General features: G+C 51.5%; 2 protein-coding genes and 1 pseudogene across 2 annotated transcripts in view; 1 reads left to right on the top strand and 2 right to left on the bottom strand.

Annotated features, from left to right (window-relative positions):
- The first annotated feature begins 23,272 nt into the window (after positions 1-23,272).
- Positions 23,273-107,352, top strand: emilin1b (elastin microfibril interfacer 1b). Its single transcript, XM_043696732.2, has 7 exons — positions 23,273-23,739; positions 42,962-43,087; positions 46,772-46,965; positions 50,540-52,732; positions 105,836-105,871; positions 106,316-106,450; positions 106,539-107,352. Exons 1-7 carry the CDS (start codon positions 23,585-23,587, stop codon positions 106,865-106,867), a joined length of 3,168 nt encoding a protein of 1,055 aa, XP_043552667.2. The 5' UTR covers positions 23,273-23,584; the 3' UTR covers positions 106,868-107,352.
- On the bottom strand, positions 40,419-42,135 carry LOC148148884 (uncharacterized; annotated as a pseudogene).
- A 21,617-nt stretch (positions 107,353-128,969) lies between the features above and the next one.
- Positions 128,970-144,179, bottom strand: part of preb (prolactin regulatory element binding) — a 77,942-nt gene continuing 62,732 nt past the window's right edge. Inside the window, exons 8-9 of the mRNA XM_087991003.1 lie at positions 140,436-140,595; positions 128,970-131,251 (exon numbers count right to left, since the gene is read on the bottom strand). Coding sequence (XP_087847129.1) covers positions 131,157-131,251; positions 140,436-140,595 — 255 coding nt within the window. The 3' untranslated portion in view covers positions 128,970-131,156. The remainder of the gene's footprint in view (positions 131,252-140,435; positions 140,596-144,179) is intronic.

Raw genomic sequence — 144,179 nt, 5'->3', positions numbered from 1 at the left:
TGTTGCTCTGAAAGCTTGTGATTTCAAACGACCTGTTGGACTATAACCTGGGGTCGTGAGACTTCTGACCTTGTCCACCCTAGTCCAGCATCTCCACACCATGACTACCATTGACACCTCAGATCATTTTAATTGAATCTCCTCCCAAAATGTTTCAAGGAAAATGGTCTCAGTTCTCCCATTTATTAACACAACTGGATTTCCTCACCTTCTAAAGCATCTTACTAATTTTTTGCTGTATTTGTTCATGAAATGTGAATGCCATTGGCTGAGTTGGAATTTATTGCTGGGTGATGGTCCCCTGGTAATATCGCTGGACTATTAATTCAGAAACTCGGCTAATATTCTGGGGAGCCAGATAGAGTATTGAGTACAGGAGTTAGGAGGTCACATTGTGGCTGTACAGGACATTGGTTAGGCTACTGTTAGAATATTGTGTGCAAACCTATCGGAAGGATGTTGTGAATCTTGAAAGGGTTCAGAAAAGATTTACAAGGATGTTGCCAGGGTTGGAGGATTTGAGCTACAGGGAGAGGCTGAACAGGCTGGGGCTGTTTTCCCTGAAGTGTCGGAGGCTGAGGGGTGACCTTATAGAGGTTTACAAAATTATGAAGAGCATAGATAGTATAGAGAAACAAAGTCTTTTCCCTGCGTTGGGGGAGTCCAGAACTAGAGGGCATAGGTTTAGGGTGAGAGGGGAAAGGGACAACTTTTTCACGCAGAGGTTGGTATGTGTATGAATAAGCTGCCAGAAGAAGTGGTGGAGGCTGATATAATTACAGCACTTAAAAGGCATTTTGATGAGTATATGAATAAAAAGGGTTTGGAGGGATATGGGCCAGGTGTTGGCAGGTGAGACCAAATTGGGTTGGGATATCTGGTCGGCATGGACGGGTTGGACCGAAGGGTCTGTTTCCGTGCTGTACATCTTTATGACTCTATGACTCTATAGATAGTGAAATTTGAATTCAATAAAAAAAACTGTAATTAAGAATCTACTATGACTATGAAACTATTGTCGATTGTCGGAAAAACCCATCTAGTTCACCAATGTCCTTCAGGGAATCAAATCTGACATCCTCACCTGGTCTGGCCTACATGTGACTCCAGACTCACAGCAATGGGGTTGACTCTCAGTTGCTCTCTGAAATGGCCTAACAAGGTGTTCAATTGCACCAGTTGTTATAAAGTCTCAAAGGAATGAAATCAGACAGATCACCTGGCATCAACCCTCGACAACAGCAGAAATAAGCCTGCCAACCCTGCAATTTCCTCCTCACTAATGTCTGGGGGCTAGTGCCGAAATTGGGAGAGCTGTCTCATAGACTAGCCAAGCAGCAGCCTGACATAGTCATAAGCACGGAACCATACCATACAGACAATGTCCCAGACACCACCATCACCCTCCCTGGATATATCCTGTCTCACCACAGGATAGACCCAGCAGTGGTGGTGGCACAGTGGGATACGCTCAGGAGGGAGTTGCTCTCGGAGTCCTCAACATTAACTCCAGATGTCTTGAAGTCTTGTGACTTCAGGTTGAACATAGGCAGGAAACCTCTTGTTGGTTACCACGTACTGTCCTCCCTCTATGTGGAACAACACTTGGAGTAAGCACTGGGAATAGCACAGGTACAGAGAATAGTGTGACTAGTGGTGTTCCACACGGATCCGTGTTGGGACCTCTGCTGTTTGTGATAGATGTAAAAATGACTTGGATGAAACATAGATGGCTGGGTGAGTAACTTTGCAGATGCTACAGAGATCAGTGGAGTTGTGGATAGTATAGAAGGTTGTCAATGGATACAACGGGATATGGATCAGTTGCAGATATGGGTGGAGAAAGGCAGATGGAGTTTAATCCGCTAATTGTGAGGTTCTGCACTTTGGGAGATCAAATGTCAAGGAAAAGTACAGAGTTAATGGCAGGACCCGGAACAGCATTAATGTACAGAGAGATCTTGGGGTTTAAATCTATAGCTCCCTGAAAGTGGCACGCAAGTAGATAAAGTGGTAAAGAAGGTGTATGGCATTGGAAAGGGTGCAGAGGAGATTTACCAGGATGTTGCCTGGTATGGAGGGAAGGTCTTATGAGGAAAGGGTCAGGGACTTGAGGCTGTTTACGTTAGAGAGAAGAATGTTAAGAGGTGACTTAATAGAGACATACAAAATGATCAGAGGGTTAGTTAGGGCGGACAGTGAGAGCCTTTTTCCTCAGATGGTGATGGCGAGCATGAGGGGACATAGCTTTAAATTGAGGGCTGATAGATATAGGACAGATGTCAGAGGTGGTTTCTTCACTCAGAGAGTAATAGGGCGTGGAATGCCCTGACTGCAACAGTAGTAAACTCGCCAACTCGCTAAGATGCTTTGGTGAATTTTTGCAGTGCATCTTATATTGCACACACTGCTACTGCAGAGCGTGGTGGTGGAGGGACTGATGTTTGTAGATCCAGTAGCAATCAACTGGGGTCTTTGTCCTGGAAGATGTCAAGCTTTTTGTGTAGTTGTTGGAACTGCACCCATCCAAGTAAGTCACTCTCCTGAGTTGTGCCTTGGAGATGGTAGACAGACTTTGGAGAGTCAGAAAGTGATTTGCTCACTACAAGGTTTCTAGCCTCCGACCTGCTGTTGTTGTCACTGAACTTATATGGCTTGTCCAGTTCAATTTCTGGTCCCTGGTAACAATCTTTGATTGTTGAAGATTCAATAACAGTAATGCCATTGAATGACAAAGGGTGATGGTTAGGTTGTCTCTTTTTGGAGATGGCTTTTGCCTAACATTTGTGTTGCATGGAAGTTACTTGTTACTTCTCAGGCCAAACCTGGATATTGTTCAGATCTTGTTACATTTGGTCCCAGATTGCTTCTATATCTGAGAAGTCGTAAGTTATGCTGAACAATGCGCAGTCATCAATGAACGTGCCCACCCTTGACTTATGATGGATGGAAAGTCATTGATGTAGCAGCTGAAGGTCATTGGGCCTGGGACGCTACCCTGAGGAACTCCTGCAGGAATGTCCTGGAACTGAGATGACTGACCTCCAACAACAATAACGTTTGTGTTGGGTATAACTCCAGCCAGCAGAGGGCTCCTCCCTAGTTCTGATTCCAGTATAATGCTGCCCTGATTTCAAGGGCACTCATACTGCACTGAACAGAAAGTATGACAGATGATTGAGATTTGAAATAAAAACACAAAATGCTGGAGAAACCCAGGAAGTTTACATCTGTGGAGAGAAAAACAAAGTTAATGTTTCAAGTGCCAACTGAGTCTTCAAGACTGTTGTGTGTCACTGTATCAAATACCTTTATGAAGTCCATCGACATCACATAAACAGCATGACCCTCATCAATTCTCTCTGTTATTTCTTCAAACAACTCCAGCAAGTTAATTAAGTATGATTTGCCCTTTAAAAATCTAATTTAATTTTCCTTAATGAGTCCACACTTGTCCAAGTGACCATTACTTTGGTCCTGAATTATTGGGAGGAGTGATAGTGAGGACCAGAGGCCTGACGGGAAGGTACATTTTAAAAGATAGAAAAGCTGTCCTTGGGAGTTCAACATTCCCCATTTTTCCGGCAGCAGTTGGAGCAGGACTGCTGGCTAAATGAGGTTTTATATTTGGGCGGTTGTGTTACCCGAAACACCACTTGGGTAGCATCACCCACCCGTCCTCCGCCTCTAACCAAAAGAAACAAGCTCTGTGCACTGGATTGGTAAGGTGACTAGTTTATTTTTAATTTTTCAGTAGTCTCGTTGGGAATTTAGAATAGTGGGATTGGAGGTTAGGGCAGTTGAACGTTCCTCCTGCAGAATGTGGGAGGTAAGGGTCATAGAACATAGAACATAGAAGAATACAGCGCAGTACAGGCCCTTGGGCCCTCGATGTTGCGCCGATCCAAGCCCACCTAAACTACACTAACCCACTATCCTCCATATACCTATCCAATGCCCTCTTAAATGCCCATAAAGAGGGAGAGTCCACCACTGTTACTGGCAGGGCATTCCATGAACTAACGACTCGCTGAGTGAAGAACCTACCCCTAACATCAGTCCTATATCTACCCCCCCTTAATTTAAAGCTATGCCCCCTTGTAATACCCGACTCAATACGCGGGAAAAGGTTCATACTGTCGACCCTATCTAACCCCCTAATCATCTTGTACACCTCAATCAAGTCACCCCTAAACCTTCTTTTCTCTAGTGAAAACAGCCCCAAGTGCCTCAGTCTTTCCTCATACGATTTTCCTTCCATACCAGGCAACATCCTGGTAAACCTCCTCTGCACCCGTTCCAATGCCTCCACATCCTTCCTATAGTCACCACTAGTGTCCCTGCTGACTACATCTGCGGGAAGTGCACCCAACTCCAGCTCCTCGAAAACCGCGTTAGGGAACTGGAGCTGGAGCTGGGTGAACTTTGAATGATTCAGGAGGCAGAGGGGGTTATTGAGAGGAGTTACAGGGAGGTCGTCACTCCTCAGGTACAAGAAAAAGGCAGATGGGTTACAGTCAGGACGGAAAGGGAACCGGCAGGCAGTGCAGGGATCCCCTGTGGCCGTTCCCCTCAATAACAAGTACAGTGTTTGGGTACTGTTGTGGGAGATGGCTTACCAGGGGAAAGCAGTGGGGCACAGGGCTCTGGCACAGAGTCTGTCCCTGTTGATCAGAAGGGAAGGGGGAAGAGGAGCAGAGCAGTAATCATTGGCGACTCCATAGTTAGGGGGACAGATAGGAGGTTCTGTGGGAACGAGAGAGACTCACGGTTGGTGTGTTGCCTCCCAGGTGCCAGGGTTCATGATGTCTCGGATCGTGTTTTTGGGATCCTTAAGGGGGAGAGGGAGGAGTCCCAAGTCGTGGTCCACATAGGCACCAACACCATAGGTAGGAAGAGAGATGGGGATTTAAGGCAGAAATTCAGGGAACCGGGGTGGAAGCTTAGAGCTAGAACAAACAGAGTTGTTATTTTTGGTTTGTTGCCCATGCTACGTGCAAGCAAGGTGTGGAATATGGAGAGAAAGGAGTTGAACAAGTGGCTACAGGGATGGTACAGGGGGGGAGGGTTTTGGATTCCTGAATAATTGGGGCTTTTTCTGCAATAGGTGGGACCTCTACAAACAGGATGGTCTTCACCTGAACAGACGGATACCAATATCCTGGGGAGAAAATTTGCTAATGCCCTTTGGAAGAGTTTAAACTAATTCAGCAGGGGGATGGGAACCTGAACTGTAGTTCATGTACGCGGGAGGTTGAGAGTGGTGAAGTCAGACCTAACATTTTAAGATCGCAAGAAAGCACCGGCAAGCAAGAAATTGGTTTGAAACGTGACCACTTCAACTCCAGGAGCATCCGGAATAAGGTGGGAGAACTTGCAGCATGGGTTGGTACCTGGGACATCAATATTGTGGCCATTACGGAGACATAGATAGAGCAGGGACAGGAATGGTTGTTACAGGTTCCAGGATTTAGATGTTTCAGTAAGAACAGAGAAGGTGGTAAAAGAGGAGGAGGAGGTGTGGCATTGTTCGTCAAAGACAGCATTATGGGGCAGAAAGGATGTTTGGGGATTCTTCTACTGAGGTAGTTTGGGCTGAGGTTAGAAACAGGAAAGGAGAAGTCACCCTGTTGTGAGTTTTCTATCGGCCTCCGAATTGTTCCAGGGATGTAGAGGAAAGGTTAGCAAAGATGATTCTCTATGGGAGTGAGAGTAACAGGGTAGTTGTTATGGGGGCCTTTAACTTTCTAAATATTGACTGGGAGTACTATAATTCAAGTACTTTAGATGGGTCAGTTTTTGTCCAATGTGTGTAGGAGGGTTTCCTAAAACAGTATGTAGACAGGCCAACAAGGGGTGAGGCCACATTGGATTTGGTGCTGGGGAATGAACCCGGCCAGGTGTTAGATTTGAGGTGGGTGTGCACTTTGGTGATAGTGACCACAATTCGGTTATGTTTACTTGAGCGATGGAAAGGGATAGGTGTATACCGCAGGGCAAGAATTATAGCTGGGGGAAAGGCAATTATGATGCAATTAGGCAAGATGTGGGATGCATAGGATGGAGAAGGAAACTGCAGCGGATGGGCACACTTGAAATGTGGAGCTTATTCAAGGAACAGATACTGTGGGTCCTTGATAAGTACGTACCTGTCAGGCAGAGAGGAAGTGGTCGAGCGAGGGAGCAGGGGTGTATTAAAGAAGTTGAATCTCTTGTCAACAGGAAGAAGGAGGCTTATGTTAGGATGGGACATGAAGGCTCAGTTTGGGCGCTTGAGAGTTACAAGTTAGCCAGGAAAGACCTAAAGAGAGAGCTAAGAAGAGCCAGGAGGGGACATGAGAAGTCATTGACAGGTAGGATCAAGGAAAACCCTAAGGCTTTCTATCGGTATATCAGGAATAAAAGAATGACTAGAGTTAGATTAGGGCCAATTAAGGACAGTAGTGGGAAGTTGTGAGTGGAACCGAGGAGATAGGAAAAGTGCAAAATGAATACTTTTCTTCAGTATCCACACTAGAAAAAGACAATGTGGTCGAGGAGAATACTGAGATACAGGCTACTAGACCAGATGGGATTGAGGTTCACAAGGAGGATGTGTTAACAATTCTGGAAAGTAAACATAGATAAATCCCCTGGGCCAGATGGGATTTATCCTAGGATTCTCTGGGAAGCCAGCAAGGACAATGCAGAGCCTTTGGCTTTGATCTTTATGTCATCATTGTTTATAGGAGTAGTGCCAGAAGACTGGAGGACAGCAAATGTTGTTCCCTTGTTCAAGAACTGAAAATGTGTTGCTGGAAAAGTGCAACAGGTCAGGCAGCATCCAAGGAGCAGGAGAATCGATGTTTCGGGCATAAACCCTTCTTCAGGAAGGGCTGATTCCTGAAGAAGGGCTTATGCCCGAAACATCGATTCTCCTGTTCCTTGGATGCTGCCTGACCTGCTGTGCTTTTCCAGCAACATATTTTCAGCTCTGATCTCCAGCATCTGCAGTCCTCACTTTCTCCCCTTGATCAAGAAGGGGAGTAGAGACAATCCTGATAATTATAGACCAGTGAGCCTTACTTCGGTCATGGGTAAAGTGTTGGAAAGGGTTATAAGTGATAGGATTTATAATAATCTAGAAAGGAATAAGTTGATTAGGGATAGTCAACAAGGTTTTCTGAAGGGTAGGTCATGCCTCACAAACCTTATTGAGTTCTTTGAGATGGTGACCAAACAGGTGAATGAGGGTAAAGTGGTTGATGTATATATGAATTTCAGTAAGGCATTTGATGAGGTTCTGGATTAGTGGTGCTGGAAGAGCACAGCAGTTCAGGCAGCATCCAAGGAGCTTCGAAATCGACGTTTCGGGCAAAAGCCCTTCATCAGGAATAAAGGCAGTGAGCCTGAAGCGTGGAGAGATAAGCTAGAGGAGGGTGGGGGTGGGGAGAAAGTAGCATAGAGTACAATGGGTGAGTGGGGGAGGGGATGAAGGTGATAGGTCAGGGAGGAGAGGGTGGAGTGGATAGGTGGAAAAGGAGATAGGCAGGTAGGACAAGTCCGGACAAGTCATGAGGACAGTGCTGAGCTGGAAGTTTGGAACTTGGGTGAGGTGGAGGAAGGGGAAATCGTATGAGGAAAGGCTGAGGCACTTGGGGTTGTTTTCATTGGAGAAAAGAAGGTTTAGGGGTGACTTGATAGAGGTGTACAAGATGATTAGGGGTTTAGATAGGGTCGACAGTGAGAATCTTTTTCCACGTATGGAGTCAGCTATTACAAGGGGGCATAGCTTTAAATTAAGGGGGGGTAGGTATAGGACAGATGTTAGGGGTAGGTTCTTTACTCAGCGAATCGTGAGTTCATGGAATGCCCTGCCAGTAGCAGTGGTGGACTCTCCCTCATTATGGGCATTTAAGGGGGCATTGGATAGGCATATGGAGGATAGTGGGCTAGTGAAGGTTAGGTGGGCTTGGATCGGCGCAACATCGAGGGCTGAAGGGCCTGTACTGCGCTGTATTCTTCTATGTTCTATGAAATGAGGAAACTGTTGAAATCCACATTGATGCCCTGGGGTTGAAGTGTTCCGAGGCGGAAGATGAGGCGTTCTTCCTCCAGGCGTCTGGTGGTGAGGGAGTGGCGGTGAAGGAGGCCCAGGACCTCCATGTCCTCGGCAGAGTGGGAGGGGGAGTTGAAATGTTGGGCCATGGGGCGGTTTGGTTGATTGGTGCGGGTGTCCCGGAGATGTTCCCTAAAGCGCTCTGGTAGGAGGCGCCCAGTCTCCCCAATGTAGAGGAGACCGCATCGGGAGCAACGGATACAATAGATGATATTAGTGGATGTACAGGTAAAACTTTGATGGATGTGGAAGGCTCCTTTAGGGCTTTGGATAGAGGTGAGGGAGGAGGTGTGGGCGCAGGTTTTACAGTTCCTGCGGTGGCAGGGGAAGGTGCCAGGATGGGAGGGTGGGTTGTAGGGGGACGTGGACCTGACCAGGTAGTCACGGAGGGAACGGTCTTTGCGGAAGGCGGAAAGGGGTGGGGAGGGAAATATATCCCTGGTGGTGGGGTCTGTTTGGAGGTGACGGAAATGTCGGCGGATGATTTGGTTCCCCATGGTAGGCTACTGCACAAAATGCGGAGGTATGAGATTGAGGGTAATTTAGCGGTTTAGATCAGTAATTGGCTAGCTGAAAGAAGAGAGAGGGTGGTGGCTGATGGGAAATGTTCATCCCGGAGTTCAGTTACTAGTTGTGTACCACAATGATCTGTTTTGAGGCCTATTGTCATTTTTATAAATGACCTGAATGAGGGCGCAGGAGGATGGGTTAGCAAGTTTGCAGATGACACTAAGGTCGGTGGAGTTGTGGGTAGTGCCGAAGGATGTTGTAGGTTACAGAGGGACATCGATAAGCTGCAGAGCTGGGCTGAGAGGTGGCAAATGGAGTTTAATGCAGAAAAGTATGAGACGATTTACTTTGGAAGGAGTAACAGGAATGCAGAGTCCTGGGCTCATGGTAAAATTCTTGGTAGTGTGGATGAGCAGAGAGATCTCTGTGTCCAGGTACATAGATCCTTGAAAGTTGCCACCCAGGTTGATAGGGTTGTTAAGAAGGCATACAGTGTTTTAGCTTTTATTGGTCAAGGGATTGAGTTTTGGAACCATGAGGTCATGCTGCAGCTGTACAAAACACTGGTGCGGCCGCACTTGGAGTATTGTGTACAGTTCTGGTCACCGCATTATAAGAAGAATGTGGGAGCTTTGGAAAGGGTGCAGAGGAGGTTTTCTAGGATGTTGCCTGGTATGGAGGGAAGGTCTTACAAGGAAAGGCTGAGGGACTTGAGGCTGTTTCTCGTTAGAGAGAAGGTTGAAAGGTAACTTAATTGCAACATATAAGATAATCAGAGGGTTAGAAAGGGTGGACAGGGAGAGCCTTTTTCCTCAGATGATGATGGCTAGCACGAGGGGACATAGCTTTAAATTGAGGGGAGATAGATATAGGACAGATGTCAGAGGTAGTTTCTTTACTCAGAGAGTGGTAAGGGTGTGGAACATACTGCTTGCAACAGTAGTAGACTCACCAACTTTAAGGCCATTTAATTGGTCACTGAGTAGACACATGGATGACAATGGAATAGTGTAGGTTAGATGGGCTTCAGATTGGTTTCACAGGTCGGCACAACATTGAGGGCCGAAGGGCCTGTACTGCGCTGGAATGTCCTGTGTTCTGTATTGTTTCGAGAAGCTTCCACACCACTAAAGGTAAACTGATTGGCCAATTCTTGCTGGTCTTATCTTTAGACTATTTTTAAAACAAGGGTGTAACTTTTGCATTTCTCTAATCATTTATCACCTCCCTTGAGTGCTCGGAAAATCCTAGCCGGGGCTTGTAGAGTTCCCATTTTCACTTCTTGTTAGTGGTTGCATTTCGTTCGGCCCTCTCAGCTCGAGGTCTACTTTGCTGATTTATGTATTGCTGAAAAAGTACATTTTGTGATTTAGTATTATGTATTTGGGATTCATGAAGGAATATAGTTTAAGATGTATAAATTAGAAATCCTTTCTGTTCACTGCTCTTCAGTCAAGTCTCTCACAGTAAATAAAGGTTTTTTTTACTGCTATCGAAGAAACCTGGTGTGAATTGATTTTGTCCTGAGTAGCATTCAGTCAGGCAAATCATTAATTTTGCTGAGATTTTATACATTTGAACATTTTGGAAAAGTTTGTAGAACAGTGGAGCCTAATTGTCAGAGCATTCTTCCCAGTGAAATCGGGACATTCTATCTTCAGCATTCACTCCTTTCATCACTGGCACATGGTGTGTCCCTGTAACCACACTGTAACCTTCTCCAGAATTGATGTGACTGTGCAAAGATCACAATGTGTCAGATTCAGAAAGAAATTGGTGTTCCAGGCTGGATTTGAGGTTCAGAACAGATGGAACAGTGAGGGAAACAAGAAGGATTTATAAGGATAGATTTTCATTATGAAACAAATGGTTCTTCAAAAGGAGACCTACCTGAACATTTGGTTCTGAGAAGCTGCTGTGAGACAGCTGCAAAGATTGGAAACCCCACCTTCATCACTTTCTCTGAAAACCTTTCAATGTCTGCCAACAGCTGGCCTGGATCCAGCTCACAAACTTCAGGTCTTTCACCTCAAATCGTGCTCACACATTTTAACACCTAAGAGATTAGAGTGGTCAATAAAGCCAGAACTGCCCCTATTCCAAAAGATGTATCTGATCTCTGCCCAGTATCTGTCCTGATTTTCAGGGTTTGTTTGTACTCAGTCCCAGTCCTACCCTGAGACAATTGTAGCCCTGATTCCTGGCCTGGGTCTAACTGGTGTTGGAATTTGGCTCATTTTCAGCTTTTTCTCTTTAACTTACTGAATCCATTCTGATTGAGGTCCGCCACTCACATCTGCTTTGAATTATTGGATTTGAAGGCCCTTTTGCTGGGAAGGTGTTTGTTGTCTGAACTATTTCAACTGGAAGTTACCGCCTAACCATGAATGATGGCATTATCAAAGCAGCGATGCACAGAGTGAGGAGCAAGAGAATAGGAACCAGATTGGGTCCTGATTATCATGTGGTGATCCAGGAGTGGGGGGGCAGATTTGCAAAATGATTGGCCAAATGGCCTCCTTCTGCAATATAGCATTTCTATGATCTGTGATGCCGAAAGTTGTAGAGAGAGGTTTCAGCGAAGTAGTGGGTGAGAGAGTTCATGCGAGGAGAGAGTTGGAAAGTTAGAGAGTAAGAAGAAGGCCACCGAGCAGTGTTAGTGGTAATCAGAGTGGTATAGTTGGCCTACCCCTAACTTAGCACTCTATACTCGTCTTTGTTCATGAGTATTCTAAAACTTACAGAATTGTGATCACTATTCCAAAGTAATCCCCCATTAGAATATGAAACATTCAAGAGGGATTGCGTAAACGAAATTAGGAAAGCAAATCTGCTGGAATTCTTTGATGAGCTAATGAGCAAGTTAGTCAAAGGAGAGCCAGTGGACATGATCTATCTGGATTTCCAGAAAGTCTTTGACAAGGTGCCACATAGGAGATTGCTAAATAAGATATGAGCCCATGGTGTTAGAGGCAAGGCCCTGGCATAGATAAAGGATTGGCTAACTGGCAGAAGGCTGAGAGTGGAGACAGCATTCGGTGATTAGTAAGTTCCGCAGGGGCACTGCAATTATTCCCGTGATATATTGATGATCTGGACAAAACAACTTGATGGGGCATTGTTGCTCAGTTTGCAAATGACACAAAGCTAGGTGAAGGAACAGGTCGTGTTGAGGGAGCAGGAAGGCTACAGAAGGACTTGGACAGGACTTGGAGAGTGGGCAAAGAATTGGAAAATGTCGGAAAGTGTGAGGTCATGCACTTTGGTTGGAAGAATAGTGATGTAGACTGTCTTCTAAATGGGAAGGGCTTCAGAAATCTAAAGCACAAAGGGACTTGGGAGTCGTAGTTCAGGATTCTCTCAAGATTAACATACAGGTTCTGCTAATACAATGTGGGCATTCAGTTTAAGAAGACCAGGCCACAAGGGCAGGGATGTACTGCTGAGGCTGCGTAAGGCTCTGGTCAGTCCGCATTTGGAATATTGTGAGCAGTTTTGGGTCCTGTATCTAAGGAAGAGTCTGCTGGCATTGGAGGGGGTGCAAAGGAGGTTTACAAGAATTGTTCTGGGGATGAAGGATTTGTCATACGAGGAACAATTGTGGACTCTGTGTCTGTACTCGATGGAGTTTAGAAGGACATGGGGGGATCTGATTGATCAGCCTGGATACAGTGGAAATTGGGAAGATGTTTCCATTGGCAGAAGAGATGAGGACCTGAGAGTACATCCTTCGAGTAAAGGGAAGACCTTTTAGAATGGAGATAAGAGGAAATGTCTTTAGCCAGAGAGTGGGGAATCTGTGGAACTCATTGTCAAAAAGGCTGTGGAGGCCAGGTCATTTAAGGCTGAGATAGATAAGTTCTACCTTGATGGTTTAGGGAATCAAAGGTTATGGGGAGAAAGCGGGAAAATGGGGTTGAAAACCCTATCAGCCATGACTGAATGACAGAGCAGACGGAGCATGACGAATGGCCTCATTTCTGCTCCTATGTCTTATGTCTCATGCCCCAGGTATTTGACATTTCCACGAGAAAAATTCCAACTATGCACCCTATCCATGCCACTTATATTTTTATATAATTCTATCGGTAAGGGAATCAAAGGTTCAGGGGACAAGGCAAGAGAATGGAGTTGAGAAACTTTTCAGCCATGATTGAATAATGGAGCATATTCAACAGCCCAATTGGGCTAATTCTGCTCCTATATTGCATGGTCCTTTGGTCAGAAAGGGTCATCAGAAAGCATTGGCAGGTTAAAAGAAGGAACTAGACATCAGTGTTCAGTGGAGTTCCATAGGTTTCAGTGCTGAGGCTTTTGCTGTTTACGGTATTCATTAATGAAATGGACTTAAATGTAGGAGATATGATTGAGAAGTTTGCAGATGTCCCAAAAAATTGCACATAGTGAATGGAATAGTCATAAAATTGTAAAAGAAGTTTGGATGTAGGTTTGCTCGCTGAGCTGGAAGGTTCATTTCTAGATGTTTCGTCACCATACTAGGTAACATCTTCAGTGGGCCTCAGGCAAAGCAATGCTGAAAATTCCTGCTTTCTATTTATATGTTTGGGTTTCTTTGGGTTGGTGATGTCATTTCCTGCGGTGAAGTCACTTCCTATTCTCTTTCTCAGGGGGTGGTAGATGGGGTCTAACTCGATGTATTTGTTTATAGAGTTCTGGTTGGAATGCCATGCCTCTAGGAATTCTCATGCGTGCCTCTGTTTGGCTTGTCCTAGGATGGATGTGTTGTCCCAGTTGAAGTGATGTCCTTCCTCATCTGTGTGTAAGGATACTAGAGAGAGTGGGTCATGTCTTTTTGTGGCTAGTTGATGTTTATGTATCCTGGTGACTAGTTTTCTGCCTGTTTGTCCAATGTAGTGTTTGTTACAGTTCTTGCACGGTATTTTGAAAATGACATGAGTTTTACTTGTTGTCTGTATAGGGTCTTCCAAGTTTATTAGCTGCTGTTTGAGTGTGTTGGTGGGTTTGTGGGCTACCATGATGCCAGAGGGTCTGAGTAGTCTGGCAGTCATTTCCAAGATGTCTTTGTTATAGAGGAGAGTGGCTAGGGTTTCTGGCTAGTGTTTTATCTGCTTTTTTGCGTTTGTTGCTGAGAAATTGGCGGACTGTGTTAATTGGGTACCCATTCTTTTTGAATACACGGTATAGAATAGCAACGGACTGGTCAGCTGGACAGGGCAGGAGCAAATTTCACCATGAAAATTATGAGATAATGCAATTTGGGAGGATTTACAAGGGCAATGATTACACATTGAATGATGGGACACTTGAAAGTACTGGAGGTTGGAGCAACATCTGTGTGTGCATATTCACCTGAAAATAACAGGGTGAAAAGTCAATTTTTAAAAATGTATTCATGGGATGTAGCTGCCGCTGGCTGGGCTAGCAATACTTCCCCTTTCCTTGGTACCTTTGACAGGATGGTGGTGAGCTTCCTCCATGGGCTCCCCCACCCCTGTAACATTTAAGTAGTACTTAGATATTCACTTGTGGTGCTATAACGTCTAGTACTGTGGACCAAGAGCTGGAAAATGGAGTAAGTGTAATCTGATTTTATTGACCATGGATATGATGGACCAAATGGCTTCCTTCTGTGTGTAAAAATTTATCAATTTTCAAGTCAAATAAAGTCAGAGTAAGGAAAAATGTCAAAAAAACAGAATTAAAAGCTCTTTGAATATTGTGTGCATTCATAAAATAAGATGGATGAATTGATAGCACAAAAAGGAAGAAATTATATAATGCCATATGACATTTTGGAATGACAAGAGGGGAGGGAAAAGAGGTGGAATCATTCTCAGAATAAACATTGAAATCAATTCAGTGGTGAGAAATGATCTTGGATCAGAGGATTGTAATGGAGGATCTGTTTGGGTAGACGTAAACAATTGCAAAGGAAGAAAGTTATTGGTGGCATAAAAATTGAAGAAACTTATCAGGATCTGGCAACATCTGTGCAGAGAGAGAGAATTTGAGTTCAATATGACTCTTCTTCACAACTGATGAGAGTGGCTTTTTGGCTTCTTGGAGAATGAGGATAGTTTCTTAGAACAATACATGCTGGAAACAATCGGGGAATGGGCTCCTTTGTGCTTAGTAATCTGTCTGATTATTTAATGATTAATTAATGATATCAAGGTGCAGGACTCTTTTGGAAGAGTTATTCTAACAATTGAATTTCATGTTCTATGTAACGGTGAGAATTAAACTGAAGTACATGCAATTAAAAGGAATAAAGATAGATTTGGATGACTTGGAATGGGAGGAGAGGTTAAAAGCAAGATTACTGAGGAGGTGGAAGTATCAGGCACCAAAGGTGACATTTCAGAATTCACAACAACACTCGTATTCCATTGGAAAAGAAAGACAATGAGAAGGATATATGGAACTGTAAAAATTACTAGTAGTCAAGAACATCTAGAAACTTTAAAATATCTGTAACAAATTACTAAAAAAGAAAATTATAGATTGAGAGAAAATGAGCAAAAAACAAGACTACAGTAACAGCTACTTTTTATTATTCACATTTATTGTTCCTCACATCTATTATCCCTCACATTTATTGTTCCTCACATCTATTGCCCATCCCTAGTTGCCCTCGACAAGGTGGTGATCAACTGCCTTCTTGAACCGTTACAGTCCACATGCTGTAGGTTGACCCACAATGCCCTAAGGGAGAGAATTCCAGGAAGTTGACCCAGCTACAGTGAGGGATCGGCGATGTATTTCCAAGTCAGGATGGGGAGTGGCTTGAGGGGGTGGTATTCCCATGTATCAGCTATCCTTGTCCTTCTAGATAGTAGTGGTCATGGGTATGGACAGTGCTGTATAAGAATCTTAATTGATTTTCTGCAGTGCATCTTGTAGATAGTACACACTGCTGCTACTGATCGTCAGCAGTGTAGGGAATAGATGTTTGTGGATGTGGTGCCAATCAAGCGGGCTGCTTTGACCTGGATGGTGTTGAGCTTCTTGAGTGTTGTTAGAGTTGCAATCCATTCATCAGGAATGCCCTGGCGAACCCCAAACTGTACATCACTGAGTAGGTTATTACTGAGCAGGTGCTGCTTGATAGCACTTTACTGATGATCGAGAGTAGACTGATGGGGTGGTAATTGGTCAGGAATTTGACCCAGCAACAGTGAAGGAACAGCGATATATTTCCAAGTCAGGATGGCTTGGAGGAGAACTCGCGGGGATGGTGTTCCCATGAATCAGCTGCTCTTACCCTTCTAGATGGAAGTGGTCGTGGATTTGGAAGGTGCTGTCTGAGGATTTTTGGTGAATTTCTGCAGTGTATCTTGTAGATAGCACACACTGCTGTTACTGAGCATTGGTGGTGGAGGGAGTGGTTGTTTGTGGATATGTTACCAATCATTTGGGCTGCTTTGTCCTGGATGGTGTCAGTGATGGAATGTTTAGGTTCTCTCTTGTTGGAGATAGTCATTGCCTCACATTTGTGTGCTGCCAATATTTGTTACTTGTCACTTTTCAGTTAAGCTCCCGGATATTATCCAGACTTTGTTACACTCCTGTTGAAGGGCTTTTGCCTGACACATTGACTTTGATGTTCCTCGGATGCTGCCTGACCTGCGAAAATGCACCAAGAGAAGCTCCTAGAAAAAGACTGGGCCTATGTCTCAGGACTTAGACAGGGAGAGATGTACAAAAGAACAATAGAGAAGTACAGAATGGAACAGGTGCTTTGGCCCTCCAAGCCTGTGCTGATCATCTTGCCTAAACTAAACCATAAAACAAACCTGTCCTTATTCATTCCATATTCCTCTACTCCCTCCCTATTCATGTAACCATCCAGCAGCCTCTTAAATGTCCCCCACGTGCCTGCTTCCACCACCGCTTCTGGCAGTGTGTTCCAGGCTCCTCCCACTCTCTGCATGAAAAGTGTCCCTCGCACATCTCCCTTAAACTCCCCCCCCCCCCTCACCTTGAACCTATGTCCCCTTGTAATTGAAATTTCAACACTTGGCAAAAGCCGCTGACTATCCACCCTTTCTGTGCCTCTCACAATTGTGTAGACCTCTATCAGTTCTCCTCTCATCCGCCATCTTTCCAGTGAAAACAATCCTAGTCTGTTTAACCTTTCCCCATTGGCCAAGGCCCCTGAGACCAGGCGACACCCTGGTGAACCTTCTCTGCACGCTCTCTCCAAAGCTTCCACGTACGTCTGGTAGTATGGTACGTCTGGTAGTATGGCGACCAAAACTGCACACAATGTTCCAAATGGAGCCTAACAAAGGTTTTTATATCACTGCAACACTGTTTGCCAACTCCTGTACTCCATGTCCCACTGATGAAGGCCCAAGCCTGCCATATGCCTTCCTAATCACCTTGGCCACCTGTGTGGCTACTTTTCAGGAACTGTGGGCCTGCACACCCAGATCCCTCGGTATGTTAATGTTCCTAAGGGTTCTGCCATTTACAGGACAATTCCCACTTAAATTTGATTCTCCAAAATGCATCGCATTGTATTTGTCTGGGTTAAGCTCCATCTGCCATGTATGTGCCCAAATTGCCAAACTATCTATATCCGGTTGTATCCTTTCACAGTCATTGGCACTATCAGCAAGTCCACCAATCTTTGTGTCAACTGCAATCCTCCAATCAGACCATCTGCATTTTCCTCCAGTTCATTTATATATGCTACAAACAACAAAGGACCAAAGATGGATCCCTGTAGAATACCACTAGTTGCCAGTCACCATTCTAAACCCCCCTCCACCACTACCCTCTGTCTTCTCTGACCAAGCCAGTTTTGTATCCTTCTAGCCAGCCTACCCTGAATCCCGTGTGATTTTAATTTTTGTACAATCTGCCACATGGGACCTAATCACATGCCTTGCTAAAATACATATAAACTACATCCACAGCCTTTCCCTCTTCAATGATCATTTTCACCTCTTCAAAAAATTCAATTAGGTTATTGGGACATGACCTTCCCTGTGCAAAACTAGTCCATTTCCTTCCAAATGTACACACCTTGTCCCTCAGAACTTTCTCCAAGAGCTTCCTCACCACTGGTGTCAGGCTCACCAGCTGATAATTTCCTGGATGATCCCTGATTCCTTTCTTAAACAAAGGAACATCACTGGCTAATCTCCAGTCTTCTGGAACCTTGCGTGTGGTCAAAGAGGATGTGAAGACATCATCTGTTAATGTCCCAGCTACTTCTTCCTTTGTCTCCTACAGAGGCCTGGGATAGATCCCATCTGGCCCTGGGGACCTACCTACCTTAATGCAGTTTAGAATACCAGAAACTTCCTCCTTCAATATGTTGACATTCCCTGGATAACACACTCATCCCTAACCTCAACGTCAGATATGCCCTACTTCTTGATGAATACTGATACAAAGTACTCAGCAAGGATCTCTCCCACCTCTTGTGGCTTCATGCATAACTTCCCTCTCTGTTTTAATATCTGCACAAAAGGCCCTGAGATTCTCCTTGATCCTGTTTGCTGAAGATATTTCATGGCCCCTTTTAGCCTTCCTAATTCCACGTTTAAGTTCCTTCCTAATTTCTCTATACCCCTCGAGGGCTTCATCAGTTTGTAGCTGCCTATTGTAGCTGCCTGTTGTAATTAGTATCTGTACTAATGATAGATAAATTGTTTTGTCACAGCTCGCCCCCACTTTCTCACAAGCAGCTAGAATGGGTAACAAATACTAGTGATGCCTACATCACATGAATGCACGATGTAGCGACTGCATGGGGATGTAAATGGATATAAGCATAGGCAAAGGTTTTGCACTTGGAATACATTGTTGGAAAATGCGAGGTTGTTCACATTTGTAGATGCAACAGAAAAGCAGAATATAATTTAAGTAAGAGTGCAGAATGCTGCAGTACAGAGGGATATGGGTGTCTTTGTAAAAGAATGATAAAAAAACAATTAGCCTGTGGATATAGCACAACAAATAGAACGTAGCTCTTTATTGTGGGGAGGAGTGGAGGATGGAAGTAAGGAAGACTTACCACAAGCATACAGGGCGTTGGTGAGACCGACCCTGGTGTGCAGTATGCAGGTTCAGTCTGCTTATTTAAGGAGGAATATTCTTGCATTGGAAGCAGCTCAAATAAACTTTACTTGTTTTGGGACTAAACTCATTCGAGTTCAAAAGATTGAGAGGTGATCTTCTTAAAATAAATCAGGTTCTGAGGGGGCTTGACAGAATGGAGATGGTGACCAAGAGAATCTTTCCCCTCATAGGGGTATCTAGGACTACGAAGTACAGTTTAAAAATGAGAGTGCTCCCATTTAAGACAGAGATGATTTAGAGGATTTCCCAGAGGGTTTGTCAGCATCTGGAATTCTCTTCCACAGAAAGCAGCACTCGCTACACTGTTGAATATATTCATGAGGTGAAGGTAACAATGTTGGACAATCTGCCTGAGGAAGGAGTGGGGACTCCGAAAGCATGCGGTTTCAAATAATCCTGGTGTATTATAACAAGGTATTGTGTGATTTTTGACTGCATATATTCAAAACTGAGTTAAACAGATAATTGATGAATGATTATGGGGAAGGCAAAAGTGCCTTGTGGCATTCAGGCCATAACCAAATCAACCATGGTCTGTATTGAATTGTGGAGCAGAGTGGATGGGCCAATGGCCTACTCTGGCTTCTTTTTCTATAATGTTATGGTCCTGAGTATAATGTAATGGCCAGGATAGTAAGAGAAGAGAATGGAATCTGCATAACACTAACAAAGGTCATTGGGGACATTTAAGAGACTGCTGGACATGCATATGGTCACAGAAATTTAAGGGTGCATACATGAGGGTCAATGGTCGGCACAACATCATGAGCTGAAGGGCCTGTTCTGTGCTGTACTGTTCTATGTTCTAAACATAGCCAATGGAAGACCTGGTTTATGTGGGGATCAGGAACAGGGTGAATACCTTTAATGTGTCAGGGATTCCTAAGACATCCTTGTTCCTGTATTCAAATCCTCCTGCACTGAAAGCCTCCTTCACTGTCTGCTGCATGTACGCACTCACTTTCAGCGACTGGTGTACAAGGACATCCAGGTGTTTTGTTGAACATTCTCCCTGTCTCACTTTACAGCCATTCAGAAAACAGTCTGCCTTCCCGTCCTACAAATGGATAACCTCACATTCATTTACATTATCCTGTATCTGCCATGCATTAGCCCACTTCCCCAGCCTGTTCAAATCACACTGCAATATCTTTGTATCCTCCTCACAGCTCACCCTCCCACCCAGCTTTGTGTCATTGGCAGTGATGTATGCCAATGTCACTAGACTAGTAATGCAGAACCCCAAACTAAGACTGTGGGGAATTCAATAAAACGTAGCCTGATCACAATCATGTAACTGCCATTTTCTGTTCTTAGAAACCCATCTGGTTCACTAATGTCCTTTCGGGAAGGAAATCTGCCACCCTGCCTGGCCGACATGTGACTCCAGACCAACAACAGTGAGAAAGACCTTTGACTGCAGGGGAAATAGTAGAGGTGGATACAATTACAACATTTAAAAGACATTTGGACAAGTACATGGACACGGAAGGTCTTAGCGAGTTTGGAGAAGATTTGTAGCTCAGGTTTAGGTTCTGGATGCAGGTTTACTCACTGAACTGGAAGGTTCATTTTCAGACGTTTCGTCACCATACTAAGTAACATCTTCAGTGGGCCTCAGGCAAAGCACTGCTGAAAGCTCCTGCTTTCTATTTATATGTTTGGGTTTCTTTGGGTTGGTGATGTCATTTCCTGTGGTGAAGTCACTTCCTGTTCCTTTTCTCAGAGGTGGGGTAAATGGGATCCAAGTCAATGTGTTTGTTGATAGAGTTACGGTTGAAATGCCATGCTTCTAGGAATTCTCGTGCATGTCTCTGTTTGGCTTGTCCGAGGATGGAGGTGTTGTCCCAGTCGAAGTGGTATCCTTCCTCATACCTATGTAAGGATACTTGTGAGAGTAGTAATGACATTAGTTTTGCTTGTTGCACATTTACAAAATACCGTGCAAGGACTGTAACAAACACTACATTGGACAAACAGGCAGAAAACCAGCCACCAGGATACATAAACATCAACTAGCCACAAAAAGACATGACCCTCTCTCACTAGTATCCTCACATACAGATGAGGAAGGACACCACTTCGACTGGGATAACGTCACCACAGGAAATGACATCACCAACTCAAAGAAACCCAAACATATAAATAGAAACCAGGAATTATCAGCCATGCTTCGCCTGAGGCCCACTGAACATGTTATCTAGTAGGGTGATGAAACGTCTGGAAATGAACCTTCCAGCTCAGGGAGCAAACCTTCCCGCCAGACCTAGTCGACAATGCCCTCCACCGCATCTCTTCCACTTCCCGCTCCTCCGCCCTTGAGCCCCGCCCCTCCAATCACCATCAGGACAGAACCCCACTGGTCCTCACCTACCACCCCACCAACCTCCATGTACAATGTATCATCCGCCATCATTTCCGCCACCTCCAAACGGACCCCACCACCAGGGATATATTTCCCTCCCCTCCCCTATCAGCATTCCGAAAAGACCACTCCCTCCGTGACTCCCTCGTCAGGTCCACACCCCCCACCAACCCAACCTACACTCCCGACACCTTCCCCTGCAACTGCAAGAAATGCAAAACTTGCGCCCACACCTCCCCCCTTACTTCCCTTCAAGACCCCAAGGGACACTTCCATATCCGCCACAAATTCACCTGCACCTCCACACACATCATTTACTGCATCCGCTGCACCCGATGTGGCCTCCTCTACATTGGGGAGACAGGCCGCCTACTTGCGGAACGTTTCAGAGAACACCTCTGGGACACCCGGACCAACCAACCCAACCACCCCGTAGCCCAACACTTTAACTCCCCCTCCCACTCCACCAAGGACATGCAGGTCCTTGGACTCCTCCATCGCCAGACCATAGCAACACGACGGTTGGAGGAAGAGCGCCTCATCTTCCGCCTAGGAACCCTCCAACCACAAGGGATGAACTCAGATTTCTCCAGTTTCCTCATTTCCCCTCCCCCCACCTTGTCTCAGTCAAATTCCTCGAACTCCTCGATTGCCTTCCTAACCTGCAATCTTCTTCCTGACCTCTCCGCCCCCACCCCACTCCGGCCTATCACCCTCACCTTGACCTCCCTCCACCTATCGCATTTCCAACGCCCCTCCCCCAAGTCCCTCCTCCCTACCTTTTATCTTAGCCTGCTGGACACACTTTCCTCATTCCTGAAGAAGGGCTTATGCCCGAAACATCGATTCTCCTGTTCCCTGGATGCTGCCTGACCTGCTGCGCTTTTCCAGCAACACATTTTCAGCTCTGATCTCCAGCATCTGCAGTCCTCACTTTCTCCTCCTATATCCAACATGGAAGGGTTAGAAGGATATGGGCAAAATGCAGATAAATCGGATTTGTTCTGTTTAGGTAACTTGGTCAGTGTAGATGAGTTGGATCGAAGGGTCTATGTCCGTGCTGCTATGTTCTCTGAAATGGCCCTAGCAAACCAATCAATTCAACTGGCAACTAGGGAATTAGGAATCGACAAAAAATACCCAATAAATGAATGAATGAAAAAAAGGTGATGACAGGAGAAATGGATTCACAAAAAAGAGTGTGGCAGAGTAAGTATAACAGAGACAATGAAGGTGGAATTCTGCCAACAGTGAGCTCTTGGCTCTGATCCTCAATGGTACTTTCATGTGGGTCAATCCTGGTGTTCTTCTCAGGATGTCTGTCTGTCTGGCTCAGATATTTGTGCTGACAATACTGACTGTGTGCTTCCTCTTGGTCACAGATTAAAGCTCCACAAACTTTCCCTGGGGCCCTCTTCATCATGAAAGTGCTGGCCAAGACTGAAGTGTGGTGCTGGGAATTGAGGCTAGGCTTTCTCAAAGTCACCCCGAAGATCTAGTCAGCTTCTGGTAAATGTACCATGTAGAGATTTCAAAACAAACATGAGAACACAGAAGGAGTTTGTCATCCTTTAAATAAAAATCAGACAAAGGTCACAGAACCTGCCGAGAAAGCAGATTCTAACTGTGCCTCCATTTTAAAATTCTCATCCTGTTTCAAATTCCTCCATGGCCTTACCTTCTCTGTAACTTCCTCTTGTTCTACCATTCCTGGAGGTCTCTGTACCCTCCCATTTCTGTCCTCTGCTGCTGTCTGATTTAATACACCCCTCCCTCTGATAGGGCTCTGACCTTTACTGGTGGACAGCAGGTTTCATCAATGCTGTTTAACCCTAAACTCTGGAATTATTTCCCTGAATCCCGTCCCTTCAGGCATTAAATAAAACCTTAACTTTGGCACATTGTGAACCCCAGCTCTGTCTGTTGATGCCGGGGTCGGGGGGTGGGGGGGGGGGGCACTGGATATTGTTAGCAAATGAGGAGCAGTGAAATGTGACCAGGCAGAGCTGAAGGCAAGAGGTCAGGACAGGACAGAAGGGGAGAATTGGGAGGGAGAGAGAGGAGCAGGGGAGGGGATAATGTGGGGAAGGGGCGGGGAGGATAAGGGCAAGAGCAGGGGGCACTTTCTGTGGACTGGGGCAGCCTATCCTCTTTGCTAGGGGAGGAGTTCAGGTTTTCCGAGAATAAAAAGGGTTTTTGGCAGCGAAACGATATTTAACATTCCGGAGGCTGAGATTAACTAACTCCAGATGTGAATCCCCGAGAGAGAGAGAGCGGAGAGTGAAAAACAGGGAAGGAAATCTTCGGGAAGATAGAGGGAGAGAGAGAAAGAGAAAATCCAGGAAAGAGAGAGAGAAGCAGACAGAGTGTGAGAAACAGGGAAGGAGGGAAGTTTCAGAGCTCAACTGAATGAAAACATCGTCGCGGGATCGGGAGGAAAGTTTTCCCAGTTTGGAGAAGTTTCTCAGGAAGTTTGCTGAAGTCCCGGGAGGGAGCGAGGTTGATCGGAATCCCTGTCGGGTTTAGAGTCGGAGATGGCCCGGTCTCTCTGGCAGTTTCTCTGCCTCCTGTCGATCCCCGTGGGAGCGCAGGCTGCCACTTACCCCCAAAGGTACCCCCTGTACTCGGCTGTCCCCGCAGAACCCAGCAGCCAGGCGGCGCCCGGAGTGAGGGCAACCAGCAGGCACAGGTAAGGGAGGGGAAAACCAGCAGGCACGGGGGGAATACCAGCAGGCACAGGTAAGGGAGGGGAAAACCAGCAGGAACAGGTAAGGGAGGGAAAAACCAGCAGGAACAGGTAAGGGAGGGGAAAACCAGCAGGCACAGGGAAAAACCAGCAGGAACAGGGGAAACCAGCAGGAACAGGTAAGGGAGGGGAAAACCAGCAGGCATGGGAAAACCAGCAGGAACAGGGGAAACCAGCAGGAACAGGTAAGGGAGGGGAAAACCAGCAGGAATAGAGGGAACCAGCAGACATGGGGAACCAGCAGGAACAGGTAAGGGAGGGGAAAACCAGCAGGAATAGGGGGAACCAGCAGGCACGGGGGGAATACCAGCAGGCACGGGGGGAACCAGCAGGAACAGGTAAGGGAGGGGAAAACCAGCAGGCACAGGGAAAAACCAGCAGGAACAGGTAAGGGAGGGAAAAACCAGCAGGAACAGGTAAGGGAGGGGAAAACCAGCAGGCACAGGGAAAAACCAGCAGGAACAGGGGAAACCAGCAGGAACAGGTAAGGGAGGGGAAAACCAGCAGGCATGGGAAAACCAGCAGGAACAGGGGAAACCAGCAGGAACAGGTAAGGGAGGGGAAAACCAGCAGGAATAGGGGGAACCAGCAGACATGGGGAACCAGCAGGAACAGGTAAGGGAGGGGAAAACCAGCAGGCACAGGGAAAACCAGCAGGAACGGGGAAACCAGCAGGCACAGGGGAAAACCAGCAGGCACAGGGAAAAACCAGCAGGAACAGGTAAGGGAGGGGAAAACCAGCAGGAACAGGGGGAACCAGCAGGCACAGGGGGAACCAGCAGGAACAGGTAAGGGAGGGGAAACCAGCAGGCACAGGGAAAAACCAGCAGGAACAGGTAAGGGAGGGGAAAACCAGCAGGCACAGAGAAAAACCAGCAGGAACAGGTAAGGGTGGGAAAACCAGCAGGAACAGGTAAGGGAGGAGAAAATCAGCAGGCACGGGGAAATCAGCAGGAACAGGTAAGGGAGGGGAAAACCAGAAGGAACAGGTAAGGGTGGGAAAACCAGCAGGAACAGGTAAGGGAGGGGAAAACCAGCAGGAACAGGGGGGAATCCAGCAGGCACGGGGGAAACCAGCAGGCACAGGGGGAAAACCAGCAGGAACAGGTAAGGGAGGGGAAAACCAGCATGAGCAGGTAAGGGAGGGGAAAACCAGCAGGAACAGGGGGAAACCAGCAGGAACAGGTAAGGGAGGGGAAAACCAGCAGGCACAGGGGAAACCAGCAGGCCTGGGGGGAAACCAGCAGGCACTGGTAAGGGAGGGGAAAACCAGCAGGCACAGCTAAGGGAGGGGAGAGACCAGCAGACGCGGGGCAGGGGGGAACCAGCAGGCAGACATAACGGAGAAGGGGGAAACCAGCAGGCATGAGGGGTGGGAGAGGGAGAAGGGGATAGTGATAGGATGGAGGGACAGGGGGGGAGAGAGTGTGGGCACAGGTAAGGCAACCCAGGGTTGGAGAAAGGGGGAGAGAGGGAGGGATGAAAAGGAAAGGAAATTGGGAGATAGGGAGTGAAAGGGATGGGAAGAAATGGAGGAAGAGATGGGGGAGAGGAATGGGGGACAGATGGGAATGAGAAAGAGGGAAGCAAGATGGAGGTTGAGGGAGAGAATCAGGAGAACAGTCTGAAGGGAGAAGGAAAATAAGAGGGATGGATGTAGAGAGGGAAAGGAATGAAGGAGAGTAGAGATGGAGAGGGGAGAGAGGGAGTTTGAGTGCAGGAGGAGAGAAAGAGAGAGAGAGTGAGAGGTGAAGGAGAGAGGTGAGTGAGGAGGAGAGAAAGGGAGAGTGGGGCAGGGGCAGAAAGGTGAGTAAGGAGGAGAAGAAGTTACAGGAGAAATGGGGCAAGAGGAGAGAAAGGAAGAGAGGGAGAAGGAGAAGAAGAGAGTGGGAGAAAGAGGAATAGGGCAGGATGGAGAGTGAGGAGGAGAGAGACCGAGGGGGAGAGGCAGGGAGTGAGGGAGGAGGAGTAGGGAGAGAGGGAGGGATTTGAGAGTGAGGAAGTAGGAGAGACAGGGGAAAGGGTGGAATAGAATTGAGAGGGAGGGGAGAGGGGAACAAGGGTGAGTAGAATATGGAATTTCTGGAATGATGTGGACTGTGGGGAAAAGCAGAGTAAGGCCTTTCTTAATGTCAGAGCAACTCCTGATTGGTTCTGGACATTGAGATGAGATTCTCCCTGGCAAATGGTGAGATGCCTGTTATCAGGTATCACTCCCATTAACACCAGACCTTACCTCATTAATACCATGTGGCAGGTAGACACTAGATATCGAGAATTCCGGACATGGAAGTGTGAGTGGCAACTGTACTCCTCTGGCTATCCACCAGCCTCGATATCTCAAGGCAGCTGTCACATACACACCATGCCCACACACACTGGCTACAGTCATGCCATATCTCTGATCCATATGCAATATGGTTCTGTTGCTGTGGTTCTGTTCGCCGAGCTGGAAGTTTTTGTTGCAAACGTTTCGTCCCCTGTCTCGGTGATATCCTCAGTGCTTGGGAGCCTCCTGTGAAGCGCTTCTGTGGTGTTTCATCCAGCATTTATAGTGGCCTGTCCCTGCCGCTTCCGGTTGTGAGCTTCAGCTGTCCGCTGTAGTGGCCGGTATATTGGGTCCAGGTCGATGTGTTTGTTGATGGAGTTTGTGGATGAGTGCCATGCCTCTAGGAATTCCCTGGCTGTTCTTTGTTTGGCTTGCCCTATAATGATAGTGTTGTCCCAGTCAAATTCATGTTGCTTGTCGTCTACGTGTGTGGCTACTAGGGATAGCTGGTCGTGTCGTTTCGTGGCTAGTTGATGTTCGTGGATGCGGATCGTTAGCTGTCTTCCTGTTTGTCCTATGTAGTGTTTTGTGCAGTCCTTGCATGGGATTTTGTACACTACATTAGTTTTGCTCATGCTGGGTATCGGGTCCTTCGTCCTGGTGAGTTGTTGTCTGAGCGTGGCTGTTGGTTTGTGTGCTGTTATAAGTCCTAGTGGTTGCAGTAGACTGGCTGTCATTTCAGAGATGCTCTTGATGTATGGTAGTGTGGCTAGTCCTTTGGGTTGCGGCATGTCCTTGTTCCGTTGTCTTTCCCTTAGGCATCTGTTGATGAAATTGCGAGGATATCCGTTTTTGGCGAATACCTTGTATAGGTGTTCCTCTTCCTCTTTTTGCAGTTCTGGTGTGCTGCAGTGTGTTGTGGCCCTTTTGAACAGTGTCTTGATGCAACTTCGTTTGTGTGTATTGGGGTGGTTGCTTTCATAGTTCAGGACTTGGTCTGTGTGTGTGGCTTTCCTGTGTACCTTTGTGGTGAATTCTCTGTTTGGTGTTCTCTGTACCCTCACGTCTAGGAATGGGAGTTGGTTGTCCTTTTCTTCCTCTCTCGTGAATTGGATTCCTGTGAGTGTGGCGTTGATGATCCGATGTGTTTTCTCTATTTCCGTGTTTTTAATGATTACAAAGGTGTCATCAACGTATCTGACCCAGAGTTTGGGTTGAATTTGCGGTAAGACTGTTTGTTCTAACCTTTGCATTACTGCTTCTGCTATGAGTCCCGAGATGGGTGAGCCCATGGGTGTTCCGTTGATTTGTTCGTATATCTGGTTGTTGAATGTGAAGTGTGTTGTGAGGCACAAGTCCAGTAGTTTAAGTATGCCGTCTTTGTTGATGGGTTCAACGTCCTGTTGTCTGTTATGTCTGTTCAGCAGGTTGACAAAGCCCGAGCCAGAGAAGCGCTTCACAGGAGGCTCCCAAGCACTGAGGATGTCACCGAGACAGGGGACGAAACGTTTGCAACAAAAACTTATGGTTCTGTAAATGCTGTCCTACCTCCTCTCAATGAACAGCTGCTGTAGTGACACTGTCACAGGGACAGGAATCAGTTCATGGATTGGACCAGGCCACATCTCAGAGCTGTTCTCTGAGAGCTCACTTACTTTGTGTCTACATTGATGCACACAGCATCTCTGCCATACTCTGCCCCATGCTCTCTCTGCTCTGAGACCCTGAGCTTCCAGTTGCCTTCCACTTTCACACCCCACCCTGTTCCCCGGCCAACACCCCTGTCCCAGGTTAGCTCCAGTGAAGCTCAGTGCAAGCTGGGAGAACAGCACCTCATCTCCTGCTTGGGAACTCGACAGCTTTCGGGAGGCTGTCTGTTCTAAGTCTGAGTTCAATAACTTGAAGTTTTCACCACTTTCCCCATGCTTTCCCCCATTCCCTTACACCAGGCTTTTGTCTGCTATTATTAGCCACTAATGGAACAAAGAAGAACAGAGATCAATACAGAACAGGAACAGGCCCTTCTGCCCTCCAAGCGTGTGCTGTCACATTTTGCCCTCCTGTCCTAAAACTGCCTTCCCTTCCAGGATCCGTATCCCTCTGTTCCCTTCCTATTCGTGTGTCTGTCCAGGTGCTTCTTGAATGCTGCTCCTGTGTCTGCTCCCACCACCTCCTCTGGCAGCGTGTTCCAGGCACTCTCCACCCTTTGTGTGAAAAACCTGCCTCACACATCTCTTTTAAACATCCCCCCAGCACCTAGAACCTGTGTGTCCCGGTAACTGACCCCTCCATCCTGGGAAAAAGCCTCATACTTCCCACTCTATCCACACCATTCACAATTGTACAAACTTCTATCAGGTCACCCCTCAACCTCCTGTGTTCCAGTGAAAACAAACCCAGTCTATCCAACCTTTCTTCAAAACTAAACTCCCCCGTACTAGATGGCATCCCGGTAAACCTTTTCTGTACCCTCTCCAAAGCATCCACATGTTTCTGGGAGTGTGGTGACCAGAACTGTACACGATGTTCCAAGTGTGGTCCAACTAAAGTTCTGTAAAGCTGCAGCATAACGTGCCAATCCTTATACTCAATGCCCCTTCTAATGAAGGCAGGCATACCATAGGCCTTTTTTACTGCCTTGTCTACCTGAAATCTTTTTGGGCTCTATCATTTTCTCTATCATTTTCTCCTTACTCCGCTCACTGTAGCTTCTGCATAAAAAAATCTTTCCTAGCTACCATCAGTTCTAAGGAAGGAGCAGTAGACCTGAAATGTTAACTCTTATTTCTCTCCACAGAGGTTGCCAGACCTGCTGAATTTTGTTTTTGTTTCTGCTCTACCCTACCCAACCCTTCCCTACCCTTCCCTGCCTTGCCTTGCCATAGAGTCATAGAAGCATAGAGCACAGAAAACAGACCTTTCAGTGCAACTTTCCCAAACCGGTCAGATATCCTAAACTGACCTAGTCTCATTTGGCACCATTCAGCCATATCCCTCTAAATGCTCCCTATTCACATACCCATCTAGATGCCTTTTAAATGCTGTAATTGTACCCACCTTCACTACTTCCTCTGGCAGCTCATTCCATACACTCACCACCCTCTGTATGAAAATTATACCCCTCAGGTTCCTTTAAATCTTTCCTGTCTCACCTTAAACCTATGCCGTTTGGTTTTGGACTCCCCCACTCTCGGGAAAAAGATCTTGACTATTTCACCTTATCCATGCCCCTCATGATTTTATAAACATCTGTAAGGTCACCCCTCAACTTCTGACAATCCAGGGAATATGTCCCAGTCTATTCAGTCTCTCCATAAAGCTCAGACCCTCCAATCCAGGCAACATTCTAGCTCCCCAGGATCGTGATGTTAAATGTATAAGTCCTGCCCTGATTTGCCTTGTCAAAATGCAACGTCTCCCTTGAAGTTAAACCCCATCTGCCATTCCTTGGCCTGTTGAATCAGAATCCTGTTGTACTCTGTGATTACCTTCTTTGCTGTCCTCTACACCACCATTTTCAATGTCATCTTTGACGAAGTGACCAGGAAGGTTGACGAGAGCAGGGTGGTAGATGTGGTATGGTATGGATTTCAGTAAGGCCTTTGATAAGGTTGCACGTGGTGGGCTGATTTTCACTCGATCTCTGTTGTCTGTAACTTGCCATTTGTCTCCTTGTTTTTCTTCACCAAAGCCTCCCTTTCTCTCATCAGCCAGCATTCCCTAAACCTACTGGCTGTGTTCTTCACACTAACAGGAACATACTGCCTCATTTATCAAGACCTACCACTTTCCAACTGCCCTTTACCTGACAGTAACTTTTCTCAATCGACTTTTGAACGTTCTTGCCCGAATACTGTCAAAATTGTCTTTACTCCAATGTGGAGCTTCAGCGTTTAGATCAGGTTTATCCTTTCCATAACTACTTTAAAACTAATGAAATTATGGTCGCTGGCCTGAAAGTGCTCCCCCAGTGACCCTCAGTCATCTGCCTTGCCTTATTTCCCAAGATGTGGAGGAGCTGGTGGAGCTTCTCAATTTCCCGCTGGGTATGGCGGGGAGAGGGGTTTATAATCCAATCCCAATCAGGTGATCATCCCTTTTTTTATTTCTCAGTTCCACCTGAATAACTTCGCTGGATGTACTCCCAGGAATATCTTCCCAAAGTACAGCTGTAATGTTATCTTTAATCAAAAGCGCCAATCCCTCCTTCTCTGGAACATTAAGCTGCCAGTCCTATGCATCCCTGAGCCATGACTCTGTAATTGCTGTGATATCCCAGTCCCATGTTCACACCATGCCCCGAGTTCAGATGCCTTGCCTCTCAGGCATCTTTCATGGAAATAAATGCAGCCTAATTTACCAGTTTCACTTCATTCTCTCCTTTGCTCTTGACTCCATTGACTAATTGTCTTGCACCTCTTCTGAACTGTAGCAGCCTCAGACTGATCTATTTTCTCACAATCTCTTGGCAACCTCTCCCCCTTACTAGTTTAAAGCCTCTCCAGGAGCACTAACAAATCTCCATGCCAGAGTAATAGTCCCTTTCTAATTCATATGCAACCCATCCTTCTTGTGTAGGCCACTTCTACCCCAGAAGAATTTCCAATGATCCAAAAATGCAAATTCTTGCCCCTTGCACCAGCTCCTCGGTCATGCACTCATCTGCTCTATCCTCCTATTCCTACTCTCACTCGCCCATAGCATCGTGGAGTAATCCAGATTTTACTATCCTTGAGAACCTACATTTTAACCTCCTGCTTAATTTCCTATATTCATGCTTCAGAACCTCATCCCCATCTCTTCTTTTGTTGTTGGACTAATGTGCCCAATGACCCCCTGTAGATTCCACACTCCTTTGATAATATTCTGCACCTTCTCAGAGAAATCCTTGATCCTGACACCAGGGAGGCAACACACCAATCTGATTTCTCACTGTCGGCTACAGAAACATCCGTCTGTGCCTCTGACTGGAGAGTCTCCTATCATAATCGATCACTTGGAACCTGACGGACTCCTTGTTACATTACAGCCACTCTCATTACCAGAAACTTGGCAGTTCGTGCTATATTCCCCTGAGACTCCATCACTCCCTACGTTTCCAAAACAGCATACTTGTTAGAAATGGGGATAGCCACAGGAGACTCCTGCATTACCTGTCTACCTCTCATACCCTCCCTGGAGTTAACCCATCTATCTAACTGTATCTGTGTCTTTTCTCCCTTCCTATAACTGCCATCCATCACACACCCTAGTTCCGGTAAATTCATTACTGTCTCTAACTGCCACTCCAATCAATCCGTGCAATATGATAGGATTCGCAACCAAACACACTTACTGCAGACATAATCATCAGGAACATTGAAATTCTCCTTAATGTCTCACATCTGACAGAAAGAGCACGTCATTCTACTGAAGGCCATTTCTGCACCTTAATCTACAGACCCAGAAAGTAGCACAGTCTTACTTCTCTAAAGACACTGCTCTAGGATAACGTAATACCTTTGCTTTGTACATTTAAAAAGTTAATCAAGAGACAGATCTCAGTAACACATGAAAGAACCCTCACCCTACTGTCTATAATAGATTTACAGAATTTCTTCTTTTCAACCTATGTTTCTACCTTCTTTAGTGTCATCTGCAAATTTAGCAAGAGTGCCTTCTGTCTCTGTGTCCAAGATGTTAATCTCAATTGTAAACTGCTGGAGCTCAAGGATTGAGCCCTGTGGCACACCACTAATTAAACCTTAGCAACCAGACAAAGACCCATTTATCCTGTCTGCTTTCTGCTTTCTCACTTCACCTAATGCAGGGACTGCACTTCGAAAGTTTGTGATTTCAAATAAATCTGGTGGACTATAACATGGTGTCGTGTGACTTCTGACCTTGCTTTCTGTTGATTAACCAATCCTCTATCCAGGTTAATATATTGCCACTAATCCTGTGTGATCTAGTGTTCCAATGTTTTATGAGGCACCTTATTAAATGCCTTGCAGTATTGGAGACAAGATGGTGGCACTTAAATTGTTGGGGTGGAGAAGGTCATTGACCTTCCTACAGTACTGCATTTCCTGCAAAGGCTGAGAGTGCACTGACTGGGTGGAAACCAGAATCCGGGCTAGCAGTGCCTCCATTACCAGCCACTCATTCACCCCACAGTGAGGCATCAACTTCCCCTTTTCTGCTAGGTTTGGGGCAACTCTGAGTTCCAGGTGCTCCACAGCCTTTTAGAGATGGTGCAGTGCCAGGGATGATGGAACTTTCTCAGGATATCTCCGGAGTGGCGAGTATTTCCAACTACAGCAGTGGTAGAATTGGGCTTACATAAAATGAGGGGCAATAGGGCAGGGCAGGCTGTTAATGAAGCAACTTTGTGGTGTTGGTCATGAAGGATTTCACTCGGCCTCCTTGAGAGAAAATCCTCACAATGTTGGATCAAAATGACACTTCGCCACAAAGTGACGGGGGGGGGGGGGGGGGGGGCAAGGAGAGGTAGAGATTAGAGATTGAGATTAGTGAGAGAAGTTTGATTAGTCTGGTTCACGTTGGCATAAGTAGGGAAAATGTGTTGGGTATGCTAGAGATTGTTAAGGTGGACAAATCCCCAGGACTGGATGGGATCTACCCCAGGTTGCTGAGGGAGTCAAGAGAGGAAATAGCTGGGGCCCTGACAGATATCTTTGTGGCATCCTTAAATACAGGTGAGGTGGAAGGTTGCTTATGTTGTCCCCCTGTACAAGAAGGGTAGTACGGATATTCCGGATAACTACAGATCAGTAACGTCGGTGGTGGGAAGGTTGCTGGAGAGAGTACTGAGGGATGGGATCTATTTATATTTAGAAAAGAATGGGCTTATCAGTGATAGGCAACATGGTTTTGTGTGGGGGAGATCATGCCTTACCAAGTTAATAGAGTTCTTCAAGGAAGTGACCAAGTTGTTAGATGAAGGAAGGGTTGTTGAGGTCATAAACATGGACTTTAGTAAGGCGTTTGATAAGGTTCCCCATGGTAGACTAATGGAGAAAGTGAAGTCACATGGTGTGCAGGGTGTTCTAGTTCGGTGGATAAAGAACTGGTTGAGCAACAGGAGACAGAGAGTAGCAGTTGAAGGGAGTTTCTCGAAATGGAGAAAGGTGACCAGTGATGTTCCACAGGGATCAGTGCTGGGGCCACTGTTGTTTGTAATATACATAAATGATCTGGAAGAGGGCACTGTTGGTATGATCAGCAAGTTTGCAGATGACATGAAGATTGGTGGAGTAGCAGAAAGCATAAGGGACTGTCAGAGAATACAGGAGGATATAGATAGACTGGAGAGTTGGGCGGAAAAGTGGCAGACAGCTTTCAATCCAGACAAATGTGAGGTGATGCATTTAGGCAAGTCTAATTCTAGAGCGAATTGTACAATGAATGGAAGAGCCTTGGGAAAAGTTGATGAGCAGAGAGATCTGTGAGTTCAGGTCCATTGTACCCTGAAGGTTGCTGCACAGGTGGATAGAGTGGTCAAGAAGGCATATAGTATGCTTGCCTTCATTGGACGGGGTATTGAGTATAAGAGCTGGCAAGTCATGTTAAAATTGTACAAGACATTGATTCGGCCGCATTTAGAATACTGTGTACAGTTCTGGTCGCCACATTACCGAAAGGATGTGGACGCTTTGGAGAGGGTGCAGAGAAGGTTTACGAGGATGTTGCTTGGTATGGAAGGTGCTAGCTATGAAGAGAGGTTGAGTAGGTTAGGTTTATTTTCATTAGAAAAAAGGAGATTGAGGAGGGACCTGATTGCGGTTTACAAAGTCATGAAGGGTACAGACAGGGTGGACAGAGACAAGCTTTTTCCCAGGGTGAAGGATTCAATAACGAGAGGTCATGCTTTCAAGGTGAGAGGTGGAAAGTTTAAGGGGGATACACGTGGCAAGTACTTCACACAGAGGGTGGTAGGTGTCTGGAATGCGTTGCCAACAGAGGTAGTAGAGATAGGCACGGTAGATTCATTTAAGATGCATCGGACAGATGCCTGAGTAGGTGGGGAGCAGGGGGATACAGATGCTTAGGAATTTACCGACAGGTTTAGACAGTAGATTTGGATCGGATCAGGCTTGGAGGGCCGAAGGGCCTGTTCCTGGGCTGTAAATTTTCTTTGTTCTTTGTTCTAGAGTGAGATGACTTGGAGAGGAAGTAGCATAAGATGCAGAAAGGAAGATTGGGAGGTGAGGAAATGTCAGGATAGGGGGATGCAGAGGATGGGGTAAAGAGAGAAGGCAGAATTAGGAAATGGGTGGGTGGAAAGTGGGAGAAAGATACCAGACAGAAATCTCCAAGAATTTCCCACTCTCAACTCTGACCCTGGGGTCCATCATTGACAGCACTAAACCCAGGGTCTGTCACTCCCACTTCTGACCCTGGGTCTGTACACTCGTATCATTTAAGTCTTGTGACGGAAAAGATGGTCTGAAAAAAGGGGTTTTGGAATGGGGGAAGACAGATTTTATTAAAACAAGGCAGAATCCAGCCAAAGTAGACTTGGAACAGTGATCTCTAGTAAATCTGCAACAGAATGGAACAGTGGGGTGACCGTCAAAAAGGGAATGAGGAGAATCTGAGCTCAGCATGTTATCTTTAGGGTAACATGTAGAAGAAATAGGCCTAGAGATTCCTAGAGATCTAGGAATGTTCAGGACTGGATCAGAAAGAAAACAGAGGCTTTTTACAGGAGAAAGAGAGCAAATTGACAAAGGTTCTTTTGGAGTATAGAAAATGCAGGGTGATCTTAAGAAAGATGTCATATCCGGAGTAAACAGAGAACATTGCAGCACAGGAACAGGCCCTTCGGCCCTCCAAGCCTGCACCAATCCATACCCTCTATCTAAACGTGTCTCCTATTTTCTAAGGGTCTGTATCCCTCTGCTCCCTGCCCATTCATGTATCTGTCTAGATACATCTTAAATGACGCTATCATGCCCACATCTACCACCTCCACTGGCAATACTTTCCAGGCCCCCATCACCCTCTTCCAAGCATATCTCCCTTAAACTTCTCCCCTCTCACTTTGAGCTTGTGATTCCTAGTAACTGAGGCCCCCACTCTGGGGAAAAAGCTTCTTGCTATCCATCCTGTCTATATCTCTCATGATTTTGTAGACCTCAATCAGGTCCCCCAAACCTCCGTCTTTCTAATGAAATTAATCCTAATCTACTCAACCTCTCTTCATAGCTAGCATCCTCCATACCAGGCAACATCCTGATGAACCTCCTCTGTACCCTCTCCAGAGCATCCACATCCTTTTGGTAACGTGGCAAGCACAACTGTACACAATATTCCAAATGTGGCCTAACCAAAGTCTTCTACAACTGTAACATGACCTGCCAACTCTTGTACTCAATACTCTGTCCGATGAAGGACAGCATGCCGTATGCCTTCTTGACCACCTTCAGGGTATAATGGATCTGAACACCGAGATCTCTCTGTACATTAGTTTTCCCCAGGATTTTTCCATTTACTGTATGGTTCATTCTTGAATTGGATCTTTCAAAATGCATCTCCTCGCATTTGCCTGGATTGAACTCCATCTTCCATTTCTCCGCCCAACTCTCCAATCTGTCTATATTCTGCTGTATTCTCTGACAGTCTCCTTCACTATCTGCTACTTCACCAATCTGAGTGTCATCTGCAAACTTGCTAAAGAGGCGAACTACACCTTCCTCTAAATCATTTCTGTATATCACAAACAACAGTGGTCCCAGCATGGATCCCTGTGGAACACCACTGGGCACAGTTCGACATTTTGGGATTAGGATTTTATGGCCATAATGGAGATGTGGGTTTCACAGGGGCAGGAATGGTCGCTAGATGTTCCAGAGTTTAGAACATTTAAAAAGAACAGGGAGGGTGGAAAAAGAGGAGGGGGTGTAGCATTGCTAATCAGAGAGTGCATCACAGCTACAGAAACAAAGGTTGTTGAGGAAGGTTTGTCTATTGAGTCAGTATGGGTGGAAGTTAGGAACAGTAAAGGAACAGCCACCTCATTGGGGGTTTTCTACAGACCAATAGCAGTAGGGAGATTGAAGAACTCATAGACCAGCAGATTTTGGAAAAATGCAGATGTAGCAGGGTTGTTGTTATGGGTGATTTCAACTTTCCCAATATCGACTGGAACATCGTTAGTGCAGATGGTTTGGATGGACCCGTTTTTGTCAGGTGTGTTCAGGAGGTTTCCTTACTCAGTATGTAGACAGGCCGACGAGGGGAGAGGCCATTTTGGATTTGGTGCTCGGCAATGAGCCAGGACAAGTGTCAGATCTCGCGGTGGGAGAACACTTTGGTGACAGTGATCACAACTGCCTCACATTTACCATAGCCTTGGAGAGGGAAAGGAGCAGTTACCGAGGGAAGATATTTAATTGGGGTAAAGGAAAATATTACGCTATTAGACAGGAGTTGGGAAGTACAGATTGGGAGCAATTGTTCCACAGAAAGGGCACAACAGACATGTGGAGACTGTTTAAGGAGCGTTGTTGTGAGTGATGCATAAATTTGTTTCTCTGAGACAGGTGAGAAGGGGTAAGATTAAAGAACCTTGGATGACGAGAACAGAGGAGCTTCTCGTCAAAAGGAAGAAGGCAGCTTACGTAAGGTGGAGGAAGGAAGGATCTAGCACAGCTTTAGAGGATTACAGGCTTACTAGAAAGGAGCTCAGAAATGAACTAAGGAGCCAGAGGGGGCAGGAGAAAGGCTTGGCAGGAAGGTTTAGGGTGAACCCAAATGCATTTTACTCATATGTGAGGAATAAGAGAATGATCAGGGAGAAGGTAGGACTAGTCAGAGATAGCATAGGGAACTTGTGTGTGGAGTCTGAGCAGATAGGGTCGCCCTAAATGAGCTTTTTGCTTCGGTTTTCACTTGGACCTTGTTGTGAATGAGAACTTTGAGGAGCTGAGAAACAGGCTTGAACAGATCGAGATTGATGAAGTTTATGTGCTTGAAAGTTTGGCAAACATTAAGATTGATAAGTCCCCAGGGCCAGACCTGATTTATCCCATGCTGCTCCGGGAAGCAAGAAAGGAGGTCGCTAAGCTGCTGGTGAAGATCTTTGCCTCCTCACTCTCCACGGGAGTCGTACCGGAGGATGGGAGGGAGGTGAATGTTGTTCCTCTTTTCAGGAAGGGGAATAGGGAAATCCCTGGCAATTACAGACCAGTCAGTCTTACTTCTGTGGTCAGCAAAGTTTTGGAAAGAATTCTGAGGGATAGGATTTATGACTATTTGGAAAAGCATAGCGTGATTAAAGGCAGTCAGCATGGCTTTGTGAGGGGCAGGTCATGCCTCACAAATCTTATTGAGTTCTTTGAGGAGGTGACAAGGCAGGTTAAAGGTCGAGCAGTGGATGTGGTGTATATGGACTTCAGCAAGGCATTTGATAGGGTTCCTAGGAGAAAGAGAGGACTGCAGATGCTGGAGACCAGACTTGAAAAATGTGGTGCTGGAAAAACACAGCAGGTCAGGCAGCATCCGAGGAGCAGGACAATCGACGTTTTGGGCATAAGCCCTTCTTCAGGAATTTGATAGGGTTCCCCATGGTAGGCTCATTCATAAAGTCAGGAAATATGGGATACAGAGAGATTTGGCTGTCTGGATTCAGAATTGGCTGGCTGACAGAAGGCAGAGAGTGGTTGTAGATGGAAAGTATTCTGCCTGGTGGTCAGTGTTGAGTGGGGTCCCGCAGGGCTCTGTTCTTGGGCCTCTGTTCTTTGTAGTTTTTATAAATGACTTGGATGAGGAGGTTGAGGGGTGGGTTAGTAAATTTGCAGATGACACAAAGGTTGGGGGTGTCGTCGACAGTATCGAGGGCTATTGCAGGCTGCAGCGTGACATAGACAGGATGCAGAGCTGGGCTGAGAAATGGCAGATGGAGTTCAACCTAGATAAATGTGAAGTGATGCATTTTGGGAGGTTGAACTCGAATGCTGAATATAGGATTAAAGACAGAATTCTTGGCAGTGTGGAGGAACAGAGGGATCTTGGTGTGCAAGTACATAGATCCCTCAAAGTTGCTACCCAAGTGGATTGGGTTGTTAAGAAAGCATACGGTGTTTTGGTTTTCATTAACAGGGGATCGAGTTTAAGAGCCGCGAGGTTTTGCTGCAGCTCGACAAGTCCCTGGTGAGACCACACTTGGAATATTGTGTCCAGTTCTGGTCACCCTACTATAGGAAAGGTACAAAGGCTTTGGAGAGGGTGCAAAGAAGGTTTACCAGGATGCTGCCTGGACTGGAGGGCTTGTCTTATGAAGAAAGGTTGACGAAGCTCAGAGTTTTCTCTCTGGAGAGAAGGAAGAAGAGAGATGACCTGATCGAGGTATACAAGGTAATGAGAGGCTTGGATAGAGTCAATAGCCAGAAACTTTTCCCCAGGGCAGGATTGACTGGTACGAGGGGTCATAGTTTTAAGATATACAGAGAAAGGTATAGAGGAGATGTCAGAGGGAGGTTCTTTATGCAGAGAGTTGTGAATGCATGGAATACATTGCCAGCTGTGGTGGTGGAATCAGAGTCATTGGGGACATTTAAGCAACTGCTGGATATGCTCATGGATAGCAGTGAGTTGAAGGGTGCGTATGTTTGGTTATTTTATTTTAGATTAGGAATAATCCTCAGCACAACATCGTGGACTGAAAGGCCTGTTCTGTGCTGTACCTTTCTACGTTCTATGTTCTATTTTGAGAAACTCCCTTCCACTACTACTCTGTCTTCTGTTGCCCAGTCAGTTCCTAATCCATCTAGCTAGTACAACCTGGACCCCATGTGACTTCACTTTCTCCATAAGCCTACCATGGGGAATCTTATCAAACACTTTACTGAAGTCCATGTAAATGACATCTACAGCCCTTCCCTCATCAATCACTTTACCACTTCCTCAAAGAATTCTATTAAGTTGGTAAGACATGACCTTCCCTGTACAAGACCATGCTGCGTATCACTGATTAGACTATTTTCTTCCAAATGTAAATAGATCCTTTCCCTCAGTATCTTCTCCAGTGGCTTTCCTACCACTAACATCAGGCTCTCCAGTCTATAATTATCTGGATTATCCTCGTTACCCTTCTTAAACAAGGGAACATTAGCAATTCTCCAGTCCTCGGGGACCTCACCCGTGTTCAAGGAAGTATATAGTTTGGGGAATTTGGCAGCAGTATGGAAACTCAATACAGATGGGAATAGGTTTTTTTTGTAGTTTGTGAGGTCTTTTTACAAGATAAATTGTAGTTCAGGATCGGGGGCCCAGCACAAAAGAAAGAGTGACATCACAGGAAAACTGTGTTCAGTGATTGGGAATAGCTGCTAATTTGACAATCTGTGTAAGGTTACTTTCAGATTGAAGGTGAATAGGGGAAATATTTACAGGTTACAAACTAAAAGTGCGATAGGAATCTAACAACAGTAGGGTAGAAATTATTACGAAACCGGCTGATGCGTGTGTTTAGGCTTCAAAATGTGGGATAGTGTTAAGTCATGGTAGGAACTTTGGTAGGAAGCATACTGATGTAGACTGTTTTCTAAATGGGGAAAGGCTTTGGAAATCTGAAGCACAAAGGGACTTGAGAGTCCTAACTCAGGATTCTCTGTACGTTAACAAGCAGGTTCGGAGGGGGGTTGGCAGTGGAACTCACTGCCAGACGTATGTAGAAGCCAAATCATTGAGTGTATTTAAGAAAGAGATAAATAGGTGTAAATTGTTTACACACAGAGTGGGGGTTTGTGTGTGGAATGAACTTCCTGAGGGAGTGGTGGATGTGGGCACAATTACAACATATAAAGGCCATTCCAATAAATACATGAATAAGGTTTGGAGGGATATGGGCCAGGAGCAGGCAGGTAGGGTTAGTTTTGTTTGGGATTATGTTCTGGATGGACTGATAGGCCCGAAGAGTCTGTTTCTGTGCTGCACGACACTATAACAAGATACTTTTCGGTTATCTTTGTGCCATCCTGAAATTTAGCAACCATGCTGTTCATTCCTTCATCTGAGTCATTTGTATAAATTATAAGAAATTGAAGCACCTGAACTGATCCCTGTATCACATCGTTTATCTCTTTGTGCCACTCAGGAACATGTCCCATTTTTGCCTCCCCTCTATTTCCTGTAAGCCAGCAAATCTTCAATCCATCCTCATGTGTTATCCCTAATGCCACGAGGTATCTTTTGTTTAGTTTTAGTAAACCTTGACTCACAAAATACCACTGGATAACGTGGAGCCAGTTCTGAAGACCAAGTAGATTTTTGACAGTGCCCCTGTGTTGTCAGCAACATGGTATATGGCCATGAAATGATAGTGTCCTTCTTTGCTGTCTGTTGTGCATTATGGGTATAAACAAGCAAGACAAAATGACAAAAGTGTCAATCCATCAAAGATCGAGGTCCCAAATGACTGGCCCATCACCAGAAGTGGCTGCTGCTTGGGTATGGTTGCAGGATAGGAGACCCAGTAGTTTCTGTCTGGTGAAGTGAGTTTCTGGATGACTGAAGGCCCCATTTCACAGATGTTTGCAAGTGTGACGTGAAGGCCATAACCGGTGGTTACTGCTGTCTGAAGGCACCCCGCCTGAAATGGAACATTGGCTGTTGAGAGTGTGTTGCTGGAAAAGCACAGCAGGTCAGGCAGCATCCGGGGAGCAGGGGAATCAACATTTTGGGCATAAGCCCTTCATCAGGAATGAGGCTTGTGGGCCGGGGGCTGAGAAATAAATAGGAGGGGGGTGAAGTCGGTGGAAAGGAGCTGAGAAAGTGATAGGTGGATGAAGGTGAGGGAGAAGATGACAGGTCAGAGGAGGGGGGAGTGGAGTGGATAGCTGGGAAAGACAATGAACAGGTCAGGAGAGTGGTGTCAAGTTGGAGGCTTGGGACTGAGGTAATGTGGGGGGAGGGGGAATGAGGAAGCTGGTGAAATCCACATTTATCCCATGTGGTTGCAGAGTCCCAAGGCAGAATGTGAGGCTTTCTTCCTCCAGGCATCGGGTGGTAATTGTTTGGTGGTGGATGAGGTCTAGGACCTGCATGTCTTTGACGGAGCGGGAGGGGGAGTTGAAATGTTCAGCCACGGGGCAGTGGGATCGGTGGGTGTGGGTGTCCCAGAGATGTTCTCTGAAACAATCCGCAAGAAGGCGTCTGTCTCCCCGATGTAGAGGAGACCACACCGGGTGCAATGGATGCAGTAGGTGACATTGGTAGAGATACAGGAAAATTTCTGATGGATGTGGAAGGATCCTTTGGGGCCTTGGGCAGAGGTGAGGAGGGAGGTGTGGGCGCAGGTTTTGCAATTCCTGATGTGGCAGGGGAAGGTACCAGGAGTTGGGGGGGGGGGTGGTGTGGACCTGACGAGGGAGTCATGGAGGGAATAGTCTTTCCGGAACACTGATCGGGGTGGGGAGGGAAATATATCCCTGTGGGGTCTGTTTGGAGGTGACGGAAATGTTGGAGAATGATGAGATGTATGTGAAGGATGGTGGGGTGGAAGGTGAGGACGGGGGTGGGGTTTGGTCCTTGTTGCAATGGGAGGGGTGGGGTTCAAGGGCAGTGGTGCGTGAAGTGAAGGGGATGCGCTGGAGGGCATCGTTGACCACATGGGACAAGAAATTGCGATCTTGAAAGAAAGAGGCCATCTGGGATTTTCTAAGATGGAATTGGTCATCCTAGGAATAGATGCGGCTGAGGCAGAGGTTTTGAGAATAAGGGATGGCAGTTTTACAGGAGGAAGGGTGGGAGGAGGTGTAGTCTAGGTAGCTGTGGGAATCGTTGGGTTTGTAGTAGATGTCTGTGGTTAGTCTGTTGCCAGAGATGGAGATGGAAAGGTCCAGGAAGGGGAGGGAGGTGTCCGAAATGGTCCAGGTGAATTTGAGGTTGGGGTGGAAGGTGTTGGTAAAGTTGATAAACTGTTCCACCTCCTCGTGGGAGCACGAGGTGGCACTGATACAGTCATCGATGTAGCGGAGGAACAGGTGGGAGCTGGTGTCAGTGTAACTGTGGAAGATGGACTGTTCCATGTACCCAGTAAGGAGACAGGCACAGCTGGGGCCCATGGGGTGCCCATGGCTACCTCTTTGGTCTGGAGGAAGTGGAAGGATTGGAAAGAGAAGTTGTTGAGGGTGAGGCCTGATCCCACATGGAATGTTTGCTGCTTGTCCATATATTTCTAAGATGGAATATGCTAACATGGAATTTGTGAATAGATTTACCAGTGAAAGTTATCATATGCAAGCTTCTCCGGCAAGGTAGATATTTCAGAATATTTCCTCAACTGATCAATGGAACAGGATGGGTTTTCCCATGGACTCCAGGGTCCTGCCTTTGGGATAAACTAGGAGTCCCAATGCCATGAGACAGGTTCTGCACGTTTCAGGCAGACTCCTGATTGACTGTTCCTGAAGTCAGTGTCCAATTCCATGAATGTAGTGGGTTCTCAGTGCTCCTCCAATGGAAGTATTGAGGGTGGCTTGAAGCGCTCGGTGAAGTTTTAACTGAGGAATTGAGCAGTTCACTAATGGTGTCAACTGCTGCCAGGAGATCACTAAAGAGGGGGACCCTCTCCACAGAAGGGGCATTTCAAGTAGATTAATTGGGAGCTGTTTTTCAGGGTTCACCCAGTTGCTTCTCACCTTTTGGACCTAGCCACAGCAGAGGTCCACTCTGCTGTCCAAAGATTCCAGGCTGAGTGTTCACAATTAGCACTTTAATTATAAGTAATGAACAGGTCAGACAATAGACTAAGGTTGCCATCATAACCTCCACCAAACCTGCCTCACCTTCTCAGTAAATACTGCCTAACTTGTTTTAAAAATGCATGAACATTGAGAATGGATCCAGATACTGACGTACTGGGCTGATCTCTCTCCTTGTATTTAACAGGAATTGGTGTGCCTATGTAGTTACACGGGTGGTATCCTGCATCATTGAAGATGGTGTAGCAACATTCGTCAAACCTGAGTATCAGCCCTGTGGATGGGGCCCACTACAATGCCCACGGACAGTGATGTGAGTATTTACGGTCCTAGTGCCCATGTACAGTCCTGGCATAAACCTACAGCAATTCCTCGGGTACTGTCCTAAGCCCAACCATCTTTAGCTGCTTCATCAATGACCTTCCCTCCATTGTAAGGTCAGAAATGGACATATTTGCTAATGATTACACAATGGTCAGCACCATTCACAACTCCTCAGATACTGATGCAGTCCATGTCGAAATGTTGATAAGTGGCGAGTAACATTGTTATCACACAGATGCCAGACAATGACCATTGCCAACAAGAAAGAATCAGACCATCATCCCTTGACATTCAATGACATTACCATCACTGCACCCTACACTATCAACATCTGGATGTGGGGTGGGGGGTTAGCATTGACCAAAACTGAACTGGACTAGTCATATAACTACTGTGACTACAACAGCAGGTCAGAAGCTAGGAATCTTATATAGGAAAACTCATCTCCTGACTCCCCAAAGCCATCGACAAGGCACAAGTCAGGAGTGTGATGGAATACTCCCCACTTGCCTGGATGGGGGCAGCTCCAACAACACTCAGGAAGCTTGACAACATCCAGGACAAAGTAGCCCGCATGATTGGCACCATATCTAGGGTAGCTGAAATGTGAAAATACTAACAGGTGCAAGTTCCCCATCAAGCCACTCGCCATCCTGACTTGGAAATACATCACCTGTCCCTTCACTGGGTCGAAATCCTAGAATTCCCTCCCTAACAACACTGTGGGTCTACCCAAAGCACGTGGACTGCAGTGGCTCAAGGAGACAGTTCACCACCACCTTCACAAGGGAAATTAGGGCTGGGCAATAAAGGTGAATTTTGATGGGATTAGACAGGATCTTGCAGGGGTTGATTGGAGTTTGTTTGTAGGCAAAGGGTTTTCTCAAAAATGAGATAGCTAGAGTTCAAGGTCTATATGTTCCTGTGAGGGTGAAGGGCAAGGTTGGTAGGAATAGGGAACCCTCGCTGACAAGAGATATTGAGGTTTTGACCAGAAACAAGGAAGCATGGCTCAGGTCCAGGCACCTGGGATCAAAGGAATCCCTGGAGGTATACAGGAAATACAGGAGGTGACTGAAGGAGGAAATCAGGAGGGTGAAAAAGGGGCATGAGGTAGCCTTGGCTGAGAAGGTTAGGGTGAATTGAAAGAGGTTCTTTAAGTATATTAAAGGAAAAAGAATAGGACCCCCCTTAAGGACCAAAGTGGACATGTATGTTTAGAACTGCAGGAGATGGGTGATGTCCTCAATGAATATTTCTCCTCTGTGTTTACTGTGGAGAAAGACATAAAGACCTAGGGGGAGTTAGTGGCCATATCTTGGGGACAGTCCATATCATAGGAGAGGAGGTGTTGGACATATTAGAATGTATGAAAGTGGATAAATCTCCTGGTCCTGACCAGATATATCCAAGGACACTGCAAGGGGCTAGAGAAGAAATTGCAGTGGCCCTGGCTGATATCTTTATATCGTTGTTAGCCACGGATGAGGTCCCGGAAGACTGGAGGGTAGTGAATGTGCCATTATTGAACAAGAGCTGTAAAGAAAATCCTGACAACTATAAACCATAAACCTAACACTTCTGTGGTCAGTAGGTTACTTGAGAAGATTCTGAGGGATAAGATACAACATGAATTTGGAAAGATAGGGTTTGATTAGCAGTCAGCATGGCTTTGTACATGGGGTATCATGCCTCAGAAGCTTATTAGAGTTATTTGATGAAATGACAAGGAAAATTGAGGAGGGCAAGACGATAGACATAGTCTGTATGGATTTCTGTAAGACCTTTGATAAAATTCCACATGGTAGGCTACTCTGAAAGGTTAGGGGCAGCTGGCAAATGGGATACACAATTGGCTTGATGGTAGGAAGCAGAGAGTAATAGTGGAAGGATGCTTGTCGGACTGGAGGCTTGTGATTAGTGGAGTGCCTCAGGGGTTGGTGCTGGCCCAGAGCTGGTTGTTATCTATATCAATGATTAATAAGTTTATCGATGACACTAAAATAGGCGGTATTGTGGACAGTGAGGAAGGTTATCAGAAATTGCAGCAGGACCTTGATCAGCTGGGGAAGTGGGCCAAGAAATGGAGTATAATATAGATAAGTGTTAGCTCTTGCATTTTGGAAAATCAAATCTAGATATGAATTACATGTTAAATGGTCGGGCCTTCAGGAGTGTAGTGGAACAGTGCGACCTTGGATTTCAGGTACGTGGTTCTCTGAAAGTGGAGTCCCAGGTAGACAGAGCAGTGGAGAAGGCTTTTGGCACACTGGCCTCCATCAGTCAGGCAATTGAGTATAGGAGTTGGGAAATTATGTTGCAGTTATACATGATGTTGGTGAGAATACAGTTGGAGCATTGTGTTTAGTTTTGGTCACCTTGCCATAGGAAGGACGTTATCAAACTGGAAACGGTGCAGAAGAAAATTACAAGAATTTTGCCAGGACTCAAGGGTCTGAATAATAAGGAGCAGTTGGACAAGCTAGACCCTTTTTTCTTTTGAGCGTATGAGACTGAGCGGGGATCTTACAGAAATGTGTAATATCATAAGAGGCTTGGGTAGGATGAATGCATTCAGCCTTTTTCCCAGGGTTGGGGAATCGAGGACTAGAGGGCATCAGTTTAAGGTTAGAGGGGAAAGAATAAAAGGTTATCTGAGGAGCAACTTTTTACACAGAGGGTGGTACACATATGGAATGAGCTGCCAGCGGAAGTTGTTGAAGCGGGTACATTAATAACATTTAAAAGGCATTTGAACAAATACATGGATAGGAAAGGGTATGGGCCAGGGAAATGGGGTTAGCGTAGTTGGACATTTTGGTTGGCATGGACCAGTTTGGCCAAAGGGCCTGTCTCTGTGCTGTAGGACTCTGACTATGACTTTATGTCACAGTCCTCTCATTGAGGCTGAACCTCCATTTTATAAAGGTTCCTCATTGCTTCCTTGATTTTGTTCTTTATTTCTCTATTTGTAAGGCCCAGGGTGCCACTCGCCTTATTAATTCTTTCTTATCTTGCACTGTCACCTTCAATATCTACGCAAATATGTTACCAATTCCCCATGCTCCTGATCCTTAAGGAATGCAATGGTCATAAACTTGAACTCAATGGAACAACACGACAGAACTGTACTCCTTTTTTATGCCTACTTAGAGTAACAGGGTCATACAGAGTGGGACCAACTAGTCCAGGCCGGACACAATCTCAAACTAAACTAGTTCCCACCTGCCTGCTCCTGGCCCATATCCTTTCAAATCTTTCCTATTCATGTATCTATCCAAATTAAACATTGTAATTGTATCCAAATCTACCATTTCCTCAGGAAATTCATTCCAGTGGGAACCACCCTTTGTGTAAAAACTTTGCCTCATGTCTTTTTTAAATCTCTCTCCTCTCACCTTAAAAGTGTGCCCCCCCAGTCTTAAAATGCCCCATCCTAGGCAAAAGACAGCTACCATTAACCCTATCTATACCCCTCGTTATTTTATAAACTTGTAAGGCTGCCTTTCAACCTCCTATGTTCCAGTCAAAAATGTTCCAGCCTCTCCAGCCTTTCTTTGTTTACCCGACAACATCCTGGCAAATCTCTTTTGAACGCTCTCCAGCTTAATAATATCCTTCCTATAACTGGGCAACCAGAACTGAAGGTTTCCTGTCCATTTGTATCTCACAGTTATCGTTCCTTCATGAAGCCGCGATACAAGATTGCATACAAAATGGTGACAGAAATGGAATGGAGATGTTGCCACGGTTACTCAGGAGATGACTGTTCGGTGGGTCCACCAGGACAGACTGACATTGTATCTCCAAGACCATATCAACCCAATCCATCTGGTACAAGGCCATCAGCAGGATCCTCAGTTGAAGGTGGGTGAACCTGTTGGTGAGAGTTCAGGATTGGCCTATACTGACCCTTCAGTACATCACTCTTAGCCTTGTCCCCAAAACATGGCAAGCTGGATTCGACAAATCCCTGGAGACTTTCTGTTCACTTAAATAGAATGATAGAGATGTACAGCACAAGAACAGACCCTTCGGTCCAACTCGTCCATGCCAAACAGATATCCTAAACTAATCTAGTCCCATTTGCAAGCACTTGGCCCATAACCCTTCAAACCCTTCCTATTCATATACCCATCCGGGTGCCTTTTAAATGTTGAAATTGTACCAGTCTCCACCACATCCTCTGGCAATTCATTCCATACACGTACCACCCTCTGTGTGAAAACGTTGCCCCTTAGGTCCCTTTAAAATTTTTCCCTTCTCTAATTTTCCACTCCATCACCCCAGGGAAAATACCTTGTCTATTTATCCATACACCTCATGATTTTATAAAACTTTATAAGGTCACCCCTCAGCCTCCGATGCTCCAGGGAAAACAGCCCCAGCCTATTCAGCCTCTTGCTGTATCTCAAATCCTCAAACCCTGGCAACATCCTTGTAAATCTTTTCTGAACCCTTTCAAGTTTCACATCTTTCCAATAGGAAGGAGACCAGAATTGCATGCAATGTTCCAACAGTGGCCTAACCAATGTCCTGTACAGCTGCAACATGACCTCCCAACTCCTGTACTCAATACTCTGACCAATAAAGGAAAGCATACCAAATGCCTTCTTCACTATCCTATCTACCTGCGACTCCACTTTCAAGGAGCTATGAACCTGCACTCCAAGGTCTCTTTGTTCAGCAACACTCCCTAGGACCTTACCATTAAGTGTATACGTCCTGCTAAGATTTGCTTTCCCAAAATGCAGCACCTCGCATTTATCTGAATTAAACTCCATCTGCCACTTCTCAGCCCATTGGCCCATCTGGTCAAGAACCTGTTGTAATCTGAGGTAACCCTCTTCGCTGTCCACTACACCTCCAATTTTGGTGTCATCTGCAAACTTACTAACTGTACCTCTTATGCTCACATCCAAATCATTTATGTAAATGACAAAAAGTAGAGGACCCAGCACCGATCCTTGTGGCACTCCACTGGTCACAGGCCTCCAGTCTGAAAAACAATCCTCCACCACCACCCTCTACCTTTGAGCCAGTTCTGTATCCAAATGGCTAGTTCTCCCTGTATTCCATGTGATCTAACCTTGCTAATCAGTCTCCCATGGGGAACCTTGTCGAACGCCTTACTGAAGTCCATATAGATCACATCTACTGCTCTGCCCTCATCAATCTTCTTTGTTAGTTCTTCAAAAAACTCAATCAAATTTGTGAGACATGATTTCCCACACACAAAGCCATGTTGACTATCCCTAATCAGTCCTTGCCTTTCCAAATACATGTACATCCTGTCCCTCAGGATTCCCTCCAACAATTTGCCCACCACCGACGTCAGGCTCACTGGTCTGTAGTTCCCAGGCTTGTCTTTACCGTCCTTCTTAAACAGTGGCACCACGTTAGCCAACCTCCAGTCTTCTGGCAGCTAACCTATGACTATCGGTGATACAAATATCTCAGCAAGGGGCCCAGCAATCACTTCTCTAGCTTCCCACAGAGTTGTAGGGTACACCTGATCAGGTCCTGGGGAATTATCCACTTTTATTGCGTTTCAAGACGTCCAGCACTTCCTTCTCTGTAACATGGACATTTTTCAAGATGTCACCATCTATTTCCCTACAGTCTATATCTTCCATATCCTTTTCCACAGTAAATACTGATGCAACATACTTGTTTAGTATCTCCCCCATCTTCAGTGGTTCCACACAAGGCCGCCTTGCTGATCTTTGAGAGGGCCTGTTCTCTCCCTAGTTACCCTTTTGTCCTTAATGTATTTGCAAAAACCCTTTAGATTCTCCTTAATTCTATTTGCCAAAGCTATCTCATGTCCCCTTTTTGCCCTCCTGATTTCCCTCTTAAGTATACTCCTACTTCCTTTATACTCTTCGAAGGATTCACTCGATCTATCCTGTCTATACCTGACATATGCTTCTTTCTTTTTCTTAACCAAACCCTCAATTTCTTTAGTCATCCAGCATTCTCTATACCTACCAGCCTTTCCTTTCACCCTAACAGGAATATACTTTCTCTGGATTCTCGTTATCTCATTTCTGAAGGCTTCCCATTTTCCAGCGTCCCTTTACCTGCGAACATCTGTCCCCAATCAGCTTTTGAAAGTTCTTGCCTTTCTCCAATTTAGAATTTTAACTTTTAGATCTGGTCTATCCCTTTCCATCATTATTTTAAATCTAATAGAATTATGGTCGCTGGCCCCAAAGTGCTCCCCCACTGATATCTCAGTCACCTGCCCTGCCTTATTTCCCAAGAGTAGGTCAAGTTTTGCACCTTCTCTAGTAGGTACATCCACATACTGAATCAGAAAAGTTTCTTGTACACACTTAACAAATTCCTCTCCAGCTAAGCCCTTAACACTATGGCAGTCCCAGTCTATGTTTGGAAAGTTAAAATCCCCTACCATAACCACCCTACTATTCTTACAGACCCCCCTCTGACTATTGGGGGTCTATAATACAATCCCAATAAAGTTATCATCCCTTTCTTATTTCTCAGTTCCACCCAAATAACTTCCCTGGATGTATTTCCGGGAATATCCTCCCTCAGCACAGCTGTAATGCTATCCCTTATCAAAAGTGCCACTCCCCCTCCTCTCTTGCCTCCCTTTCTATCCTTCCTGTAGCATTTGTATCCTGGAACATTAAGCTGCCAGTCCTGCCCATCCCTGAGCCATGTTTCCGTAATTGCTATGTTATCCCAGTCCCATGTTCCTAACTATGCCCTGAGTTCATCTGTCTTCCCTGTTAGGCCCCTTGCATTGAAATAAATGCAGTTTAATTTATTATTCCTACCTTGTCCCTGCCTGCCCTGACTGTTTGACTCGCCTCTGTTCTCAACTGTACCAGTCTCAGATTGATCTCTTTCCTCACTGTCTCTCTGTGTCCCACACCCCACCCCCCCCCACCCACCTTACTAGTTTAAATCCTCCTGGGAAGCTGGAGCAAATTGCCCTACCAGTATATTAGTCCCCTTCCAATTTAGGTGCAATCCGTCCTTCTTGTACAAGTCATTTCTACCCCAAAAGAGATTTCAATGATTCAAAAATGTGAACACTTCTCCCCTGCACCAGCTCCTCAGCCATGCATTCATCTGCTCTATCCTCCTATTCCTATCCTCACTAGCTCATGGCACCAGGAGTAATACAGATATTACTACGCTGGAGGACCTTTTTTTTGAAAATTCCTGCCTAACCTTCTATATTCTCCCTTTAGAATCTCATCCCTTTCCCTTCCTATTCCCCTTTCCCTGGTCCCTCTCCCCTTTGAGAACATTCTACATCACCTCAGAGAAATCCTTGATCCTGACACCAGGGAGGCAACACACCAATCTGATTTCTCACAGTCGGCTACAGAAACATCCGTCTGTGCCTCTGACTGGAGAGTCCCCTGTCATGTTTCAGGTGTCTTGATATTTCATATTTTTACAGGTGGAACGGATTCTGATAAATCTAATGAGATGGAAGAAAAGATCCAGAAGTTGAATCAGGAAATTCACAATCTTCAGTCCACTATCCGAGGGATGAATGAGAAATTCCAGGATGAAATTCAGAAAGCGATTGAAATCGCAATGAACGGGAGGCAGCCCGCTGATGCTGCATCCCACCCTGACATGAAGGAGACTATCAATGAGATTCAGAGAAAACTCCACCAGATTGATAACCGAGTAAAGGAGCATGATGGTGAGATTAACCTTTTAAACACAATCAAACCATCTGGAGGTGCTGGGGTCAGTCAGTCTGAGACTGGCCAGAAATGGTCGGATCTAAAGGAAGAGCTGGTCAGGGAGGTGGAACGCCGGATACAAAACTCCTGCTTCTCCTGTCGAGCTGACATTGAGCTCCTCCGACAACTTCAGGAGGAAGACAGGCAGAGGCTTCGGGAACTGGGCAGAATATTCAATGCCACTGAGCAACACAATAGGCATCTAATAGAAAGCATTCATAAGCACATCAGTGAAATGCCAGAATCTGGGCCAAACCTTTGCTGTGTGGATATAGACAGCACCAAAGCAAAGTTGGAGGATGTGGAACAGAAGCTTACTTCTCTATCGGATGAGGTCGGGGTTTTGAATCAGAGACTGGACCATCAGCTTCCTGGCTTATCTTCAGGCAGCTCTCCATGGAATGATCAGTTCCACAAACGATTCCAACACATTGAACGAAGACTGAACCAAACTGAGAAAAATCTTGAAAAACGCATCATGTCCCATCTGAAAAATCTGAGGCATGAATTTGGCGGTAGAATCTATGGGAATGAGGAGCGAGTTAACGCAATAGTGTCTGTTGTGGGCAATGGTACAGTTTTTGATGATTGGGTGAGAGACACAGTCACTGGTTTAGGTGAAGACATTGCAAAGTTAAAGAATATTGTAGGAGCAGATGGAGAAAACCTGGTGACAGTGACGTCAAGTGTGCATGACCTGGAATCCAAGCTGCAAATAGCTGTCAATGGCTGTGCACAGATCTGTAGCCCTCCCCAAGTCACGGTCACAGATGATGACCATAATCCCTCTGAGATGCTGGATATTTTAACCAAACTTCAGACCAATATTATGAAGAATGAGGCTAATATTCAAAACATTGGGTCAAACATTCATAATCTTACTATAGGAGGTAATTCATTCAAGAACATGCTTCATCAGTTCGGGCAGGACATTGATCAAATAAAGAGAAAGATGTATTCGAATGTGGAACAAATGGACTTCATTAGCTCCAGTGTCCGGGACTTGGACAGCAAGATCCAAAGTGCGATTGAAACCAGTGTTACAGAATGCAATACCATGAAAGATGAAATCCTTCTGCAACAGAATGAAATTAACATGCGAGTTAATGAATTGACCGAGGAATTGGAGAAACTGAAGGAGAAAGCTGGCCGTTCAGAGTATAACTGCAGCTCAATGTGCTCAACATTTCAGAAAGAATTAAACCGATTAAAAGAGGAGCTCAGGCACCCTGCCAACAATTATAAAGACCTGCTGTTTAAAATGGAAACCTTCAACAAGACTCTCGATAGGTTTGGAATGTTTGGTGGCAATTTGGGTGTTGACCTTGGCTCGATGCAGGGAGAACTGAAAGATGTCATTGTGACCTTCAATTCCATCAATAGCACCTTGAAGAGCCTCCGGGATTTTGTTCACCAGCAGAGCCATAACACAAATATGTTGAACACAACTTTCTCTGAAAGTACAGACAGACTGATTACAGATATCAGCAGGATTCAGGAAGAGCTAACTGATCACATTGAAGACAGTAACAATAAGTTCATAAATTTTCAGAATGAGTTGGGCAAGTTGAATGGCCACATGGTGGTGGAAATTGCAGAATGCAGGGAATCCAGTGAAGGACTTGACCATCGAATATCCAAACTGGAGAACATCTGTGTCAAATTGGATTCTGTGTCACAGAGTCTGGAAAAAATCAAAGAGGGCTTAAACAGACATGTCTCCAGCCTGTGGAACTGTCAAAGAGAATTGAATACAACACTGCAGACCCACTCTGGGACGTTGCGAAATATCCAGGACACTCAGCTGGGAATCCTGAATCAAAAAATCAGAATGCTGAACCAGTCCATGGCTGAAATACACACGACAGTACACAATTTCACAATTCAGGATTTCATTGGTGAGTAGCACTCAATAATTAAACAACAGTTTACTCAGCTACCTCTACACTGTCCCTCATCAAACTCTCCCAGGATAGGGACAGCACAGGGTTAAACACACAGCAAATCTCCCTCTACACTGTCCCTCATCAAACTCTCCCAGGACAGATACTAGCAAGCTGGCACTGAAAGTAATCGATTAACAGAAAAACACTGCATTATTTATAATAAAAAGTAGAGTCAACAAAGTCTTAGCAGATGACTGGTAGTGGTTTAACCTGGGGGTCTCCACACCAGGTGAAGGGTGGGGTTAAAAAAGGGGAGTGCTTTATGGCATTGTTGGCTAATGTGGAAACTGAGCACGTGTTCTGCATCACAGACTGGCTCGCCTGCCAAGTCTGCTAACTGATTTCCTGCAGTTATTGCAACAAATGTAGTCTCTAGGAGTAACTTTTTCACGCAGAGGGTGGTGTGAATGTGGAATGAGCTGGCAGAGGAAGTGGTGGAGGCTGGTACAATTACACCATTTAGAAGGCATCTTGATGGGTATATGAATATGAAGGGCTTAGAGGGATGTGGACCAAATGCTGGCAACCTTTTGGGGTGGCACAGTGGCTCAGTGGTTAGCACTGCAGCCTCACAGCACCAGGGTCCCAGGTTCAATTCCAGCCTCGGACGACTGTCTGTGTGGAGTTTGCACATTCTCCCCATGTCTGCGTGGGTTTCCTCCGGGTGCTCCGGTTTCCTCCCACAGTCCAAAGATATGCAGGTCAGGTGAATCGGCCATGCTAAATTGTCCCTCGTGTTAGATGCATTAGTCAGAGGGAAATAGGTCTGGGTGGGTTACACTTCGGAGGGTCGGTGTGGACTTGTTGGGCCGAAGGGCCTGTTTCCACAGTGTAGGGAATCTAATCTTAAAAAAAAGGGGACTATATTAGGTTGGGATATCTGGTCAGTGTCCATGAGTTGGACCAAAGTCTGATTCCATGTTATATGACTCTGTGACTTGAAATCGTAAAAATAAATTAATTTCAAATTTGAACTATACTCTTTAAAATCCAAATGTGTGTGGCATGATGGGACTATCCTATGAAGGGAGTTTTTTTATCATTCACTCATGGGATGTGGGTGTCGCTGCTTGGTCAGCTTTTATTACCCGTCCTGAGCTGTCCTTCAGAAGGTGACAATAAGCTGCCTTCCTGAACCAGTGCACACCAGCTGCTGCTGCAGTTAGACCCACAACATTATCAGGGACAGAATGCAGGACATTGACCGAATGATAGTGAAGGAATGATGTTGTATTTCCAAAACAGGATGGCAACTCAGGGACACCCGCACAGCTTGACCGGGTCACCCGCACCGAGTGACAGGGACACAGGCACCGAGTGACAGGGTCACCCGCACTGAGTGACAGAGACACAGGCACTGAGTGACAGGGTCACAGGCACCGAGTGACAGGGACACCCGCACCGAGTGACCGGGACACAGGCACCGAGTGACAGGGACACAGGCACTGAGTGACCGGGACACAGGCACCGAGTGACAGGGATACAGGCACCGAGTGACAGGGACACAGACACCGAGTGACAGGGACACAGGCACCGAGTGACAGGGACACCCGCACCGAGTGACTGGGACACAGGCACCGAGTGACAGGGACACCCGCACCGAGTGACCGGGACACAGGCACCGAGTGACAGGGACACAGGCACCGAGTGACAGGGACACCCGCACCGAGTGACAGGGACACAGGCACCGAGTGACAGGGACACAGGCACCGAGTGACAGGGACACAGGCACCGAGTGACAGGGACACCCGCACCGAGTGACAGAGACACAGGCACCGAGTGACAGGGACACCCGCACCGAGTGACAGGGACAGAGGCACCGAGTGACAGGGTCACCCGCACTGAGTGACAGGGTCACAGGCACCGAGTGACAGGGACACCCACACCGAGTGACCGGGACACAGGCACCGAGTGACCGGGACACAGGCACCGAGTGACAGGGACACCCGCACCGAGTAAGAGGGACACAGGCACCGAGTGACAGGGACACCCACACCGAGTGACTGGGACACCCGCACCGAGTGACTGGACACAGGCACCGAGTGACAGGGACACAGGCACCGAGTGACAGGGACACCTGCACCGAGTGACAGAGACACAGGCACCAAGTGACAGGGACACAGGCACTGAGTGACAGAGACACAGGCACCGAGTGACAGGGACACCCGCACCGAGTGACAGAGACACAGGCACCGAGTGACAGGGACACCCGCACCGAGTGACCGGGACACAGGCACCGAGTGACAGGGACACAGGCACTGAGTGACAGGGACACAGGCACCGAGTGACAGGGACACCTGCACCGAGTGACAGGGACACAGGCACCGAGTGACAGGGACACAGGCACCGAGTGACAGGGACACCCGCACCGAGTGACAGGGACACAGGAACCGAGTGAGTGGGACACAGGCACCGAGTGACAGGGTCACCCGCACCGAGTGACAGGGACACAGCACCGAGTGACAGGTACACAGGCACCGAGTGACAGGGTCACCCGCACTAAGTGACAGGGTCACCCGCACCGAGTGACAGGGACACCTGCACCGAGTGACAGGGACACCCGCACCGAGTGACAGGGACACAGGCACCGAGTGACAGGGACACAGGCACCGAGTGACAGGGACACCCGCACCGAGTGACAGGGACACAGGCACCGAGTGACAGGGACACAGGCACCGAGTGACAGGGACAATGGCACCGAGTGACAGGGACACAGGCACCGAGTGACCGGGACACCCGCACCGAGTGACAGGGACACAGGTAACTAGTGACGGGGACACCCGCACCGAGTGACAGGGACAAAGGCACTGAGTGACAGGGATACAGGCACTGAGTGACAGGGACACCTGCACCGAGTGACCGGGACACAGGCACCGAGTGACAGAGACACAGGCACCGAGTGACAGGGACACAGGCACCGAGTGACAGGGACAAAGGCACCAAGTGACAGGGACACAGGCACCGAGTGACAGGGACACAGGCACCGAGTGACAGGGATACCCGCACCGAGTGACAGAGACACAGGCACTGAGTGACAGAGACGCAGGCACCGAGTGACAGGGACACCCGCACCGAGTGACAGAGACACAGGCACTGAGTGACAGAGACGCAGGCACCGAGTGACAGGGACATCTGCACCATGTGACAGGGACACAGGCACCGAGTGACCGGGACACAGGCACCGAGTGACAGGGACAAAGGCACCAAGTGACAGGGACACAGGCACCGAGTGACAGGGACACAGGCACCGAGTGACAGGGACACCCGCACCGAGTGACAGAGACACAGGCACTGAGTGACAGGGACGCAGGCACCGAGTGACAGGGACATCTGCACCATGTGACAGGGACACAGGCACCGAGTGACAGGGACACAGGCACCGAGTGACCGGGACACCCGCACCGAGTGACAGGGACACAGGCACCGAGTGACAGTAACACAGGCACCGAGTGACAGGGATACAGACACCGAGTGACAGGGACACCCGCACCGAGTGACAGGGACAGAGGCACCGAGTGACAGGGTCACCCGCACTGAGTGACAGGGTCACAGGCACCGAGTGACAGGGACACCCACACCGAGTGACCGGGACACAGGCACCGAGTGACCGGGATACAGGCACCGAGTGACAGGGACACAGGCACTGAGTGACCGGGACACAGGCACCGAGTGACAGGGACACCTGCACCGAGTGACCGGGACACAGGCACCGAGTGACCGGGACACAGGCACCGAGTGACAGGGACACCCGCACCGAGTGACAGGGACAGAGGCACCGAGTGACAGGGTCACCCGCACTGAGTGACAGGGTCACAGGCACCGAGTGACAGGGACACCCACACCGAGTGACCGGGACACAGGCACCGAGTGACCGGGACACAGGCACCGAGTGACAGGGACACAGGCACTGAGTGACAGGGACACAGGCACCGAGTGACAGGGACACCTGCACCGAGTGACCGGGACACAGGCACCGAGTGACCGGGACACAGGCACCGAGTGACAGGGACACCCGCACCGAGTAAGAGGGACACAGGCACCGAGTGACAGGGACACCCGCACCGAGTGACAGGGACACAGGAACCGAGTGAGTGGGACACAGGCACCGAGTGACAGGGTCACCCGCACCGAGTGACAGGGACAGAGGCACCGAGTGACAGGGTCACCCGCACTGAGTGACAGGGTCACAGGCACCGAGTGACAGGGACACCCACACCGAGTGACCGGGACACAGGCACCGAGTGACCGGGACACAGGCACCGAGTGACAGGGACACAGGCACTGAGTGACAGGGACACAGGCACCGAGTGACAGGGACACCTGCACCGAGTGACCGGGACACAGGCACCGAGTGACCGGGACACAGGCACCGAGTGACAGGGACACCCGCACCGAGTAAGAGGGACACAGGCACCGAGTGACAGGGACACCCGCACCGAGTGACAGGGACACAGGAACTGAGTGAGTGGGACACAGGCACCGAGTGACAGGGTCACCCGCACCGAGTGACAGGGACACAGCACCGAGTGACAGGTACACAGGCACCGAGTGACAGGGTCACCCGCACTAAGTGACAGGGTCACCCGCACCGAGTGACAGGGACACCTGCACCGAGTGACAGGGACACCCACACCGAGTGACAGGGACACAGGCACCGAGTGACAGGGACACAGGCACCGAGTGACAGGGACACCCGCACCGAGTGACAGGGACACAGGCACCGAGTGACAGGGACACAGGCACCGAGTGACAGGGACACAGGCACCGAGTGACAGGGACAATGGCACCGAGTGACAGGGACACAGGCACCGAGTGACCGGGACACCCGCACCGAGTGACAGGGACACAGGTAACTAGTGACGGGGACACCCGCACCGAGTGACAGGGACACCTCCACCAAGTGACAGGGACACCTGCACCGAGTGACAGGGACACCTGCACCGAGTGCCAGGAACACAGGTAACTAGTGACGGGGACACCCGCACCGAGTGACAGGGACACCTCCACCGAGTGACAGGGACACAGGCACCGAGTGACAGGGACACCCACACCGAGTGACAGGGACCCCTACACTAAGTGACAGGGACACCCGCACCGAGTGACAGGGACACCAGCACCGAGTGACAGGGACACAGGCACCGAGTGACAGGGACAGAGGCACCGAGTGATAGGGACACCCGCACTGAGTGACAGGGACACCCGCACCGAGTGACAGGGACACCAGCACCGAGTGACAGGGACACAGGCACCGAGTGACAGGGTCACCCGCACTGAGTGACAGAGACACAGGCACCGTGTGACAGAGACACATACACAGAGTGACAGGGTCACAGGCTCCGAGTGACAGGGACATCCGCACTGAGTGACAGGTATCCCCGCACCGAGTGACAGGGACACAGGCACCGAGTGACCGGGACACAGGCACCGAGTGACAGGGACACAGGCACCGAGTGACAGGGACACCCGCACCGAGTGACCGGGACACAGGCACCGAGTTACAGGGACAAAGGCACTGAGTGACAGGGATACAGGCACTGAGTGACAGGGACACCTGCACCGAGTGACAGGGACAAAGGCACCAAGTGACAGGGACACAGGCACCGAGTGACAGGGACACAGGCACCGAGTGACAGGGACACCCGCACCGAGTGACAGAGACACAGGCACTGAGTGACAGAGACGCAGGCACCGAGTGACAGGGACATCTGCACCATGTGACAGGGACACAGGCACCGAGTGACAGGGACACAGGCACCGAGTGACAGGGACACAGGCACCGAGTGACCGGGACACCCGCACCGAGTGACAGGGACACAGGCACCGAGTGACAGTAACACAGGCACCGAGTGACAGGGATACAGACACCGAGTGACAGGGACACCCGCACCGAGTGACAGGGACAGAGGCACCGAGTGACAGGGTCACCCGCACTGAGTGACAGGGTCACAGGCACCGAGTGACAGGGACACCCACACCGAGTGACCGGGACACAGGCACCGAGTGACAGGGACACAGGCACCGAGTGACCGGGACACAGGCACCGAGTGACAGGGATACAGGCACCGAGTGACAGGGACACAGACACCGAGTGACAGGGACACAGGCACCGAGTGACAGGGACACCCGCACCGAGTGACTGGGACACAGGCACCGAGTGACAGGGACACCCGCACCGAGTGACCGGGACACAGGCACCGAGTGACAGGGACACAGGCACTGAGTGACCGGGACACAGGCACCGAGTGACAGGGATACAGGCACCGAGTGACAGGGACACAGACACCGAGTGACAGGGACACAGGCACCGAGTGACAGGGACACCCGCACCGAGTGACTGGGACACAGGCACCGAGTGACAGGGACACCCGCACCGAGTGACCGGGACACAGGCACCGAGTGACAGGGACACAGGCACTGAGTGACCGGGACACAGGCACCGAGTGACAGGGACACCTGCACCGAGTGACCGGGACACAGGCACCGAGTGACCGGGACACAGGCACCGAGTGACAGGGACACCCGCACCGAGTGACAGGGACAGAGGCACCGAGTAACAGGGTCACCCGCACTGAGTGACAGGGTCACAGGCACCGAGTGACAGGGACACCCACACCGAGTGACCGGGACACAGGCACCTAGTGACCGGGACACAGGCACCGAGTGACAGGGACACAGGCACCGAGTGACAGGGACACCCGCACCGAGTGACAGGGACACAGGCACCGAGTGACAGGGACACAGGCACCGAGTGACAGGGACACAGGCACCGAGTGACAGGGACAATGGCACCGAGTGACAGGGACACAGGCACCGAGTGACCGGGACACCCGCACCGAGTGACAGGGACACAGGTAACTAGTGACGGGGACACCCGCACCGAGTGACAGGGACACCTCCACCAAGTGACAGGGACACCTGCACCGAGTGACAGGGACACCTGCACCGAGTGCCAGGAACACAGGTAACTAGTGACGGGGACACCCGCACCGAGTGACAGGGACACCTCCACCGAGTGACAGGGACACAGGCACCGAGTGACAGGGACACCCACACCGAGTGACAGGGACCCCTACACTAAGTGACAGGGACACCCGCACCGAGTGACAGGGACACCAGCACCGAGTGACAGGGACACAGGCACCGAGTGACAGGGACAGAGGCACCGAGTGATAGGGACACCCGCACTGAGTGACAGGGACACCCGCACCGAGTGACAGGGACACCAGCACCGAGTGACAGGGACACAGGCACCGAGTGACAGGGTCACCCGCACTGAGTGACAGAGACACAGGCACCGTGTGACAGAGACACATACACAGAGTGACAGGGTCACAGGCTCCGAGTGACAGGGACATCCGCACTGAGTGACAGGTATCCCCGCACCGAGTGACAGGGACACAGGCACCGAGTGACCGGGACACAGGCACCGAGTGACAGGGACACAGGCACCGAGTGACAGGGACACCCGCACCGAGTGACCGGGACACAGGCACCGAGTTACAGGGACAAAGGCACTGAGTGACAGGGATACAGGCACTGAGTGACAGGGACACCTGCACCGAGTGACAGGGACAAAGGCACCAAGTGACAGGGACACAGGCACCGAGTGACAGGGACACAGGCACCGAGTGACAGGGACACCCGCACCGAGTGACAGAGACACAGGCACTGAGTGACAGAGACGCAGGCACCGAGTGACAGGGACATCTGCACCATGTGACAGGGACACAGGCACCGAGTGACAGGGACACAGGCACCGAGTGACAGGGACACAGGCACCGAGTGACCGGGACACCCGCACCGAGTGACAGGGACACAGGCACCGAGTGACAGTAACACAGGCACCGAGTGACAGGGATACAGACACCGAGTGACAGGGACACCCGCACCGAGTGACAGGGACAGAGGCACCGAGTGACAGGGTCACCCGCACTGAGTGACAGGGTCACAGGCACCGAGTGACAGGGACACCCACACCGAGTGACCGGGACACAGGCACCGAGTGACAGGGACACAGGCACCGAGTGACCGGGACACAGGCACCGAGTGACAGGGATACAGGCACCGAGTGACAGGGACACAGACACCGAGTGACAGGGACACAGGCACCGAGTGACAGGGACACCCGCACCGAGTGACTGGGACACAGGCACCGAGTGACAGGGACACCCGCACCGAGTGACCGGGACACAGGCACCGAGTGACAGGGACACAGGCACTGAGTGACCGGGACACAGGCACCGAGTGACAGGGATACAGGCACCGAGTGACAGGGACACAGACACCGAGTGACAGGGACACAGGCACCGAGTGACAGGGACACCCGCACCGAGTGACTGGGACACAGGCACCGAGTGACAGGGACACCCGCACCGAGTGACCGGGACACAGGCACCGAGTGACAGGGACACAGGCACTGAGTGACCGGGACACAGGCACCGAGTGACAGGGACACCTGCACCGAGTGACCGGGACACAGGCACCGAGTGACCGGGACACAGGCACCGAGTGACAGGGACACCCGCACCGAGTGACAGGGACAGAGGCACCGAGTAACAGGGTCACCCGCACTGAGTGACAGGGTCACAGGCACCGAGTGACAGGGACACCCACACCGAGTGACCGGGACACAGGCACCTAGTGACCGGGACACAGGCACCGAGTGACAGGGACACAGGCACTGAGTGACAGGGACACAGGCACCGAGTGACAGGGACACCTGCACCGAGTGACCGGGACACAGGCACCGAGTGACCGGGACACAGGCACCGAGTGACAGGGACACCCGCACCGAGTAAGAGGGACACAGGCACCGAGTGACAGGGACACCCGCACCGAGTGACAGGGACACAGGAACCGAGTGACAGGGACACCCGCACCGAGTGACTGGGACACAGGCACCGAGTGACAGGGACACAGGCACCGAGTGACAGGGTCACCCGCACTGAGTGACAGGGTCACAGGCACCGAGTGACAGGGACAACCACACCGAGTGACCGGGACACAGGCACCGAGTGACCGGGACACAGGCACCGAGTGACAGGGACACAGGCACTGAGTGACAGGGACACAGGCACCGAGTGACAGGGACACCTGCACCGAGTGACCGGGACACAGGCACCGAGTGACCGGGACACAGGCACCGAGTGACAGGGACACCCGCACCGAGTAAGAGGGACAGAGGCACCGAGTGACAGGGACACCCGCACCGAGTAAGAGGGACACAGGCACCGAGTGACAGGGACACCCGCACCGAGTGACTGGGACACAGGCACCGAGTGACAGGGACACCCGCACCGAGTGACTGGGACACAGGCACCGAGTGACAGGGACACAGGCACCGAGTGAAAGGGACACCCCCACCGAGTGACAGGGACACAGGCACCGAGTGACAGGGTCACCCGCACTGAGTGACAGAGACACAGGCACTGAGTGACAGGGTCACAGGCACCGAGTGACAGGGACACCCGCACCGAGTGACCGGGACACAGGCACCGAGTGACAGGGACACAGGCACTGAGTGACAGGGACACAGGCACCGAGTGACAGGGACACCTGCACCGAGTGACCGGGACACAGGCACCGAGTGACCGGGACACAGGCACCGAGTGACCGGGACACAGGCACCGAGTGACAGGGTCACCCGCACCGAGTGACAGGGACAGAGGCACCGAGTGACAGGGTCACCCGCACTGAGTGACAGGGTCACAGGCACCGAGTGACAGGGACACCCACACCGAGTGACCGGGACACAGGCACCGAGTGACCGGGACACAGGCACCGAGTGACAGGGACACAGGCACTGAGTGACAGGGACACAGGCACCGAGTGACAGGGACACCTGCACCGAGTGACCGGGACACAGGCACCGAGTGACCGGGACACAGGCACCGAGTGACAGGGACACCCGCACCGAGTAAGAGGGACACAGGCACCGAGTGACAGGGACACCCGCACCGAGTGACAGGGACACAGGAACCGAGTGAGTGGGACACAGGCACCGAGTGACAGGGTCACCCGCACCGAGTGACAGGGACACAGCACCGAGTGACAGGTACACAGGCACCGAGTGACAGGGTCACCCGCACTAAGTGACAGGGTCACCCGCACCGAGTGACAGGGACACCTGCACCGAGTGACAGGGACACCCACACCGAGTGACAGGGACACAGGCACCGAGTGACAGGGACACAGGCACCGAGTGACAGGGACACCCGCACCGAGTGACAGGGACACAGGCACCGAGTGACAGGGACACAGGCACCGAGTGACAGGGACACAGGCACCGAGTGACAGGGACAATGGCACCGAGTGACAGGGACACAGGCACCGAGTGACCGGGACACCCGCACCGAGTGACAGGGACACAGGTAACTAGTGACTGGGACACCCGCACCGAGTGACAGGGACACCTCCACCAAGTGACAGGGACACCTGCACCGAGTGCCAGGAACACAGGTAACTAGTGACGGGGACACCCGCACCGAGTGACAGGGACACCTCCACCGAGTGACAGGGACACAGGCACCGAGTGACAGGGACACCCACACCGAGTGACAGGGACCCCTACACTAAGTGACAGGGACACCCGCACCGAGTGACAGGGACACCAGCACCGAGTGACAGGGACACAGGCACCGAGTGACAGGGACAGAGGCACCGAGTGATAGGGACACCCGCACTGAGTGACAGGGACACCCGCACCGAGTGACAGGGACACCAGCACCGAGTGACAGGGACACAGGCACCGAGTGACAGGGTCACCCGCACTGAGTGACAGAGACACAGGCACCGTGTGACAGAGACACATACACAGAGTGACAGGGTCACAGGCTCCGAGTGACAGGGACATCCGCACTGAGTGACAGGTATCCCCGCACCGAGTGACAGGGACACAGGCACCGAGTGACCGGGACACAGGCACCGAGTGACAGGGACACAGGCACCGAGTGACAGGGACAAAGGCACTGAGTGACAGGGATACAGGCACTGAGTGACAGGGACACCTGCACCGAGTGACCGGGACACAGGCACCGAGTGACCGGGACACAGGCACCGAGTGACAGGGACAAAGGCACCAAGTGACAGGGACACAGGCACCGAGTGACAGGGACACAGGCACCGAGTGACAGGGACACCCGCACCGAGTGACAGAGACACAGGCACTGAGTGACAGAGACGCAGGCACCGAGTGACAGGGACATCTGCACCATGTGACAGGGACACAGGCACCGAGTGACAGGGACACAGGCACCGAGTGACAGGGACACAGGCACCGAGTGACCGGGACACCCGCACCGAGTGACAGGGACACAGGCACCGAGTGACAGTAACACAGGCACCGAGTGACAGGGACACAGGCACCGAGTGACAGGGACACAGGCACCGAGTGACCGGGACACCCGCACCGAGTGACAGGGACACCCGCACCGAGTGACAGAGACACAGGCACCGAGTGACAGGGACATCTGCACCATGTGACAGGGACACAGGCACCGAGTGACAGGGACACAGGCACCGAGTGACAGGGACACAGGCACCGAGTGACCGGGACACCCGCACCGAGTGACAGGGACACAGGCACCGAGTGACAGTAACACAGGCACCGAGTGACAGGGATACAGACACCGAGTGACAGGGACACCCGCACCGAGTGACAGGGACAGAGGCACCGAGTGACAGGGTCACCCGCACTGAGTGACAGGGTCACAGGCACCGAGTGACAGGGACACCCGCACCGAGTGACCGGGACACAGGCACCGAGTGACAGGGACACAGGCACTGAGTGACCGGGACACAGGCACCGAGTGACAGGGATACAGGCACCGAGTGACAGGGACACAGACACCGAGTGACAGGGACACAGGCACCGAGTGACAGGGACACCCGCACCGAGTGACTGGGACACAGGCACCGAGTGACAGGGACACCCGCACCGAGTGACCGGGACACAGGCACCGAGTGACAGGGACACAGGCACCGAGTGACAGGGACACCCGCACCGAGTGACAGGGACACAGGCACCGAGTGACAGGGACACAGGCACCGAGTGACAGGGACACCCGCACCGAGTGACAGGGACACAGGCACCGAGTGACAGGGACACAGGCACCGAGTGACAGGGACACCCACACCGAGTGACAGAGACACAGGCACCGAGTGACAGGGACACAGGCACCGAGTGACAGAGACACAGGCACTGAGTGATAGGGACACCCACACCGAGTGACAGGGACACCCGCACCGAGTGACAGGGTCACCTGCACCGAGAGACAGGGACACAGGCACCGAGTGACAGGGACACAGGCACCGAGTGACAGGGACACAGGCACCGAGTGACAGGGACACCCACACCGAGTGACAGGGACACCTGCACCGAGTGACAGAGACACAGGCACCGAGTGACAGGGACACAGGCACCGAGTGACAGGGTCACCTGCACTGAGTGACAGGAACACAGGCACCGAGTGACAGGTATCCCCGCACCGAGTGACCGGGACACAGGCACCGAGTGACCGGGACACCCGCACCGAGTGACAGGGACACAGGCACCGAGTGACAGGGACACCCGCACCGAGTGACCGGGACACAGGCACCGAGTGACAGGGACACAGGCACTGAGTGACATGGACACAGGCACCGAGTGACAGGTATCCCCGCACCGAGTGACCGGGACACAGGCACCGAGTGACCGGGACACCCGCACCGAGTGACCGGGACACAGGCACCGAGTGACCGGGACACAGGCACCGAGTGACCGGGACACAGGCACCGAGTGACAGGGACACAGGCACTGAGTGACAGGGACACAGGCACCGAGTGACAGGGACACCTGCACCGAGTGACAGGGACACCCGCACCGAGTGACAGGGACACAGGCACCGAGTGACCGGGACACAGGCACCGAGTGACAGGGACACAGGCACTGAGTGACAGGGACACAGGCACCGAGTGACAGGGACACCTGCACCGAGTGACCGGGACACAGGCACCGAGTGACAGGGACACAGGCACCGAGTGACAGGGACACAGGCACCGATGACAGGGACACAGGCACCGATGACAGGGACAAAGGCACCAAGTGACATGGACACCCGCACCGAAAGACTGGGACACCTGCACCGAGTGACAGGGATACAGGAACCGAGTGACAGGGACACAGACACCGAGTGACAGGGACACAGGCACCGAGTGACAGGGACACCCACACCGAGTGACTGGGACACCCGCACCGAGTGACTGGACACAGGCACCGAGTGACAGGGACACAGGCACCGAGTGACAGGGACACCTGCACCGAGTGACAGAGACACAGGCACCAAGTGACAGGGACACAGGCACTGAGTGACAGAGACACAGGCACCGAGTGACAGGGACACCCGCACCGAGTGACAGAGACACAGGCACCGAGTGACAGGGACACCCGCACCGAGTGACCGGGACACAGGCACCGAGTGACAGGGACACAGGCACTGAGTGACAGGGACACAGGCACCGAGTGACAGGGACACCTGCACCGAGTGACAGGGACACAGGCACCGAGTGACAGGGACACAGGCACCGAGTGACAGGGACACCCGCACCGAGTGACAGGGACACAGGAACCGAGTGAGTGGGACACAGGCACCGAGTGACAGGGTCACCCGCACCGAGTGACAGGGACACAGCACCGAGTGACAGGTACACAGGCACCGAGTGACAGGGTCACCCGCACTAAGTGACAGGGTCACCCGCACAGAGTGACAGGGACACCTGCACCGAGTGACAGGGACACCCGCACCGAGTGACAGGGACACAGGCACCGAGTGACAGGGACACAGGCACCGAGTGACAGGGACACCCGCACCGAGTGACAGGGACACAGGCACCGAGTGACAGGGACACAGGCACCGAGTGACAGGGACACAGGCACCGAGTGACAGGGACAATGGCACCGAGTGACAGGGACACAGGCACCGAGTGACCGGGACACCCGCACCGAGTGACAGGGACACAGGTAACTAGTGACGGGGACACCCGCACCGAGTGACAGGGACACCTCCACCAAGTGACAGGGACACCTGCACCGAGTGCCAGGAACACAGGTAACTAGTGACGGGGACACCCGCACCGAGTGACAGGGACACAGGCACCGAGTGACAGGGACACCCACACCGAGTGACAGGGACCCCTACACTAAGTGACAGGGACACCCGCACCGAGTGACAGGGACACCAGCACCGAGTGACAGGGACACAGGCACCGAGTGACAGGGACAGAGGCACCGAGTGATAGGGACACCCGCACTGAGTGACAGGGACACCCGCACCGAGTGACAGGGACACCAGCACCGAGTGACAGGGACACAGGCACCGAGTGACAGGGTCACCCACACTGAGTGACAGAGACACAGGCACCGTGTGACAGAGACACATACACAGAGTGACAGGGACACAGGCACCGAGTGACAGGGACACCCGCACCGAGTGACAGAGACACAGCACCGAGTGACAGGTACACAGGCACCGAGTGACAGGGACATCTGCACCATGTGACAGGGACACAGGCACCGAGTGACAGGGACACAGGCACCGAGTGACCGGGACACCCGCACCGAGTGACAGGGACACAGGCACCGAGTGACAGTAACACAGGCACCGAGTGACAGGGATACAGACACCGAGTGACAGGGACACCCGCACCGAGTGACAGGGACAGAGGCACCGAGTGACAGGGTCACCCGCACTGAGTGACAGGGTCACAGGCACCGAGTGACAGGGACACCCACACCGAGTGACCGGGACACAGGCACCGAGTGACCGGGACACAGGCACCGAGTGACAGGGACACAGGCACTGAGTGACAGGGACACAGGCACCGAGTGACAGGGACACCTGCACCGAGTGACCGGGACACAGGCACCGAGTGACCGGGACACAGGCACCGAGTGACAGGGACACCCGCACCGAGTGACAGGGACAGAGGCACCGAGTGACAGGGTCACCCGCACTGAGTGACAGGGTCACAGGCACCGAGTGACAGGGACACCCACACCGAGTGACCGGGACACAGGCACCGAGTGACCGGGACACAGGCACCGAGTGACAGGGACACAGGCACTGAGTGACAGGGACACAGGCACCGAGTGACAGGGACACCTGCACCGAGTGACCGGGACACAGGCACCGAGTGACCGGGACACAGGCACCGAGTGACAGGGACACCCGCACCGAGTAAGAGGGACACAGGCACCGAGTGACAGGGACACCCGCACCGAGTGACAGGGACACAGGAACTGAGTGAGTGGGACACAGGCACCGAGTGACAGGGTCACCCGCACCGAGTGACAGGGACACAGCACCGAGTGACAGGTACACAGGCACCGAGTGACAGGGTCACCCGCACTAAGTGACAGGGTCACCCGCACCGAGTGACAGGGACACCTGCACCGAGTGACAGGGACACCCACACCGAGTGACAGGGACACAGGCACCGAGTGACAGGGACACAGGCACCGAGTGACAGGGACACCCGCACCGAGTGACAGGGACACAGGCACCGAGTGACAGGGACACAGGCACCGAGTGACAGGGACACAGGCACCGAGTGACAGGGACAATGGCACCGAGTGACAGGGACACAGGCACCGAGTGACCGGGACACCCGCACCGAGTGACAGGGACACAGGTAACTAGTGACGGGGACACCCGCACCGAGTGACAGGGACACCTCCACCAAGTGACAGGGACACCTGCACCGAGTGCCAGGAACACAGGTAACTAGTGACGGGGACACCCGCACCGAGTGACAGGGACACCTCCACCGAGTGACAGGGACACAGGCACCGAGTGACAGGGACACCCACACCGAGTGACAGGGACCCCTACACTAAGTGACAGGGACACCCGCACCGAGTGACAGGGACACCAGCACCGAGTGACAGGGACACAGGCACCGAGTGACAGGGACAGAGGCACCGAGTGATAGGGACACCCGCACTGAGTGACAGGGACACCCGCACCGAGTGACAGGGACACCAGCACCGAGTGACAGGGACACAGGCACCGAGTGACAGGGTCACCCGCACTGAGTGACAGAGACACAGGCACCGTGTGACAGAGACACATACACAGAGTGACAGGGTCACAGGCTCCGAGTGACAGGGACATCCGCACTGAGTGACAGGTATCCCCGCACCGAGTGACAGGGACACAGGCACCGAGTGACCGGGACACAGGCACCGAGTGACAGGGACACAGGCACCGAGTGACAGGGACACCCGCACCGAGTGACCGGGACACAGGCACCGAGTGACAGGGACAAAGGCACTGAGTGACAGGGATACAGGCACTGAGTGACAGGGACACCTGCACCGAGTGACCGGGACACAGGCACCGAGTGACCGGGACACAGGCACCGAGTGACAGGGACAAAGGCACCAAGTGACAGGGACACAGGCACCGAGTGACAGGGACACAGGCACCGAGTGACAGGGACACCCGCACCGAGTGACAGAGACACAGGCACTGAGTGACAGAGACGCAGGCACCGAGTGACAGGGACATCTGCACCATGTGACAGGGACACAGGCACCGAGTGACAGGGACACAGGCACCGAGTGACAGGGACACAGGCACCGAGTGACCGGGACACCCGCACCGAGTGACAGGGACACAGGCACCGAGTGACAGTAACACAGGCACCGAGTGACAGGGATACAGACACCGAGTGACAGGGACACCCGCACCGAGTGACAGGGACAGAGGCACCGAGTGACAGGGTCACCCGCACTGAGTGACAGGGTCACAGGCACCGAGTGACAGGGACACCCACACCGAGTGACCGGGACACAGGCACCGAGTGACCGGGACACAGGCACCGAGTGACAGGGACACAGGCACCGAGTGACAGGGACACAGGCACCGAGTGACAGAGACACCTGCACCGAGTGACCGGGACACAGGCACCGAGTGACCGGGACACAGGCACCGAGTGACAGGGACACCCGCACCGAGTAAGAGGGACAGAGGCACCGAGTGACAGGGACACCCGCACCGAGTAAGAGGGACACAGGCACCGAGTGACAGGGACACCCGCACCGAGTGACTGGGACACAGGCACCGAGTGACAGGGACACCCGCACCGAGTGACTGGGACACAGGCACCGAGTGACAGGGACACAGGCACCGAGTGACAGGGTCACCCGCACTGAGTGACAGGGTCACAGGCACCGAGTGACAGGGACAACCACACCGAGTGACCGGGACACAGGCACCGAGTGACCGGGACACAGGCACCGAGTGACAGGGACACAGGCACTGAGTGACAGGGACACAGGCACCGAGTGACAGGGACACCTGCACCGAGTGACCGGGACACAGGCACCGAGTGACCGGGACACAGGCACCGAGTGACAGGGACACCCGCACCGAGTAAGAGGGACACAGGCACCGAGTGACAGGGACACCCGCACCGAGTGACAGGGACACAGGAACCGAGTGAGTGGGACACAGGCACCGAGTGACAGGGTCACCCGCACCGAGTGACAGGGACACAGCACCGAGTGACAGGTACACAGGCACCGAGTGACAGGGTCACCCGCACTAAGTGACAGGGTCACCCGCACCGAGTGACAGGGACACCTGCACCGAGTGACAGGGACACCCGCACCGAGTGACAGGGACACAGGCACCGAGTGACAGGAACACAGGCACCGAGTGACAGGGACACCCGCACCGAGTGACAGGGACACAGGCACCGAGTGACAGGGACACAGGCACCGAGTGACAGGGACAATGGCACCGAGTGACAGGGACACAGGCACCGAGTGACCGGGACACCCGCACCGAGTGACAGGGACACAGGTAACTAGTGACGGGGACACCCGCACCGAGTGACAGGGACACCTCCACCAAGTGACAGGGACACCTGCACCGAGTGCCAGGAACACAGGTAACTAGTGACGGGGACACCCGCACCGAGTGACAGGGACACCTCCACCGAGTGACAGGGACACAGGCACCGAGTGACAGGGACACCCACACCGAGTGACAGGGACCCCTACACTAAGTGACAGGGACACCTGCACCGAGTGACAGGGACACCAGCAACGAGTGACAGGGACACAGGCACCGAGTGACAGGGACACAGGCACCGAGTGATAGGGACACCCGCACTGAGTGACAGGGACACCCGCACCGAGTGACAGGGACACCAGCACCGAGTGACAGGGACACAGGCACCGAGTGACAGGGTCACCCGCACTGAGTGACAGAGACACAGGCACCGTGTGACAGAGACACATACACAGAGTGACAGGGTCACAGGCTCCGAGTGACAGGGACATCCGCACTGAGTGACAGGTATCCCCGCACCGAGTGACAGGGACACAGGCACCGAGTGACCGGGACACAGGCACCGAGTGACAGGGACACAGGCACCGAGTGACAGGGACACCCGCACCGAGTGACCGGGACACAGGCACCGAGTGACAGGGACAAAGGCACTGAGTGACAGGGATACAGGCACTGAGTGACAGGGACACCTGCACCGAGTGACCGGGACACAGGCACCGAGTGACCGGGACACAGGCACCGAGTGACAGGGACAAAGGCACCAAGTGACAGGGACACAGGCACCGAGTGACAGGGACACAGGCACCGAGTGACAGGGACACCCGCACCGAGTGACAGAGACACAGGCACTGAGTGACAGAGACGCAGGCACCGAGTGACAGGGACATCTGCACCATGTGACAGGGACACAGGCACCGAGTGACAGGGACACAGGCACCGAGTGACAGGGACACAGGCACCGAGTGACCGGGACACCCGCACCGAGTGACAGGGACACAGGCACCGAGTGACAGTAACACAGGCACCGAGTGACAGGGATACAGACACCGAGTGACAGGGACACCCGCACCGAGTGACAGGGACAGAGGCACCGAGTGACAGGGTCACCCGCACTGAGTGACAGGGTCACAGGCACCGAGTGACAGGGACACCCACACCGAGTGACCGGGACACAGGCACCGAGTGACCGGGACACAGGCACCGAGTGACAGGGACACAGGCACTGAGTGACAGGGACACAGGCACCGAGTGACAGGGACACCTGCACCGAGTGACCGGGACACAGGCACCGAGTGACCGGGACACAGGCACCGAGTGACAGGGACACCCGCACCGAGTAAGAGGGACAGAGGCACCGAGTGACAGGGACACCCGCACCGAGTAAGAGGGACACAGGCACCGAGTGACAGGGACACCCGCACCGAGTGACTGGGACACAGGCACCGAGTGACAGGGACACCCGCACCGAGTGACTGGGACACAGGCACCGAGTGACAGGGACACAGGCACCGAGTGACAGGGTCACCCGCACTGAGTGACAGGGTCACAGGCACCGAGTGACAGGGACAACCACACCGAGTGACCGGGACACAGGCACCGAGTGACCGGGACACAGGCACCGAGTGACAGGGACACAGGCACTGAGTGACAGGGACACAGGCACCGAGTGACAGGGACACCTGCACCGAGTGACCGGGACACAGGCACCGAGTGACCGGGACACAGGCACCGAGTGACAGGGACACCCGCACCGAGTAAGAGGGACAGAGGCACCGAGTGACAGGGACACCCGCACCGAGTAAGAGGGACACAGGCACCGAGTGACAGGGACACCCGCACCGAGTGACTGGGACACAGGCACCGAGTGACAGGGACACCCGCACCGAGTGACTGGGACACAGGCACCGAGTGACAGGGACACAGGCACCGAGTGAAAGGGACACCCCCACCGAGTGACAGGGACACAGGCACCGAGTGACAGGGTCACCCGCACTGAGTGACAGAGACACAGGCACTGAGTGACAGGGTCACAGGCACCGAGTGACAGGGACACCCGCACCGAGTGACCGGGACACAGGCACCGAGTGACAGGGACACAGGCACTGAGTGACAGGGACACAGGCACCGAGTGACAGGGACACCTGCACCGAGTGACCGGGACACAGGCACCGAGTGACCGGGACACAGGCACCGAGTGACAGGGACAAAGGCACCAAGTGCCATGGACACCCGCACCGAAAGACAGGGACACCTGCACCGAGTGACAGGGATACAGGCACCGAGTGACAGGGACACAGACACCGAGTGACAGGGACACAGGCACCGAGTGACAGGGACACCCGCACCGAGTAAGAGGGACACAGGCACCGAGTGACAGGGACACAGGCACTGAGTGACAGGGACACAGGCACCGAGTGACAGGGACACCTGCACCGAGTGACCGGGACACAGGCACCGAGTGACAGGGACACAGGCACCGAGTGACAGGGACACAGGCACCGATGACAGGGACACAGGCACCGATGACAGGGACAAAGGCACCAAGTGACATGGACACCCGCACCGAAAGACTGGGACACCTGCACCGAGTGACAGGGACACAGGCACCGAGTGACAGGGACACCCACACCGAGTGACTGGGACACCCGCACCGAGTGACTGGACACAGGCACCGAGTGACAGGGACACAGGCACCGAGTGACAGGGACACCTGCACCGAGTGACAGAGACACAGGCACCAAGTGACAGGGACACAGGCACTGAGTGACAGAGACACAGGCACCGAGTGACAGGGACACCCGCACCGAGTGACAGAGACACAGGCACCGAGTGACAGGGACACCCGCACCGAGTGACCGGGACACAGGCACCGAGTGACAGGGACACAGGCACTGAGTGACAGGGACACAGGCACCGAGTGACAGGGACACCTGCACCGAGTGACAGGGACACAGGCACCGAGTGACAGGGACACAGGCACCGAGTGACAGGGACACCCGCACCGAGTGACAGGGACACAGGAACCGAGTGAGTGGGACACAGGCACCGAGTGACAGGGTCACCCGCACCGAGTGACAGGGACACAGCACCGAGTGACAGGTACACAGGCACCGAGTGACAGGGTCACCCGCACTAAGTGACAGGGTCACCCGCACCGAGTGACAGGGACACCTGCACCGAGTGACAGGGACACCCGCACCGAGTGACAGGGACACAGGCACCGAGTGACAGGGACACAGGCACCGAGTGACAGGGACACCCGCACCGAGTGACAGGGACACAGGCACCGAGTGACAGGGACACAGGCACCGAGTGACAGGGACAATGGCACCGAGTGACAGGGACACAGGCACCGAGTGACCGGGACACCCGCACCGAGTGACAGGGACACAGGTAACTAGTGACGGGGACACCCGCACCGAGTGACAGGGACACCTCCACCAAGTGACAGGGACACCTGCACCGAGTGCCAGGAACACAGGTAACTAGTGACGGGGACACCCGCACCGAGTGACAGGGACACCTCCACCGAGTGACAGGGACACAGGCAACGAGTGACAGGGACACCCACACCGAGTGACAGGGACCCCTACACTAAGTGACAGGGACACCCGCACCGAGTGACAGGGACACCAGCACCGAGTGACAGGGACACAGGCACCGAGTGACAGGGACAGAGGCACCGAGTGATAGGGACACCCGCACTGAGTGACAGGGACACCCGCACCGAGTGACAGGGACACCAGCACCGAGTGACAGGGATACAGGCACTGAGTGACAGAGACACAGGCACCGTGTGACAGAGACACATACACAGAGTGACAGGGTCACAGGCTCCGAGTGACAGGGACATCCGCACTGAGTGACAGGTATCCCCGCACCGAGTGACAGGGACACAGGCACCAAGTGACCGGGACACAGGCACCGAGTGACAGGGACACCCGCACCGAGTGACCGGGACACAGGCACCGAGTGACCGGGACACAGGCACCGAGTGACAGGGATACAGGCACTGAGTGACAGGGACACCTGCACCGAGTGACCGGGACACAGGCACCGAGTGACAGAGACACAGGCACCGAGTGACAGGGACACAGGCACCGAGTGACAGGGACAAAGGCACCAAGTGACAGGGACACAGGCACCGAGTGACAGGGACACAGGCACCGAGTGACAGGGACACCCGCACCGAGTGACAGAGACACAGGCACTGAGTGACAGAGACGCAGGCACCGAGTGACAGGGACATCTGCACCATGTGACAGGGACACAGGCACCGAGTGACCGGGACACAGGCACCGAGTGACAGGGACAAAGGCACCAAGTGACAGGGACACAGGCACCGAGTGACAGGGACACAGGCACCGAGTGACAGGGACACCCGCACCGAGTGACAGAGACACAGGCACTGAGTGACAGAGACGCAGGCACCGAGTGACAGGGACATCTGCACCATGTGACAGGGACACAGGCACCGAGTGACAGGGACACAGGCACCGAGTGACCGGGACACCCGCACCGAGTGACAGGGACACAGGCACCGAGTGACAGTAACACAGGCACCGAGTGACAGGGATACAGACACCGAGTGACAGGGACATCCGCACCGAGTGACAGGGACAGAGGCACCGAGTGACAGGGTCACCCGCACTGAGTGACAGGGTCACAGGCACCGAGTGACAGGGACACCCACACCGAGTGACCGGGACACAGGCACCGAGTGACCGGGACACAGGCACCGAGTGACAGGGACACAGGCACTGAGTGACAGGGACACAGGCACCGAGTGACAGGGACACCTGCACCGAGTGACCGGGACACAGGCACCGAGTGACCGGGACACAGGCACCGAGTGACAGGGACACCCGCACCGAGTGACAGGGACAGAGGCACCGAGTGACAGGGTCACCCGCACTGAGTGACAGGGTCACAGGCACCGAGTGACAGGGACACCCACACCGAGTGACCGGGACACAGGCACCGAGTGACCGGGACACAGGCACCGAGTGACAGGGACACAGGCACTGAGTGACAGGGACACAGGCACCGAGTGACAGGGACACCTGCACCGAGTGACCGGGACACAGGCACCGAGTGACCGGGACACAGGCACCGAGTGACAGGGACACCCGCACCGAGTAAGAGGGACACAGGCACCGAGTGACAGGGACACCCGCACCGAGTGACAGGGACACAGGAACCGAGTGAGTGGGACACAGGCACCGAGTGACAGGGTCACCCGCACCGAGTGACAGGGACAGAGGCACCGAGTGACAGGGTCACCCGCACTGAGTGACAGGGTCACAGGCACCGAGTGACAGGGACACCCACACCGAGTGACCGGGACACAGGCACCGAGTGACCGGGACACAGGCACCGAGTGACAGGGACACAGGCACTGAGTGACAGGGACACAGGCACCGAGTGACAGGGACACCTGCACCGAGTGACCGGGACACAGGCACCGAGTGACCGGGACACAGGCACCGAGTGACAGGGACACCCGCACCGAGTAAGAGGGACACAGGCACCGAGTGACAGGGACACCCGCACCGAGTGACAGGGACACAGGAACCGAGTGAGTGGGACACAGGCACCGAGTGACAGGGTCACCCGCACCGAGTGACAGGGACACAGCACCGAGTGACAGGTACACAGGCACCGAGTGACAGGGTCACCCGCACTAAGTGACAGGGTCACCCGCACCGAGTGACAGGGACACCTGCACCGAGTGACAGGGACACCCACACCGAGTGACAGGGACACAGGCACCGAGTGACAGGGACACAGGCACCGAGTGACAGGGACACCCGCACCGAGTGACAGGGACACAGGCACCGAGTGACAGGGACACAGGCACCGAGTGACAGGGACACAGGCACCGAGTGACAGGGACAATGGCACCGAGTGACAGGGACACAGGCACCGAGTGACCGGGACACCCGCACCGAGTGACAGGGACACAGGTAACTAGTGACGGGGACACCCGCACCGAGTGACAGGGACACCTCCACCAAGTGACAGGGACACCTGCACCGAGTGCCAGGAACACAGGTAACTAGTGACGGGGACACCCGCACCGAGTGACAGGGACACCTCCACCGAGTGACAGGGACACAGGCACCGAGTGACAGGGACACCCACACCGAGTGACAGGGACCCCTACACTAAGTGACAGGGACACCCGCACCGAGTGACAGGGACACCAGCACCGAGTGACAGGGACACAGGCACCGAGTGACAGGGTCACCCGCACTGAGTGACAGAGACACAGGCACCGTGTGACAGAGACACATACACAGAGTGACAGGGTCACAGGCTCCGAGTGACAGGGACATCCGCACTGAGTGACAGGTATCCCCGCACCGAGTGACAGGGACACAGGCACCGAGTGACCGGGACACAGGCACCGAGTGACAGGGACACAGGCACCGAGTGACAGGGACACCCGCACCGAGTGACCGGGACACAGGCACCGAGTGACAGGGACAAAGGCACTGAGTGACAGGGATACAGGCACTGAGTGACAGGGACACCTGCACCGAGTGACCGGGACACAGGCACCGAGTGACCGGGACACAGGCACCGAGTGACAGGGACAAAGGCACCAAGTGACAGGGACACAGGCACCGAGTGACAGGGACACAGGCACCGAGTGACAGGGACACCCGCACCGAGTGACAGAGACACAGGCACTGAGTGACAGAGACGCAGGCACCGAGTGACAGGGACATCTGCACCATGTGACAGGGACACAGGCACCGAGTGACAGTAACACAGGCACCGAGTGACAGGGATACAGACACCGAGTGACAGGGACACCCGCACCGAGTGACAGGGACAGAGGCACCGAGTGACAGGGTCACCCGCACTGAGTGACAGGGTCACAGGCACCGAGTGACAGGGACACCCGCACCGAGTGACCGGGACACAGGCACCGAGTGACAGGGACACAGGCACTGAGTGACCGGGACACAGGCACCGAGTGACAGGGATACAGGCACCGAGTGACAGGGACACAGACACCGAGTGACAGGGACACAGGCACCGAGTGACAGGGACACCCGCACCGAGTGACTGGGACACAGGCACCGAGTGACAGGGACACCCGCACCGAGTGACCGGGACACAGGCACCGAGTGACAGGGACACAGGCACCGAGTGACAGGGACACCCGCACCGAGTGACAGGGACACAGGCACCGAGTGACAGGGACACAGGCACCGAGTGACAGGGACACAGGCACCGAGTGACAGGGACACCCGCACCGAGTGACAGAGACACAGGCACCGAGTGACAGGGACACAGGCACCGAGTGACAGGGACACAGGCACCGAGTGACAGGGACACCCACACCGAGTGACAGAGACACAGGCACCGAGTGACAGGGACACAGGCACCGAGTGACAGAGACACAGGCACTGAGTGATAGGGACACCCACACCGAGTGACAGGGACACCCGCACCGAGTGACAGGGTCACCTGCACCGAGAGACAGGGACACAGGCACCGAGTGACAGGGACACAGGCACCGAGTGACAGGGACACAGGCACCGAGTGACAGGGACACCCACACCGAGTGACAGGGACACCTGCACCGAGTGACAGAGACACAGGCACCGAGTGACAGGGACACAGGCACCGAGTGACAGGGTCACCTGCACTGAGTGACAGGAACACAGGCACCGAGTGACAGGTATCCCCGCACCGAGTGACCGGGACACAGGCACCGAGTGACCGGGACACCCGCACCGAGTGACAGGGACACAGGCACCGAGTGACAGGGACACCCGCACCGAGTGACCGGGACACAGGCACCGAGTGACAGGGACACAGGCACTGAGTGACATGGACACAGGCACCGAGTGACAGGTATCCCCGCACCGAGTGACCGGGACACAGGCACCGAGTGACCGGGACACCCGCACCGAGTGACCGGGACACAGGCACCGAGTGACCGGGACACAGGCACCGAGTGACCGGGACACAGGCACCGAGTGACAGGGACACAGGCACTGAGTGACAGGGACACAGGCACCGAGTGACAGGGACACCTGCACCGAGTGACAGGGACACCCGCACCGAGTGACAGGGACACAGGCACCGAGTGACCGGGACACAGGCACCGAGTGACAGGGACACAGGCACTGAGTGACAGGGACACAGGCACCGAGTGACAGGGACACCTGCACCGAGTGACCGGGACACAGGCACCGAGTGACAGGGACACAGGCACCGAGTGACAGGGACACAGGCACCGATGACAGGGACACAGGCACCGATGACAGGGACAAAGGCACCAAGTGACATGGACACCCACACCGAGTGACTGGGACACCCGCACCGAGTGACAGGGATACAGGAACCGAGTGACAGGGACACAGACACCGAGTGACAGGGACACAGGCACCGAGTGACAGGGACACCCACACCGAGTGACTGGGACACCCGCACCGAGTGACTGGACACAGGCACCGAGTGACAGGGACACAGGCACCGAGTGACAGGGACACCTGCACCGAGTGACAGAGACACAGGCACCAAGTGACAGGGACACAGGCACTGAGTGACAGAGACACAGGCACCGAGTGACAGGGACACCCGCACCGAGTGACAGAGACACAGGCACCGAGTGACAGGGACACCCGCACCGAGTGACCGGGACACAGGCACCGAGTGACAGGGACACAGGCACTGAGTGACAGAGACACAGGCACCGAGTGACAGGGACACCTGCACCGAGTGACAGGGACACAGGCACCGAGTGACAGGGACACAGGCACCGAGTGACAGGGACACCCGCACCGAGTGACAGGGACACAGGAACCGAGTGAGTGGGACACAGGCACCGAGTGACAGGGTCACCCGCACCGAGTGACAGGGACACAGCACCGAGTGACAGGTACACAGGCACCGAGTGACAGGGTCACCCGCACTAAGTGACAGGGTCACCCGCACCGAGTGACAGGGACACCTGCACCGAGTGACAGGGACACCCGCACCGAGTGACAGGGACACAGGCACCGAGTGACAGGGACACAGGCACCGAGTGACAGGGACACCCGCACCGAGTGACAGGGACACAGGCACCGAGTGACAGGGACACAGGCACCGAGTGACAGGGACACAGGCACCGAGTGACAGGGACAATGGCACCGAGTGACAGGGACACAGGCACCGAGTGACCGGGACACCCGCACCGAGTGACAGGGACACAGGTAACTAGTGACGGGGACACCCGCACCGAGTGACAGGGACACCTCCACCAAGTGACAGGGACACCTGCACCGAGTGCCAGGAACACAGGTAACTAGTGACGGGGACACCCGCACCGAGTGACAGGGACACCTCCACCGAGTGACAGGGACACAGGCACCGAGTGACAGGGACACCCACACCGAGTGACAGGGACCCCTACACTAAGTGACAGGGACACCCGCACCGAGTGACAGGGACACCAGCACCGAGTGACAGGGACACAGGCACCGAGTGACAGGGACAGAGGCACCGAGTGATAGGGACACCCGCACTGAGTGACAGGGACACCCGCACCGAGTGACAGGGACACCAGCACCGAGTGACAGGGACACAGGCACCGAGTGACAGGGTCACCCACACTGAGTGACAGAGACACAGGCACCGTGTGACAGAGACACATACACAGAGTGACAGGGTCACAGGCTCCGAGTGACAGGGACATCCGCACTGAGTGACAGGTATCCCCGCACCGAGTGACAGGGACACAGGCACCGAGTGACCGGGACACAGGCACCGAGTGACAGGGACACCCGCACCGAGTGACCGGGACACAGGCACCGAGTGACAGGGACACCCGCACCGAGTGACAGGGACACAGGCACCGAGTGACCGGGACACAGGCACCGAGTGACAGGGACACCTGCACCGAGTGACCGGGACACAGGCACCGAGTGACCGGGACACAGGCACCGAGTGACAGGGACAAAGGCACCAAGTGACAGGGACACAGGCACCGAGTGACAGGGACACAGGCACCGAGTGACAGGGACACCCGCACCGAGTGACAGAGGCACAGGCACTGAGTGACAGAGACGCAGGCACCGAGTGACAGGGACATCTGCACCATGTGACAGGGACACAGGCACCGAGTGACAGGGACACAGGCACCGAGTGACCGGGACACCCGCACCGAGTGACAGGGACACAGGCACCGAGTGACAGTAACACAGGCACCGAGTGACAGGGATACAGACACCGAGTGACAGGGACACCCGCACCGAGTGACAGGGACAGAGGCACCGAGTGACAGGGTCACCCGCACTGAGTGACAGGGTCACAGGCACCGAGTGACAGGGACACCCACACCGAGTGACCGGGACACAGGCACCGAGTGACCGGGACACAGGCACCGAGTGACAGGGACACAGGCACTGAGTGACAGGGACACAGGCACCGAGTGACAGGGACACCTGCACCGAGTGACCGGGACACAGGCACCGAGTGACCGGGACACAGGCACCGAGTGACAGGGACACCCGCACCGAGTGACAGGGACAGAGGCACCGAGTGACAGGGTCACCCGCACTGAGTGACAGGGTCACAGGCACCGAGTGACAGGGACACCCACACCGAGTGACCGGGACACAGGCACCGAGTGACCGGGACACAGGCACCGAGTGACAGGGACACAGGCACTGAGTGACAGGGACACAGGCACCGAGTGACAGGGACACCTGCACCGAGTGACCGGGACACAGGCACCGAGTGACCGGGACACAGGCACCGAGTGACAGGGACACCCGCACCGAGTAAGAGGGACACAGGCACCGAGTGACAGGGACACAGGCACCGAGTGACAGGGACACAGGAACCGAGTGAGTGGGACACAGGCACCGAGTGACAGGGTCACCCGCACCGAGTGACAGGGACACAGCACCGAGTGACAGGTACACAGGCACCGAGTGACAGGGTCACCCGCACTAAGTGACAGGGTCACCCGCACCGAGTGACAGGGACACCTGCACCGAGTGACAGGGACACCCACACCGAGTGACAGGGACACAGGCACCGAGTGACAGGGACACAGGCACCGAGTGACAGGGACACCCGCACCGAGTGACAGGGACACAGGCACCGAGTGACAGGGACACAGGCACCGAGTGACAGGGACACAGGCACCGAGTGACAGGGACAATGGCACCGAGTGACAGGGACACAGGCACCGAGTGACCGGGACACCCGCACCAAGTGACAGGGACACAGGTAACTAGTGACGGGGACACCCACACCGAGTGACAGGGACACCTCCACCAAGTGACAGGGACACCTGCACCGAGTGCCAGGAACACAGGTAACTAGTGACGGGGACACCCGCACCGAGTGACAGGGACACCTCCACCGAGTGACAGGGACACAGGCACCGAGTGACAGGGACACCCACACCGAGTGACAGGGACCCCTACACTAAGTGACAGGGACACCCGCACCGAGTGACAGGGACACCAGCACCGAGTGACAGGGACACAGGCACCGAGTGACAGGGACAGAGGCACCGAGTGATAGGGACACCCGCACCGAGTGACAGGGACACCCGCACCGAGTGACAGGGACACCAGCACCGAGTGACAGGGACACAGGCACCGAGTGACAGGGTCACCCGCACTGAGTGACAGAGACACAGGCACCGTGTGACAGAGACACATACACAGAGTGACAGGGTCACAGGCTCCGAGTGACAGGGACATCCGCACTGAGTGACAGGTATCCCCGCACCGAGTGACAGGGACACAGGCACCGAGTGACCGGGACACAGGCACCGAGTGACAGGGACACAGGCACCGAGTGACAGGGACACCCGCACCGAGTGACCGGGACACAGGCACCGAGTGACAGGGACAAAGGCACTGAGTGACAGGGATACAGGCACTGAGTGACAGGGACACCTGCACCGAGTGACCGGGACACAGGCACCGAGTGACCGGGACACAGGCACCGAGTGACAGGGACAAAGGCACCAAGTGACAGGGACACAGGCACCGAGTGACAGGGACACAGGCACCGAGTGACAGGGACACCCGCACCGAGTGACAGAGACACAGGCACTGAGTGACAGAGACGCAGGCACCGAGTGACAGGGACATCTGCACCATGTGACAGGGACACAGGCACCGAGTGACAGGGACACAGGCACCGAGTGACAGGGACACAGGCACCGAGTGACCGGGACACCCGCACCGAGTGACAGGGACACAGGCACCGAGTGACAGTAACACAGGCACCGAGTGACAGGGATACAGACACCGAGTGACAGGGACACCCGCACCGAGTGACAGGGACAGAGGCACCGAGTGACAGGGTCACCCGCACTGAGTGACAGGGTCACAGGCACCGAGTGACAGGGACACCCACACCGAGTGACCGGGACACAGGCACCGAGTGACCGGGACACAGGCACCGAGTGACAGGGACACAGGCACTGAGTGACAGGGACACAGGCACCGAGTGACAGGGACACCTGCACCGAGTGACCGGGACACAGGCACCGAGTGACCGGGACACAGGCACCGAGTGACAGGGACACCCGCACCGAGTAAGAGGGACAGAGGCACCGAGTGACAGGGACACCCGCACCGAGTAAGAGGGACACAGGCACCGAGTGACAGGGACACCCGCACCGAGTGACTGGGACACAGGCACCGAGTGACAGGGACACCCGCACCGAGTGACTGGGACACAGGCACCGAGTGACAGGGACACAGGCACCGAGTGACAGGGTCACCCGCACTGAGTGACAGGGTCACAGGCACCGAGTGACAGGGACAACCACACCGAGTGACCGGGACACAGGCACCGAGTGACCGGGACACAGGCACCGAGTGACAGGGACACAGGCACTGAGTGACAGGGACACAGGCACCGAGTGACAGGGACACCTGCACCGAGTGACCGGGACACAGGCACCGAGTGACCGGGACACAGGCACCGAGTGACAGGGACACCCGCACCGAGTAAGAGGGACACAGGCACCGAGTGACAGGGACACCCGCACCGAGTGACAGGGACACAGGAACCGAGTGAGTGGGACACAGGCACCGAGTGACAGGGTCACCCGCACCGAGTGACAGGGACACAGCACCGAGTGACAGGTACACAGGCACCGAGTGACAGGGTCACCCGCACTAAGTGACAGGGTCACCCGCACCGAGTGACAGGGACACCTGCACCGAGTGACAGGGACACCCGCACCGAGTGACAGGGACACAGGCACCGAGTGACAGGAACACAGGCACCGAGTGACAGGGACACCCGCACCGAGTGACAGGGACACAGGCACCGAGTGACAGGGACACAGGCACCGAGTGACAGGGACAATGGCACCGAGTGACAGGGACACAGGCACCGAGTGACCGGGACACCCGCACCGAGTGACAGGGACACAGGTAACTAGTGACGGGGACACCCGCACCGAGTGACAGGGACACCTCCACCAAGTGACAGGGACACCTGCACCGAGTGCCAGGAACACAGGTAACTAGTGACGGGGACACCCGCACCGAGTGACAGGGACACCTCCACCGAGTGACAGGGACACAGGCACCGAGTGACAGGGACACCCGCACCGAGTGACAGGGACACAGGCACCGAGTGACAGGGACACAGGCACCGAGTGACAGGGACACCAGCACCGAGTGACAGGGACACAGGCACCGAGTGACAGGGACACAGGCACCGAGTGATAGGGACACCCGCACTGAGTGACAGGGACACCCGCACCGAGTGACAGGGACACCAGCACCGAGTGACAGGGACACAGGCACCGAGTGACAGGGTCACCCGCACTGAGTGACAGAGACACAGGCACCGTGTGACAGAGACACATACACAGAGTGACAGGGTCACAGGCTCCGAGTGACAGGGACATCCGCACTGAGTGACAGGTATCCCCGCACCGAGTGACAGGGACACAGGCACCGAGTGACCGGGACACAGGCACCGAGTGACAGGGACACAGGCACCGAGTGACAGGGACACCCGCACCGAGTGACCGGGACACAGGCACCGAGTGACAGGGACAAAGGCACTGAGTGACAGGGATACAGGCACTGAGTGACAGGGACACCTGCACCGAGTGACCGGGACACAGGCACCGAGTGACCGGGACACAGGCACCGAGTGACAGGGACAAAGGCACCAAGTGACAGGGACACAGGCACCGAGTGACAGGGACACAGGCACCGAGTGACAGGGACACCCGCACCGAGTGACAGAGACACAGGCACTGAGTGACAGAGACGCAGGCACCGAGTGACAGGGACATCTGCACCATGTGACAGGGACACAGGCACCGAGTGACAGGGACACAGGCACCGAGTGACAGGGACACAGGCACCGAGTGACCGGGACACCCGCACCGAGTGACAGGGACACAGGCACCGAGTGACAGTAACACAGGCACCGAGTGACAGGGATACAGACACCGAGTGACAGGGACACCCGCACCGAGTGACAGGGACAGAGGCACCGAGTGACAGGGTCACCCGCACTGAGTGACAGGGTCACAGGCACCGAGTGACAGGGACACCCACACCGAGTGACCGGGACACAGGCACCGAGTGACCGGGACACAGGCACCGAGTGACAGGGACACAGGCACTGAGTGACAGGGACACAGGCACCGAGTGACAGGGACACCTGCACCGAGTGACCGGGACACAGGCACCGAGTGACCGGGACACAGGCACCGAGTGACAGGGACACCCGCACCGAGTAAGAGGGACAGAGGCACCGAGTGACAGGGACACCCGCACCGAGTAAGAGGGACACAGGCACCGAGTGACAGGGACACCCGCACCGAGTGACTGGGACACAGGCACCGAGTGACAGGGACACCCGCACCGAGTGACTGGGACACAGGCACCGAGTGACAGGGTCACCCGCACCGAGTGACAGGGACACAGCACCGAGTGACAGGTACACAGGCACCGAGTGACAGGGTCACCCGCACTAAGTGACAGGGTCACCCGCACCGAGTGACAGGGACACCTGCACCGAGTGACAGGGACACCCGCACCGAGTGACAGGGACACAGGCACCGAGTGACAGGAACACAGGCACCGAGTGACAGGGACACCCGCACCGAGTGACAGGGACACAGGCACCGAGTGACAGGGACACAGGCACCGAGTGACAGGGACAATGGCACCGAGTGACAGGGACACAGGCACCGAGTGACCGGGACACCCGCACCGAGTGACAGGGACACAGGTAACTAGTGACGGGGACACCCGCACCGAGTGACAGGGACACCTCCACCAAGTGACAGGGACACCTGCACCGAGTGCCAGGAACACAGGTAACTAGTGACGGGGACACCCGCACCGAGTGACAGGGACACCTCCACCGAGTGACAGGGACACAGGCACCGAGTGACAGGGACACCCACACCGAGTGACAGGGACCCCTACACTAAGTGACAGGGACACCCGCACCGAGTGACAGGGACACCAGCACCGAGTGACAGGGACACAGGCACCGAGTGACAGGGACACAGGCACCGAGTGATAGGGACACCCGCACTGAGTGACAGGGACACCCGCACCGAGTGACAGGGACACCAGCACCGAGTGACAGGGACACAGGCACCGAGTGACAGGGTCACCCGCACTGAGTGACAGAGACACAGGCACCGTGTGACAGAGACACATACACAGAGTGACAGGGTCACAGGCTCCGAGTGACAGGGACATCCGCACTGAGTGACAGGTATCCCCGCACCGAGTGACAGGGACACAGGCACCGAGTGACCGGGACACAGGCACCGAGTGACAGGGACACAGGCACCGAGTGACAGGGACACCCGCACCGAGTGACCGGGACACAGGCACCGAGTGACAGGGACAAAGGCACTGAGTGACAGGGATACAGGCACTGAGTGACAGGGACACCTGCACCGAGTGACCGGGACACAGGCACCGAGTGACAGGGACAAAGGCACCAAGTGACAGGGACACAGGCACCGAGTGACAGGGACACAGGCACCGAGTGACAGGGACACCCGCACCGAGTGACAGAGACACAGGCACTGAGTGACAGAGACGCAGGCACCGAGTGACAGGGACATCTGCACCATGTGACAGGGACACAGGCACCGAGTGACAGGGACACAGGCACCGAGTGACAGGGACACAGGCACCGAGTGACCGGGACACCCGCACCGAGTGACAGGGACACAGGCACCGAGTGACAGTAACACAGGCACCGAGTGACAGGGACAGAGGCACCGAGTGACAGGGTCACCCGCACTGAGTGACAGGGTCACAGGCACCGAGTGACAGGGACACCCACACCGAGTGACCGGGACACAGGCACCGAGTGACCGGGACACAGGCACCGAGTGACAGGGACACAGGCACTGAGTGACAGGGACACAGGCACCGAGTGACAGGGACACCTGCACCGAGTGACCGGGACACAGGCACCGAGTGACCGGGACACAGGCACCGAGTGACAGGGACACCCGCACCGAGTAAGAGGGACAGAGGCACCGAGTGACAGGGACACCCGCACCGAGTAAGAGGGACACAGGCACCGAGTGACAGGGACACCCGCACCGAGTGACTGGGACACAGGCACCGAGTGACAGGGACACCCGCACCGAGTGACTGGGACACAGGCACCGAGTGACAGGGACACAGGCACCGAGTGACAGGGTCACCCGCACTGAGTGACAGGGTCACAGGCACCGAGTGACAGGGACAACCACACCGAGTGACCGGGACACAGGCACCGAGTGACCGGGACACAGGCACCGAGTGACAGGGACACAGGCACTGAGTGACAGGGACACAGGCACCGAGTGACAGGGACACCTGCACCGAGTGACCGGGACACAGGCACCGAGTGACCGGGACACAGGCACCGAGTGACAGGGACACCCGCACCGAGTAAGAGGGACAGAGGCACCGAGTGACAGGGACACCCGCACCGAGTAAGAGGGACACAGGCACCGAGTGACAGGGACACCCGCACCGAGTGACTGGGACACAGGCACCGAGTGACAGGGACACCCGCACCGAGTGACTGGGACACAGGCACCGAGTGACAGGGACACAGGCACCGAGTGAAAGGGACACCCCCACCGAGTGACAGGGACACAGGCACCGAGTGACAGGGTCACCCGCACCGAGTGACAGGGACACAGCACCGAGTGACAGGTACACAGGCACCGAGTGACAGGGTCACCCGCACTAAGTGACAGGGTCACCCGCACCGAGTGACAGGGACACCTGCACCGAGTGACAGGGACACCCGCACCGAGTGACAGGGACACAGGCACCGAGTGACAGGAACACAGGCACCGAGTGACAGGGACACCCGCACCGAGTGACAGGGACACAGGCACCGAGTGACAGGGACACAGGCACCGAGTGACAGGGACAATGGCACCGAGTGACAGGGACACAGGCACCGAGTGACCGGGACACCCGCACCGAGTGACAGGGACACAGGTAACTAGTGACGGGGACACCCGCACCGAGTGACAGGGACACCTCCACCAAGTGACAGGGACACCTGCACCGAGTGCCAGGAACACAGGTAACTAGTGACGGGGACACCCGCACCGAGTGACAGGGACACCTCCACCGAGTGACAGGGACACAGGCACCGAGTGACAGGGACACCCACACCGAGTGACAGGGACCCCTACACTAAGTGACAGGGACACCCGCACCGAGTGACAGGGACACCAGCACCGAGTGACAGGGACACAGGCACCGAGTGACAGGGACACAGGCACCGAGTGATAGGGACACCTGCACTGAGTGACAGGGACACCCGCACCGAGTGACAGGGACACCAGCACCGAGTGACAGGGACACAGGCACCGAGTGACAGGGTCACCCGCACTGAGTGACAGAGACACAGGCACCGTGTGACAGAGACACATACACAGAGTGACAGGGTCACAGGCACCGAGTGACAGGGACACAGGCACCGAGTGACCGGGACACAGGCACCGAGTGACAGGGACACAGGCACCGAGTGACAGGGACACCCGCACTGAGTGACCGGGACACAGGCACCGAGTGACAGGGACAAAGGCACTGAGTGACAGGGATACAGGCACTGAGTGACAGGGACACCTGCACCGAGTGACCGGGACACAGGCACCGAGTGACCGGGACACAGGCACCGAGTGACAGGGACAAAGGCACCAAGTGACAGGGACACAGGCACCGAGTGACAGGGACACAGGCACCGAGTGACAGGGACACCCGCACCGAGTGACAGAGACACAGGCACTGAGTGACAGAGACGCAGGCACCGAGTGACAGGGACATCTGCACCATGTGACAGGGACACAGGCACCGAGTGACAGGGACACAGGCACCGAGTGACAGGGACACAGGCACCGAGTGACCGGGACACCCGCACCGAGTGACAGGGACACAGGCACCGAGTGACAGTAACACAGGCACCGAGTGACAGGGATACAGACACCGAGTGACAGGGACACCCGCACCGAGTGACAGGGACAGAGGCACCGAGTGACAGGGTCACCCGCACTGAGTGACAGGGTCACAGGCACCGAGTGACAGGGACACCCACACCGAGTGACCGGGACACAGGCACCGAGTGACCGGGACACAGGCACCGAGTGACAGGGACACAGGCACTGAGTGACAGGGACACAGGCACCGAGTGACAGGGACACCTGCACTGAGTGACCGGGACACAGGCACCGAGTGACCGGGACACAGGCACCGAGTGACAGGGACACCCGCACCGAGTAAGAGGGACAGAGGCACCGAGTGACAGGGACACCCGCACCGAGTAAGAGGGACACAGGCACCGAGTGACAGGGACACCCGCACCGAGTGACTGGGACACAGGCACCGAGTGACAGGGACACCCGCACCGAGTGACTGGGACACAGGCACCGAGTGACAGGGACACAGGCACCGAGTGACAGGGTCACCCGCACTGAGTGACAGGGTCACAGGCACCGAGTGACAGGGACAACCACACCGAGTGACCGGGACACAGGCACCGAGTGACCGGGACACAGGCACCGAGTGACAGGGACACAGGCACTGAGTGACAGGGACACAGGCACCGAGTGACAGGGACACCTGCACCGAGTGACCGGGACACAGGCACCGAGTGACCGGGACACAGGCACCGAGTGACAGGGACACCCGCACCGAGTAAGAGGGACAGAGGCACCGAGTGACAGGGACACCCGCACCGAGTAAGAGGGACACAGGCACCGAGTGACAGGGACACCCGCACCGAGTGACTGGGACACAGGCACCGAGTGACAGGGACACCCGCACCGAGTGACTGGGACACAGGCACCGAGTGACAGGGACACAGGCACCGAGTGAAAGGGACACCCCCACCGAGTGACAGGGACACAGGCACCGAGTGACAGGGTCACCCGCACTGAGTGACAGAGACACAGGCACTGAGTGACAGGGTCACAGGCACCGAGTGACAGGGACACCCGCACCGAGTGACCGGGACACAGGCACCGAGTGACAGGGACACAGGCACTGAGTGACAGGGACACAGGCACCGAGTGACAGGGACACCTGCACCGAGTGACCGGGACACAGGCACCGAGTGACCGGGACACAGGCACCGAGTGACAGGGACAAAGGCACCAAGTGCCATGGACACCCGCACCGAAAGACAGGGACACCTGCACCGAGTGACAGGGATACTGGCACCGAGTGACAGGGACACAGACACCGAGTGACAGGGACACAGGCACCGAGTGACAGGGACACCCGCACCGAGTAAGAGGGACACAGGCACCGAGTGACAGGGACACAGGCACCGAGTGACAGGGACACCCACACAGAGTGACTGGGACACAGGCACCGAGTGACAGGGACACAGGCACCGAGTGACAGGGACACAGGCACCGAGTGACAGAGACACAGGCACCGAGTGACAGGGACACCCGCACCGAGTGACAGGGACACCCGCACCGAGTGACAGAGACACAGGCACCGAGTGGCAGGGACACAGGCACCGAGTGACAGAGACACAGGCACCGAGTGACAGAGACACAGGCACCGAGTGACAGGGACACAGACACCGAGTGACAGGGTCACCTGCACCGAGTGACAGGGACACAGGCACCGAGTGAAAGGGTCACAGGCACCGAGTGACAGGGTCACCTGCACTGAGTGACAGAGACACAGGCATCGAGTGACAGAGACACCTGCACTGAGTGACAGGAACACAGGCACCGAGTGACAGGTATCCCCGCGCCGAGTGACCGGGACACAGGCACCGAGTGACAGGGACACAGGCACCGAGTGACAGGGACACCCGCACCGAGTGACCGGGACACAGGCACCGAGTGACAGGGACACAGGCACTAAGTGACAGGGACACAGGCACCGAGTGACAGGGACACCTGCACCGAGTGACCGGGACACAGGCACCGAGTGACAGGGACACAGGCACTGAGTGACATGGACACCCGCACCGAAAGACTGGGACACCTGCACCGAGTGACAGGGATACAGGCACCGAGTGACAGGGACACAGACACCGAGTGACAGGGACACAGGCACCGAGTGACAGAGACACCCGCACCGAGTGACTGGGACACCCGCACCGAGTGACAGAGACACAGGCACCGAGTGACAGGGACACAGGCACCGAGTGACAGAGACACAGGCACCGAGTGACAGAGACACAGGCACCGAGTGACAGGGACACAGACACCGAGTGACAGGGTCACCTGCACCGAGTGACAGGGACACAGGCACCGAGTGAAAGGGTCACAGGCACCGAGTGACAGGGTCACCTGCACTGAGTGACAGAGACACAGGCATCGAGTGACAGAGACACCTGCACTGAGTGACAGGAACACAGGCACCGAGTGACAGGTATCCCCGCGCCGAGTGACCGGGACACAGGCACCGAGTGACAGGGACACAGGCACCGAGTGACAGGGACACCCGCACCGAGTGACCGGGACACAGGCACCGAGTGACAGGGACACAGGCACTAAGTGACAGGGACACAGGCACCGAGTGACAGGGACACCTGCACCGAGTGACCGGGACACAGGCACCGAGTGACAGGGACACAGGCACTGAGTGACATGGACACCCGCACCGAAAGACTGGGACACCTGCACCGAGTGACAGGGATACAGGCACCGAGTGACAGGGACACAGACACCGAGTGACAGGGACACAGGCACCGAGTGACAGAGACACCCGCACCGAGTGACAGGGACACCCGCACCGAGTAACAGGGACACAGGCACCGAGTGACAGGGACACCCACACCGAGTGACTGGGACACCCGCACCGAGTGACTGGACACAGGCACCGAGTGACAGGGACACAGGCACCGAGTGACAGGGACACCCGCACCGAGTGACAGAGACACAGGCACCGAGTGACAGGGACACAGGCACTGAGTGACAGAGACACAGGCACCGAGTGACAGGGACACCCGCACCGAGTGACAGAGACACAGGCACCAAGTGACAGGGACACAGGCACCAAGTGACAGGGACACAGGCACCGAGTGACAGGGACACCTGCACCGAGTGACAGGGACACAGGCACCGAGTGACAGGGACACAGGCACCGAGTGACAGAGACACAGGCACTGAGTGACAGGGACACCCACACCGAGTGACAGGGACACCTGCACCGAGTGACAGGGATACAGGCACCGAGTGACAGGGACACAGACACCGAGTGACAGGGACACAGGCACCGAGTGACAGGGACACCCACACCGAGTAACAGAGACACAGGCACCGAGTGACAGGGACACAGGCACCGAGTGACAGAGACACAGGCACCGAGTGACAGGGACACCCACACCGAGTGACAGGGACACCCACACCGAGTGACAGAGACACAGGCACCGAGTGACAGGGACACAGGCACCGAGTGACAGAGACACAGGCACTGAGTGACAGGGACACCCACACCGAGTGACAGGGACACCCGCACCGAGTGACGGTCACCTGCACCGAGAGACCGGGACACAGGCACCGAGTGACAGGGAAACAGGCACCGAGTGACAGGGACACCCGCACCGAGTGACAGGGACACCCGCACCGAGTGACAGGGACACAGGCACCAAGTGACAGGGACACCCACACCGAGTGACTGGGACACCCGCACCGAGTAACTGGACACAGGCACCGAGTGACAGGGACACAGGCACCGAGTGACAGGGACACAGGCACCGAGTGACAGAGACACAGGCACCGAGTGACAGGGACACCCGCACCGAGTAACAGGGACACAGGCACCGAGTGACAGGGACACCCACACCGAGTGACTGGGACACCCACACCGAGTGACCGGGACACAGGCACCGAGTGACAGGGACACAGGCACCGAGTGACAGAGACATCCGCACCGAGTGACAGGGACACCCGCACCGAGTAACAGGGACACAGGCACCGAGTGACAGGGACACCCACACCGAGTGACTGGGACACCCGCACCGAGTGACTGGACACAGGCACCGAGTGACAGGGACACAGGCACCGAGTGACAGGGACACCCGCACCGAGTGACAGAGACACAGGCACCGAGTGACAGGGACACAGGCACTGAGTGACAGAGACACAGGCACCGAGTGACAGGGACACCCGCACCGAGTGACAGAGACACAGGCACCGAGTGACAGGGACACCCGCACCGAGTGACCGGGACACAGGCACCAAGTGACAGGGACACAGGCACCAAGTGACAGGGACACAGGCACCGAGTGACAGGGACACCTGCACCGAGTGACAGGGACACAGGCACCGAGTGACAGGGACACAGGCACCGAGTGACAGAGACACAGGCACTGAGTGACAGGGACACCCACACCGAGTGACAGGGACACCTGCACCGAGTGACAGGGATACAGGCACCGAGTGACAGGGACACAGACACCGAGTGACAGGGACACAGGCACCGAGTGACAGGGACACCCGCACCGAGTAACAGGGACACAGGCACCGAGTGACAGGGACACCCACACCGAGTAACAGAGACACAGGCACCGAGTGACAGGGACACAGGCACCGAGTGACAGAGACACAGGCACTGAGTGACAGGGACACCCACACCGAGTGACAGGGACACCCGCACCGAGTGACGGTCACCTGCACCGAGAGACAGGGACACAGGCACCGAGTGACAGAGACACAGGCACCGAGTGACAGGGACACCCACACCGAGTGACAGAGACACAGGCACCGAGTGACAGGGACACAGGCACCGAGTGACAGAGACACAGGCACTGAGTGACAGGGACACCCACACCGAGTGACAGGGACACCCGCACCGAGTGACGGTCACCTGCACCGAGAGACAGGGACACAGGCACCGAGTGACAGGGAAACAGGCACCGAGTGACAGGGACACAGGCACCGAGTGACAGGGACACCCGCACCGAGTAACAGGGACACAGGCACCGAGTGACAGGGACACCCACACCGAGTGACTGGGACACCCGCACCGAGTAAGAGGGACACAGGCACCGAGTGACAGGGACACAGGCACCGAGTGACAGGGACACAGGCACCGAGTGACAGAGACACAGGCACCGAGTGACAGGGACACCCGCACCGAGTAACAGGGACACAGGCACCGAGTGACAGGGACACCCACACCGAGTGACTGGGACACCCACACCGAGTGACTGGGACACCCGCACCGAGTGAGAGAGACACAGGCACCGAGTGACAGGGACACAGGCACTGAGTGACAGAGACACAGGCACCGAGTGACAGGGACACCCACACCGAGTGACAGAGACACAGGCACCGAGTGACAGGGACACCCGCACCGAGTGACCGGGACACAGGCACCGAGTGACAGGGACACAGGCACCGAGTGACAGGGACACCTGCACCGAGTGACAGGGACACAGGCACCGAGTGACAGGGACACAGGCACCGAGTGACAGAGACACAGGCACTGAGTGACAGGGACACCCACACCGAGTGACAGGGACACCCACACCGAGTGACAGGGACACCCGCACCGAGTGACAGGGACACCTGCACCGAGTGACCGGGACACAGGCACCGAGTGACAGGGACACAGGCACCGAGTGACAGGGACAAAGGCACCAAGTGACATGGACACCCGCACCGAAAGACTGGGACACCTGCACCGAGTGACAGGGATACAGGCACCGAGTGACAGGGACACAGACACCGAGTGACAGGGTCACCTGCACCGAGAGACAGGGACACAGGCACCGAGTGACAGGGAAACAGGCACCGAGTGACAGGGACACCCGCACCGAGTAACAGGGACACAGGCACCGAGTGACAGGGACACAGGCACCGAGTGACAGAGACACAGGCACCGAGTGACAGGGTCACCTGCACCGAGAGACAGGGACACAGGCACCGAGTGACAGGGAAACAGGCACCGAGTGACAGGGACACCCGCACCGAGTGACAGGGTCACCTGCACCGAGAGATAGGGACACAGGCACCGAGTGACAGAGACACAGGCACCGAGTGACAGGGACACAGGCACTGAGTGACAGGGACACAGGCACCGAGTGACAGGGACACATGCACCGAGTGACCAGGACACAGGCACCGACTGACAGGGTCAAAGGCACCAAGTGCCATGGACACCCGCACCGAAAGACAGGGACACCTGCACCGAGTGACAGGGACACAGACACCGAGTAAGAGGGACACAGGCACCGAGTGACAGGGACACCCGCACCGAGTAAGAGGGACACAGGCACCGAGTGACAGGGACACCCGCACCGAGTGACAGGGACACTGGCACCGAGTGACAGGGACACAGGCACCGAGTGACAGGGACACCCGCACCGAGTGACAGAGACACAGGCACCGAGTGACAGGGACACAGGCACCGAGTGACAGAGACACAGGCACCAAGTGACAGGGACACAGGCACCGAGTGACAGGGACACAGGCACTGAGTGACAGGGACACCCACACCGAGTGACAGGGACACCCGCACCGAGTGACAGGGTCACCTGCACCGAGAGACAGGGACACAGGCACCGAGTGACAGGGACACAGGCACCGAGTGACAGGGTCACAGGCTCCGAGTGACAGGGACACAGGCACCGAGTGACAGGTATCCCCGCACCGAGTGACCGGGACACAGGCACCGAGTGACCGGGACACCCGCACCGAGTGACAGGGACACCCGCACCGAGTGACAGGGTCACCCGCACCGAGAGACAGGGACACAGGCACCGAGTGACAGGGACACAGGCACCGAGTGATAGGGTCACAGGCTCCGAGTGACAGGGACACAGGCACCGAGTGACAGGTATCCCCGCACCGAGTGACCGGGACACAGGCACCGAGTGACCGGGACACCCGCACCGAGTGACAGGGACACAGGCACCGAGTGACAGGGACACAGGCACCGAAAGACTGGGACACCTGCACCGAGTGACAGGGATACAGGCACCGAGTGACAGGGACACAGACACCGAGTGACAGGGACACAGGCACCGAGTGACAGGGACACCCGCACCGAGTGACAGAGACACAGGCACTGAGTGACAGAGACACAGGCACTGAGTGACAGGGACACAGGCACCGAGTGACAGGGACACCCGCACCGAAAGACTGGGACACCTGCACCGAGTGACAGGGATACAGGCACCGAGTGACAGGGTCACCTGCACCGAGTGACAGGGTCACCTGCACCGAGTGACCGGGACACAGGCACCGAGTGACAGGGACACAGGCACCAAGTGACAGGGTCACAGGCACCAAGTGACAGGGCCACAGACACCGAGTGACAGGGACACAGGCACCAAGTGACAGGGACACAGGCACCAAGTGACAGGGCCACAGACACCGAGTGACAGGGACACCCACACCGAGTGACAGAGACACAGGCACCGAGTGACAGGGACACAGGCACCGAGTGACAGAGACACAGGCACCGAGTGACAGGGACACAGGCACCGAGTGACAGGGACACCCACACCGAGTAACAGGGACACAGGCACCGAGTGACAGGGCCACAGACACCGAGTGACAGGGACACAGGCACCAAGTGACAGGGACACCCGCACCGAGTAACAGGGACACAGGCACCGAGTGACAGGGACACCCACACCGAGTGACAGAGACACAGGCACCGAGTGACAGGGACACAGGCACCGAGTGACAGAGACACAGGCACCGAGTGACAGGGACACAGGCACCGAGTGACAGAGACACAGGCACTGAGTGACAGGGACACCCACACCGAGTGACAGGGACACAGGCACCGAGTGACAGGGACACCCGCACCGAGTAAGAGGGACACAGGCACCGAGTGACAGGGACACAGGCACCGAGTGACAGGGACACCCACACAGAGTGACTGGGACACAGGCACCGAGTGACAGGGACACAGGCACCGAGTGACAGGGACACAGGCACCGAGTGACAGAGACACAGGCACCGAGTGACAGGGACACCCGCACCGAGTGACAGGGACACCCGCACCGAGTGACAGAGACACAGGCACCGAGTGACAGGGACACAGGCACCGAGTGACAGAGACACAGGCACCGAGTGACAGAGACACAGGCACCGAGTGACAGGGACACAGACACCGAGTGACAGGGTCACCTGCACCGAGTGACAGGGACACAGGCACCGAGTGAAAGGGTCACAGGCACCGAGTGACAGGGTCACCTGCACTGAGTGACAGGAACACAGGCACCGAGTGACAGGTATCCCCGCGCCGAGTGACCGGGACACAGGCACCGAGTGACAGGGACACAGGCACCGAGTGACAGGGACACCCGCACCGAGTGACCGGGACACAGGCACCGAGTGACAGGGACACAGGCACTAAGTGACAGGGACACAGGCACCGAGTGACAGGGACACCTGCACCGAGTGACCGGGACACAGGCACCGAGTGACAGGGACACAGGCACTGAGTGACATGGACACCCGCACCGAAAGACTGGGACACCTGCACCGAGTGACAGGGATACAGGCACCGAGTGACAGGGACACAGACACCGAGTGACAGGGACACAGGCACCGAGTGACAGAGACACCCGCACCGAGTGACAGGGACACCCGCACCGAGTAACAGGGACACAGGCACCGAGTGACAGGGACACCCACACCGAGTGACTGGGACACCCGCACCGAGTGACTGGACACAGGCACCGAGTGACAGGGACACAGGCACCGAGTGACAGGGACACCCGCACCGAGTGACAGAGACACAGGCACCGAGTGACAGGGACACAGGCACTGAGTGACAGAGACACAGGCACCGAGTGACAGGGACACCCGCACCGAGTGACAGAGACACAGGCACCAAGTGACAGGGACACAGGCACCAAGTGACAGGGACACAGGCACCGAGTGACAGGGACACCTGCACCGAGTGACAGGGACACAGGCACCGAGTGACAGGGACACAGGCACCGAGTGACAGAGACACAGGCACTGAGTGACAGGGACACCCACACCGAGTGACAGGGACACCTGCACCGAGTGACAGGGATACAGGCACCGAGTGACAGGGACACAGACACCGAGTGACAGGGACACAGGCACCGAGTGACAGGGACACCCACACCGAGTAACAGAGACACAGGCACCGAGTGACAGGGACACAGGCACCGAGTGACAGAGACACAGGCACCGAGTGACAGGGACACCCACACCGAGTGACAGGGACACCCACACCGAGTGACAGAGACACAGGCACCGAGTGACAGGGACACAGGCACCGAGTGACAGAGACACAGGCACTGAGTGACAGGGACACCCACACCGAGTGACAGGGACACCCGCACCGAGTGACGGTCACCTGCACCGAGAGACCGGGACACAGGCACCGAGTGACAGGGAAACAGGCACCGAGTGACAGGGACACCCGCACCGAGTGACAGGGACACCCGCACCGAGTGACAGGGACACAGGCACCAAGTGACAGGGACACCCACACCGAGTGACTGGGACACCCGCACCGAGTAACTGGACACAGGCACCGAGTGACAGGGACACAGGCACCGAGTGACAGGGACACAGGCACCGAGTGACAGAGACACAGGCACCGAGTGACAGGGACACCCGCACCGAGTAACAGGGACACAGGCACCGAGTGACAGGGACACCCACACCGAGTGACTGGGACACCCACACCGAGTGACAGAGACACAGGCACCGAGTGACAGGGACACAGGCACCGAGTGACAGAGACATCCGCACCGAGTGACAGGGACACCCGCACCGAGTAACAGGGACACAGGCACCGAGTGACAGGGACACCCACACCGAGTGACTGGGACACCCGCACCGAGTGACTGGACACAGGCACCGAGTGACAGGGACACAGGCACCGAGTGACAGGGACACCCGCACCGAGTGACAGAGACACAGGCACCGAGTGACAGGGACACAGGCACTGAGTGACAGAGACACAGGCACCGAGTGACAGGGACACCCGCACCGAGTGACAGAGACACAGGCACCGAGTGACAGGGACACCCGCACCGAGTGACCGGGACACAGGCACCAAGTGACAGGGACACAGGCACCAAGTGACAGGGACACAGGCACCGAGTGACAGGGACACCTGCACCGAGTGACAGGGACACAGGCACCGAGTGACAGGGACACAGGCACCGAGTGACAGAGACACAGGCACTGAGTGACAGGGACACCCACACCGAGTGACAGGGACACCTGCACCGAGTGACAGGGATACAGGCACCGAGTGACAGGGACACAGACACCGAGTGACAGGGACACAGGCACCGAGTGACAGGGACACCCGCACCGAGTAACAGGGACACAGGCACCGAGTGACAGGGACACCCACACCGAGTAACAGAGACACAGGCACCGAGTGACAGGGACACAGGCACCGAGTGACAGAGACACAGGCACTGAGTGACAGGGACACCCACACCGAGTGACAGGGACACCCGCACCGAGTGACGGTCACCTGCACCGAGAGACAGGGACACAGGCACCGAGTGACAGAGACACAGGCACCGAGTGACAGGGACACCCACACCGAGTGACAGAGACACAGGCACCGAGTGACAGGGACACAGGCACCGAGTGACAGAGACACAGGCACTGAGTGACAGGGACACCCACACCGAGTGACAGGGACACCCGCACCGAGTGACGGTCACCTGCACCGAGAGACAGGGACACAGGCACCGAGTGACAGGGAAACAGGCACCGAGTGACAGGGACACCCGCACCGAGTAACAGGGACACAGGCACCGAGTGACAGGGACACCCACACCGAGTGACTGGGACACCCGCACCGAGTAAGAGGGACACAGGCACCGAGTGACAGGGACACAGGCACCGAGTGACAGGGACACAGGCACCGAGTGACAGAGACACAGGCACCGAGTGACAGGGACACCCGCACCGAGTAACAGGGACACAGGCACCGAGTGACAGGGACACCCACACCGAGTGACTGGGACACCCACACCGAGTGACTGGGACACCCGCACCGAGTGAGAGAGACACAGGCACCGAGTGACAGGGACACAGGCACTGAGTGACAGAGACACAGGCACCGAGTGACAGGGACACCCACACCGAGTGACAGAGACACAGGCACCGAGTGACAGGGACACCCGCACCGAGTGACCGGGACACAGGCACCGAGTGACAGGGACACAGGCACCGAGTGACAGGGACACCTGCACCGAGTGACAGGGACACAGGCACCGAGTGACAGGGACACAGGCACCGAGTGACAGAGACACAGGCACTGAGTGACAGGGACACCCACACCGAGTGACAGGGACACCCACACCGAGTGACAGGGACACCCGCACCGAGTGACAGGGACACCTGCACCGAGTGACCGGGACACAGGCACCGAGTGACAGGGACACAGGCACCGAGTGACAGGGACAAAGGCACCAAGTGACATGGACACCCGCACCGAAAGACTGGGACACCTGCACCGAGTGACAGGGATACAGGCACCGAGTGACAGGGACACAGACACCGAGTGACAGGGTCACCTGCACCGAGAGACAGGGACACAGGCACCGAGTGACAGGGAAACAGGCACCGAGTGACAGGGACACCCGCACCGAGTAACAGGGACACAGGCACCGAGTGACAGGGACACAGGCACCGAGTGACAGAGACACAGGCACCGAGTGACAGGGTCACCTGCACCGAGAGACAGGGACACAGGCACCGAGTGACAGGGAAACAGGCACCGAGTGACAGGGACACCCGCACCGAGTGACAGGGTCACCTGCACCGAGAGATAGGGACACAGGCACCGAGTGACAGAGACACAGGCACCGAGTGACAGGGACACAGGCACTGAGTGACAGGGACACAGGCACCGAGTGACAGGGACACATGCACCGAGTGACCAGGACACAGGCACCGACTGACAGGGACAAAGGCACCAAGTGCCATGGACACCCGCACCGAAAGACAGGGACACCTGCACCGAGTGACAGGGACACAGACACCGAGTAAGAGGGACACAGGCACCGAGTGACAGGGACACCCGCACCGAGTAAGAGGGACACAGGCACCGAGTGACAGGGACACCCGCACCGAGTGACAGGGACACTGGCACCGAGTGACAGGGACACAGGCACCGAGTGACAGGGACACCCGCACCGAGTGACAGAGACACAGGCACCGAGTGACAGGGACACAGGCACCGAGTGACAGAGACACAGGCACCAAGTGACAGGGACACAGGCACCGAGTGACAGGGACACAGGCACTGAGTGACAGGGACACCCACACCGAGTGACAGGGACACCCGCACCGAGTGACAGGGTCACCTGCACCGAGAGACAGGGACACAGGCACCGAGTGACAGGGACACAGGCACCGAGTGACAGGGTCACAGGCTCCGAGTGACAGGGACACAGGCACCGAGTGACAGGTATCCCCGCACCGAGTGACCGGGACACAGGCACCGAGTGACCGGGACACCCGCACCGAGTGACAGGGACACCCGCACCGAGTGACAGGGTCACCCGCACCGAGAGACAGGGACACAGGCACCGAGTGACAGGGACACAGGCACCGAGTGACAGGGTCACAGGCTCCGAGTGACAGGGACACAGGCACCGAGTGACAGGTATCCCCGCACCGAGTGACCGGGACACAGGCACCGAGTGACCGGGACACCCGCACCGAGTGACAGGGACACAGGCACCGAGTGACAGGGACACAGGCACCGAAAGACTGGGACACAGGCACCGAGTGACAGGGATACAGGCACCGAGTGACAGGGACACAGACACCGAGTGACAGGGACACAGGCACCGAGTGACAGGGACACCCGCACCGAGTGACAGAGACACAGGCACTGAGTGACAGAGACACAGGCACTGAGTGACAGGGACACAGGCACCGAGTGACAGGGACACCCGCACCGAAAGACTGGGACACCTGCACCGAGTGACAGGGATACAGGCACCGAGTGACAGGGTCACCTGCACCGAGTGACAGGGTCACCTGCACCGAGTGACCGGGACACAGGCACCGAGTGACAGGGACACAGGCACCAAGTGACAGGGTCACAGGCACCAAGTGACAGGGCCACAGACACCGAGTGACAGGGACACAGGCACCAAGTGACAGGGACACAGGCACCAAGTGACAGGGCCACAGACACCGAGTGACAGGGACACCCACACCGAGTGACAGAGACACAGGCACCGAGTGACAGGGACACAGGCACCGAGTGACAGAGACACAGGCACCGAGTGACAGGGACACAGGCACCGAGTGACAGGGACACCCACACCGAGTAACAGGGACACAGGCACCGAGTGACAGGGCCACAGACACCGAGTGACAGGGACACAGGCACCAAGTGACAGGGACACCCGCACCGAGTAACAGGGACACAGGCACCGAGTGACAGGGACACCCACACCGAGTGACAGAGACACAGGCACCGAGTGACAGGGACACAGGCACCGAGTGACAGAGACACAGGCACCGAGTGACAGGGACACAGGCACCGAGTGACAGAGACACAGGCACTGAGTGACAGGGACACCCACACCGAGTGACAGGGACACCCGCACCGAGTGACAGGGTCACCTGCACCGAGAGACAGGGACACAGGCACCGAGTGACAGGGACACAGGCACCGAGTGACAGAGACACAGGCACTGAGTGACAGGGACACCCGCACCGAGTGACAGGGTCACCTGCACCGAGAGACAGGGTCACCTGCACCGAGAGACAGGGTCACAGGCACCGAGTGACAGGGACACCCACACCGAGTGACTGGGACACAGGCACCGAGTGACAGGGTCACAGGCACCGAGTGACCGGGACACCCGCACCGAGTGACCGGGACACCCGCACCGAGTGACAGGGACACAGGCACCGAGTGACCAAAACACCTGGACCGAGTGACCAAGGCTCCGGGACTGAGTGACCAGGTCACCCGCACTAAATAATCTGGAATTTTCAGACAGACTCCCCCTCACCCTTCCAAACTCTATTGAATACAGACCCAGTGTCCTCAAATGTTCCTTCAGTAATAAGTCCTTCATCTCTGGGATTTTTGTTGCAAACCTTCCCTGGACCCCCTTCAACACCAGCCTTCCTTCAACAACATTCCAAACGCGGTCTGACCACAGCCTTATCCAGCCTCCGCAGTTTATCTCTCCTTGTGAAATCAATACTTATGTTGCATTTGATTTTCCAGTTGCCGACTGAACCTGCATCTTAACTTTAAGAGAATCCTGAACTGGGACTGCCATGTCAGTGCCTTTCAGATTTCTGAAGCCTTTCAATGTTTAGAAAATTGTCTCTGCCCTTGAGCTGAAAATGTGTTGCTGGAAAAGCGCAGCAGGTCAGGCAGCATCCAGGGAACAGGAGAATCGACGTTTCGGGTATAAGCCCTTCTTCAGGAATGCCCGAAACGTCGATTCTCCTGTTCCTTGGATGCTGCCTGACTTGCTGCGCTTTTCCAGCAACACATTTTCAGCTCTAATCTCCAGCATCTGCAGACCTCACTTTCTCCTCTGCCCTTATGCTCCCTACCAAAGTTTACGACTTCATGTTTACCATAGTGTGTTCCAACTGCCACTTTGCACACTCTCCCAGCCTATCTCTATAGCCTCCCCCTTCCTCAACACTACCTACCCATTTATCTTTGTATCATTTGTAAAGTTTGCAGCAATACCCTCAGTTCTCTTGTCCAGGTCGTTTATGTATCACGACCCCTGGACCCCTGTAAACAGCAACAATCACCAGCTGCCATTCTGAAAATGACCCTTTTGGAATATTATAACAGTGGATACACTGCTGCCACTTCCTTTAAGACCCTGCGATGTAAGCTATCAGGTACGGGGCACTTGTCTGCCATCAATCCCTGAGTTTGCTCAGTACGTTTTCCCTAGTGATGATGATTATTCTAAATTCTTCCCTTTCTATAACCTCTGTACTAACTGTTACTATTGGGATGATAATCATGTTCTGTATCATGAAAACTGAAGCTAAAAATCTATTTAGTGTGTGTAATTTGTACGGGATAAAATAGCATCTTGGTATTATCATCTGGTCGGCATGGACGGGTTGGACCGAATGTCTGTTCCTGTGCTGTCCATCTCTATGACTCTATGACTCTATTTCCTCCGGGTGCTCTGGTTTCCTCCCACAGTCCAAAGATGTGCAGGTCAGGTGAATTGGCCATGCTAAATTGCCCGTAGTGTTAGGTAAGGGGTAAATGTAGGGGTATGGGTGGGTTTCGCTTCGGCGGGTCGGTGTGGACTTGTTGGGCCGAAGGGCCTGTTTCCACACTGTAATCTAACCTAATCTAATCTAATTCAGAGACCAAGTAACATTCCTGCCATTGCAGATGATGCAATTTAAATTAAATAATTTTTTTAAAAGTCTGGAATTAAGAGTTTAATGATACAGTGAAACCATTCTGATTGTTGGGAAAAATCAATCTGGTTCACTAATGCCCTTCGGGGAAAAAAATCTGTCATCCTTTTCTTACCTACATGTGACTCCAGACCCACAGCAACGCGATTGATACTTAACTGCCCTCCTGGCAATAAATACTGGCTTTGTGATATGGATAAATGAACTAATTTTTAAAAAGAAATTTATGTTCCCCAGTATTAATTCTCCAGTCTCATCTTCCAATTGACCAACATTCACTTTAGCTACTCTCTTTCCTTTTATATACAGAAGCTTTTGCTATCAGATTTTATATTTTGCTCTAGTCTTTTATCATAATTTATCTTTGCTCTTTTTATTACTTTTTTAGTAATCCCTTCTGGTTCTTTAGAAGTTTCCAATCTCCTCGCCTGCCAACCACCTTTGTGATATGATATGCCTTAGTTTTGGTCTGTACATTATTTTTTAATTTCTTTCAGTAGCCATGCATGTTCATTTCCTCGTCTTTCTCCCTTTCTGGAATATATATTATTTGGGAGCAATTAAATACCTCATTAAAAAGCTGCCATTGTTCCTACTAGGTCCTATTTTCCCTGCCCAGTCCATTGGAGCCAGATCTGTCTTTATGCCTATGTATCTACCTTTATTTAACTCCAGAACAATAGTGTAGGACTCCAGTTTCTCTCCCTCCAACTGATTTTGAAATTCTAACATACCATGATTGTGATTGCATTGAGAATTGTGATCTGATTGTGTCCGACTCCATCACACTCACCCTCAGATAACCTTTGATTTCCTGCCTAATGAGAATCCAGCATCTCCAGCTTTGAGATAATTGTTAAGACTACATGGAGCAGTTCACAGCTGATGCATGAATTCATTCAGTGGCAGAACAGGCTGAAGGGCCTAAATGATATCTTCCTGTTCCTCCATCAAGTGCTGTCATGACTGCATCTTCCAGACAAGCGATAAATCTTGCAAATGTGAAAGAAGTTGTGTCAGCCATGCAGAGGGAGGTACTCGGATGATGTCAGTGCTTGGAAGGGATAGATGACCATGGAAGGTGATGGTAATGATCAGGTGATGGTGGGAGAGAGAAAGGGGGTTATTATGATTGTGGGGGAGGGGGACTGGATAATAGTTAGGGAAACCAGAAGAGATGGTAGCTTGACTTTCTCAAGGAGGCACATAACAATGGCTATTCATGGGAAAGTGTTAGGTTGGTCTCGGAGTGATGTTTGGGAGAGTGGTTAGTTTTTCTTCTTGTCTTATTGATGAAAGAATTGAGAATAGTCTAAATCTGGATCTTCATTGTTTTGTCTTTCCTAGGTATTGAAGGACCCCCCGGACCGCCTGGACCACAAGGTAAGGCATGCCCACTGTGTAACCAGCTCTCTGTGCCTTCCCACAGTATCAGCGTCCATACTCCTGCATCTCCATCCCTAGCTATATCTCATCATCCCAGGGCTGACATCATAACCAATTTCCCTGCTTCTGGTCCAATCGAAAGCAAAGTGACAGAAAATGTCCTTGCTCAGAGCTCTTATTGGCACTTATGGTAATGACCCTATTTCTGAGCCAGGAGGCCTGGTTTGAAGGTGTGAAATAATATACCTGAACAGATTGATTTAAAAATATCTTGGCATTCTTGTCAGAACCATTGGTGACCCTTACTCACCAAAAACCTACTCCTTCAGATGTAGTGTTAGTGTCTCTGATTCTGTGTCACCCGGTGTCCTAGCCTTCCTTTTCATAGTAGTTGGCTTTACTCATGATATTTTGATTTCTGATGCATTCTAATTCTCTCAGGTCCTGCAGGTGAAGATGCCTTCATTGAACGGATTTCATTCTCTGCAGCCCTCACCAGTCCTCAACTCAATCCTGGGACAATCCTGTTTGATAAGGTATTGGTGAATGAGGGAAACCATTACAATCCAAACACAGGTGAGACATGCATTCCCTGCCTTAACTATTCTGAAATCTTTTGACCCTCCTTTTTAACCTGGAACGCCCTCTCTCCTGTTACTTGCAGGTATCTTCACCGTCCCATATGATGGCCGCTATTTCATCAGTGCCATTCTAACTGGACATCGCAACCAGCGGATTGAAGCCGTCCTCGCAAAGTCCAACGCTGGGCTGGCAAGGATTGACTCAGGGGGTTTCCAACCTGAAGGATTGGAGAACAGGCCTCTGCTGGGGGCTCCACCTATCTCAGCATCCGTGGGCATCTTCAACATCATCTTACCACTCCGCCAAGGTGACACTGTCTGCATTGATCTGGTTACAGGCAGACTGGCCCATTCAGATGAACCACTGACTGTTTTTAATGGGGTTCTTTTATATGAAGATGAGGACATTTGATGGGCTTACCCTGTCTCGGGGGCAATATTTAAACAGAAATATATTCAGAGCTCTTTCATACCAACTACAAGATCGAGAGACTGATCTCCACTCTTCTGAAGAAGGGTCACTGGACCTGAAACATTAACTCCGCTTTCCTTCCACAGATGCTGCGAGACCTGCTCAGTCTCTCCAGTAATTTCTGGTTTTGCTTCCCAGTGCCGGAGAGGTATTTAAGGTAAAACAAGGTATGTAGCAATCTCTTCCACCAACTGATGTTGCAGGAGGGAACGCAATAAGTTTCAAGTTCAGACCTCACACCCCTATTTTATCTTTTTAAAAAAGATTCACATTTAACCGAAGACCGGACCCAATGCCCAGGATCCAGCAGATGGCTGGGCAGGTTTGGTGTCTGGGATATGGAGAAGAATCCAAATTATTGAGTTTCTTATAAAAACTGTCAGTTGACAGGTGACTGTTTATTAATAAAAAAAGTTCACTTTTTTAACAAAGGTATTGTCTCCTTGTTTTCAACTGAAGTGATGTGGAGTCGTTACTAATTTCAAACACTTCCTTCATTCTCCCTCCTCAGTGAGAGGTACAGGTGGGAGACGTAGAGACAAAGAGATTGTCCTGAGATTGAAACCTGGTAAGTGGTGATTAAAGTGTAAGTGGGAATTCAGTGTGTGAGAGAAAGATGTACTTTAAGTGAGATTTATTGCAATTAGTAAAATAATCTGGATGAGTTGGATGGATGAGTGCGTAGCATAGAGACATAAGACGACTTGTAAAGTTGTTGGGGAAAGAAGTAAATTGTGCAGTGGGTGACTCGCTCGTCACGGTCCAACCCTTGAGTATTGGCTGGTTTATTGGTGAGCTCACGGGAAGAGATAAGGTGACCAGCTCAATCAGATGGCCACAGGTCACTCCCAGATCTTTTGCTGCCTTTACATCTGTATCATTCTGTGGACACATTTAGCAAATGGGACCGGTTTCTCCTTGCGGGATTCCTGGGATGGCCCCTGATATAGGATGGTCCAGGCCACTCACTCCCATGATGGACCTTTCATCTTTAGAGTAAGGGAAGTTTTATAATCAGAAGATGTTAGGGGCTCAGTCATTATCCTGGAATAAAATCTCCATCCCTCATCCCTCATCCCTGTCAGTGTCACCCCCCTTCCTCAGACAGGGTCAGTATGCCAGACTTAGGCTCGGGATTCCGAGCAGAATGTAAGTTCTTTTTTACAGTGTTGTTGTTTTATCCCTTTTTTGTTATATTCCTCAGTCTTAGCGGCCTTACACTATTTCTCCTGTTCCCTTTCATCTGCCCATTCACACTCAGCTATGAACATCTCCCAGCTTCTGGGAGTTCCACCTGCTGTACTTACCTCTATCCCCCCAGCACATGCAGAATCCTTCCAACTGGCCAGTAAGATATCTTTCCCATTTCCTATCGGCTTTATCTGTCTGTTCTTTAATAAATAATGAATCAATGCAGCCATGTTTCAAATTAACCAGGAGGCAATGACACAGGTCACTGACCATGTATAAAGCTAAAACCCTGCCAGTTAATTCTGATTTTGTGACTCAGGGCTATAACAATTGGTGTTAAAAATAACTAATATAATCATTATCTATAACTGAGAAGTGAGAACTGAACAAGTGACTAAGACATTTTAAAAGTCATCAATATAAACTGAAAATTCATTTATCCAAAATCCAATTTTAAAATGTAAAACGTATACAGTTTCTAATTCTGAAATCCATTATAATTACCTGTACCTGGATCTAGTCCCTCAATTTTCCTCAATGTTAGGTTTAGATTATTATTAAAAAAAAAATTCAGCAACTACCTGCTCTCATCCTGGAACAGGATGACTTTGCACCAGGGACCAGGATTTACAACGTTACTGCTTTTATTTCCTTTAGTCACTGATTTCATTAGGGCCAACACATGGGGGGGAATGGGCTGAAACTGATCTTTGGTAATAGCATGAAATTATGGGGAATTTGAGAACAGGTTTATACTGATGTCAAATTGTAATGTTGTCTTCCTCCATATTAAATAGATTCAAATTTAAATAAGATTGGCTTTCATGTAAGTATAAAATGTCACCAGTTAGAAATTGAGAGTAGGCAGACACGGCCTGTAAGAAGAATGGGTGGGTTCATATTTCATTTCATAATCACTGATGGTTCCTTAACCTTAAAAGAAATCATCTTAAATTCCCAAAATGCAAATTAAATAAAAAACCATCCTGGATTTCGAGCTCTAAGGAATGAAACACATTCAATCACCAACGAGCAAATGTGCATTCAAACCAGACCACAAAGAGTTAACCTTTCTGCAAGCTGAAGGGAATCAGCACTAAGTCAGTCTCTCTCTCTCTCTCTCTCTCTCTCTGTCTCTCTCTCACACACAGACACACATGAACATTTCCAACTTTCTTCCTATCTCAGCTTTTGTTTATTCCTGCTTGTAAGGGTAATGCGGCGTTTACTTTCCAGAACAATTCTCGCACAAAAGTTTATAAGCTTTTAGAAGTGTGTAAAAAGGAACAATGGACTAAAGTGAATGTTGGTGCCTTCAAGGATGAGACTTGGGGAATTGGTCATGAGGTACATGGAAAGGCAGAGACACTAAATCAATATTTTGCCTCAGTTTTCATGATGAGAGACACTGAAACCACCCCAACAGTTAAAGAAAAGGAGGAACTTAAAATTAATCACCACAACTATGGAAACAAAATACTGAGCAAACTATGGGATTGAAGGCAGACAAGTCCCCAGGTCCTAATGGTCTATAAGTAAAAACAATGACTGCAGATGCTGGAAACCAGGTTCTGGATTAGTGGTGCTGGAAAAGCACAGCAGTTCAGGCAGCATCCGAGGAGCAGTAAAATCGATGTTTCGGGCAAAAGCCCTTCATCAGGATGCTGAGCACCCATGAGGCATTTCTTGATGAAGGGCTTTTGTCCGAAACGTCGATTTTACTGCACCTCGGATGCTGCCTGAACTGCTGTGCTCTTCCAGCACCACTAATCCAGAACCTAATGGTCTATAACCAAGGGTCAGAAAAGAAGTGGCAGCAGGAATAATTCATCCATTGCTTATAATACTCCAAGATTCTGCGTATTCTGGAAAGGTTCCAGGAGACTGGAAAATGCGAATATAACATCCTTAGACAAAAAAGGAGAGAGTAGGCAAGTCGGAAACTGTAGGCTTGTTAGTTTAATGCCTTTCATTTGGAAATTGTTGGAATATTTTATTAAGGAAGTATTAATGTGACACTGGAAAATCAAAATATAATCCGTCAGAGTCAGTTTGGTTTTGTGAAGGGTAAGTCATGTTTGACTAATTTGCAAGAGCTATGAAGACTTAACAAGCAAAATGGACAATGGGATGATGTAGATTTGGTAGATTTGGACTTTAGAAGGCATTGATAAACACATGGGGTTGGAAGTAATATGTTAACTTGGATAGAGGATTAGCTCACCAACACAAAACAGAGACTCAAGATAAATGGGTCTTTTTCTGGTTGACAGCCTGTAATTAGTGGGGTGCCAGAGAGTTTGATTGTTGGATGACAAATAAGACCGTAATAAACAGGAACAGAAATAAGCCTTTCAACCCCTCAAACCTGCTCTACCATTCAGGAGGATCATGGCTGATGATGACAATCCTGACATCTCCTGATCAAGAATCTATCTATTTATCTCTGCCTTAAATATACAGAAAAGCTCTGCCCCTACAACTAGGAATTGCAAAGGCACACCACACAGAGAAGAAATTCCTCCTCTTCTTAGTCTTAAGGTAGTGCCTTTTTGTTCTGAGACTGTGCCCTCTGGTCTGAGACCCTCCCATGAAGGGAACCATCCTCTCAGCATTGACCCTGTCAGGCCCCTTTAGAATCCTGCAGGTTTCAATGAGATTACCTCTCATTCTTCAAAAGCCCAGTCAGTAGAGTTCCAGCCTGTTTAACATTTGCTCAGAAGACAAGCCCTCCACATCGGATCATCCTCGTAAACTTTCTCTGAATTGGATCCAATTAAATGATATATAAGGGGATGAAAACTGCTTGCAGTCCTTTCACTGTACCTCAGTACATAACAATAATAAATCAAATCAAATATAGTCTTACAGCACCTTGTACAGTTACAGTAAGACTTCCCTACTCATTATCTAACCCCCTTGAAATAAGCTTTAACATTCCATTAGCCTTCCTGATGGCACTAAACACAGAGGCAACAGGCACAGTATCCCCAAGTCCCTTTGTGCTGCAGCTTCCGTTCTCCATTTAAAATAAGATTAGATTAGATTACTTACAGTGTGGAAACAGGCCCTTCGGCCCAACAAGTCCACACCGACCCTCCCTAGAGCAACCCACCCAGATCCATTCCCCTACATTTACCCCTTCACCTAACACTGCGGGCAATTTAGCATGGCCAATTCACCTAACCTGCACATTTTTGGACTGTGGGAGGAAACCGGAGCACCCGGAGGAAACCCATGCAGACACGGGAAGAATGTGCAAACTCCACACAGAGAGTCGCCTGAGGCGGGAATTGAATCCGGGTCTCTGGCGCTGTGAGGCAGCAGTGCTAACCACTGTGCCACTGTGCCGCCCAAAATATATTTTGTTTTCTGTTCCAAAATGAACTTCACATTTTTCCACATGATAGTCCATATTTTTTTGCCTACTTGACCTGTCGATATCTCTGTAGACCCTTTGTATTTCTCTCACATCATGCCTTTCCACTTACTTTTGTGTCATCTGCAAATTTGGTGAGAGTCTGTTTGTTTTCTTCATTCACGATCCAGCAAACCATGGTTGTTGCTGCTGGAAAGCGGATTCGAGGCAGAAATGAGACGTCTGACTAGGGCTGAATTGAGTAAGAGAACTCATAGGCCGTTATCCAGGAGAGTGCACACCCTGGAAAACCCACCTACATCTGGTTTGGAACAGTTACATTGCTTAGCAACAGCCAAACTGGAACCAATAATAATAAATGTCTGGTTAAATGGTCACCCGGTTCTAATGGACGTTGTTAGCAGCGCGGCTATATCAGTGATTGTGGAACCAAATACCAAAATTTGCTCTGGACTCCAATCCTTAAGTTTGTGTAAGACCTTAGCCAGGCTGAGAACCTATACTGGGGAACTGTCTACAGATTCAGGCCACAGCTTCGGTCTGGTCTGATATGAGAAGCAGCTGGTTCAGTTCCCACTGACCGTGGTGAAAGGCACGAGCCTGATGGAGTGAAATTGGTTGAGAAAGATTCACCTTGATTGGCTCAACATTTTTCACTTAGAAAATGACTACCTTAGTGAAGTGTCTAGATTAGTGTGGTGCTGGAAAAGCACAGCAGATCAGGCATCATCTGAGGAGCAGGAAAATCCCCTCATTCCTGATGAAGGGCTTTTGCCCGAAACGTCGATTTTCCTGCTCCTCGGATGCTGCCTGACCTGCTGTGCTTTTCCAGCACCACTCTAATCTCGACTCAACTAAATGGAATCAATTTAGGTAAAGGGGCAGTACAGAGAGATCTGGGTGTTCTTGTACACCAGGAGAAAGTGAGGTCTGCAGATGCTGGAGATCAGAGCTGAAAATGTGCTGCTGGAAAAGCGCAGCAGGTCAGGCAACATCCAAGGAGCAGGAGAATCGACGTTTTGGGCATAAGCCCTTCTTCAGGAATGAGGAAAGTGTGTCCAGCAGGCTAATATAAAAGGCAGGGAGGAGTGACTTGAGGAGGGGCGTTGGGAATGCGATAGGTGGAAGGAGGTCAAGGTGAGGGTGATAGGCCGGAGTGGAGTGGGGGCGGAGAGGTCAGGAAGAAGATTGCAGGTTAGGAAGGTGGTGCTGAGTTCGAGGGATTTGACTGAGACAAGGTGGGTGGAGGGTAAATGAGGAAACTGGAGAGCTCTGAGTTCATCCCTTGTGGTTGGAGGGTTCCTAGGCGGAAGATGAGGCGCTCTTCCTCCAACAGTCGTGTTGCTATGGTCTGGCGATGGAGGAGTCCAAGGACCTGCATGTCCTTGGTGGAGTGGGAGGGGGAGTTGAAGTGTTGAGCCACGGGGTGGTTGGGTTGGTTGGTCCGGGTGTCCCAGAGGTGTTCTCTGAAACGTTCCGCAAGTAGGCGGCCTGTCTCCCCAATATAGAGGAGGCCACATCGGGTGCAGCGGATGCAATAGATGATGTGTGTGGAGGTGCAGGTGAATTTGTGGTGAATATGGAAGTGTCCCTTGGGGCCTTGGAGGGAAGTGAGGGGGGAGGTGTGGGTGAAAGTTTTGCATTTCTTGCGGTTGCAGGGGAAGGTGCCGGGAGTGGAGGTTGGGTTGGTGGGGGGGTGTGGACCTGATGAGGGAGTCACGGAGGGAGTGGTCTTTACGGAACGCTGATAGGGGAGGGGAGGGAAATATATCCCTGGTGGTGGGGTCCGTTTGGAGGTGGCAGAAATGACGGCGGATGATACGCTGTATATGGAGGTTGGTGGGGTGGTAGGTGAGGACCAGTGGGGTTCTGTCCTGGTGGCGGTTGGAGGGGCGGGGCTCAAGGGCGGAGGAGCGGGAAGTGGAGGAGATGCGGTGGAGGGCATCGCGATCACGTCTGGGGGGAAATTGCGGTCTTTGAAGAAGGAGGCGACCGAATCAACACAGACATTTACTATAAACCGACTGACTCCCACAGCTACCTGGACTACACCTCCTCCCACCCTGCCCCCTGTAAAAACGCCATCCCATATTCCCAATTACTTCGTCTCCGCCGCATCTGCTCCCAGGAGGACCAGTTCCAAAAACGATGTGGCCTCCTCTATATTGGGGAGACAGGCTGCCTACTTGCGGAATGTTTCAGAGAACACCTCTGGGACACCTGGACCAACCAACCCAACCACCCCTTGGCTCAACACTTCAACTCCCCCTCCCACTCCACCAAGGAGGTCCTTGGACTCCTCCATTGCCAGTCCATAGCAACACGATGGTTGGAGGAAGAGCACCTCATCTTCTGCCTAAGAACCCTCCAACCACAAAGGATGAACTCAGAGCTCTCCAGTTTCCTCATTTCCCCTCCCTCCACCTTGTCTCAGTCAAATCCCTCGAACTCAGCACCACCTTCCTAACCTGCAATCTTCTTCCTGACCTCTCCACCCCCACTCCACTCCGGCCTATCACCCTCACCTTGACCTCCTTCCACCTATCGCATCTCCAACGCCCCTCCCCCAAGTCCCTCCTCCCTACCTTTTATCTTAGCCTGCTGGACACACTTTCCTCATTCCTGAAGAAGGGCTTATGCCCGAAACATCGATTCTCCTGTTCCTTGGATGTTGCCTGACCTACTGCGCTTTTCCAGCAACACATTTTCAGTTCTTGTGCACCAGTCAATGAAGGTAAGCATGCAGGTACAGCGGGTAGTGAAGAAGGCTAATAGTATGCTGGCCTTCATAACAAGAGGGATTGAGTATAGAAGCGAAGAGGTTCCTCTGCAGCTGTACAGGGCCCTGGTGAGACCACACCTGGAATATTGTGTGCAGTTCTGGTCTCCAAATTTGAGGAAAGACATTCTGGCTATTGAGGGAGTGCAGCGTAGGTTCACGAGGTCAATTCCTGGAATGGCGGGATTACCTTACACTGAAAGACTGGAGCGTCTGGGCTTGTATACCCTTGAGTTTAGAAGACTGAGAGGGGATCTGATTGAGACATATAAGATTATTAAACATGATTTGGAGATGCCGGTGTTGGACTGGGGTGTACAAAGTTAAAAATCACACAACACCAGGTTACAGTCCAACAGGTTTAATTGGAAGCACACTAGCTTTCGGAGCGACGCTCCTTCATCAGGTGATAGTGGAGGGCTCAATCCGAACAGAATTTATAGCAAAAATTTGCAGTGTGATCTAACTGAAATTATACATTGAAAAATTGATTGTCTGTTAAGCCTTTCATCTGTTAGAATACAGTGATAGTTTCACTTCTTTCATGTGTAAATCACAAAACCTTTTTTTTAAAGTTGCATTCTCGGGTTAGCTGTTAACAATGGTGATACCTGGACCTCTCCATCTCCATTAATGACGACCGACTTGACACTGACATTTTTTACAAACCCACCGACTCCCACAGCTACCTGGATTATACCTCTCCCCACCCTACCTCCTGCAAAAATGCCATCCCGTATTCCTAATTCCTCCGCCTCCTCCATATCTGCTCCCAGGAGGACCAGTTCCACCACAGAACACACCAGATGGCCTCCTTCTTTAGAGACCGTAATTTCCCTTCCCACGTGGTTAAAGATGCCCTCCAACGCATCTCGTCCACATCCCACACCTCCGCCCTCAGACCCCACCCCTCCAAACGTAACAAGGACAGAACGCCCCTGGTGCTCACCTTCCACCCTACCAACCTTCGCATAAACCAAATCATCCGCCGACATTTCCGCCACCTCCAAAAAGACCCCACCACCAGGGATATATTTTCCTCCCCACCCCTTTCCGCCTTCCGCAAAGACCGTTCCCTCCGTGACTACCTGGTCAGGTCCACGCCCCCCTACAACCCACCCTCCCATCCTGGCACTTTCCCCTGCCACCGCAGGAACTGTAAAACCTGCGCCCACACCTCCTCCCTCACCTCTATCCAAGGCCCTAAAGGAGCCTTCCACATCCATCAAAGTTTTACTTGCACATCCACCAATATCATTTATTGTATCCATTGCTCCCGATGTGGTCTCCTCTACATTGGGGAGACTGGGCACCTCCTTGCAGAGCGCTTTAGGGAACATCTCCGGGACACCCGCACCAATCAACCACACCGCCCTGTGGCCCAACATTTCAACTCCCCCTCCCACTCTGCTGAGGACATGGAGGTCCTGGGCCTCCTTCACCGCTGCTCCCTCACCACCAGATGCCTGGAGGAAGAACGTCTCATCTTCCGCCTCGGAACACTTCAACCCCAGGGCATCAATGTGGACTTCAACAGTTCCCTCATTTCCCCTTCCCCCACCTCACCCTAGTTCCAAACTTCCAGCCCGCACTGTCCCCTTGACCTGTCTGGACTTGTCCGACCTGCCTAGCTCCTTTTCCACCTATCCACTCCACCCTCTCCTCCCTGACCTATCACCTTCATCCTCTCCCCCACTCACCCATTGTACTCTATGCTACTTTCTCCTCTAGCTTATCTCTCCACGCTCCAGGCTCACTGCCTTTATTCCTGATGAAGGGCTTTTGCTCGAAACATCAATTTCGCTGCTTGTCGGATGCTGCCTGAACTGCTGTGCTCTTCCAGCACCACTAATCCAGAATATGTTGAAGGTGTTAGCCCCCTGTGTTCTCTGTCTATGCCATGATGTTTAGATTGATTCTAATCTAAAAAGTGAGATAACAGAGTTTTACATAAATTCATGCAGTTTTTGAGCTCAGAGTTCAACATGAATGTATGCAGTTTTTGAGCAAAGTGCAATGTAACTCTGCAAGTACAAATTCACCCCACAAAATATATGTGTGCATGTGGGTCTTTGTCTGTCTCCCTCCCAGTTCCCTCCCAGTTGGGGAACACTTCAGTGGTCCAGGACATTCAGCCTTGGACCTTCGGGTGACCATCCTCCAAGGCGGACTTCGGGACAGGCAGCAGAGGAAAGTGGCCGAGCAGAGGCTGATTGCTAAGTTCGGTACCCATAGGGAGGGCCTCAACCGGGACCTTGGGTTCATGTCACATTACAGGTGACCACCATTGCACTACACACACACACAGATACTTCTACACACACACACACACGCATACTCACATACACACATACGCGCACATAGACACACACACACCCTTATAGACACACACACTCCCACATGCACCCCCTCACAGACTTAAGACAGTCTGCACTCACTACACATACACACACACACACACACACTTTCTCACACTCACAACCCTCACCCCAGACACACACACACAGACAGACAAAGACCCACATGTGATGTAGCAGCGTGGCCCAGCACAGGCAGGCGTCAACTCTATCTCAGTGATCAGTGGGTCTGCCGTTCAGTAATTTTTCTTATTTTACTATGAAAATGTCATTTAATCCTTTATCTCAAAAATTCCAAAATCCAAAAGACACATGGCCCTGAGGAATTTGGATAAAGGATTGTCTAGCTGTGCAAGACTGGCATTTGGGCTATCATCAGCCTGTACCATTTTCCAGCAATGTAGAACATCGTATAGGGTCTACTCCTCGTGGCCAGTTATCTAGGTGATGTGCTAATCACAGGGAACCTGGACTACCTGGTCAGGTCCACACACCCCTACAACTCACCCTCCCGTCCTGGCACCTTCCCCTGCCACCGCAGGAACTGTAAATCCTGCGCTCACACCTCCTCCCTCAGCTCCATCTAAGGCCCTAAAGGAGCCTTCCACATCCATCAAAGTCTTACCTGCACACCCACCAATATCATTTATTGTATCTGTTGCTCCCGATGCAGTCTCCTCTACATTGGGGAGACTGGGCGCCTCCTAGCAGAGCGCTTTAGGGAACATCTCCGGGACACCTGCACCAATCAACCACACCGCCCTGTGGCCCAACATTTCAACTCCCCCTCCCACTCTGCCGAGGACATGGAGGTCCTGGGCCTCCTTCACCGCCGCTCCTTCACCACCAGACGCCTGGAGGAAGAACGCCTCATCTTTTGCCTCGGAACACTTCAACCCCAGGGCATCAATGTGGACTTCAACAGTTTCCTCATTTCCCCTTCCCCCACCTCACCCCAGTTCCAAACTTCCAGCTCAGCACTGTCCCCATGACTTGTCCTACCTTCTTTTCCACCTATCCACTCCACCCTCCCCCCCGACCTATCACCTTCGTCCCCTCCCCCACTCACCTATTGTACTCTATGCTACTTTCTCCCCACCCCCACCTCCCTCTCATTTATCTCTCCCGCTTCAGGCTCTCTGCCTGTATTCCTGATGAAGGGCTTTTGCCCGAAATGTTGATTTTTCTGCTCCTCAGATGCTGCCTGAACTGCTGTGCTCTTCCAGCACCACTGATCCAGAATCTGGTTTCCAGCATCTGCAGTCATTGTTTTTACCTTAATGACAGGGAAGACCAATAAAGAGCATTTAGAGAATTTGGACATAGTGCTTAAAATGCTTCTCAAGGGTGGGAGTGTGCCTTTGGAGGGAAAGATGGATGTTTCAGGCACACCAAGTGATCTACCAAAGCTACAAAGTCACCAAGACCCAGTTCCATCCCATAGAAAGTAAAGTCAGAGTGATCAAAGGTGCTCCGGCTCTCACGTCTGTACCGCAGCTTAGTTCTTTCCTTTTAGAATATTGTGTACAGTTCTGGTCGCCACATTACCAAAAGGATGTGGACACTTTGGAGAGGGTGCAGAGAGGGTTTACAAGGATGTGCCTGGTATGGAAGGTGCTCGCTATGAAGAGATGTTGAGTAGGGTAGGGTTATTTCCATCAGAATCACGAAGGGTATAGACAGGGTGGATAGAGACAAGCTTTTTCCCAGGGTGAAGGATTCAATAACGAAAGGTCACGCTTTCAAGGTGAGAGGTGGAAAGTTTAAGGGGGATACATGTGGCAAATACTTTACACAGAGGGTGGTGGGTGTTTGGAACGCGTTGCCAGCAGAGGTGGTAGAGGCAGGCACGGTAGATTCATTTAAGGTGCATCTGGACAGATACATGAGTAGGTGGGGAGCAGAGGGATACAGACACTTAGGGCTACGTAAAGGGGACAGGGTGGAGCCACCCAAAGCTTCCAGTCAAATGCAGCAGTAGGCTCTTATTCTGAGAGCGTACAATTACAGCTCAAACACCATCAAGGAGGCCAAGTGACAAATACGGATGGCAGGAGCCAGCTCCCACTGGGGTACACTATCAGTGATGCCAACTCTGGAAACTGTGAAATGGTTTTAAACTTTCTGTACAACCTTCAGGTCACCCCTGACAACATCAGACTTTGAACGCAGAAGAACCCCACCCTGGCAAAACTGAACCAGCTGGTGGTGATGAGAAAACCAAAGGGATACCACAACCAGAAGGGAAACCTTTCTGGACCCAGAGAGACCGGATCACCGTACAGGACAGTGTATTATCATTGGGTGCAAGAGTGATTGTCCTGAGCAAAGGTCACTGCCAGATACCAGGGTCATCCAGGTGTCTACAAAGTTAAGATATTGGCAAGACGTTATGCCCATATAGCCATGTTGGTGGGGCAGTACCATGAGTGCCAGAAAGAAGAGAAATTAATGCCAGCAGCTCCCCCATGGTTTTGGGAATGACTGGATTCAGTTACAGGTCAACTATGCCAGGTCATTCACAGGGCCTATGTTGTTAGTCATTGCAGACACCCATGCAAAGTGGTTGGACATGCATAGCGTTCATTCATCAAATACAGGGACGATGATTGAAAAATTGCAAGAATCCTTTTACAATACACAGACTCTGGAGGTTGGTCATAGACAACAACCCATCATTTACTGGCAGCGAATTTGAATATTTCCTAAAGTTGGCATGTAAGGACAGCTGCATACCAGTCTGGCAAAAATAGCACTCCAAACTTTGAAGGCAGACTTAAAGAAACAATATAGAACATAGAACATAGAAGAATACAGCGCAGTACAGGCCCTTGGGCCCTCGATGTTGCGCCGATCCAAGCCCACCTAAACTACACTAACCCACTATCCTCCATATACCTATCCAATGCCCTCTTAAATGCCCATAAAGAGGGAGAGTCCACCACTGTTACTGGCAGGGCATTCCATGAACTAACAACTCGCTGAGTGAAGAACCTACCCCTAACATCAGTCCTATATCTACCCCCCCTTAATTTAAAGCTATGCCCCCTTGTAATACCCGACTCAATACGCGGGAAAAGGTTCATACTGTCGACCCTATCTAACCCCCTAATCATCTTGTACACCTCAATCAAGTCACCCCTAAACCTTCTTTTCTCTAATGAAAACAGCCCCAAGTGCCTCAGTCTTTCCTCATACGATTTTCCTTCCATACCAGGCAACATCCTGGTAAACCTCCTCTGCACCCGTTCCAGTGCCTCCACATCCTTCCTATAGTATGGCGACCAAAACTGCACACAATATTCCAGATGCGGCCGTACCAGAGTCTTATACAACTGCATCATGACCTCAGGACTCCGGAACTCAATTCCTCTACCAATAAAAGCCAGTACGCCATATGCCTTCCTCACCGCACTATTTACCTGGGTGGCAACTTTCAGAGATCTGTGTACATGGACACCAAGATCCCTCTGCTCATCCACACTACCAAGTATCCGACCATTAGCCCAGTACCCCATCTTTTTGTTATTCTTCCCAAAGTGAATCACCTCGCACTTAGCTACATTGAATTCCATCTGCCACCTTTCTGCCCAGCTCTGCAGCTTCTCTATATCCTGCTGTAACCTGCCACATGCTTCCTCACTGTCAACAACTCCTCCGACTTTCGTATCATCCGCAAACTTGCTCACCCAACCTTCTAACCCCTCTTCCAGGTCATTTATAAAAATGACAAACAGCAATGGTCCCAAAACAGATCCTTGTGGAACACCGCTAGTGACGGCACTCCATGAAGAAACTTTGCCATCAACTACTACCCTCTGTCTTCTTCCATCCAGCCAATTTCTAATCCAAACCTCCAACTCACCCTCAATGCCATATCTCCGTATTTTCTGCAGTAGCCTACCATGGGGAACCTTATCAAACGCCTTACTAAAATCCATATATACCACATCTACCGCTTTCCCCTCATCAACCTCCTTCGTCACCTTTTCAAAGAATTCAATAAGGTTTGTGAGGCACGACTTGCCCTTCACAAAACCATGCTGACTATCCTTGATCACATTATTCCTATCCAGATGTGCATAAATCCTATCCCTTACAATTCTCTCTAAGACTTTGCCCACAACAGAAGTGAGACTCACCGGCCTATAGTTACTAGGGCTATCCCTACTCCCCTTTTTGAACAAGGGAACCACATTTGCTATCCTCCAGTCTTCTGGGACTACTCCTGTAGACAAAGAGGACATAAAAATCAAGGCCAATGGCTCTGCAATCTCCTCCCTTGCTTCCCAGAGAATCCTAGGATAAATGCCATCAGGCCCAGGGGACTTATCTATTTTCACCTTTTCCAGGATTTCCAACACCTCTTCTCTACATACCTCAAAGCTATCCATTCTACTTATTTGTGCCTCAGTATTCTCATCGACAACAATGCCCTGTTCCTGAGTGAATACTGAAGAAAAGTATTCATTCAGTGAAATAGTTTCCACTATAAACCCATCGACTCTCACGGTTGTCTTGACCATACTTCCTCACACCTGCTTCCTGTAAAAACTCTATTCCAATCTTCCAGTTCCTCTGTCACATCTGTTCCGATAATTCCCTCCAACAACTTGTCCACTACTGATGTCAGGCTTACTGGTCTATAGCTCCTTGGTTTTTCCTTACAACCTTTCTTACGCTGTACCACCATGTTAGCCAACCAATGAAACAAATATTTCAGCAAAGGGCCCAGCAATCACTGCCCTGGCTTCCCACAAAGTTCTAGGGTACGTTTGATCAGATCCTAGGGATTAATCCACCTTTACAGTCGCTGAAGGTTGGCATGAAGGTGCAGCAGGCGGTGAGGAAAGTTGATGGCTCACTGGCCTTCATAGTGAAAGGGTTGGAATATCAGAGTAAGGATGTCTTACTGCAGTTATGCAGGACCTTGATGAGGCCACCCCTTGAGTATTGTGTTCAGTTTTGGTCTCCTAGTCTGTGAAAGGACATTCTTGCTATTGAGGGAGTCCAGTGAAGATTCATCAGACTGATTCCCGGGAATGGCAGAATGACACATTAGGAAAGTCTAAAGAGGTACAGTTACCATCAAGGGAGTGCAACTGAGATTCACCAGATACTCTGGGATGACAGGATTGTCTTATGAGGGCAGATTATGTTTATATAATTTAGAGTTTGAAGATTTGAGGGGAATCTTAATTGAGACTTGTAAAGCTCTTACAGGGCATGATGGGATGGATATAGATAGTTCCCCCTCTGGTGAGTCTAAAACCATAGACATAATTTCAGGATAAGCAGTAAGCCATTAAAAACTGAATCAAAAAAAAATTCTTTACTTGAAAGGTGGTGGATGCTCAGTCATTGAACAGGTTCAAGACAGACATCATTAGGTTTTTGAAACTAATAACTTCAAGGGATACAGAAGTGGTGTAAGAGAGTGCCCTTAAAGAGAGATACATAGAACACAGAACAGCACAATAGATGATCAGGTCTTTTGACCCACCATATGCCTCAGCCATAACACCACAAAATATTAGGAACAAGACTAGGCCATTTGGCCACTCGAGCCATTCACTAGGATTACGGCTGATTCAACATTACACATAGCCACTTTGCTGGGTTTTTACCTTAACTCTTGGTTTTCCAACTGATCAAGACTCTCTCTCAGCCTTAATATACACAAGAACTCTGCTCCCACAGCTCTGTGGCAAGGACTTCCCCTAAAGTCTCACAACTGCCAGAAGAAATTCCTCCTCACCTGAGTTTAAGTTGGCATCCTTTTGAGACTATGACCTCTGGTCCGAGACTCTCCCATGCTTTCACCCTGTTAAACCTCTTCAGAATCTTATACGTTTCAATGAAATCAACACTCATTTTTCTAACCTCCAGTGAGTAGAGTTCCATTCTGTTTATCCTTTGCTCATAAGATAATTCCCCAAACTGGGAAAATCCTGGATAAACTTCTCTGAACTGCCTCCAACGAAATGATATCTTTTCTTAAATAAGGTGATGAAAAGTGCTTGCGGTAATCCAGATGTGGTCTCCCCAGTACCGTGAACAACCGTAGTAAGACTTCTCTATTCTTACACTGCAACCCCACTGAAATAAGGACCAGCATTTCATTAGTCTTTTTGATTACCTGCTTTACCTGTGCTAACTTACTGCGATTACCCGCTGTACCTGTGTGCTAACTTACTGCGATTACCTGCTGTACATATGTGCTAACTTACTGTACCTGTGTGCTTACTGTGATTACCTGCTGTACCTGTGTGCTTACTGCGATTACCTGCTGTACCTGTGTGCTAACTTACTGTACCTGTGTGCTGACTTACTGTGATTACCTGCTGTACCTATGTGCTAACTTACTGTACCTGTGTGCTTACTGTGATTACCTGCTGTACCTGTGTGCTAACTTACTGTACCTGTGTGCTAACTTACTGCGATTACCTGCTGTACCTGTGTGCTAACATACTGCGATTACCTGCTGTACCTGTGTACTAACTTACTGTACCTGTGTGCTAACTTACTGCGATTACCTGCTGTACCTGTGTGCTAACTTACTGCAATTACCCGCTGTACCTGTGTGCTAACTTACTGTACCTGTGTGCTAACTTACTGCGATTACCTGCTGTACCTGTGTGCTAACATACTGCGATTACCTGCCGTACCTGTGTACTAACTTACTGTACCTGTGTGCTAACTTACTGTGATTACCTGCTGTACCTGTGTGCTAACTTACTGTACCTGTGTGCTAACTTACTGTGATTACCTGCTGTACCTGTGTGCTAACTTACTGTACCTGTGTGCTAACTAACTGTGATTACCTGCTGTATCTGTGTGCTAACTTACTGTGATTACCTGCTGTACCTGTGTGCTAACTTACTGTGATTACCTGCTGTACCCGTGTGCTAACTTACTGCGATTACCTGCTGTATCTGTGTGCTAACTTACTGTACCTGTGTGCTAACTTACTGTGATTACCTGCTGTACCTGTGTGCTAACTTACTGTACCTGTGTGCTAACTTACTGTGATTACCTGCTGTACCTGTGTGCTAACTTACTGCGATTACCTGCTGTACCTGTGTGCTAACATACTGTACCTGTGTGCTAACTTACTGCGATTACCTGCTGTACCTGTGTGCTAACTTACTGCGATTACCTGCTGTACCTGTGTGCTAACTTACTGCGATTACCCGCTGTACCTGTGTGCTAACTTACTGCGATTACCTGCTGTACCTGTGTGCTAACTTACTGTACCTGTGTGCTAACTTACTGCGATTACCTGCTGTACCTGTGTGCTAACTTACTGTACCAGTGTGCTAACTTACTGCGATTACCTGCTGTACCTGTGTGCTAACTTACTGCGATTACCCGCTGTACCTGTGTGCTAACTTACTGTACCTGTGTGCTAACTTACTGCGATTACCTGCTGTACCTGTGTGCTAACGTACTGCGATTACCTGCTGTACCTGTGTGCTAACTTACTGCGATTACCCGCTGTACCTGTGTGCTAACTTACTGCGATTACCTGCTGTACCTGTGTGCTAACTTACTGCGATTACCCGCTGTACCTGTGTGCTAACTTACTGCGATTACCTGCTGTACCTGTGTGCTAACTTACTGTACCTGTGTGCTAACTTACTGTACCTGTGTGCTAACTTACTGCGATTACCCGCTGTACCTGTGTGCTAACGTACTGTACCTGTGTGCTAACTTACTGCGATTACCTGCTGTACCTGTGTGCTAACTTACTGCGATTACCTGCTGTACCTGTGTGCTAACTTACTGTACCTGTGTGCTAACTTACTGCGATTACCTGCTGTACCTGTGTGCTAACTTACTGTACCTGTGTGCTAACTTACTGCGATTACCTGCTGTACCTGTGTGCTAACTTACTGTACCTGTGTGCTAACTTACTGCGATTACCTGCTGTACCTGTGTGCTAACTTACTGTACCTGTGTGCTAACTTACTGCGATTACCTGTTGTACCTGTGTGCTAACTTACTGTATCTGTGTGCTAACTTACTGCGATTACCTGCTGTACCTGTGTGCTAACTTACTGTATCTGTGTGCTAACTTACTGCGATTACCTGCTGTACCTGTGTGCTAACTTACTGTACCTGTGTGCTAACTTACTGCGATTACCTGCTGTACCTGTGTGCTAACTTACTGCGATTACCTGCTGTACCTGTGTGCTAACTTACTGTACCTGTGTGCTAACTTACTGCGATTACCTGCTGTACCTGTGTGCTAACTTACTGTACCTGTGTGCTAACTTACTGTGATTACCTGCTGTACCTGTGTGCTAACTTACTGCGATTACCTGCTGTACCTGTGTGCTAACTTACTGCGATTACCCGCTGTACCTGTGTGCTAACTTACTGCGATTACCTGCTGTACCTGTGTGCTAACTTACTGCGATTACCCGCTGTACCTGTGTGCTAACTTACTGCGATTACCTGCTGTACCTGTGTGCTAACTTACTGTACCTGTGTGCTAACTTACTGTACCTGTGTGCTAACTTACTGTACCTGTGTGCTAACTTACTGCGATTACCCGCTGTACCTGTGTGCTAACTTACTGTACCTGTGTGCTAACTTACTGCGATTACCTGCTGTACCTGTGTGCTCCCTTACTGTACCTGTGTGCTAACTTACTGCGATTACCTGCTGTACCTGTGTGCTAACTTACTGTACCTGTGTGCTAACTTACTGCGATTACCTGCTGTACCTGTGTGCTAACTTACTGTATCTGTGTGCTAACTTACTGCGATTACCTGCTGTACCTGTGTGCTAACTTACTGTATCTGTGTGCTAACTTACTGCGATTACCTGCTGTACCTGTGTGCTAACTTACTGTACCTGTGTGCTAACTTACTGCGATTACCTGCTGTACCTGTGTGCTAACTTACTGCGATTACCTGCTGTACCTGTGTGCTAACTTACTGTACCTGTGTGCTAACTTACTGCGATTACCTGCTGTACCTGTGTGCTAACTTACTGTACCTGTGTGCTAACTTACTGCGATTACCTGCTGTACCTGTGTGCTAACTTACTGTACCTGTGCGCTAACTTACTGCGATTACCTGCTGTATCTGTGTGCTAACGTACTGCGATTACCTGCTGTACCTGTGTGCTAACTTACTGCGATTACCTGCTGTACCTGCGTGCTAACATACTGTGATTACCTGCTGTACCTGTGTGCTAACTTACTGTACCTGTGTGCTAACTTACTGCGATTACCTGCTGTACCTGTGTGCTAACTTACTGTACCTGTGCGCTAACTTACTGCGATTACCTGCTGTATCTGTGTGCTAACTTACTGCGATTACCTGCTGTACCTGTGTGCTAACATACTGTGATTACCTGCTGTACCTGTGTGCTAACTTACTGTACCTGTGTGCTAACTTACTGCGATTACCTGCTGTACCTGTGTGCTAACTTACTGTACCTGTGTGCTAACTTACTGCGATTACCTGCTGTACCTGTGTGCTAACTTACTGCGATTACCTGCTGTACCTGTGTGCTAACTTACTGTACCTGTGTGCTAACTTACTGCGATTACCTGCTGTACCTGTGTGCTAACTTACTGTACTTGTGTGCTAACTTACTGCGATTACCTGCTGTACCTGTGTGCTAACTTACTGTACCTGTGCGCTACCTTACTGCGATTACCTGCTGTACCTGTGTGCTAACTTACTGTACCTGTGTGCTAACTTACTGCGATTACCTGCTGTACCTGTGTGCTAACTTACTGTACCTGTGCGCTAACTTACTGCGATTACCTGCTGTACCTGTATGCTAACTTACTGTACCTGTGTGCTAACTTACTGCGATTACCTGCTGTACCTGTGTGCTAACTTACTGCGATTACCTGCTGTACCTGTGTGCTAACTTACTGTACCTGTGCGCTAACTTACTGCGATTACCTGCTGTACCTGTGTGCTAACTTACTGCGATTACCTGCTGTATCTGTGTGCTAACTTACTGTACCTGTGCGCTAACTTACTGCGATTACCCGCTGTACCTGTGTGCTAACGTACTGCGATTACCTGCTGTACCTGTGTGCTAACTTACTGCGATTACCTGCTGTACCTGTGTGCTAACTTACTGTACCTGTGCGCTAACTTACTGCGATTACCTGCTGTACCTGCGTGCTAACTTACTGTGATTACCTGCTGTACCTGTGTGCTAACTTCCTGTTTCATGCTCAACTGCCACCAAGTCCCTTTATGTTGCAGCTTACTGCAATTTTTCTTGATTTAAATAATATTGTTTTTGTTATTCCAAAATGAACAAGTCCATATTTTGTCATAATATCATCCATTTGCCAATGTCTTGCCCTGTAATGTATCAATATCTTTCAGTAAACTGTTTCTATCCCCTTCGCAACTTGCCTTTCTACCTATTTTTAGGTTGTCTGCAAATCTGGCTATAGCACATTCACTTGCTTCCTCCAAGTCATTACTATATATTGTAAACCGTTTTGGTCCCAATACTGATCCCTGTGCAATTCCATTAGTCACAGGTTATCAACCTGACAAAAAGAACCTCTTCGTCCCATTTGTTTTTTCTAGCCCATTAGCCAACTCTTTCCATGCCAATACTCTAGCTCCCGTCACCGTGGGCTCTTATCTTACAACTTACCATTTTGAGAAGTATCTTGTCAAATGCCTTCTGCAAGTTCAAATCCAATACACCATCTACCCAATGTGATTGTGCCTTTGAATAAATTAGTCAGACAGGAGTTCTCTTTCATGAAGCTGTGCTGACACTTCATTAGATTATGATTTTCCATTTGTGTTGCCATTACTTTCACAATAATGAATTCCACTACTTCTCTGACAATAGACACGCTAACCGGCCTAGTTACTTGGTTTTTGTCCTCCTCCCATCTTGAATAGGGTTACAATGGCAATTTTCCACTTCTCTGGTACTTCTCCAGAAATATCTCTGGAGCTACCTTTTAAGATTCTAGCATGCAAGCCATCAGGACCAGGGGATTTATCTGTCATTAGTGCCATTAGCTTGTCAAATACTAATTCTCTAGTGATGGTAATTGTACTTAACTCCTCCCCCAAATACTTTATTATTAATAGGATCTTTGAAATATCTTCAACTGCAAAGACTAATGGAGAATAATCATTTAATTCCTCTGCCATTTCTTTTAGTTTTTGAAGGGTCTTATATTCACTGTAACCCTTCTCTTCCTTTTTATATATTTAAAGGAGCTGTCAGTTTAAAAAAAAAAAATCCTCAATAGTTTGCCCTCATAGTTTATTTTCTTGGTCGTTATCCTTTACTAGATTCTGAATTTATTCCAGTCTTTGGGTCTATCACCAACTTTTGCCTATTTTATGCTTTTTCTTTAAGTTCAATCACTCCTCAACTTCCTTGATAAATCATAGTTGGCTTATCCCTCTCCTAGGATCTCTTCTCCTTTTTGGGATGTACTTTCACTGATAATCACATACCACCTCCTTAAACATCTGCCCAGATTACTTACTGTCATTCCTGTTGATCTATCTGCCCAGTTCATTTTAAATAACTCTTTCCTAATTTCATTGTTTAACTTAAATAATAGGAATTAGAGTCATTTGTGACCCAAATTTCTCAGTTGTGAACTGTATATTAAATTCTATCATGTCCTGATTGTAACTAATGCTTCTGGAATTTTCTCAAATTCTTTCAATGATCTTCAGGTACAAAGCATCATGTCCTGGAAATTTATCCACGCACAAACCCTGATATTTTCTCCAGTATCATTTTATCAATACAGTTAGTTCCCATCTCATATGTTTTTAATTCTCTATTCCTTGTACTTTGCTCTCTGTCACAGTAGAAAGTATTTATTTATAAAATTGATCATTTCCTCATGTACTAGTATCATCTGTGAATGCCTTTAAATGAACTTGTATCTCATTCTGGAAATGCTGAAAATCTGAAATAAGAACAGAAAACACTGGCAGAGAGGGAGAGAGAAACAGAGGTCATATTTCATGCCTGTAACTGATGCAAGACCACTGGAGTTGAAAGGTTAGCTCTTTCTCACTACAGATGCTGCTAGACATGTGCATTTTTGCATGTTTTGTTCTTTTACTCTACATCTTGCTAAGCTCCTCTTGAAATACCTACAGGACTTTCAGCAGTTTCATGGCATTTCAAAAAAGGAATGAGAAAGGCCCATGAGGAAAGAGACATTCACATGGATAAGGAATGTGGTGGAATGTGGTCACAATCTGGGATGAAGGGGCTCTGTGGTGGACATGGGAATGCAAGTTCTGAGATTCTGTCAGCAATAATTCCCTGAATCATGCAATCAGACAGACAAGACACTTCGTCTGTTCTGCTTTAATTTACATCATCTTGTTCTGTAAAAAAAACATCTCAAATACCAGGACATTAAAAACAAACATTCTGATGCATTTTTTTTTGAAGTAGTTATAATCAGGATGGGGTTACAAGTGCTGGAGAAAGAGACATTTCTAGTCAGTTATCCATGGCCAGCATCACGCATTTCCTAACAGAAGGACAGTATAGTTTGAAGCTCCCCCTACAGTTGACTTTACTCCATTTCCCAAGGCAAGTACAATACAGGTTAGATAAAACTCCTTTAACACCGCCCCATCAAACACTGGACAGGGCCAGCACAAGGTTAGACACAGAGTAAAGCTCCCTACACTTTCGCCATTAATTCCTCTCAGGGCAGGTCCAGCACAGGGTTAGATACAAAGTAAACCAGCCTCTACATTGTTCTGGTCAAACACTCCCAGACAGGTACAAAGTAGACTCCTTCCCTCCACATTGTGCCCATCAACACTCCCAGGACAGGTCCAGCACAGGGTTATGTACTGCTCAGTTCTGACAGAGGGTCACCAGAGGTGAAAGGTTACCTGTGTATTTTCTGCCTGCAAATACTGACAGACCTACTCAATTTCTCCAGCACTTTGTCTTTCTTCCCTCTATACTGGTGAATATGGAGATTAGACCATCCTTAACCTACAGAACCCACCCTCAAACTGAATCTGGACACCCAGAGCAGGTTTAGTACTAGGTTAGCTGCAGACTCCATGCTGTTCCCATTAAAATCTCCCAAGACAGGTAGAGCACAAGGTTAGATAGAGTAAAACTCCCTCTAAATCATTAATAAAAACAGGAAGTGCTGAAGAAATTCTGCAGGTCTGAAGCATCTATGGACAGAGAAACTGAACAAACCATTCCAGTGTCATATGAAGAAGAGTCATATTAGACTCGAAATGTTAACGGTTTCTCTCTCCAGTGATGGAATCCGATCTGTGATTCTCCAGCACTTGCCATTATTATTTAAGAATTCCAGCATCCACAGTATCTTGCTTTGGTTTTACAGCTTCCGCTGTACTGCTCAGATCCTGCCCTTTCACAGCAGGCAACAGTAGGAAAGTGCACATAGTCATCAAGTAAGGAATTCCCTCATGATAGGTGTCCAGATTCAGTTTGAAGGTGGGTTCTATATTTTAAGGATGGTCTAATCTACATATTTACCAACAATATTAAGCTGCTGTAATCCCGTGATAGAGCCTTCAGTCTGAGGCAGGCTGAAACATACAATGTTGCCTTATTAAAATATCATGTTGGTTAGAGAGTTGATAAAGAACATTAGTTCAACAAATATTTTCTGGGATTTACGTTGATGTGTGAGCATATTAGTCACTGATAACAAGGAGCACAAATCATGTAACAACTTCACCCTCTTAAATCCCAGCACCAAGACCCAGGTTCCTCACATCTAATGCCAGAGGCCTCATAATCTCACTCACAATTATACCCTTCGAGCAGTTTGGATGGTGAGGGAGAAGGGGAAAATAATCAGTGTGAGGTTGTTGGGGAAACAGCAGGGCAAGAGAAAAGATGCCATGGTAACACTCTCAAGTTGCAAATGCTGTGAATGTTTTTAAACATCAATATTTTTAAGCCTCTTAAACACCATCGCTGAGCATGATTAATTTTGAGTAAATGGGGAGGGAGTTCACTGAATATTCTTATGAAATTCTGTCAGCTGCCAAACCGCAATATCACAGAACAAATTCCATGGACATCTACTGCAGATCCACCTGTACCACAGACAATAGCATTCATTTTAGAAAATCCTCAACAGAACAGAAAAAATCAAAAATTAGGGCAGGGTGAGTGGGGGAGGGGACAGCATTGGGCAATGGGAAAAACGTGAGGAATAGTTAGGAGTACAGAGGGGGAGCTTGTGATGGAAGGATCAATGAAGTCAGAGGCAATCCATCAGATATCTAATTAATGTCAATTCAGATATACTGTCTGTCCGGAGCATAGTCTGAAGGGGTCTGTACAGAGCGATTTGCAACTCCAGGCTATGCAGAGCTATGAATAGTGGTGTCATACAGTGTATGACCCAATTTCACAGACACTTTGTGTTGAAGCTCACAAGAGCTGCTGGTTACTTGAGAATGTCTTTCTGCCCAGTATTGCTCAGATCAGATGTAAACCGTAGCAGCATCATCCCGAGAAAGGAGCTTACAACAGCCCTGGAAACAGATGCTGCAAAAGGACGATTGTCAGCACGATGATCAATCCACACAGAAGCAAGACTACCCAGATCGGGAACATCTCTGAAAATCAAACAAAGGCAGTTATTCATCCATTCCAGAACAAAACGGAACAAAGTTACAACATATTCAACTAAAGACTACACCACCATCATTGAAGCACTCCTCCATTTATCGTCATCCAGCATAGAGAACAGACCCTTCAGTTCAACCAGTCCATGCCAAACATAATCCCAAACTAAACCAGTCCCACCTGCCTGCTCCTGGCCCATATCCCTCCAAACATTTCCTCTTCATGTATCCATCCAAGTGTCTTTTAAACATCGTAATGGTACCCACATCCACCACTTCCCCAAGAGGTTCATTCCAATGGGAACCACTCTGTGTAAAAAATTCACCTCGTCTTTTTAAAATCTCTCTCCTCTCACCTTAAAAATGCGCACCCTCGTCTTGAAATTCCCCATCCTAGGCAAAAGACAACTACCATCAACTCAATGTATACCTCTCATTATTTCATAAACTTCTATCAGGTCACCTCTCACCAACACTCCAGCAAAAAAAAGACTCAGCCTATCCAGCCATTCTTTATAACTCAAATCTTCCACACCTGGCAACATCCTGGGAGATCTCTTTGAACCCTCTCCAGATTGATGACATCATTGTATAACTGGGAGACCAGAACTGGGCACAATATCACAGAAGAAGCCTCACCAATGTCCTGGACAACCTCAACGCAACATCAGGATTGGGAATGGGGAGGGAGCCCAGAACTATATAGAGGATGGGAGCGGAGGCTGGGGAAAGGGTAGATGGGATGGTAATAGGTGGATGCAGGTAAGGGGTTATTGTGATTGGTCAGTGGGAAGGGTGGAGTGGATAGGTGAGTAGGAAGACAGACAGGTTAGGACAGGTCGGGAAAGCGAGGAGGAGGAGTGGGGCTAGACATGGGATAAGGCTGGGGGAGGAGGGACTTTAAAACTGGTGAAGTCGATGTCAAGGCCATTGGGCTGTAAGCTTCCCAGTTTCCGTTTGACCTCACTCTGACAGTGGAGGAGGCCAAGGATGGACATGTCGCTGGGGCAGTGGGAGGGGGAATTTGTGTGGATGGCAACCAAAAGGTCAGGTTGGTCAGTGCGTCCAGAGCATAGAAACTCCACGAACTGGTCCCCAAGTCTGCATTTGGTCTTGCCGATATAGAAGAGATCACATCAACTGCAATAAATGATGTGCAGTTGAATCTCTGTTGGACCTGAAAGGATTGTTTAGGGTCTTGGACAGAGGTGAGGGGGGAGATGTTGCACCTCTTTCAGGGCAGGGAAAGGTACTGGGTGTGGTTGAGAAGTTGGTGGGAAGTGTGGAGTTGACGATGGAGCTGTGGAGTGAGCGGTCCCTGTGGAAAGCAGACAAGGATGGGGAAGGAAATATCTTTTTGGTGGTGGGGTCTGACTGTAGGTGGTGGAAATGTTGAAGGTCGATACATTGGATTTGAAGGTTGGTGGGGTGGTATGTGAAGGCTAAGGGGTCTCTATCCTTATTGTTATTGGAGGGAAGTTTGAGGGCAAAGGTTTGGGAGATAAAGGAGATACGGTTGAGGGCATTCCTAATTTATTGAGGAGGGGAAACTACGGTCCCTAAAGTAGAAAGATAAATGAGATATCCCAGGTGTAACGCCTCATCCTGGGAACAGATGCAGTGGAGACAGAGTAATTGGGAGTATGGGATAGCATTTCTACAGGAGCGTGGGTGACAGAAGACGTAATCGAGGTAGTTGTGGGTAGTCAGTGGGTTTCTGGAGATGGCGATGGAGGTGTCCAGGAAGGGGTGGGAGGTGTCAGAAATGGTCCAGGTGAATTTGAGGGCAGGATGGAAGATGCTGGTGAAGTTGATGAACTGTTCGAGCTCCTCATGGGAGCACGAGGCAGCAAAGATGCAGTCATCAACATAGCAGAGGGAGAAGTGAGTATGAAGAACAATGAACATTGCAGCACAGGAACAGGCCCTTCGGCCCTCCAAGCCTGCGCCGATCCAAACCCTCTATCTAAACCTGTCACCCATTTTCTAAGGGACTGTATCCCTCTGCCCCCTGCCCATTCACGTATACCTCTGTCGAGATATCTCTGTCAAAATACATCTTAAATGATGCTATCGTGCTCACCTCTACCACCTCCGCTGGCAACGTGTTCCAGGTGCCCACCATCCTCTGTGTAAAGAACTTTCCAAGCATATCTCCCTTAAACTTTTTCCCTCTCACCTTGAACTCGTGATCCCAATTAATTGAGTTCCCCACTCTGGGGGAAAAAAGCTTCTTGCAATCCACCCTGTCTATAGCTCTCATGATTTTGTAGACCTCAGTCAAGTCCCCTCTTAATCTCAGTCTTTCTAATAAAAATAATCCTAATCGAGTCAACCTCTCTTCACAGCTAGCCCCCTCCATACCAGGCAACGTCCTGGTGAACCTCCTGTGCACCCTCTCCAAAGCATCCACATCCTTTTGGTAATGTGGCAAACAGAACTGTACGCAGTATTCCAAATGTGGCCTAACCAAAGTCTTCTACAACTGTAACATGACCTGCCAACTCTTGTACTTAATACTCTGTCCGATGAAGGAAAGCATGCCGTATGCCTTCTTGACCACTTTACTGACCTGCATTGTCACCTTCGGGGTAGAATGGACCTGAACACCCAGATCTCTCTGTACATCAATTTTCCCAAAGACTTTCCCATTTACTGTATAGTTCACTCCTGAATTGGATCTTCCAAAATGCATCACCCCTCACTTGCCTGGATTGAACTCCATCTGCCATTTCTCTGCCCAACTCTCCAATCTATCTATATTCTGCTGTATTCTCTGACAGTCTCCTACACTATCTGCTACTTGCTAATCAGACCACCTGTACCTGCCTCCAGATCATTTCTGTATATCACAAACAACAGTGATCCCAGCACAGATCCCTGTGGGACACCACTGATCGCAGTTCGACATTTTGAGAAACTCCCTTTCACTACAACTCTCTGTCTCCTGTTGCCCAGCCAGTTCTCTATCCATCCAGCTCGTACACCATAGACCCCATGTGACTTCACTTTCTCCATCAGCCTTCCATGGAGAACTTTATCAAATGCCTTACTGAAGTCCATATAAATTATATCTACAGCCCTTCCCTCATCAATCAACTTTGTCACTTCCTCAACGAATTCTATTAAGTTGGTAAGACAGACCTTCCCCGCACAAACCATGCTGCCTATTTTCTTCCAAATGGGAATAGATCCTATCCCTCATTATCTTTTCCAGCGGCTTTCCTACCACCGACATTAGGCTCACCCGTCTATAATTACCTGGATTATCCTTGCTACCCTTCCTTAACAAGGGGACAACATTAGCAATTCTCCAATCCTCCGGGAACCTCACCCATGTTCAAAGATGCTACAAAGATATCTGTTAAGGCCCCAGCTATTTCCTCTACCGCTTCCCTTAGTAACCGGGGATGGATCCCATCCGGATCTGGGGACTTGTCCACATTAATGCCTTTTAGAATACCCAACACTTCCTCCCTCCTTATGCCGACTTGACCTAGAGTAATCAAACATCTATCTCTAACCTCAACATCCGTCATGTCCCTCTCCTCAGTGAATACCGATGTAAAGTACTTGTTAAGAATATCACCCATTTCTTTCTGACTCCACGCATAACTTCCTTTATCCTTGAGTGGGCCAAACTTTTCTCTAATTACCCACTTTCTGCTTATATATGAATAAAAGGCTTTGGGATTTTCCTTAACCCTGTTTACTAAAGATATTTTATGACCCCTTTTGCCCTCTTCATCACTCGTTTCAGATTGGTCCTACTTTCCTGATATTCTCCCAAAGCTTCGTCTGTCTTCAGTCACCAAGACCTTCTGTACGCTTCCTTTTTCCTCTTAGCTAGTCTCACAATTTCACCTGCCATCCAAGGTTTCCTAATCTTGCCATTTCTATCCCTCATTTTCCCAGGGACATGCCTGTCCTGCACGTAACAGGGACTGCTCCGTGAATCCTACAAAGAGGCAGGCTTGGCACAGGCCCATGTGGGTGCCCACGGCTATCCCTTTGACTTGTAGGAAGTGGGACGAATCAAATGAAGAACTGTTGAGGGTGAGCAGCAGTTCTGCCAGGCGAACGAGGGTGTCAGCAGAGGGGGACTGATTGGGCTGACAGGAGAGGGAGAAGCGGAAGGCTTTTAATCTGTCCGTGTGGGGATTACAGGTGTAAAGGGCCTGTAAGTCCATGGTGAAGGTGAGGTGTCGGGGGCTGGGGAAGAGGTGGACGGTGTTGGCTGGGAGTTTCTGGACCAATGGGGAAAGACCAGAATTGCGGTACGAGGAGGTGGTGAGCTCGGTGGGGCAGAGACACTGGGTCAACCATGGCAGAAACAGACAGTATGGGGTTGGGGAACTGTCAGGTTGGAGGCTGCAGTCGGGAGATCTCCCAAAGTGATGAGATTGTTGATGGTCTGGGAGATGATGGCTTGGTGATCAGAGGTGGGATCATAGTCACGATAGGTGGAGGTTTCAGAGAATTGGTGTCTGGCCTCAGTGATGTAGAGGTCAGTCTGCCAGACCAACACGGAGCCCTGTTTATTGGAGGGTTTAATAGTGAGGTTGGGGTGAAATGAAGGAAGTGGAGCGATTGGAGTGAGTGAGAAGGGTGGAGAGATCCAAAAGATTGATGTTGCGGTGGCAGTTTGAGGTGAAGAAGTTGAGGATAGGAGGCTGGGGGTTGGGATGTCTTGTTGCTGTAATTTAGAATGGCCAATCCACCTAACCTGCACATCTTTGGGCTGTGGAAGGAAGGTGGAACACCCTGAGGAAATCCACACAGGCACGAGGAGAACGTGCAAACTCGATACAGACAATTGCCCGAGGCTAGGATTGAACCTGGTGCTGTGAGGCAGTGCTAACCACTGAGCCACCGTACTGCCAGCGTTGTTGGAGAGAATCCTGAGGGACAGGATGTACATGTATTTGGAAAGGCAAGGACTGATTAGGGAAAGTCAACATGGCTTTGTGAGGGGGAGCTGTGTCTCTTTTTGAAGAAGTGACAAAGAGGATTCATGAAAGCAGAGTGGTGGACATTGTCTATATCGACTTCAATAAGACATTTGACAAGCATGAATGACTGGTTAACAAGGTCAGATCACATGGAATACAGGGAGAACTAGCCTTTTGGATACAGGATTGGTTAGAAGGTAGGACACAGAGGGTGGTGGTGGAGGGTTGCTTTTTGAAATGGAGGCCTGTGACCAGTGGTGTGCTTCAGGGATTGGTGCTAGGTCAGTTATTTTGTTATTTATACAAATGATTTGGATGCAAATATAGGAAGTATGGCCAGTACATTTGCAGAGGACACCAAAATTGGTGGTGTAGCAGACAACGAAGAAGTTTCCCTCAAAGTATAATGGGACCTTTATCAGATGGAGCGATGGGCCGAGGAGTGACAGATGAAGTTTAATCTAGATAAATGTGAGGTACTGCATTCTGAAAAAGCAAATCAGGGCAGGATTAATACACTTAATTGTAAGGTCCTGTAGAGTTTGGGGCAGCATGGTGGCTCAACAGTTACCACTGCTGCCTTGCAGTGCCAGGGACCCGGGTTCGAGTCCCGCCTTGGGTGACTGTCAGTGTGGAGTTTGCACATTCTCCCCGTGTCTGTGTGGGTTTCCTCCGGGTGCTCTGGTTTACTCCCACAGTCCAAAGATGTGCAGGTCAGGTGAATTGGCCATGCTAAATTGCCCATAGTGTCAGGTGCATTAGTCAGGGGTAAATATAGGGGAGGGAAATGGGTCTGAGTGGGTTTCTCTTCGGAGGGTTGGTGTGGACTTGTTAGGCCGAAGGGCCTGTTTCCATACTGTAGGGAAATCTAATCTAACAAAGAGACATTGGAGTGTAAGTTCATAGCTCCTTCAAAGTGGAGTCGCAGGTAGATAGGATAGTGAAGGCGGCATTTCGTACGCTTTCTTATATTAGAGCATTGAGTACAGGAGTTGGGAGGTCATGTCATGGATGTACAGGACATTGATTAGGCCACTGTTGGAATATGACATACAATTCTGGTCTCCCTGCTACAGGAAAGATGTTGTGAAACTTGAAAGGGTTCAGAAAAGATTTACAAGGATGTTGTGAGGGTTGGAGGATTGGAGCTGTAGGAGAGGCTGAACGGCTGGAGCTGTTTTCTCTGGAGAGTCGGAGGCTGAGGGGTGACCTTATGGAGGTTTACAAAATCATGGAGGGCATCGATACGGTAAATAGTTTTCCCCAGGGTAGCTGAGTCCAAAACTAGAGGAAATAGGTTTAAGATGAGAAGGAAAAGATTTAAAAGGGACCTAAGAGGCAACGTTTTCAAGCAGACAATGATGTGTGTATGGAGTGAGCTGCCAGAGGAATTGATGGAGGCAGGTACAATTACAAGATTTAAAAGGCATCTGGATGGGTATGTGAATAGTTAGGTCTTGGAGGGATGTGGGCTAAATGCTGGCAAAGGGAATTATAGATCATGGGTTTGGGGCCGGTGTATTCAGATGGATAGAAAGCTGACTGGTAGAGAGGAAATTAATTGGTCCTTTTCAAATTGGCAGGCAGTTACTGGTGGGGTGCCACAGGGATCAGTGCTGGAACCCAGCTACTCATTATATATTAATGATATGGATGAGGGAACAAAATGTAACATCTCAAAGTTTCCAAGTGACACCAAGTTGGGTGGGAGGGTAAACAGACGAGGATACAGAGATCCTTTGGCATAATCTGGACAGATTGGGTGAGTGGGCCAATCAATGGCAGATGCAGTATTACTTGGATAAATGTGAGGCTATTCACTTTGAAAGCAAAAACAAGGTGGCAGGTTACTACTTGAATGGGGAGAGGAGAGTGTACAGTGGGAGCTGGGTGTCCTTGTGCACCAGTCGCTGGTGCTTTGGTCTCCTTTTCTGAGGAAGGATGCTCTTACTCTTGAGGGAGTTTTCCCACGCTGATTCCGGGAATGGTGGGACTGACGTATGAGGAGAGAGTGAGTAGGTTAGGATTGTTTTCACTGGAGTTCAGACGAGTAAGGTGGGGGGGGGGGGGGATCTCATAGAAACTTCTATAATTCTAACAGGATTAGACAGGGTACATGCAGGGAGGATGTTCCCTTTGGTGGGTGTGTCCAGAACCAGGGGTCACAGTCTGAGGATTCGGATGGATCACTTAGGATGGAGATGAGGAGACATTTCTTTATTCAAAGCGTGGTGAGCCTGTGGAATTCATTACCACAGGAAGGAGTTGATGCTAAAACATTGAATGTATTCAAGAGGCAGCTAGATATAGCACCGGGGGGGGGGGCAAATGGGATCAAAGGTTATAGGGAGAAAGCGGATTAGGTTATTAATTTGGATGGCAAAAGTGAGGACTGCAGCTGCTGGAGATTAGAGTTAAGAGTGTGGTGCTGGAAAAGCACAGCAGGTCAGGCAGCATCCAAGGAGCAGGAAAATCGACGTTTCAGGCAAAAGCCCTTCATCAGGAATGAGGCTGGGAGCCTCGGGGGTGGAGAGATAAATGGGAGGGGGGATAGGTAGCTGAGAGTGCAATAGGTGGATGGAGGTGGGGTAAAGGTGATAGGTCGGAAACAGGTGAATCCACATTGATGCCATGGGGTTGGAGGGTCCCAAGGTGGAAGATGAGGCGTTCTTCCTCCAGGCATCTGGTGGTTAGGGAGTGGCAATGGAAGGGGCCCAGGATCTGCATATCCTCGGCAGAGCGGGCGGGGGAGTTGAAGTGTTCGACCATGGGGCAGTGGGGTTGGTTGGTGCGGGTGTCCCGGAAATGTTCTCTGAATGAAGCGCTGTGTGGGTAGGCGTCCTGTCTCCCCAACGTGGACGCCTTAAATAAAGTGCCACACAGGAGGCTGTTCATTGTGTTAGGGACAAGGTACTAAAACCGATAGAAGATTTGGCTGAGAATAGAGATAAAGCAATCTTTTTCAGGATGGCAGCCGGTGACTAGCGGAGTACCACAGGGGTCCTTGTTGAGAGCACAAGTATTCATGCTGTACATTAACAATCTGGACCAAAGAACGGAGGGCACTGTTGCTAAATTTGCAGATGACACAAATGTATGTGGATGGACAGATGGTGTTGAGGGAGTGAGAAGGCTGCAGAAGGACTCGGACAGGCTAGGAGAGTGGGCAAAGAATTGGCAGATAGAATACAATGGGGGAAAGAGTGAGGTTATGCACTTTGGTAAGAAGATTAGGGGCGTCACCTGCTTTCTAAATGAGAAAGGTTGCATAAATCTGAAGCACAAGGGGACTTGGGAGTCTGAGTTCAGGATTCTCTGAAGGTTAACATGTAGGTTCAGGTGGCAGTTTGGAAATCAAATGCAATGTTAGCATTTATTTCTAAAGGGTTGTAATACATGACAAAGATGTACTACTGAGGCTGTACAAGGCTCTGGTCAGAACTCATTTGGAATATCACGAGCAGTTTTTGGCCCCGTATCTAAGGAAGGATGTGCTGGCCTTAGAGGGGTTTTAGCGAGTTTTGAGAAGATTAGAGAGGTGCCAGAGAAGGTTTACAAGAATGTTCCTAGGATTGAAGGGCTTGTCATATGAGGAGCAATTGATGGAGTTTAAAAGGATGAAGGTGGATCCCTTCAAGAATACTGTGAGGTCTGGATACAGTGGATGTGGAGAAGATGTTACCACTAGTGGGAGAGACTAGGATCCAAGCTGACATGAGGAGGAATTATTTTACCCAGAAAGTGGTGAATCTGTGGAACTCATTGTTGCACGTGACTCAGGAGGCCAAGTAATTGAGTATATTTAAGACAGAGATAGATAGGTTCTTGCTTTGTAAGGAGATTAATGGTTAAGGGGAATAGAGCAAGACAATGTTGTTGAGAAACATATCAGCCATGATTGAAGAGCAAAACACTTGTTGGGCTGAACAGCCAAATTCTGCTCCTATATCTTAAGGTCTTATAGAATAATCAGACTGAAACCAGTCAGATCATCAGGAAGCATCTCATTTCTATCAACATCCAGTGGAAAGTGTGGGCAATGAGCAGATACCTCATCTTCCTCAATGGTTCAATACTGTGTCAACACAAGCTTTCTGAAATCAGATAACAATTTCTAACCTAAGTAAGAAAGCAAAGGCTAATCAACTGAAGATAGGAGTCAACATTTGTACCTGGAAGAGGAAACAAGATAACTAGACAGAGAAAAAACTCTTTTGACTTACGCCTGCGTGGCAACAGATGTACTTTACACCGACTGTCTACGGCTACACTCAGCAATGCGGCCTCATTTTTTCTAGTCACCTCCTTCATTGGACCCACATCGGGCAGAAAGGCCAAGTCCGTCACCACAATTCCATGTGTTTCCTTCACGTAGTAAACTTGCTGTTGAAGAAGTTAAAATATTTACTGTAAATCTGATTATTTTTACTGCTCCATCTCCATTCTGGTTTTATTGCTAATGTAAATCTGTACCCTCTGGTTACCAATCCTTCTGCCATTAGCTTTCATCTTATTCACTCCATAGACATCGAAAGTGTCCTCAAAACTGTTCAATCTTTCACAATAGACAGGAGTACTTTGCACTTGATACTACTTTTGCACAGGCAGAATATGTATGTACAACTATATCTGATACCTTTTCAGCAAGTGGCAGGAACTAAAGTGCTTTACCAAGTTTCTTTGACACCCTCTCCAAAGTTTTGACATTCTTCCTACCTGACTGTGGCCAGAATTAAAGACAAAATACTTCAGCTAATTTACAAAGGTTTGACAACACTATTTTCTTATCTTTTATTCATTCATTGGATATGGGCATCACTGGCTAGGCCAGCATTTATGAGCCAATTTTATTGTCCTGGGGAAGGTGGGGATTAGCTGCCTTCTTAGACAATTATTGCTTGTGGCATGGGGACACCCACAATATCTTCAGGGTAGAGGGGAATTCTAGGATTTTGACTCAGTGACATTGGAGATACATTTCCAAGTCAGGATAGTGAGTGGCTTGGATGGGAAATAACAGATATATATGCTGTCCTTCTTCTAGATGGTAGAGAGTGTGGGCTTGGAAGGTGCTATATGTACAGCCTTGGTGTACTTGTGCAGTGCACCTAGCACATGATATATACTGCTGCAACTGAGCATCGCTGGTGGAGGAAGTAAAAGTTGGAGCTGCTAGATGGCGTACCAAATAGGTTGCTTTGTTCTGGATGATGTCAAGCTTTGCGTGCTGTTGGAGCTGTCCTCATTCAGAAAAGTGGAGAATATTCCATCTCATTCTTGACTCATGCCTTGTAGATGGAAGGTTGACTTTAGGGAGTTAGGCGGTGAGTTATTCACTGCAGAATTTCCAGCCACTGACTTACTCTTGTATTTATACAGCTGATCAATTTTTACTAATTCATTGGAATGTCAACATAGCTATTGCTGTGGGATAATCCAGCTGCTGTTACTACTAGACTAGTCATATCACAGACTGGATTCTTTTTATTCCTACTATTTTCTGTCCATTAACAGTTTTCAATACACATCAGCACATTTCTCCAAATCTCATGTGCTCTAATATTTACTTGTCTCTTGTGCAAAACCTTATTTCAAGTTTTCTCAAAATCAAAGTATGAACTGGTTCCTGCTAATCTATTCTATTAGGTACATTCTCAAAACACCAGGGTGATTTGTGAAAAATAATTTCCCTTTCATATTGACTTTGCTCAATCCTACCAATATTTCTAAGTGTTCTATTATCACATTTTTACAATAATCCTTTATCTCTCTAACAGGACTACACAGAGCAAAACTGAAAGGATGCACCCAGTGATCGGGGAATCCAGAAGCATATCAAAAGATACAGGATAGGCCATTTAGGACTGAAATGAGGAGAGATTTCTTCGCAAGTGGTGACCTTGTGGAGTTTTCTGCCACAGAAAGCAACTGAAACCAAAACATCAAATGCTTTCAAGGAGGAGATATAGGGATCAAAGGGTATGGGGTACACAGTAGGATGATCAGCCATCACCATATCCAAGGGCGGCACGGTGGCTCAGTGGTTAGCACTGCTGTCTCACAGCACCCGGGATCCGGGTTCAATTCCCGTCTCTGGTAACTGACTGTGTGGAGTTTGCACATTCTCCCTGTGTCTGCGTGGGTTTCCTCCGGGTGCTCCGGTTTCCTCCCACAGTCCAAAAATGTGCAGGTCAGGTGAATTGGCCATGCTAAATTGCCTGCAGTGTTAGATGCAGTCGTCAGGGGTAAATGTGGGGGGTGGGTGTGGGTAGGTTGCTCTTTGGAGGGTCGGTGTGGACTTGTTGGGCCGAAGGGCCTGTTTCCACACTGTAGGAAATCTAATCTAATAACCGTACAAACTCTAAGGGCTGAATGGCCTACACTTGGTCTTGCTTTTGAGGATATATTACAACATTTTTTCTTGTGACTGATGTTAAACTAACAGGTTTGTATTACTAGCTTTCTCTCTCCCTTCTTACATAACTAGTGGGGTTACATTTGCCAAGTTCCAATCTGTAGGAACCATTCCAGAGTTGACAGAACCTTGATAGATGACCATGAATTTTTCTCTACAACCATCTCTTTTAAAACACTGGAATGGAAGTCATCAAGCCCAGGGGATTAATTTACTTGAAGTACAGTATCAAAAATTTCTCAAACAGGCTAGTCAGTAGCTTGAGCTTGCTTTGCCACACGATGAGATGCTGATCTGATTATAGTCACTATCTCCATGGTTGTTTCCTATACTCCTTGAATCCTTCAGTAGTTAAGAATCTACCTTATTCAACTTTAAAACTATTCAATGACACAGGCATTTTTTTTCCACGTTGTTTACTTTTAGAATGTGGACTAAAGGAGGAAGATACTGCTTTGAGCCAATGAGACTGTGCAGAGGTTTTAAACAAATCTCCTGACTGGAGCACACTGAGTTGTACACAACAGTGCCCCCTCCTGGAACAGTGAGGAAAAGGCAGACACCACAGAGACAATCTAACAGAAAACTGATTGATAACACACACTGATTGGTGCCCGATTCAGTTATAAAGGCTCGTGTAACGTCAGTCCATCAGATAACCACTAAGCCTGCAAAGAGAAAACATTAAAAATTCTATATCTTCTTTTTGGAGTTACTAGAAAATCTACAGTATCTCCAACTCGTGTTTCTCTGCAAATCCCCTACTGGAGAAAGAGTAAAAGACCCCCAGAAACAGTGAAAAGATGAATTCTCAACCAGTGAGACAGACAGCAACAGTGCACAAACAAACCCATCTCACTGGGAAAAAGAAACTCAAAAGGAATTGAAACAAAGGGAAAGAAAGTAACTCATTGAATCCTGTGGTCCAGACTGGTGCTATTAAACTGTATTTCCCTAATCTTTCCGTTTGTTTTTCACCCTTAATATCTATGTTTTCTTTATCTGTGTCTGTCTGTCTGTTTGAGAAGGGAAAATTTAAGAAGAGATCGAGTTTAGGTCATACAGTTTCTAAGTTACCCAATTCACATTTCTTAACTGTCCTTGATAAAGACAATTTGTTCATCATAAGTGCCAGTAAGTGACAAAGAGATGAAGGTAGGTGAGGACCTGGAAACGATTATTAATATGAAAGAGCTAGTATTGGGTAAGCTAATGGAGCTCAGGATAGATAAGTCTCCTGGCCCTGATGGAATGCTTCCCAGGGTACTAAAAGAGATGGCGGGAGAAATAGCAGGTGGACTGGCTGTAAGTTCCCAAAATTCACTGGATTCTGGGGCAGTCCCAGCAGATTGGAAAACAGCAAATCTGACGCCACTATTTAAAAAGGGAAATAGACAAAAGATGGGGAATTATTGACCAGTGAGCTTAACCTCTGTAGTGGGGAAAATGCAGGAGTCTACTTTCAAGAAAGAAATAGCAGAGCATCTTGATGGAAACTGTCCCATTGTACAGATGCAGCATGGATTCATGAAGGGAAGGTCATGCTTCACAA

Source organism: Chiloscyllium plagiosum, unplaced genomic scaffold (genome assembly GCF_037043375.1).
Source record: "Chiloscyllium plagiosum isolate Xiang-an unplaced genomic scaffold, Cpla_swu_hap1 HiC_scaffold_10, whole genome shotgun sequence".
Taxonomy (NCBI): Eukaryota; Metazoa; Chordata; class Chondrichthyes; order Orectolobiformes; family Hemiscylliidae; genus Chiloscyllium; species Chiloscyllium plagiosum.
Note: the sequence above shows the minus strand (reverse complement) of the source record. Positions and strands in the feature narration are given on the sequence as shown.

Excerpts from the sequence above, each read along its gene's own strand:
- emilin1b (XM_043696732.2), top strand. The coding sequence starts at position 23,585 with ATGGCCCGGTCTCTCTGGCAGTTTCTCTGCCTCCTGTCGATCCCCGTG. Across the intron at positions 43,088-46,771 it reads CAATGCCCACGGACAGTGAT|TTATCGTTCCTTCATGAAGC; the intron begins GTGAGTATTTAC and ends TGTATCTCACAG. Across the intron at positions 105,872-106,315 it reads CGGACCGCCTGGACCACAAG|GTCCTGCAGGTGAAGATGCC; the intron begins GTAAGGCATGCC and ends TAATTCTCTCAG.